Consider the following 144,179-nt stretch of genomic DNA (forward strand, 5'->3'; position numbering starts at 1 on the left):
TTGAAGGTACCCATGTTTGGATTTGACCTGGCTGCATAGAGTTTGGCACTGAAAGGCAGGAAGCAAAGTATCTGAATGCCAACTGTGTTGTTCATGTATAGTTCCTACTCTCATTCTCTACCCCTGTTTCTCATGTTTTTGAAATAGACAATGCCTGCCTCTTGAGAAGGTTAGGGCATAATGATCTCTCACTGTGGGTTGCCCTTAGATAAATCTCTTTGTCTGCTGAATTGAACATCAAGGATGAACTAGACCTCTCCGAGTGGTACACAGGCTTCAGCAAATGGTTTCTTTTTGGCTCTGTGATTAGACGAACAATCTGTGATTAGACGAACAATCAACAAGAAGCTCAGAGCATCCCAGCGGCTCAACTGCTGACACAATCTTGCATTAAATTTTGGGCTATCCACTGATTGCTTTGAGTATTTATCTGAGAAGCACTGGTCTCCTTGGAGTCAATATCTGAGAGGCAGCAGGAACTGCTGGGCTTGTCCTTTCAGTTAAACAGTGAGAGATTGTGAGAGTGAGAGAAATGTGCTTTAGTGTTGGGTGTTACTGTGAAAACCCCAGCATTTCCAGTTATCAGCTGCATATTACAGATGTAGGTTGTGTCATGGAAGTGCAAATCACTCGCAAGACATTATCTCATCCAGGTACCCTTTCTTTTGATAAGGATGTTTCCAAATCCAAGTTATGTGGGGAAACAGAGAGCAAGGAAAAATGAGTGCGTGCATTAAAGCTCAGTAAAGGTAAAGGTAAAGGGACCCCTGACCATTAGGTCCAGTCGTGACCGACTCTGGGGTTGCGGCGCTCATCTTGCTTTATTGGCTGAGGGAGCCAGCGTACAGCTTCCAGGTCATGTGGCCAGCATGACTAAGCTACTTCTGGCGAACCAGAGCAGTGCACGGAAATGCCCTTTACCTTCCTGCTGGAATGGTACCTATTTATCTACTTGCACTTTGACGTGCTTTCGAACTGCTAGGTTGGCAGGAGTTGGGACCAAGCAACGGGAACTCACCCCGTCATGGGGATTCGAACCGGCAACCTTTTGATCGGCAAGTCCTAGGCTCTGTGGTTTAACCCACAGCAGTATTGGCCTACATATATATGCACATACATGCTTGATTCATTCAAGGTCTCGGAAAAGGAACCCCTTTCAGTCCAAGGTCCATGTTTCCTTCTGAGAGAAAAGTGAGTGAAACAAGCAATGGAAATTTTACCTCTGAACAGTAGGATGTGAAGTAAGGCTGGGTGTATGTGTGTGGCAGACAGAGAAGCTTGGAGGACTGCGTTTGACTCCCAGGTCCAACATGAAGCAGATGAAGTCACAGACCCTCCAAGTGTCCCTATTTTCCAGGGTCGTCCCTGATTTAGAGAAGGTGTCCCGGTTTCTGATTTGAACCCGGAATGTCCCACTTTTCCTTAGGATGTCCCTGTTTTCATTGGAGAAATGTTGGAGGGTATGGAGCTATCTGAACCTCATGCTGTCGCAAGGAAATCCTGTATAGGGAAGGAGTTTTTTTTAAAAAAAGTTTCATGTTTTATTGTGTTTTTATATGCTGGAACCTGCCCAGAGTGGCTGGGGCAACCCAGCAAGATGTATGGGGTATAAATAGTAAAAATATCATTATGGAATGGGGCGTCCCCATTTTCATCGGAGAAATGCTGGAGGGTATGAGTCATACAAAAGACTGGCAAAAACATTGCTATTGGTGATGGTCAAGCCTGTGCCCCATTTCCCCGCTGGAATGACACATTTGATGGATGTCCAACATCTGATGAGCAGTTTATTATAATGCAAAATGCTATTGAACGGGATTGTGTTGATGCCAGTTGCAGTTTGGACTTAGTGTTGCTGTTTTTATAATGGCTGTTTTGTTTTATTCTGCTTTGTTTTATTCTGCTTTGTACTGCTGCTTATACTGTATGCTGTGTTGTAAGCCACCCTGTGCTCTGATCTGGAGGCAACTGATAAAATGTGTGAACCAAGTTTTAAAAAGTGCAACCATACAAATGTATACATCATTTAGGTTGTAATTCTAACCCATAGGATTTACTTCTAAGTAGGCATGGTTAGAATTTGACTGTTGCTCACTGCCCTCTGTGAGTCTTACATTTGCAGGTTTCCATGTGAATGCAACTTACACCTTCAATGAGCATCATTTTGCATCTTAAGTGTGTTTAGACCATGGGTAGGCAAACTAAGGCCTGGGGGTCGGATCTGGCCCACCTGCCTTCTAAATCCGGCCCATGGATGGGCCAGGAATCAGTGTGTTTTTACATGAGCAGAATGTGTCCTTTTATTTAAAATGCATCTCTGGGTTATTTGTGGGGCATAGGAATTCGTTCATTATTTTTTTCCAGAATATAGTCCGGCCCCCGACAATGTCAGAGGGACAGTGGACCGGCCCCCTGCTGAAAAAGTTTGCTGATCCCTGGTTTGGACACTACACGGCATTGCTGTAATTCCTGGATTAATGTTGAATGTTGCAAGGGCTGATCTACAACACTTTTTGCACAGAATCCAAATGGGGAGTCCAGGATTTCTTGTGACATTCTGTAAGAGAAATTTACACTTTTATTTTTTTTTAAAGTTCTTTTTTATTGAGTTTCCTTTACAACCAACAAAAATATCAAAACCCATACATAGAGAGCGAAAAAATTAAAAAGACACCAAAAACAAAGAAAAGACAAAACAAAAAAGACAGAAAAACAGATATGCATGACAAAAACCATTTTGAACATACAAGTTGACTTCCTTCCCTCCTGGATTCGGTTTTCTTAATTAAAAACTCCATTTTCCGCAGCTGGTATTGTTACTGGGTTGTACATCGTAAGTTTTATAACAGACCTGCTATAGTTGTTAAGTTTCTATGATTTCCTTCTGTATATGCCATAAATTTATTCCAGTCGCCAATAAACTTTGTATTTTTTTGGTTTCTAATTTTTTGTGTCATTTTTGCTAATTCAACAAATTCAGATAATTTAGATTGCCATTCCCTCACCGTTGGAATATTTGTACTTTTCCAATTTTGTGCAATTAGTATTCTGGCCGCTGCTGTCGAATATTGAAACAAGGTTTTGTCTTCTTTTCTGATTTCATCCCCAATAATTCCTAATAAAAAGGCTTCTGGTCTTTTAGGAAAGGTGTATTTAAATATTTTTTTTAACTCATTATAAATTAAGTCCCAAAATTTCTTCACTTCCTCACACGTCCACCACATATGAAGGAAGTTACCCTCTTTTATTTTACATTTCCAGCAGGCCTTGTTTCCTGTTTTGTACATCTTTCCTAATTTTACTGGCGTTATATACCACCTATATATCATCTTTTCTAAATTTTCTCTAATTGCAACACTCGCCGTAAATTTTATCCCATTATTCCATAATTTTGACCATTTTTCATATTCTATATTATATCCCAGGTCCATCGCCCATTTTATCATGACATCCTTAACTTCCTCATCTTTAGTGTCCCATTCCAATAATATGTCATACATTTTAGATAGTAACTTAATTTTGCTTTCAATTATTTCTATTTGAAATTTGGATTTCTTTTCATTTATTCCTACTTTTTTGTCTTCCGTCCATCTTGCATTTATTTGATGATATTGTAGCCAGCCTGTTAGTTTTCCTTTCAGATCTTCATATGGTCTTAATATCCAGCCGCCTTCAGATCTTATCAGTAGGTCCTCGTAAGTCAATCTTTGCCCTTCCATATTTGTTTTTTTAATTATTAGGATATCTGTTGGTGACAACCACCACGGTGTTTTCCATTCTAGATTTTTTTTGTTTTTCTCCCAAACTTCATATAATGGTCCTCTAATAATATGGCTTGAAAACCCTTTGTGTACCTTTTCTTTGTTTGACCATAAGTAGGCGTGCCAGCCGAACCTATTGTTGAATCCTTCCAAATCTAATAGGTCAGTGTTTTCCAAAGTTATCCAATCTTTAACCCAACAAAGGCAGGCAGCCTCAAAATATAATTTTAAATTCGGGACCGAGAAACCCCCTCTTTCTTTTCGATCTGTAAGTAATTTGAATCTAATTCTTGGCCTTTTCCCTTGCCATATAAATTTCGAAAGAGTTTTCTGCCAATCCTTAAATATTTTGGAACCTCTAATAACTGGTATGTTTTGAAACAGGAACAACATTCTTGGGAGTACATTCATTTTTATTGCCTCCATCCTACCTATCCACGAAAGTTTAACTCTGTTCCAGACGTCTAGATCTTTTTTTATTTCTTTCCACGTTGTTAAATAATTGTCTTGAATTAGATTTATGTTTTTTGGTGTAAGCCATATTCCCAGATATTTTATTTTTTTGGTCACCTTAATTCCATGTTGTGTCTCTAATTTTTCTCTTTCGTCTTTTCCCAGATTCTTAATCATCATTTTTGTCTTTGATTTATTCAATTTAAAGCCAGATAGTTTGCCATATTCTTCTAATATTTCCAGCGCTTTGCTAATACTTTTTTGCGGCTCTTCCAAGGATAGCATCAGATCATCTGCATAGGCTTTTAGTTTATATTCTTTTATTCCTACTTTAATCCCTTGAATCTCTGGTACTGTTCTTATTTTATTCGCAATCACCTCTAATACCATAATAAACAGAAGCGGGGAGAGGGGGCATCCCTGTCTTGTCCCTTTTCCGATTCTAAATGTGTTTGTAAAGTTGTTATTTATAATCAATTTGGCGGATTGGTTCGAATATATTGCCTCTATACCTTTCAAGAACTCGCCCTCTATCCCAGCTTTTTCCATACTTTTTAGTAAGAACGACCAAGAAACATTATCAAATGCCTTCTCTGCGTCTATGAATATCAACGCCGCAGGTACTTCATTTTTAGTTTCCAAATATTCAATTATATTTATAGTATGTCTTGCATTATCTTTCAAAAACCTATTTGGGAGGAATCCTGCTTGATCTTCGTGAATTAAATTTATTAAACACTTTTTCAATCTATTCGCCATGACCTCTGCAAAGATTTTATAATCATTATTTAATAATGATATCGGCCTGTAATTCTTAATATTCAATTTCTCCGTATCCGGTTTAGGGATTAGCGTAATATGGGCCTCTCTCCAGGATTCTGGTATTCTTCCTCCTCTAAGGATATTATTCATAGTGTCACAAAGCACTGATGTTAGTTGACTCTCCAAAACCTTATAGTATTTGGCAGACAGCCCATCCGGTCCCGGGGCCTTCCCTAATTTCATTTTTCTTATTGCATTCTGGATCTCTTCTATTTTTATAGGTTTATTTAATTGAATTCTTTCTTCTGTTATGGTCTTCCCACTGCAATCTTCTAAATATTTTTCTATTTGAACTAAATGGTCACAATAAAAGATTGTGCCCATTTTAAGCTCTAAATATCTGGTCTAAAACAGGCTCCATCTTTTCCACTGATAGTTTTGCTGTAGAATTAAGGGATTATTATTTTTTATATTAAAAAAAAACAACCCTGGGTAAGAAGTGAGTGTGGCAGGAGGGAAATGAGCACGCATTTGATAGTCTTTTGTATCTTCTGCTGCTTTGAGTCAAGTAGCTTCGGCTAAGAACTGATGAAGGCTCAGTAGCACACCCACGAATTTAGATCCCCCATTCTGTGAAGGAGGAAAATTCAAGCTGTCAGGGCACTCTGACACTGGAGACAATTTGCATGCTAAACATACTGTATTTTTAGCAGCAGCTAGATTTCTCAGAATTTAACAAACCTGAAGACTTAATTATGGACTTTGGGCTTCTCAGGGCATCTGAAGCGTAGTTCTCGCATTGTTGCAACTCATTCTTCTGCCTACATTTTGCTCACTTTATTTAAACAGCGCTCTGGAGCTGGCAAGACGATTGTTTTGTTCACCGCAGAACAACACAGAAAGCACAAAGACCTTGACTTGTAGCTGCAGAACTTGTGTTTTAGTATATGAGACTGGCTTTATCCTGCATTTTTCAACTCTATGCTGTTCTGCTCACGCTAGGAAAGTGCAGGCCTTGTATTGCTGCACCTCTGTAAGGGTATTGTAGAGCTGGAAAAGGGCAACCAAAACCAAAATGATCTAGAGCTGCAGCCCAAGATAGGAAAAGAGGTAGTAAGGGAACACCTAAGGTAAAGGTAAAGGGACCCCTGACCGTTAGGTCCAGTCGTGACCGACTCTGGGGTTGCGGCGCTCATCTTGCTTTATTGGCGTACAGCTTCTGAGTCATGTGGCCAGCATGACTAAGCCACTTCTGGCAAACCAGAGCAGCGCACGGAAAAGCTGTTTACCTTCCTGCCAGAGTGGTACCTATTTATCTACTTGCACTCTGACATGCTTTCAAACTGCTAGGTTGGCAGGAGCAGGGACTGAGCAGTGGGAGCTCACCCTGTCGTGGGGATTTGAACAGCCGACCTTCTGATTAGCAAGTCCTAGGCTCTGTAGTTTAACACACAGCACCACCCGCGTCCCAAGGGAACACCTAGCTACTTTAAATGAATTCAGATTTCCAAGACCTGATGATCTGCATCCAAGGGTACTAAAGGAGCTTGCGGATGTATTTTCAGAGCCTTTGTCTATTATCTTTGAGAGTTCTTGGAGAACAGGTGAGGTCCCTAGAGACTGGAGGCAGGCAAACGTTTTCCCCATCTTCAAAAAAAGGGGGAAAGCAAGACCCAGGTAACTGACCGGTGAGCTTGACATCAATACCAGGGAAGTTCCTAGAACAGATACTTCATCAGTCGATTATTTTGGATCATGTGAGGAAAGGACATTAGGTTAAAGAAAAGGTGAGACAGAGGTGTGGAAATCAATGCATTATGTTGAGAAAGGGAAGAAAGTTTTTCTGTCTCTCTTGTAAAACCACTACAATTTTGGGACATCCAATAAAGAAGAAAGTTGGGAGATTCAGGACAAAAGAAAATACATTTTCACACAGCAGTGAGTTAAACAGTGGAATTTGCTCCTACAAGAGAAAGTGATGAGCACTGACTTGGAGGTCTTCCAATATATATTTGAATTTCTCCACCACACAGGCTATATTTGCTCTATAGTCAGTTGGGGAGGGTGTTGCGGGGAGCAAGGAACACCAAGTTGGAACCCCAGGCAAGAAGAAATTCCAGAAATTGCCTCAATCACATTTGTGATTCTTGTCAGATCAGGACGACTAAAATTACCAACAAGCACTCGAAGCACAGGCAGATAAAGGCAGACTGATGAGTCTATATTCATGCACATAGAGAGAACAGGGCATGCTTGCCTTTGCTCAGCTCTTTAATAAAGCAAGAAGTCTGGGTTGAGATGCTGATCCATAAAACGGGCATCTAAATTGAGGCAGGAACTTCAGAAAGACAGCAGTTAATTTCCTCTTGACCAAGGTGGAGAAGTTAGCTTTTTGTAGTCCTATTGATGGTATTATTAACTTAGGGGAAAGGGTCAAGGAGGACAGTGGAGATGAATACTCTAGTGCAGGCATCCCCAAGCTTGGCCCTCCAGCTATTTTGGGACTACAACTCCCATCATCCCTAGCTAACATGACCAGTGGTCAAGGATGATGGGAATTGTAGTCCCAAAACAGCTGGAGGGCCAAGTTTGGGGATGCCTGCTCTAGCCCCATATCCCTACTCCAACACCTTGCCATTCTCATCACCCTTCAGGAATTGAAGGGTGAATTTGTTTTGGGGGTATCCCCCCACATTTTAGTACCCTGGTCACTCAATTACAATTATGCATGCATACTAATAAGTTACTCTGAAAGCCAACTTACTCACACAGGAAATTGTCTTATATCATTGGTCTGCCATTGTCTCCACTGACTGGAAGTGCCTCTCTGGGTTTACGGACAACATCCTAGACTTGGGTGAGGAGAGGTGGGAGAGAAAGTCATTCCATTTGCATTTGAATGGGAACCTATCCTAGTCCCACTTCCTGAATCAATATGTGGACCAAAACACAACTAGCTTTGGAAATTCTCCCCGTTTTTTTTAGGTGCAATTTTCCTACAATCACAAAATGCATATGTTTCGGAAGATCATGCACAAAATTGCATACAATGGTGAAAATACTGTACAAAAATGCATTGTATTATGGATGAGTAGGCACATGCCTTGTGCCACCTGGGCTTTTGATTATTTTTTCGAAGCAAAACTGTTTGCACAATGGGCACAAGGCTAATCATCCCACGGTAAAGAAAAGGGCCACGGCAATTAGACTAGCTTTTGTAGAGTGCGAGCTTAACAGGATTACATGTAAGCACAAGATTAATTTCCTCTGTAAACACAGGAAGGCAGCAAATCCCTTCCTGATCAGGAAACTGGAAATACCAAACTTCTCAAGAGCACCCGTGTTTCCAACTGGACGACTGTTTGTGTCTTAATCCAACTGAATCGACTCAATCCTGCAAATCAATTCTCCACCCTCTTAATTAAAAGGCTCAAACACCTTAAATGTCAACCTACTTTGCACCGTTAAAATTAAAAAGCAAGCGGCGATTTTCCCAGCTTCACTTGAGTGAGATCAAAACAGAGAAATGCCATTCAAGTGGATAAAATTCAGGTCATGGCACCAAATCTGTAAGGAAGAAGCCGGGAAATCTCAGTCACAGGGTTGTGGTAAGGTTGCTATGTCAGGAGCCTCCCATTCCCTGAGATTTCAAGGCCCAAATCTGAGACCTGGAGAGGCCCCTGGTGATGTCATGGAATGGGGTTTGGAGATGGAAGCTAATTGGGAGAGGGGAACAGAGGAAGGCAAATCCCCTTCCCAAGGGTCTATGCTATAATTTGCAGCAAGTTCCTGCCTGCCTGAAACTTGCAAGCTGCATGCACAGTCTTCTTAATATATTGTTGCATGCCACCCCAATCTTTCAGGGGGTTCCAGCTGCTTACCCATGGTTTGGTTTCTCCCCCCCCCCCTCAAATGCTTTTTATTAAGATTTAAGAATACCAACACCAACCAACAAAAACATCGCAATCTCCTGTAACTTCCACTTTTGGGCTATCAAAACTCTAGCTGCTGTTGTTGCATATAGGTATAATCTTTGGTCTGTCTTCTTAATTATCTTCTCCCACCAAACCTAGCAAAAATTCTTCCGGCTTTTTTGGAAAAGTATATTTAAGCATCTTTTTAAACTCATTATAGATCGATTCCCAAAATTCTTTTATTTTGTTACATGACCACCACATGTGGTAAAAATCGTCGTCCTTTTCCTTGCATTTCCAACAAGTTTTGCTACTTGTCCTATACATTTTTGCCAGTTTGGTGGGAGTGAGATTCCAACGATAGACCATTTTCATAACATTCTCTTTTAAAGCAGAGCATGCAGTGAATTTTAGACTCTCATTCTAAAGTTTAGCCCATGCATCATAGACCCAGGGTTTGGTTTCCTCAGAATGAAGGACAGCGGAGACTATAATGTCTTCAGGATACATGGTTGATTTACACATATATACAACCTGAGCCTGCGATGGAGCATCAATACCTCAGGAAGGGCTTGCTTCTCCCATGGCCGCAATCTTGGATCCCACCACAAATCAGGCATGGCTCTGTCTCTCAGCTGTCCAGCCTGCCTCTTGCTTCTAGCTCACACACCTGTCCTTTGTATTTCTAACTAACAGGCTGTTCAGGGAGGCGGGTCCCACTCATTTGTCTTATGGCACAGAGCCACTTCCTTTGTTCCCTTAATGTTCCATATTTAGGGAGCCATATTTAGGAAGAAACTTTGGTTATCCCAGCAATCAGATCCTTGTTGGATCCAGGAATTAGAAGGGACCTGTCACCTGGAGGGGGCCAGGGAAACCTGAAGACTTCAGGTCATACCTGGAGGTCTGGCATCCCTAGTTGTGGTTGATAATTCCTGACAGTTAACCTTTTTTCCTACCCTAGAGGTTCAAAGAGGTTCAAAGACTGTCTCAAGGCAAATCTTTAAAAATGTAGTATAAGCACCAACAACTGGGAAACACTGGCCTGCGAGAACTCCAATTGGAGAACAGCCTTTACCAAAGGTGTCATGGGTTTTGAAGATGCTCAAACTTAGGATCAAAGGGAGAAACGTGCTAAGAGGAAGGCACGCTTGGCAGACCCTCACCATGATCAACTCCCACCCAGAAACCTATGTCCCCACTGTGGAAGGACGTGTGGATCCAGAATTGGCCTCCACAGTCACTTACGGACTCACTTTTAAAACTGTGTTTATGGAAGACAATCTTACTCGGCCACGAGTGATCGCCAAAGAAGAAGAAGGATCCCTTCACTGAGGAGAGGGACTCAACTTGAGTCTAGCTAGTTTCAGTCCTGCTGTGAATTCTGTGTGTGAGAAAAGTGTGTTCCCCCTAAAGCTCCAGTGCATTAACAGTGGACTTTGTGTAAAGCACACTGAGGTAATGAGAGCTCAACGTTCCCAAAACATGATCATCAACAATCGTTAGGCTTTAACCTCAAAGGTGCTGCCTTATTCACCAGATGCATTGGTGAATTAAATTCCAGAGAGATCCATTTCCACGCCATTTTATTATTAACCGACTGTATAACATCGGCAAAGGTCTTACAAAAGGTACTGTGAACTGGGTACAGCTAGCAGTTACAGGGGTGGCAAAGGGTCTGTCAATTCAATGTGATGGCTGTGGGCGACAGTGACAGCTTCCTGATGGTGAACCACAAATACCTTGATGGTGACGTGGAAACATTTAGTCAGAAAAATGCCCCCCCTGCATCTTACCAGAGACCAACTACGCATCCCCAGTGATCCCCAACAATCTTTTTATAGCGAACACAAGTTAGAATTCTAATTAAACCTTTATTGGCAATGTCTGTTTAATTAGATTTCTAACATTTAAATGTTACTGCATGAAATGTTATATTCCCCCACTTTAAAAATTTATAGAGGATAGTATTTGAAGAGGTCACAGCAAGATGTCAAAGCATGAGATGTGACGGGAGACCTAGAAACAAATGATCTCAGTCCCGAAACTAAGCCTGGATATTGAGGTTGGCGTTTTTGTCCCCTCTCAGTTAGACTGTTTAATGCGTTTTTTGTTGTTTTTTGCCTGAGCTGTGTTCTTACTTGATAACACAAAGGCCCAGGTCTGTGTCCAGGAAAGAATGCCATCTGGCATAGCCATTGAGAAAGGGTTCCTCAATTCACTCTTGCCCAATCACTGCAATGCAAACAGAAATGGGCAAATCCATCCATTTTTATATCTCCCTCCTTCTCATTTTTCTATTCTCCACATTCCCACATCAGTTTGCATTTTTTTTTAAAAAAAAAATCCTCATCAAAACTCATCAGTGATTTTAGCGCAAATTTCTCCCAATGCACATTTTTGTTCAAAGCATTTCCCTAACAAATATAATGCATTTTTGTATGTTATTTTCACCAATGCACGTGTTCTAATGCACATTTTGCTTGAGTATATGCTTCTTCTTTTCTTATACCTTACTTGGCTGGATAACTCCATTGCTAAACTCAGAGAAGTATTTCAAAGGACGGATGTGTTTCTGTTTGCGCATTGTTTCAGTGAGTATGAATTAGGCAGGCCCACTTTCAGATGTGAACTAAATCAAATTTCTTCCCCTCCCCAATTTGCAAGTCCTTAGGGGAGCACTCCCCTGAGTCCCTAATGAGCAATCCTGTATGGAACTTCATAGAAAGAACAATTTAGGTCCCTGCCCTAATGTGTTCGCTTTTTAAAGTTGCCGTAGATTGGGACTCAAGCGGAACCAATCTGCCTGAACTGCTTCATTGCAAGATGGGCTTTCCATGCAACACGCTCTCCACAGATATGGGGCATGCTAGATTTTCTCAGCTTGGCTAAAGTTCCCATCATGCCAGAATAATGATGTCTCAGATAAAACCTTCTTGAAAATAAACCCTGTTCATATGCCATACTGGCTATTGTTCTAACTCCACTGATGGAGGCAGCATGAACCTGAATTGCAATTGCTGGAAATTACAGGTGGGCATGATGTTGGCAACAGCTAATCTAAACCAACACAGCAATCTCTGACTGTGGCTCCCTCAGAGAGTCTTTCATCACTACCTGTTTGATCCTTTGAAAAATTTACTGGAGATACCAGGAATTAATTCTGGGGCCCACCGTGAACAATGCAGGACCTCTGGGTATAGGGCAGTATATAAATGGTAGTGGTAGTAGTAGTAGTAGTAGTAGTAATGCATTTGCTTAGGGCCCTCGTATTCATGGGACCGCCTCTCCTGGTATGCCCCACAGAGGACCGTAAGGTCCACAAATAATCATAGTTTAGAGGTCCCGGGCCCTAAGGAAGTCAGATTATCCTCCACCAGGACCAGGGCCTTCTCAGTGATGGCTCCGACCTGGCGGAATGCTCTGTCCATGAGACCAGAGCCCTGCAGGATTTAACTTCCTTCCGCAGGGCCTGTAAGACAGAGCTATTCTGCCTGGCTTTCAACTTGAACTTAGCCTGATCTTTTATTCCCCTTCTTTCCCTCCTCCTCCCCTTTTTATGAAGATTACCCGCTCTGGGATCCCACAGCTAATTCTCCCCATGTCTCCTCACTGCCCCAAATAGGACTAATTTAGTCAGCTAGCCCTGGTGATCATCTAATGGTTATTGGATGGATTTCCCCCCCTAAATTGATTTTTGAATTCTGAATTTATTGCTATTCACGTTTTATGCTATTTTTTTGCTGCATCAATTAAGTGTTTTAAATTTGTTGTTAAATTTGAGCCCGGGTTTCTGAACCGGGAAGGGCGGGGTATAAATAAAAATTTATTTATTATTATTATTACTGAGCGGTCTTTTCCTAACAATTTATGCTTCATTGAGCGTTCCTTGGAGGTTTCTTGGAATGCTTGATTTAGGAACTAGGAAACTGCCTTAAACCAGACCATTAATCTGTCTGTCTTGACAGATTGACTGATTGGCATGAGCTCTGCAGGATTTGGGGCAGGGTTCTCTCCCAGCCCGCCCATCAGAGATTTAGCTTGGGGCCTCCTGCATGCAAAGCCACTGAGCTACAGCCCTTCCTTGTCTTCCACCTATCCCTCCTTGCCTCTTAGTTCTCTTTCATCCCCAGCTCCATTGGATTCCCTTCTGGACAATGGCCATGTCATCAGAGAAGATGCTGGAGAAGGCAAGGAATGCCGGTGGATGCTGGTGGAGATGGCTATTGTTTTTGAGCATCATGGGGCAGACACTAATTACAATGCATACCATGCAAGACAAGATTTTGTATATTTTAATTTATTATTCTTATTTTTTTGGCTTGGGCTTCTGCTCAGTTCATTCAATTATATATATATATACACACATACAAACATCATTGTTATACAGTGTCCTCCGCACTGAGGTTCCATTTTCTTACATTCTCCTCCTGGCGACAGTGTTTTGAGGCTACTGAATGCCGTTATGCAGCCTGCCCAACCAGACCTTGAAGTCTGAAGACAAGGCCAATGAACACAATCCTAAGAAGTCCTGGCTGATTTGGGGAGCAGTGGCAGAGAGAGGTTCTCCTATTGCAAAGCAGACAGGATGGTGGTGTCTTTGGTGAGAAATGTATCCATCAGAGCTACACATGAGCAAGTCAATGCATTTGACTGTTAGGCTCGGCTAATCACTGTGATGAATGCACTGGAGACCACAAGTGTTACTTGGGGCATTTTCCCTAACTGCTGTTGTTTCTAGCACAGTGCAAAGGTTGCAGTTGAAATGAACTCTTCTCCATCAGTCTCCCAGAATCTGAATGCCACCTTGGTCATGAATGAGACAACCTTCAACCGTTACAGTGGTTTCGACCCAGCTGACAAATGTATGTAGGCATGACACCCATAACACGGTGTGCTTCATTGTCCAGGCAGAACACATGGTGTCTTCACGGTCCCTGTTAGGACCATGCTAATCATGCACCTGGTCCTCAGGAGAGTTAGCAGTGAAGGATCTTCATAAAGGCCTTCCGGAACTCAATATTGAAGGTGGTGTAGATAATGGGGTTGACAGCACTGTTGACATAGCCAAGCCATGTGAAGGCATTGTACAGGGCTGGGGGGATGCCACAGTTGCAGTGCATGTTCAGGATGTGGGTGATGAAGAATGGGAGCCAACAGATGATGAAGACGCCTGCAGGAGGACAAATGAAAGGAGCCAGGTTAGCATTGCAGCGGCCAGCCAGTACTTTTTCACAACAAAATGCAGTTAACTTATGCAATCTGCTACCACCAGATGTGGGGAATGTCAGAGAAGCAAATGATATTCCTTGCCATTTGCAGCACGATACGCGGGTGGCGCTGTGGGTTAAACCACAGAGCCTAGGACTTGCTGATCAGAAGGCCGGCAGTTCGAATCCCCGCGACTGGGTGAGCTCCCATTGCTCGGTCCCTGCTCCTGCCAACCTAGCAGTTCGAAAGCACGCCAAAGTGCAAGTAGATAGATAGGTACCACTCCAGCGGGAAGGTAAATGGCGTTTCCGTGCACTGCTCTGGTTCGCCAGAAGCGGCTTAGTCATGCTGGCCACATGACCCAGAAGCTGTGCACCGGCTCCCTCGGCCAATAAAGCGAGTTGAGCGCCGCAACCCCTGAGTCGGTCACGACTGGACCTAACAGTCAGGGGTCCCTTTACCTTTATGCAGTAGTACCCTGGTTTTCAAACAGTTTAGTTCTCCAACGTTTTGGCTCCCGAATGTCGCAAACCCTGGAAGTGACTGTTCCAGTTTGCAAACTAATTTTGGAAGCCAAACTTCCGAAAGGGCTGCTGTGGCTTTTGATTGGCTGCAGAGCTTCCTGCAGCCAATCAGAAGCCGCAATTTGGTTTTCGAACATTTTGGAAGTCGAATGGACTTCTGGAGTGGATTCTGTTTGACTTCCAAGGTATGACAGTACGGTTGTTTTCCCCTGCATAAGGTGTGTTTTCAGCCCCACAGTCAAGAGACTACTTTTGTCAAAGACCTTTCCAAAGTACCTCTGCCCGCTTTCAATTTCTACTGCATCTTTGGTGTTAGATTTCCTTCTTTATTTTGGCAGCTGCAGTTGTTATAATTTAATTCATCACGTGGTAATGCTAGGATGGGTAACCTGTGGCCCTTCAGATATGGTTGGACTCTATAACTCCTGTCATCTCTGATGATTGACCATGTTGGCTGCAGCTGATGGGAATTGTCATCCAACAACATGTATTATGTTGGTATCAGCCTTGGCCAACCTGGTGCTCTCTGGATGTTGTTGGACTGAAACTCTCATCAGCTGTAGCTGGATTTGATGGGAATTGTTCAGCAAATTTCAAGAAGAAATTCCTGCATCATTTGACCTTCTCTTTTATGATTCCTAGTAAGCAACTGCCTCAGACAGTGAAGTAACTATTGATCGCCTTATATTCAATGGAAGGAATCAGGTTGACAGAGGCTGTTGCAGAAATTATTATTATTATTTTAATTATATCTACTTTATTACTTTAATGATTTTTTAAAAATACCCACATTGGGAACTTTAAGAATGCAAACAGTGGTTTATAACGAATGATATAAATACATAGGACAAAGGCATCAGAAGCCTCCAATTTTCTATCAGACTCAGTGGAAGGTGGTTCTTGGATGGATGGAGAACTTCCGTAAGCTGGAGGTGCGAGTGACATGGAACCCTTACCAAGCACTATGGCCAGCATCTGCGTGGCTTTCTTTTCCTTCTGCTGCGAAAACTTCCGCCTGCTCATCGTCTTGAGGGAAGTCCTCGTCTTGCCATTGGGCATTGTTTGGATCTCAAATATCTTGGCTGCTTTGGGGTTATCCATCGTATGCCCATTCTTCTCTACTTTTGGTGGGCCGTCCGTGGGCGACCGCAGAGTGGAATTGGCACAGAGGTTGGAAGCAGCTGGCATGGCCACTTCATCGTTACTTGGCACAGGTGGCTTGTGTTTGGTTTTCTCTGCAGGGCTGGTGCTGGTTGCCATCTCCATCTCTTCCATGTGATTTACTGCATCCTGGACAAAGATCAGATTTGCCCCCATTTTTAATTATTTTTTTACAAAAAGGATTTAAGAAAACCTACCTAAATTACTTCGTTCAAAGAGTGACTCAAGGGGGGAAAACAGTGTAGGATGCAATTCTAAGCTCTGGTTGGCAGCAGCAGGGCTTGACGGAGCCAGGATTGTATCTGTAGCTCTGGTGCTTGTGCCATCCCAGGCAAAAAACTGGGGAGGTGGAAAGTGCATTTTGACCCCATTCAGCACATTCAATTTTTTAATTCCAGATTTTAACAATTGCATTTGTAATCCAATTCATGGCTTCCATATACTATTGATATGTCATTATTATTATTATTATTATTATTATTATTATTATTATTATTATTTTCACTACATTTATATATCACCTTTCTTCCAGGATACAGGGTTCTCTACCCCCCTCACAACAACCCTGTGAGGTAGGTTAGACACAGAGACAATGAATGCCCCAAAGACACTCAGTGATCTTCGTGAGCAGGGATTTGAATCCTGTTCTCCCAGACACTCAACACCCAAGTGGCTCTGATTTAATGCACAATCTATCTCTAAGATGATACATTTTCATTCTGGAATATGAAAATATGTTATCTGTCCATGCCAAATGAACTGATGTATTAATTGTTCAAACTGTTATGTGGATAGACAGCCTCCTTTAAAAGAGGTTGGGGCAAGCTGTGAAGGGATGGGCAAAAGGATGGGTGAGGTGTAAAGGGAAGGGAGTTTGGTCAGGTGTAGAGGGAGGAGGAGCTGGCCAGGTGTGTGGGGAGAGGGTTGGTAAAGGGGCTGGCGAGCGGATTGAGTAGGAGCTGTAGCCTCATGTGATTTATATTTGTTACTTGCATTTCTTAGAAAGTAACATTAAGGCCAAGTCAGAAAAGATAATAAAAATCCAAAAACACAGCCGTGTAAATATAGATCCTACCCCACTGAAATATGCCACAGTGCTAGCCCAAATTAAGGGCCAAAATGCTGGTAAAGAAAAAAAGTATTTGCCTGGCACCTAAAAGGAGATGAAGATGGTGCCAGGCATGCCTCCTCGGAGAGAGCATTCCACCACTAAAAAGACATGAACTCTTCTTGCCACTCTCTGAACAGGGACAGGGCACACAAAGAAGTGCCTCAGATGATGGTTGCGGGGTTCAGGTCACTTCATGTGAGCAATGCTGGTCCTTGAGATACTGGGGTCCTGAGCTGTCTAATGTTATACAGGTAACCAGTAGCAACAACATCAGGCATTTCCCCATTTTAAATCAGGTTCAGGGCTGGCACCAAAGGATGGCATTGTTGGGCATCTGCCAGGAACAAACATTACACCAGTGAGCCCCACTGACAAGCCCCTGAACTTGCTCCTCCTCTTCAACACTGCAGCCCACTAACTTGTTCATCCACCAGTTAATTTGGCTCAGACTCTGGTGGTGATGAGGGACGTGGGTGGCACTGTGGGTTAAACCACAGAGCCTAGGACTTGCCGATCAGAAGGTTGGCGGTTCGAATTCCCGTGACGGGGGGAGCTCCTGTTGCTCGGTCCCAACTCCTGCCAACCTAACAGTTCAAAAGCACGTCAAAGTGCAAGTAGATAAATAGGTACTGCTCCGGCGGGAAGGTAAACGGCGTTTCCGTGCGCTGCTCTGGTTCACCAGAAGTGGCTTAGTCATGCTGGCCACATGACCCGGAAGCTGTACGCTGGCTCCCTCGGCCAATAAAGCGAGATGAGTGCCGCAATCCCAGAGTCGGCCATGACTGGACCTAAAGGTCAGGGGTCCCTTTACCTTTACCCTTTATGGTGGTGATGAGGAGGAGCAGGAGACATCCTTGCCTACATTTTCAGAAGTACATGTGATGAGGAAGAGGAGCACAGCAGCAGTTTATGGTGGTGCGGAGGCAGACTCACCAGGGAGCTGGACTCTGGGAGAGTGTCTTACCCTCTGTACAAAACCTGGAGCTTGCATGGAGTGGACTTGCTGAAATGGAGAAAGCTTGGGAGAAATCCCGGGGTGGACTTTCTCTGGGGAGAGGGGAGACTGAGGTTTCCTGAGCAGAGCAAGTGCTCAGAGGAATCCTCACTAAGTGTATGTCTGTTTCCCTGGAGCTGAGTTCCTGGCTCTAGCTGGAGGGACTCTAAGAACTGAAAGAGATCCTGCAAGCCTGAAGCCTGCTGTTGCTTGTAGTACAACTCACCACTCTCCGTTTGTGAAGCTGGAAGCTCCCATTGGTCTTCATGATGAGTGTGCAGAGCCTGACGTCTTCTAGATGAGTGCATTTGCTCTACGGGTGGGGAGGGAAAGAGTGTAAGGAAGGGAGGGGAAGCAAGGAAGGACAAACAGGGAGTGTAAGAAGAGATAAGTCTGGCCTGTGCGCTAGAGAGATGGATTTGAAATTCAGAAGACGGGGGATGGAGGATATAGATGTGAGGGCCCTGACTGTGTGTGTCTCCCTGAATAAACAGAGATCAGCCTGGCAAAGTCTGTAGCTCATCCTGGGTGAAGCAGGTGGGTGAAAAACTAAGTAAGAGATGCATTTCAAAAAGTTTTCTATATTACTTCTGTAGCCTTTCCTTACAGGGGAATCACTCCAATCAAAATTATCAAGGGGCTGGAGCAACTCCTGTTTAGAGAAAGGGTAAGGGGTGCTGGTGGGTGGGGCTGGCCCACCCTTGAGCCAAGGTGAGGTAACTGCCTCAGGTGGGCAGCAGATTCCAATGTAGATCTTTATTCCACCTTGCTCCTGATGAAGAACTTCATTTTCACCTCTTCTTCGCTGTAGGGGAGGAGGGTGCCATTTTGTGGTTCACCTCAGGTGCCAAAATGTCTTGGGCCAGTTCTGGTGGTGGGAAATGATAAAGTTGTATACAATTATGTGTGGTGTGGGGAAAGTGGACAGAGAGATGTTTTTTCTCTCTTTCTCATAATGCTGGAACTCAGAGCCATCCAGTGAAGCTGAATGTTGAAAAATTCAGGATTGAGCAAAGCAAGGTACTTGGGTGCGTTGTGGAATTTGCTTCCACAAGAGTCAGGGATGGCCACCAATTTGGAGGGCTTTAAAAGAGGATCTGGCAAATTCGCGGAGGAGAAGGCTACTAGCCATGATGGTCCTGCCTTCATGCCAAAGGCAGTATGCCTCTGAATATGAACTGTTGCGCATCACAAGTAGAGAGAAGGCTCTTCTGCTTTCCAGAGCCATCTGATTGGCCACTGTGAGTGAACAGGATGCTGGACAAGATGGGGCCCCTTGGACCTGATCTAGCAAGGTTATTCCTACATTGTTACACCTGCAATTCTTGTGAATACCCCTCTTCAAAAAAAAAAAATAAATAAACACAGATAGACTCACAGTCATATACAGTGGCTTCCCAGGTGCTTGATAAACTCTATACTTTCCATCCTTTGGACAGGCAGCAAAACTAGAACATTTATTGAGAGCCTGAATGCATGGGTTGAGAAGCTTTGAGGGCCACAATCTGTATAGCCCCTGGTCATATTTTCCACTTTGATCTCAAGCTTGCACCTGTTCCGCTATTGTTATGGAAGTTGTCACTAAATGGTACAGGATGGGATGCCTCCAGGTTTCTGTTTTGTTTTGTTTTTTGGAGGTATGTAGGATGAACTGCTCTCCCCAGTGTCACTAGCAACATGCTTTTAACTGTTGCCTCAACTCCTGGTGTGCCTATTAAGGGCAAGGACAGTCAACCATGGTAGGAAGATGAAGTCCCCCTTTATTGGGGTGCAATAATATAAGAAGAGCCTGCTGGATCAGGCCAATGACCCATCTATAGTCCAGCATTCTCTTCTCACAGTGGCCAAACTGATGCTTGTGGGAAACTCTCAAGCAGGACCCAAGCCCAAGCGCACTCTCGCCTCCTGTGGTTTCCAGCAACTGGTATTGAGGAACATTACTGCCTCTGACCATGGCAGTACATCCTGGCCACCATGACTAGCAGCCGTGGATAGCCTTCTCCTCCATGAATTTGTCCAATCCCCCTTTAAAGTCACCCAAGTTGGTAGCCATTGCCATCTCCTACGAAAGGTGAGCTCCATAGCTGAACTATGCAATGGGATAGCGATGTCAGAAACCAGGATGGCAGCTGAGGACTGATGCCTCTTCTGCTTTTGTCTAGGAGCCCTACCTGAGTCAGAGAACCAAACAGCCATCTCAGGTCCACTCACGCCGAACAGCAAAGATTGGGGAAGGAAAAGGAGGAGATGGGAAATCCTTGGGGATAAATAAGGCTCAGGGAGGAAAGAGGAGATGGAGATTGGTGTGTGCGTGTTGCTTGGGTTCTGATTACCTTCAGTGGGGCCTCGGTGTCAGGGTCCAGGCCCACGTTGGTGGCGGCGACGCGCTTGGTGTTGACCCGCTTCCTGCGTTTCCGCAGCACTATGTATATCTGCACGTACACCAGCAGGGTGACAATGAAGGGGACGTAGAAGGAGACGATAGAGGAATACACAACAAAGGCAGGATTGGCAATGAAACACTCATTCTTCTCTGGAAGACACAAGAGATTGCAGGAGCGTTGTCCCAGCCATTAGGAGCTACTGCCAGCTTGCATGTGAGTTTGTGCTACTACAAGACGGTGCAAAAGATGTTGTTTCTGGGGGAGAACCTCATCACATTTGGTCCCAATGCAATAAACTCCAATGCAAGCTTGAGATCTTTAGCAGTGGAGACTGCGTGGCTTTTATGGAAATTATCCAGCCTCATATACATGACACAGCCCCATCCCAAGACACTGCTAATTTCAAGGGGGCGGCATGCTGTCTCCCTGCCTTACTAGTCTTTCTGACTTGCAGTTCCATAAAGTTATTTAAGAGACAAGGGGAGGAGGAGGAGAGTGAATGGCAAGGCAGGAGCCGGGAGCCAGTCAGCAATAACTCCCCAAGTGTCAGTGAAGTTAACTCTTTATTCAAAGAAACAAAATAGCTCAGGCCTAGTGAGCACAGCAACTCTTCCCAGTATGTCTTGCCCCAGTGAGGCAGTTGTGAGGACTGAAGACCCCCACCTTCTCACAGCTCTCTAAGTCTCCTCCTCCCTTGGTTACTTCCCAAACAGTCTGAGGCTTCTTTGTTTTGCCTGTTTCTGCTTTACTCGTGTCATACTGCTGCCGGTTCTGGGTGACCAGCAGGGAGGGGAACTGGTCACAGCAGGAAGGGGAAAAAACCCCGGGCTTCTTCAGCAGCCTGCTTCATATCTTTCTCTGGGGTCCTCCTCCACTCCAGTCTCTGCTTCTGCCTCTGATTCTGGACTGCTTCTGCCTCTGATTCTGGACTGCTCTCTGCTATAGCCTCTTCCTGCTCACTAAATGTTACATCTGCAATTTCCAACACCTCCTCCAGTCCTCTTCCACTGACCACTCATCATCTCTCCAACTCTGGGCCTTCTTCCCTCAGTGTTACCCAGCTGCTGCCTCCCACCACACCTCTGTATCCAGCCAGTCCCTGACAGTGAGTGGTGGAAGTTTGCACCCCCTCAGGAGATCAGATGTTGCTGTGGCAGATATACAGCACGACCAAGAGACACGCATGGGGCTATTTTTCTAGATGGACCTTGGCCACTCTTTCCAAATGAGCCATTGCGGATTCATAAAAATAACATGGAATTATAATTGGGGCAGGAGAATAAAGAGTATCTACACCAGCTTTTGACACAATGGTGCACTCCAGTTGTTATTGGACTACAACTCCCATCAGCCTCTGCCAGCACTGTTCGTAAAGGCTGTTCTTCCCAATTGCTGTGCTGAAAGTAGGCCTATTTTACTCTTTCTTGTGTGTGCACATGTGTGCATTTCAGTGGCGTAGCGTGGGGGGTGCAGGGGGGGCCGGCCGCACTGGGCGCAACATCTGGGGGGGTGCGCGCTCGCACTCGCAGCTCTCTGCCCCTACTAAAATCCACGAGTTAGGGGGCGCAAATTACTTGCCTTGCCTCGGGTGCTGACAACCCACGCTACGCCACTGGTGCATTTGCTTGCTTTCTGCACAAACTACCCTTTGGGGTTACAAGAAGAGGAAGGCTGTGTTGTGACCAGGACACACAGAGAGAATGCTGGCTCAGTTTACAGCCTACCCCCCCCCCAGACTTGAACCCAGCACAGAATGCACCCCCTATTTTATTTTGTCATGCTTACTTGTGTTGTTCAGTCCAAAAAGCAGTGGGCAGGAGACGGCAAAGGAGAGGACCCAGACCACGGCGATCATGACAGTGACTCTGCGCTTGGAGCTGTAGCGTGTGTTGTAAAGCATCGGCATGGCCACAGCAGTATACCTGTTTGGAAGGGAGACACAAGAGTGGGAACTCAGTGTGGCATTGGAGCTCACCTGCACTGCTGAAAAACAAACAAGGAGGGGAAGGATGGCAGAGGAAAGTTCAGGTCCAGAGATAGCAAGGATTCGTGATGCTGTGCTGGAAGGAGCACACAATCCCTTGCAAACTGGGAAGCAACTCAGAGATGGATTCTCTACCTGTCGATGCTGATGGCACATAGGTTGAGGATGCTAGCTGTGCACATCATAACGTCCAGGGTGACGAAGATGTCACAGTGGATGCGGCTGAAACGCCACTCACCAACCACCTGAGAAGAAAACAGCATCGGTGTCAGGGATGGGGAAGTCCAAGACTCTGTACAACAATAATGAAGACTTGGGTGGAATCTACACACATATAAAAACACTGTGAAAATATGTTTTTTTTTAAAAAAAAAACATTTTGAAAAATATATTGAATTAGCCATAGCTCACCATCGCCATCTAGTGTCACATTTGTATATTGCACTTTACAACACATTTGAAATGTTCTATATTCAGCTGTATAGCTGATTCCCTGGAGAGATTTGTTTATCCAGGTATACCTATTCCATTTTCCAGCCAGATGGCCTTTACAGCAGCCTCCCCTAGCCTCACACTCTCCTTATGTTCTGGGCTATGATTCCCATCAACTCCAGTCAACCTGATCATGCTGGGTGGTGATGATGAGAATTGTAATCCAAGCATTTGGAAGGCACCAGGTTGGGAGCCGGCTGCCCTAGAGGAACTTAGAGACAGTTTTGTTATGGAATAATTCAAGAAGCGCAGAAACAATGCTGGCATGGGCTGCATCTGAGCTTCTTTGGTGTAATCTCTTCAATCAATCAATTTATTTCTCAAATGCCCAGAGCAAGACAGTTCCAGCATAACCACATAAGTGCTCTCTCCTTCCCTTTCTCTCTCCTGCACAAATCACACCTTTGATCAGGTTTCCAGATGTTCATCGCTTGCCGCTTTTGGCTGTTGCAATCTAGCTTGTCTGAATGTAAAAATCTAGACCTGCCTGTCTGGAGAGATCAGCACTGATCCTATCAGCGGGGGGGGGGGGGATTTGGAAACAGACAACATGCTCCTGAATATACGTCCAGCAAGCTGCCAACAGACTCCCCCCCCCCCACCTGCCCCTCAGCTCTCCCTGGCCTCTGTAATTCTTGGAATCTACATCAATGTCTCTCAGCATCATTCACTTTAAGGGAGAGGATGTGAGACTTCAGAAGGAATTAGAAGACAAACTAATGAAGTGTTACACACAATGCTGGTGTGGGGGTGCACTCTTTGTGGTGGTTGTGGAACGCAGCTTAAGAAGAGATCTGTCACATCAGGCCAGTAGACGCCCTGCCCCTGGCATCTGACACCCAGAATGACACTGTCTCTGGGATGTTTTATTTATTAATTAAATCACTTCATAGTGAAACTTTGTGAGTGGTTCATAGCAAAATAGAAAAGGTTGGATCCCCCCCCCCCATTATGTCTTATAGCTGCATAGCAGAGAGGCCTTCTGGGGACAATGTGCATTTGCAACAGCATCCTTTTTAGCAGCAAAGCATTTTGGGTGCAGGTGATAGACAAGGCACCAAAAAAATGTTTTGACTCTCATGTGGAGCACTCAACAACAGGGGTGTTTTTGATCTGGAGATGTAGGAAATGCAAAACCCAAACACCATGTGTCCAAAATGGTTTAGAATTGCTCTTGAAAAGTGTGGCAAGCGTTGCCACAGATATATACATATAAAGGAAACAAGCCCCATTGATTTTTTTGTTGTTTACTTTGGATTGGAACACAGAAGAAAGAGCAGGAGAGGCATTGCTGTGCTGTAATGAAACTTAAATGTATGTCCATCCAGCAGGTGAATAGCATCCATTGGGGAATCAGTAAGATTCTCTATTATTGTGGGATTAATGTGGATTCCCTGCCAAATTTTGCCTCTAACAAAGTCAAACAACTCATCAAAGAAAAAATGTATTTGAACTCTAAATGGAGGGACCTTCATTCACTTTTCCAGATGGCATACTCATTCTGGTATCCAATATATAAAACATCTTTTGGGCTGGAGCAATACTTCATTAATCTCACGCTGGCACCCCTTAGAAAAGCATTTATAGCTTTGTGTCTTCAGTGTATGCCCTCCGCATATTGAATGGGAAGATTCAATAACATCCCTGTGTACCTAAGACTGCATCTGTGAGTCGGGAGACATGGAGGACATTCAACGCTATTCGTTACGATGCCCCTTATGTACATCCCCTAGACAAAAATTCCTCAATTACATCCTTTGCTCTCTTTCCAACTGACCTCCCCTTGAGCAATTCTCTATTTAGCTGGCTGGCAATAACATATTTATTATTGCACTGGTTGCAAAACTTGCCTTGGCTGCAAGTAAGTTGAGAGCTAGGTGCCAAGACAAGTAGCATAAGGGGGAGTGTGAGATGTGGAGTGCTTAACTTATGCAGGTGTGATTTTTTGCATTTTTGTATGTTTGCTTTTCTGCTGTTGTTGTTCAGTTTCAAATCAATTATTTGCATTCTACGCATTGTGACCGACTGTGATGGCTTATAGCAGGCACCACCAACCTGCGGCCCTCCAGATGTTTTGGCCTACAACTCCCATGATCCCTAGCTAACAGGACCAGTGGTCAGGGATGATGGGAATTGTAGTCCAAAACATCTGGAGGGCCGAAGGTTGGGGGTGCCTGGCTTATAGCTTTTGGCAATAAAGATTTCATTCATCCGTTCATCCACTGGGGAAATGAGTGTGCAAAATAACAGCTACTAAGGTAGATTTCCTGGAAGACTTGATGGTGCTTGCTAGAATATTGGGCCCCCTGCTTTTTGAGCCAACCAGGATTTAACTAACTCAAGGGCTTGCCTAGTTCCTCCCCACAGGAACCCCACAGACAGATCAACATCCTAATGAGGTGGAAGAGTAACAGGAAGGGGGGGCATGTTTGAAATGGACAGGTCTTTCCTCAGCTTGGCAGTCTTTAAGTTGAAGTGTTAAGTAAGCGGGAGTGCTAAAATCTTGTGCAATGTTCTTGGGCGGGTGGGAGTTTAGCAGGGTGTAAGACATGGAAGGAAGGATTTTTAAAGTGAAATCTGTACAGTACCACAGCTGGCCCTTTGAACACTGCATGCATTAAAGACTGCAATGCCCTGAGCCAAAATTCCTGCTCCGGGATATACATGTCATTACAGCCCAGGAGCCAAATACAACCTTCTAGGCCTTACTGTCTGGTCTTTCTTTCCAATTATTTTCAATGCATTTGCCTATAAAATACACATTTTGCATGGATCTTTTACATAAGATGCGTACATTTTCTGCACTGAAACAGCATCACAAAAGCAAGAAAAGTGCATAATCTGATTGGGTTCTGATTTTCAGTCAAGTCTGGGAGTGTCAGGTTGGAATGGTCCACTGTGAAGAGCAGGTGGAAAAAGTTCCTATCCCCTCCCTTTCTTAGGTAGTTAATTCAATTTCACTCTGTTAATTTTAATACAGTGGTGCCTCGCAAGACGAAATTAATCCGTTCCGTGAGGCTCTTCGTATAGTGGTTTTTTCGTCTTGTGAAGCAAGCCCATTGACAGCTTAGCGGATTAGCGCTATTAGCGGTTTAGCGGCTTTTAGCGGATCAGCTGATAAGCGGCTTAGGGCTTAGGAAAAGGGGGGGGGAGGGAAAACCCCTGCAGGAACTCGCAAGACATTTTCGTCTTGCGAAGCAAGCCCATAGGAAATTCGTTTTGCGAAGCACCTCCAAAACGGAAAACCCTTTCGTCTAGCGGGTTTTCCGTCTTGCGAGGCATTCGTCTTGTGTGGCACCACTGTATTATATTTGAGCCTTTGCATGACATAAAACCCACTTCTAGCAGAATCTAATGGGAGTTTAGTGCTCCCTTCTGTGGTAATGGGTTCCAAAACAATCTGTTTGCAACCCCATTGACCCAGAATATTATGGAAGTAAAGTTACAAAATTTAGGGTGTTATACCGCCATACAGTCATTTCCTGCCATTTTCACGGGGGAAACATAGTGAAACAGAAGCATGTATGTGTGGAAAGTGTGGGGGAGCAGCGACACAGTCTAATAACATTTGCTGTTATGTTATACCGTGCCCACTGGTGTGAATGGAATTTATTGTGGGATGACAGTATATCGATCAAAAAGCCGTAGTTCCATAATGCAACAGGTACTGCTGTGTGAAAGGAACATCTGAAAATGGGACAGAAGCAGTAGCATTAGAATCAGAAAAATGAACACAATATTCCCCACATCTGAACACTTCCCAAGTGTTTGGGTCATTTCTTCCTGACCCTAAATGGATGAGCTTCAAGGCTTCTTAACCAGGGCAAGTTGCAATAGACTATTCCTAGAGTCTGCCTACCTCCAAGTAGACCCCCCATGGCATCACCAATGTAGCCACAAGCAGGTCTGCCACGGCGAGGCTGACAATCAGGTAGTTGGTGGTCGTCTGAAGAGCCTTCTCCCTCGACACAGCCATGCACACCAGCACATTTCCAAAGACGATGACGAAGATGAGGAGAGTGAGGAGCATGGCATAGAAATTATACTGAGGGGGCTCCTGTCCTGGGCTGGACCCATTGAGGGTTTGGTTATCGTAGCTGTCATCATACGAGGACATGTTCTGGAAATCCATGAGGAAGAAGCAGCTGGTTTGGGGATCTGCCTCACCACAAAAGGGGAAGACAAAAGAGTTGGTCATTAACTGGTAACCAGCAGTGAGGAACATTTAGTCACAGATCTTAAGGCCACCATATTTGAACAACAATGTTTCAGAGAGAGGTTCCAGCATGAAACTGATGCTGAACTGAAATTTAATAAGATGCAGGCAGAAGCCAACATAAACTGGGGGGTGGTTGTCTCACTACAAACAAACAATTGCCCTACTTTAGGTGTTTATCATTTTCAATCATGCTATGCCAATTTATCACCAATGGCTGGTTGGGAATGGGTTGCCCATTCTAACTGGATCTTATATTCATTTCTGCTCTGCAAAGCAATGGGAGATTCCTGCTACTGTCGGTACACTGCACAGTCTTTTGATCTCACTTTGCCATGCCTCCCTTCCCTTTGTACATAACTCTGCCTAGGACACCTAATATGATTTTATCCATTCATTCTCAGGATTTTTAGAACCTTCCTGTCTGATGATACGTTGACACCTTGCAATAAGTCTGCATAGAAAGCTTAAAACAGCAACACTGCGACAGAAAATAAAAATAAAAAATCTGTATTTAACAAAGTAGAATAGGGCTTGCAAAAATCGCCCTCCTTGAAAAGATCTCTTATAAACTGAGTGTATTTTAAGGGCTAAGCTCAAATGACCCATTTTCTTTATTTTTTTTGCTATACAAGGTGATTTTTATTTATCGGATGGATATTGTGGCACACAGTTGCCCAGCATTACAAGTCTGTGCAAACACCTGGCTCATCTAAGACTTTATAGAGCTTTTATTGTCAATAACGATGGAGCTTACAGGTGGAGACTACTTTCATTTTTACCTATCTTTGATATTTGTAAAGAGAATCCTTGTATGAGTCAATACTTTATTATTCCTTTGGAGATGTGCTGTACCTCCTGTCCTTCCAGACTCCGAGGCTTTGTGGTTTACATTTTGATTCTTTGCTTTCTTTCATTTTGTTATATTTGCACTTCTTATCAAATCAATAAAAATATTTTTTTAAAAAAATAAAAATAAATTCCAGGAATTTAAGAACAGCCTTCTACATCAGCTCAATGGCACATCCAGTCCAACATCCTGTTCTCACAGTGCCCAACTACATGCCCCAATGAGAACAACAATTCTTTGCACTTGTGTTCTCTAGCAACTGGGTATATTGAGGGTGTGCTGGGGGAGAAACAGTGGAACACTTAGATTTAGAGGGAACAACTCCTTCCCCAGCTCCTTGACACACACACAGACCCAGGAGAAATTTGTCAACTCAGGAGCTGGTACAATTCAATACCTTTTCGATATCCATTCCACTATTCCTAATAACAGCAGTGGATCTTGTCGTCTCAAATTTCAATGGCTCAATGGATATAAAATTTACAGCATGTTATAGTTTAAGAGAAAATTATATGAAAATGATATATCGTTGATATCTAACACCAAGTAAACTGACAAAAATGTATGAATCTAAATCAAACAAGTGTTGGAAATGTAAAGAGAAAGAAGGTTGTTTTTATCATATTTTATCATATTTTATCATATTTATCATTCTGGTCAGGTTAAAGCTTACTGGGAAATGATATACAACGAATTGAAAAGGATGTTCAAAATAACGTTTGTAAAAAAACAACAGAAGCTTTTCTTTTGGGTATTATAGGGATCAAACTACCTACATTGCTACTAAGAATGCTACTTGCCCGAAAATGGAAAGAAACAGGTCCCAGCAAAAGAAGAATGGATACAAAAACTTACGGAATATGCAGAAATGGTGAAACTTACCAGAAGAGTAAGAAATCAAGACATTTTTTTTAAATTAAAGAATAGATATTGTTTATTGAATATTTAAAGATAAATTGCAAACAGGTAAGAACATTGGCAGGATTATTGTAATAACCCGCAGTTTCATAAGAGTTTATATTTAAAGCAGACAATTAAACGAGCAAATTAAATGAATTTGGATATGCAGAAGATATTTAAAAATAAATTTAAGGAACCGCAGAAAGAGGGGGAAGGAAGTCAAACTTTGAAATGTTAAAATGATAGTAAAGTTAATGGAATGTATACATTTGAAAAGTACAAATAAAAACTTTTTATTAAAAAAATTCAACATCCATTCTACATCATAGTTGCTGTGCCCTCTGCAGCACCCCTGAGGCTTCAAGGCCAGTACAACCAAACTAGTTGTGCTCCCCTAAATCTGCCTTTGAGGTTAGTTTGACACCTGAGATAAAGGGACTTGTAGAACTTTAAACTTTGCATATTGCTCAGTATGCGCAGGGGGGAGGGAACGCCCCTCCAAATGATCCATCTATAGCTTATTCAAGTTTCACTTCTTGAACTGAAAGGCTGGCTGGTCTGAGATGTTTAGTATTCCTTCCTAGCGGCCTCCCCTTGACTCAATGGCCTCCCCTTGACTTATCTCGGTGGGAGATAAAACAAGAAGGTTAACCATATTAATTGAAGAGGAAGTTGGATACAAGACTATAATCCCTCTCTATATTGCACTTGATGAGCTAAGCCATCTTCTTGGCCAAGTATACAATGCTTTAAAGCTCCTTCCTTGCTGTTCCTTTCCCCTCCCCTCTGAGATGTCCTTTCAGCAAATTATAGTCTACTCTTGGTGAAATTTTCTTCCACCTGTGGGCTGGAGAGAAGCAAGGTAGGGCATCCCCTTGGGAGGCAAAACCCCTAACGCACTTCTCCTGGTTTTGTGAACTTCTGTCAGATAACTTCACACAGAGAGTTAAAAAAACTACTGGGGTATTGGGTCCTGGAATTGTTCCCAAAGGTGGAGAACCTGTATTTCTGACCAGCATGAGTCTCCCAGACCCAACTCCACACCCTCTGTGCATGCTCTTGCATGGCTGAAGCATGTCCTTGAATTATTTTTTATTTTGCCTGGATGGAAAGATGGCGAGGGAGTTGTAGAAACCCCTGGCTTTGTAAGCCTGAAATGTAGCCCACTGAACAAATCCATTGCTTCCCCAACTTTTGCCTCTGGCCTCCTCACTTTCATGTCTGGTCTCACTCACTATCAGTGGCATGCAATTCTCAGAAGGTTGTCCACAAGGGAGTGCTGCCCTTGGGCTAGAGAAAACTATAGGGGGCGGAGGGAAGAGCTATATGAAAAGGCACACATCTTGAGTGTTAGGGTTTATCCATACGTCCTCTTGTCCTGCTGCTTCCCCCTAGGAAAAACCTCTCTTCAGTGCTCAGTCAGAGCAAACAGCAATTTGGGTTTTCGTCGGGTTGACGTTTGCTCTGATTTAGAGCTAAAGAGCAGGTTTTCCCTGGGAAAGGAATGGGGACCTGGAATTTCTGAGTATGGGATGTTCTTGACTGAGGAACCACAGTGGTCACAGAATGAATCTCAATGCTCGGCAGCTTAAGGGAGGGATTTGTCTACCAGCCTCTTCCCAGCACTGAAGAAGAAGAAGAAGAAAAAGAAGAAGAAGAAGAGGAGGAGGAGGACGACTACGACTTTGGATTTTATATCCTGCTTTATCACTACCCTAAGGAGTCTCAAAGCAGCTAACAATCTCCTTTTCCCTTTCTCCCCCACAACAAACACTCTGTGAGGTGAGTGGGGCTGAGAGACTTCAGAGAAGTGTGACTAGCCCAAGTTCACCCACCAGCTGCATGTGGAGGAGCAGAGACGCGAACCCATTTCCCCAGATTACGAGTCTACCACTCTTAACCACTACACTACCCTGGCTCTCGTACAGGGGTAGGAAATTGGATCTGGTTGGTGGGACAGATCATGGACCTCCCCCATGGACCACTCACATCTCAACTCAGACCCACAAATGCACAGCCCACAAAGTACCTTTCAAAGAGCTCTGCAAGACCTGACAAGCAGCTAATGGATGGAGCTTGTGAAGCAAGCCTCTTTTGGCTGAGCCAGGTCATGTCAGGTGGGAGAGGGTTGGCCCAAATGGCCCCATGGGCCAAATGAGGGAGGCTTGGTGGTTTCCCCATAAAACTAGTTGTTGAGTAGGGTTTGAAGATGGAGGTAACAGAAATCTTAATTGATTTCTCAAAAGCCTTGAGTGTACCTTCCTGGTTCTGCATTACAAGGGCACGCTTCTTGAGAGGAGAATTGCCAACAGGCATGTCTCTTAGGAAGACTCTAAGAATGCCAAACATATGATTAAATGGGCAGAAGATGTAGGTCACAACATTGGGAGGGGGCGAGGAAGGAAAAATTGGGGGGGAAACAAGGATGATATGTTTTTGGATAATATGTCTTGTTACAATTTTGAATAAAAAATAAAAAAGAATGCCAAACATGCTTGTCATAGGTGAAGCCTGTCACGACCTTTCAGCCTTGGTTTTCTACCTGTAAAATGGGAAGAATAGCAACATGCTTTCATGCCTGGATTAAAGCAACTGGAAGCCCTGAGCTAGGAGACCTTAGGAGGCCCAAACCTAATAGTATCTGATAATGAGAAGCAAAACTTTATTCTCTTCTTTATATACTCAATGAAAGTAGAACATTGCTGAAATTTTAGCACTGATAAAAGGATTATAAATTTCTAAACAATCTTTTATAAGTTTACAAAAGTTTGGAATTAATGAAGATATTCACATGGAATATTTGTAGGGGAATCATAGCAAGTAGGGGAAATTTACACTGTATACAAAGTCAGAACAGATTCTTTTGAGCTCTTTTCAATGCAAACTTATCAATTATATTAATATAATCAGTAAGAGAATGCTTAGATCAGACAACCAATCTTGGAGCATTGTTGACCGTAGATCATTCTTTATCCTTTTTAGTCTAGAAAATGATCTTTTGCCAGTACAGTTTGTAACCATTAAACACAGGAACAATCTGAACATCATTTCCCCATTTGAAAAAGCTGTCTGAATTTTCTCCTAGAATATGGCTGAATTTGTCTTTTTCAGGGTGAGCTTGTTTTATGTACAGATGGAGATGGAAGAGTTCATTGACTAGACTAAGGTTAACATCCTTTGGACACTCAAGAACTCAATGCCATTGTGAATCTGTTCCTTGGTTGCTCGCAGATTCACCAAAAATGAAAAAATTCCCAGCTATACTCCCATACACTGTTGCTCTTCTGTTTAGATTGGTTTTGAGAACATCCATGATAGTTAATTGACCAACATGGGAAACATCAGTGGTTGAGTTCACTGATAAACTAAAATAACCTGCTTTTTGGATGTGCTCAATATGGCTGCCATTCTGATGGACCTTTCTTAATGCAGAATATTTCCTTGTTATTCAGTGTGGTCCATAAGCCTACATCATTATTGTCTCTGAAATCACTAGTAGCATGAACAGCTGGTCTTTGTGTGTGTGCAATGCTGAGTTTCCACTAGATAATTTACTTTGTTTTCCAATTCTTTAAGGCAGCAAAGAGCTTGAATTGCTTCTTTTGGTGCCACCATCCCCTAGCATGTTCCTTTAGTGCCTTTTGTTAATTCTTTGGTTAGCCATTTCATTGTCACTTTCTTCAGAAATCTCTGTACTTGTACTGGTATTTACTCACAAAAGTTCTTGAAGTTCTTGAGAGGCTGTGTTCTGTATATTAACTGGTTCTTCATTCTGTTCAGACTGCTCAGTATAATCTACTTGATTGTCTTATGCTTGTAAACAAGAACATTCTGCATCTTAGGGATTATGTAAGGCTGTTTCTGTCCGCTGTACAAAGCCATATGACATGATTGACTTTAAAGGTTTGTGTATTTCCTTCTGTTCTTTTTGTCTCTTGTTTACTAGCACCGCTTTCATATTGCTTACTCATTATCATTTCCACAACAAGTCAAAATTAAATATGGTTGTGATTCCCAATGATATAAAAGAATCCTCACTTGTTCTCAAAATGATAAGACAGTGATATGAACACTTGCATTGCTTCATAGCTGACTTTATAATTTGATTCTGAATAAAACCTCCATGCATTTTGCTAAACTGTTAGTATGCACTTGTGGGACTGTTAAACAGTCATAGATTCACATGCCACATGTGTATTGCTAATAACCAACTGGGTCTAGATCAGGGATGTCATCTCCCAGGGACCAAGCCCATTTTTGGGGGAACCCAATATTGTGGAGGGAGTCAGCCCCCCCCCCCCATGTTCTGGTGGTAGTGGCAACAGGAGGAGGAGAAGCTGCCGCCATGTTTGGCTACACCCCGGCTCCTCTGACATCCTGACGTCACACACCGTGTGACACTGACACCCTCATTCTCCTTCAGAAGTTGGCACCTCTGGGCTAGAGAGTAAAATCTGCCTGGTGTTTGAAAAAGAAAAATTGGCAAGATGCCAAGGCCCCCTTAGATTATGAGGCCCTTAGATTATATGTAAAACCAACATGCCTTATTGAGCAGTCATGGGGGGGGGGGGGGAAGAGGGGCAGAATGCACATTAAAAATTGAAGTGCCGCTCCATAAGTTTAAATTGCTCTGTAAATGGTGGTATTTATGGTACAGTTTATGGTTTGCTGTTTAATTAAAATATGGCTCCCGACAGTTCCGAACACACTTTGGCAGGGGTGGAAGAGTATTAATTATTTTCCCCTAGAGATCTGTTTTAGTTATGCAATGAAAATGCTGCCAAAGTGGTCGTCTCTCCCCCCCCCCCCCCCCGTCCCCGTCCCCGGCAGCTTCAAAAGCTTCTGTAACTGCATCACTTTTTTTTTGCCATTTCTGTTTGATTATGCCTTTATCTAGGTCGGCTCAAGGAAAGATTAAACACTGATTAGAACACTTCAGTAAACAAAATGATTTTGCAAAGGTTTATGCTAATTGGATATGGCTATGGTGCTCATTGTCGAAGGCTGCATATAATTGTACAACATAATTGAAAAAGGCACGTTTTTCAAAACACTGCGCTGCAGAAAAGCACATAATGACAAGAGACTGGAGATTTACAATTCCATGGCTTTTGATGGAGGATTTTGAGAAACATTTGAGAAACGTTATCCTCTCTTTGATTGAGTGTGCAGCCATGGCGAAAAAGGCAAATTCCATGCTAAGGGTTATTAGGGGAGTGATGGGAAATCTAAGTGCCAATATCGTAATGCCCTTTTGCAAATCTCTGGTTCAGCCACACTTGGAATACTTTCAAAGAGGATATTGAAGAACTTGGAAAAGGTGCAGAAAAGGTCAACTGAAATAAACAGGAGGGAGTGCTGTGCCTTTTATAGAGGGGGAAGCAGACGAAACCCCAATAACGTCGCATTAGTAAGGGAGGCTCAGTAAAAAATATGGCTGTTTGTACTTTCAGCCTGCAGTTTCGGTTTGCGATAAGAAAGAGAGCCACTTCAAAAAGAGTCCCAAAATTGTAGTTAAATGGAAAGGCAAGAATCTGCCTTCACATATAGGCAATGGTTTAGTGGTCCAGGCTCATGGGAGTGGGATGGGGGTAAAGACCCATTACTAAAGCCAATGCAATTCTGGGCTGCATCAATAGGAGTATAGCATCTAGATCAAGGGAAGTAATAGTGCCACTGTATTCTGCTCTGGTCAGACCTCACCTGGAGTACTGTGTCCAGTTCTGGGCACCACAGTTCAAGAAGGACACGGACAAACTGGAACGTGTCCAGAGGAGGGCAACCAAAATGGTCAAAGGCCTGGAAACGATGCCTTATGAGGAACGGCTAAGGGAGCTGGGCATGTTTAGCCTGGAGAAGAGGAGGTTAAGGGGTGATATGATAGCCATGTTCAAATATATAAAAGGATGTCACATAGAGGAGGGAGAAAGGTTGTTTTCTGCTGCTCCAGAGAAGCGGACACGGAGCAATGGATCCAAACTACAAGAAAGAAGATTCCACCTAAACATTAGGAAGAACTTCCTGACAGTAAGAGCTGTTCGACAGTGGAATTTGCTGCCAAGGAGTGTGGTGGAGTCTCCTTCTTTGGAGGTCTTTAAGCAGAGGCTTGACAACCATATGTCAGGAGTGCTCTAATGGTGTTTCCTGCTTGGCAGGGGGTTGGACTCCATGGCCCTTGTGGTCTCTTCCAACTCTATGATTCTATGATTCTATGATTCTATGATTCTATGATTCTATGATTCTATTTCTGCAGCAGGGTGCCTGCAAGGTCACTGTCTCCAGCATCCTAGAGTTACCTAATCGCCATGAAAGAGGAACTTTTTAGCCACTGTATGTTCTGAAGCTAAGCATTTGGGAACACGGAAAAGAAATGGGGCTTCAGTTTCAAGGGAACGGTGCACAAATTTTGCTACCTACAATGGAGCTTCAAGGGAAACACACCTTAAGTCATCCAGAAAGAAGATATTGGAGCTTTCCAAATCATTTGCCCATGTACATGTACAGAAAATATGAGATATAGGTGAACAGCAACACATGGAGATCTGCATTGATGGTTGCAATGCATACCTGAATACTATTGTATAATTTTAAGATTATTGTGTAAATTTGTTGTTGTTAAAATTTGTATACCACCATGTAAGGTAAAGGACCCCTGGATGGTTAAGTCCAGTCAAAGGCGACTATGGGGTTGCGGCACTCATCTCGCTTTCAGGCAGAGGGAGCCGGCATTTGTCCACAGACAACTTTCCGGGTCATGTGGCCAGCATGACTAAACTGCTTCTGGCACAAAGGAACACTGTGATGGAAAGCAGAGTGCACAGAAATACTGTTTATCTTCCTGCCACAGCAGTACCTATTTATCTACTTGCACTGGTGTGCTTTCAAACTGGTAGGTTGGCAGGAGCAATGGGAGCTCACCCCGTCTCAGGGATTCAAACTGCTGACCTTCTGATCAGCAAGCTCAAGAGCTCGGTGGTTTAGACCACAGCACCACCCATGCCCCACCGCCCTGTACCCACAGGTCTCAGGGTGGTTAACAGGAAGGTTGTTTAGAAGGTTGTATAATCTAAGAAAGGGTGAGGCTATGACATATATGAAGGGACCTTTCACATCTGAATTTGCCACCACATTTACTGGGTGAAATGAAGTATGGTAAGTATTTACCATGAACAAGATATGCTACTCAGCTTTGAGTTTGTTATTTTTTAAAAAGGTGATTTCTCCGGAATAATTGGATTTGCGAAGGATAATGCACTAAAAGACAAGTTGTGCCAACCACATCTGCTTTAGATGCAGTTTAAGATTATTGATGAATGACAGCACTCTGGGAATACCAGACACAATGTTGACTGATTAGCTATTTTATGCAATTTGCACCCATCACTATTTACGGTGAAGTGGTGGCAGGTGGGGGAAAGGAGAGGGAACACTGCAAATAAAGAGGCAACAATGGGGCAAGGCTGGAAGTGAAAGTGGGGAAAGGAAGAAGATAACTCAAGTGACATAAAAGGTGTCAACAGTTTGGCCGAGCTGGATCAGCACAGGGTTAAGGCATGTGTGCTGAAATAGTCATATGGTTCTTCGAGTAAGCCAGTAGGCTCAGGCAACAGAAGCTGGGGAGAAAGGAACACTGTCCTCTAATCTAGCATGCTATCCTCTGTTGCAGTGGAGGACCACCACCAATGTTCAGGGAAGATCCAGCAGCCAGTCTGGTTGGCTTCTGTACATGGAGCCGGGGGCACTGTAATTTGGACATGTGGCAGAACTATCACAAAAACCCTTCATTAGGCACCGACTTATTCATCCTTGGATCTCCTCAACTCATTTTCCAAAGACACCATTTTGGCTGTGCTTGCTAGCCCAGTTTTCCACCACAGTTCTGCTGCATCTGCACCCAGGAATCAGATCTCTGTTCAGTATAATTAATTTAATTGATACAGAAAAGGGAAATGTATGTGTATTTCATGAAGGTTTAAAATGGAAAAATGGCTGGATGCGTATTGCTAATGTTGGGGTTTTTCCACAGTAGTTTTCTAAGTGGGCTCTGATAATCAACTCTCTCTTGTTTTCTGCTAGCTAACATGTGAGTGTTGTAACCTTAGATCAGCTGACCAAGGTCTTGAGTTGCAAATTCGCCATCTTGAAAGGCTGGTGGCTGTTAGCCTTTCTCTGAATGCAATAAACAGATGTGATAAATGGCTCTCTCAAAGCTGCATAGCCTTAAAGCAGGCTAAGGCAGGCTGGAATGGGGGAGAGAAACACCGTTTTTGATTTTTGGAGTTACCTTTTATTTCTAAGATGCTGAGCCTGTGCTGGACAGCACAAGACATTGCATAACTGTTTTGGATGTATCATTTGAGGCTTCTGTTTTGTTTTGAAGAGTTCTGCCAGTAAAACTTCAAATACAGTGGTACCTTGGGTTAAATACTTAATTCGTTCAGGAGGTCCGTTCTTAACCTGAAACTGTTCTTAACCTGAAGCACCACTTTAGCTAATGGGGCCTCCTGCTGCCGCCGCACCGCCAGAGCATGATTTCTGTTCTCATCCTGAAGCAAAGTTCTTAACCCGAGGTAATATTTCTGGATTAGTGGAGTCTGTAACCTGAAGCGTATGTAACCCGAGGTGCCACTGTAATACTTTTTTGGGTCTGGACAACAATTCCTTTCAAAAGGACTCAGTTCTTATGCTTCTAGTACACAATATTAACATCTGCAATAATCTCCACCCAGTTTAAAGTGCTCTCCCCAGTTCTGATTCAAACTGTGGTGCACAAGTGGCTAATTAGACAGCTTAATTAACCAACAACTTCATGTGTACCATTAAAAGAAGGTTTTAAAAAGAAGAAGAAAAACACTTTCTCCTAACTGTGATTTCCTCCAACTGATTACTGTTGACACAGTTTGATTGATCTGAGCCGCCCTTCTCAACCTGATGCAGTGTGTGTGGGGGATCTGGGGTTCTTCAGCAAGGCAAATCCAGAAGAAACCAATTCTGAAAGCCTCTCCAAGCTGAGCCCCCGGAGCTGCCAAGTCTCACCCTGTGATTTTCTGTTTCCCAGTAATGAATGACTTCTTGGCTCTGGTGGCTCTACAGCTGAGTACTCAGCAGGCAAACATGAAAAAGATGTATTTCATTTGAACTAGCCACCCTCTCCCCATTCCATCATGGATTTAGCATTACTCTGAGCACTTTTCGGTTTTTGGAACATATCAGCAGCCCTGCAGGATAAAATCAAAGTCTCATCTTCTCAACAGCACCCTCTCCTTTCCCCTGTGACCAACCAGATGTCTCTGGAAAGCCTACAAGGGGGTGGGTCTCAATGTAGTACCCCCCTCCCACTAGTGGTACCCAGCAACTAGTATCCAGAGGCATGTTGGGTGGATGTGTTGGACATTTACTGATGGAAGAAGATATATGGCTACTGTTGTGCTGAGAAATGAAAACCTGAGACCCTTCCACACCTTTCCTCTTTTTGCCCTCTTCAAGAGAGTTTGCAAATGAGCTCACTCTGAAATATAGATGGACGGATGGGAAGATAATCTTGCATTTCACAGAGTGGTAGGAAGTTTAAGTGGCATCCTTTGTACAAAGCAAGTTCTCTCCTGAATAGTTGGTGTTTTTCAAAGATACAAGTTCAGAGGAGTGGCAACCAGGTGGCCACTGGTAGCCTACAGAGTATCAGGGGCGCCGACTTATAAAAAATATTGGGGGGGCGGGGGCCGACTTATAAAAAATATTGGGGGGGGGCCAAGACCTCCAAATCGCTGCTGCTGGGGGAATGAAAGGGGCGAGCCCCGGGCTGCCCCGACCTTAAGTGAACCTGTGAGGGCCCGCCCTTTGCGGCAGCCGATTGGCTGCCGCCGTGGGCGGTGAATATTAATGAGCTAGGGGGAATCCCCGCTTCTCGCGGGGCTGACGTCAGCCCCGCGAGATTGTTGATGGGTCGAGAGCCCGCAACCCCACCCCCTCTCTAGATCAGGAGTGGCTTTGTTTTTCTTAAATTATTGGGGGGGGCAGAGCCCCCCCAAACGATTTTTTGAGGGGGCTGGGGCCCCCTCAGGCACCATGGAGTCGGCGCCTATGCAGAGTATTGACATTTCCCCATAATTACAGCCTGGAATACTGTCGCACCCCCTCCCCCCGCTACCAACTGCCCCCATCCCACAAGGCTCCTTCTGTGACTGCCAGTGTGGTGTAATGGTTAGAATACTGGACTAGGACCTGGGAGATCAGGGTTTGTTTGAATCCCCACTCAGACATGAAGCTCACTGGGTGACCTTGGGCCACTTACTGCCTCTTGGCCTAACCTACCTCACAGGCTTGTTGTGGGGAGAAAATGGGGAGGGCAGAACCATGTACACTAGTTGCAGCTCCTTGAGGGTGGGAGGTGGTATAAACATGTAAGAAATAAACACAGAGAGAGAGAGTGCCAGTGACCTGCAAAAACACCAGACTTCTTTCTCATTTGCTTGGCTGCATTGTAGCTCTTTTTCTCCCCTAAGCAGGTAAGAAGTGTTAAATAGGTAGTTACAACCAACCATCAATGTTCGTGGAATGAAGCATCTTTCAGCAGCCATTAAATTCTGGGGAAGAGGCACTTTGTATGACTATAATCGTTCTATTTCCCGGCAACCCTTTCAACTGGAACCAATAAGAAATGGCTATGCTTTGTGGTTTGCTGTGAAATTCTGCACTGTGCATGACACAAAGCACACAATGGCGCCTTCTGATGGATTGTTATGGATAGTTTTAAACTAGAAACGTTTCAGAGCAGCTTTAGGCATCTGAAAATCTCTGCCACACAATGTGCAATAAATTATTCCCTGTTTAACAAGTTTCACGCTGGGGAGAAGAAAACATATTTGATGACAAAGCGAGCAACAGGAACCATAAAATGACAAAAGAGTGGAAAGCAAAAGGGAACCTGCCGCTCGTGGTGTGAGATTTGTTTGTCCAAACACTTCAGCTGAATCATTCCAAATGACAAATTCACTTAGAGGGAAGAACGAATTTACCAATGAAGCAGGGAGACGGCCAACTGGTCTCACGAATGCAGAGTAATCATTCCACGAGAAGAAACCAGATTATAAATGCTTTGTAAACATGTTTTATTTTTTGGGTCACGCACATTCCCTTTCTAGAGGATTCATGTCCTGAGAAGACCACCACATTCCATTCCTCCTAAACAACTGTGCCATTAATATGTGCAGTACAACTGCCTCACCTCCATGGGAGATGGACACAATTTTGAATGGTAGAGGAAATGTTCAAAGCATTGCAACCCCCAAATGAAGAACTATGGGCTCTCAAGAAGTGCTAAATGGTACGAGGCACAGTTGTTTGGCCCTTACTCAAAGGATTTTTAAAGTGGGAAATGAAACACAGCCTTGCTGGAGGGGTGGGGTTGGGAATTGTGTTAGGAGTGACGGGAATAGCAAGGGAAAGGGGCTGATAATTAACTCATTCTCCATAGACTGTTTGGCCACTCAAGGCTTTTCCACACCTCAGTTTGCTGCACTGCTTCCCTCCAGAAAATCCTTGGTTTACTGCTGAATGGTTGTCTTGATAATTGAGAGTACCTCAGTTGGTAATTGTGTTTTCCATGGAACGGATCTCTGTTTGTTCTGATTTTGAGGAAGATGTTGAGAGGCTCCAGAGGTCTCTCCATCAAATGAAACTGACCACAAAGGATGGGAGGACAGGACATTCTCCCTGTGCTCAAAATCCTTGTTAGAAACAGTTTTCAACATGCCTGCTTTAGTGTTAAGTCATTCCATTGGCCTTTTCAAAATACTGCATAAGTAATAGATGGTGACACACAACCAGCTCCTTGAGGTTCTCTCAGTTATCAAGATAACCATTGACCTCTCCTTGAATTAATAAATTGTTCTGCTTTGCACATCTCTTTGGCAATTTAATCCCAGTTTGCAGAGGATCTTTTTCTATTGTCCAGGAATCATTTTTGTGATGACACTTCTCTGCAGCTCTCTCCATTTTCAGAAGCAGTATGCTAACAATCATAGCAGGTCTGAGAGATATTACAGCATTCAGATATTAGACTCCGACAAGGAAGATACTCAGAAGGGTTTCTAAGGATCAACCAGGAAACTGCCTTTTAGGGTAGTAAATTATGCATTCTCTAAATTGCTTTATATAACCTACAGTTAAAACACACACACACACACACACACACACACACACACTCAAAGGCAAGTAAGAATACACACCACTCTGCCATCTCTTAGTTACTTGAAGGTAAGAACAAGCAAGGGACAACCCCCCCCCCATAAGACCCTAATATTGTGTTCAGAGTTTTAGGTGGCATAATAAATATATCATCCTTATATGGGTTATAGAGGAAAGTAAATTCATTTTACTTTCCCCCCAAAAGCCCCTGGATCGAGTTGTCTGCAATTTGGCAGTCTTCATCCACTCTGGCTGGGCTCCTGTGGCTGCAAAGTTTATCCACTTCTGCCAAATGGCAAAAAAGTGATAGCTGTTTTTGTATTTTGAGAAAGTTCATTTTACACAGAGCAGATCAGGACAGAACAACAGATGAAAGCAGGCAGGGGGGCTCAGAATCAAATCAGATTTTTTTTAAAAAATGTGCAGGTATAAGGTGGCTCTTGGAGCTGGCACACACCTCTAGAAGTAAATATTTATCTACAAAACTTTATATTCAGTGTCATGTATAATTTGACCATCAACAGTTTATGAGAGTTCATATTTGATGCCCGTGAAAATCAAAGTAAACAAAAAGACTCCAAGTAGAATTTCCTAGTTAATGGACAAAGAAATCTGAAATTTTGACCACAGTGTCAACTAATGATTTAAGGAACAATATAAACCTACAACAAAACACATTGCCTACTCTCACCTTAAAACCTTACCTTTCCCTTTTGAGGAATGTTGGTGTGAGTTTTAGGATATGCCCTTACCTAGGATGGCCATGTGGCCTGTGTTACAGAGGATAGTCCTCTATTGAAGTGTCATGTGAAGGGTTTAAGTTCTTATCAACCTGGACATCATAATATACAGGGCACCTGGTCACAATCTTAAAATATAGTAACTCTTTCTAAATTTGCCTTTATCAATCTGTATTTGCTTATTCACATTTTAAGCCAATGTTTCTCCTCTTTTTTGGGTGCTGTGCAAGTAGACACCCTACCTTGACCAGACCTTAAAAGCAGCAAAACTCCAAGAGCAGGACTCAGCAATCCCACACAGACATTGGGGACTTTCAGTTTGCAAAACAACCGCAAGTCTCCTGCAAGGCCGGAGGGAATCTCTTATGCATTCTTAAAATCCAGTAGCAGCACAAAAAGAAAGTGGACTTGTGATCATTTGAGGAGAATAGCTAGGGTTGCTGAATAATTTAGTTCCAAGCAGGTTTTCTCAGCAATTTCATCCCCTTTACACTAATATGGGTTGTTTATAAAGAATGAAGCAAACACCGATAATTTCCTACTAGGCTTAAAAGCTGAGGAAATGTTTCCTTTGGAAGAACATAACAACAGCTTTGCTGAGTCAGGCCAAAGACTCATTTAGTCCAGCATCTTGTTTTTACCGTGACCAACCAGATACTCATAAGCAGGGCATGACTGCAACAACATACTCCACACTTTTGCCCCCTGGCAGCTGGCATTCAGAGTTTACCCCTCTCTTTTACCTTTCCTGCACTGAATTTTAGATTCTAATCATCTTGGGACAGTGACCTCGTACTTTGCAAAGTGTCATGCATGTTGATATAGCACAGGTAATTCTCACAATATCATTTTTAGCACAACACTTTGGCTCACACATCCAACTGGGTTATCAAGTAGTGAGAAGGAACCGAGCTATGTGTGAATGTGTGCGTGTGTGAACCAGAATATGTCTACCCAGATTGAGAGTGGAAGCTTAAGATAGACATCCCTGCAGACACAACTAGGTGCAAGACAGAATCATCCCTGTTAAATGCATCGGCAAGTGATTAAGGAAAGAGGACATCTAATTTCATTTCTCTTTCTCAAAGACAAAGGGGGGGGGGGGAATGAGGCTGAGGTGTGCACGCTTTTTTACCTTTTAAGGGTGGTGATAGGGAGAGAATTACTAAGATAGCAAAACATTTGCAAATATCAAACTCTCCCGTGAATAATGAGAGGCCTTTGGAGCGCTTTTGTGTGGTACTTGATTCTGTCAAAGAACAAAATGTGTGGCACACCTTGGCAATGTGTGGCATATAAGTTTAAGAGCTGATAACTCCCAAAGGGCCCTGCTTGACAGTATTATCAATTCAGATTGACAGAACTACTAATGTCGCCTTGCAAACTGTCAAAGTGTCACAAATTAATTAAATGTTAGCTCTGATGATTCACTTTGCAGGGGGCGGGAAAGGGGAGAAGAGGGGGATCAGGATGCTAAGCGAAGCAGCAGCACTTAAGACTGTTTCCTTGTTGCCCTCGGAGAAGGCACTCGAGAAAGAGCCACACAACATCCTGTGCTGACCCCAGAAAGATCTGAAGTTGCACGAAATTGTGAGCAGGAGGCAGTGATGGCCACCAGCTTGGAAGGGCTTTAAAAGAGGGTTTGGACACATTCATGGAGGACAGTATCAATGGCTACTAGCCACAGTGGCTCTGCCCTGCTTCCATGGTTGGAGGCAGTAATGCTCTTGAATACCAGTTGCTGGAAGCCATGGGAAGGGGAAAAGACTCTTGTGCATCCTGTCAGGGACTGGGCAGAGGAGGAATGGTGGAGACCACCTCCCCAGCCTGAACCTTCCAGAGAAGAGGAAGACAGTATAGATGAGGTGTCAGCAACCTGCGGCCCACGGGGGCAGTTTAACCAGCCCCTGAACCGCCCCTGAACCAAGCTGCCCATTTGGTGAGTCCCCGTGTGCTGTACTAAACCAGCACGGTGTGTGACGTTAACATATGAGAGTGCTGGAGATGAAATAGTTAAACAGGTTATCCAATCAGGGCCCAGGGGGTGGAGTCAGAGGGACTATAAAACCAGCTCTGGGAGGGGCAAAGGGAGGAGTTTGTTGGGAGTTGGGTGGTTGGTTGGAGTGGGAGTGAATTGGGATAGAATTTGTGGGTAGGTTGAGTTAGCGTAGCGAAATAGGCTGAGTCTGGAACAGTTAGGGGCTAGGCAGACAAGTAAATATCTGAGAGGTGGTTTAGTGAGTGAGAGCAGGTAGCGGAAGTTATAGGTCTGGATAGGCACCCCATGAATGTAATTGACCGATACCGTTTATAAAACCACACACTTGTTAAACTGCAATAAATAAACAGAAGTTTATGTTCCGATTTAACCCTGACTGGACTCAGTATTGTACCAGATAGGGCCTGGGTGATGGCAGCGAGAAATAAAGTGGTGGCACAGGGATCAATTGACGGTGAAACGTCCGGGGTCCCTGTGTGATCGCCACACGGTGTGGTGCGGGGACTCGCTTCTGTGGTGCTGGAAATTGCGTCTGCGCATGCCCAGATGCCAGAAATCATGCTCATGTGCGCAATCCGGCCCAGGCAGGTAAAACCTTGCTTACTCCTGGTATAGATTTACAACAGTGGTTTTCTAGAGGTCACAGCTCAGAGGCTGATGAGGGGGAAAGTTGGGAAATAATGGGAGAGGAGAAGGAGGCAGAGCCGGAGTGGCTGGCTGACACCTTATCACTAGAAAGCATTCCAGACCCACCCCCTTCTCCCAGAACCTGGCAAGCATTGAAAGTAGGAGAGCAAAGGGATCAGCGACAGATGGCCCTAAGTGGCTGCCATAAGGTAGGTGGTGCCATTGACAAATAAGGAAGTAGGAAAGAAGAGGGGTGGAGATTTATTCGGAGCAACACCGTTACTACAAGAGGCTGCATTTCTATACTTCTCTCTGTGAATATTGAATAAACAACATTGGTAAGAACTTTCCTTGTCTTATCCATTCCTTATCCATCTACTGTGGCGGGTTGGATCCTCTGATGCCTGACACTTAGGTTCTGCTTGAGAGTTTCTCACAGGCATCTGGTTGGCCACAGAGTGTAGGATGCTGAACTAGATGGGTCACTGGCCTGATCCAACATGCTCTCCTTATGTTCATATCTTCTTAACACAATCAATAGGAAGGAAGGATGGGAGTGGGAGTCCAACAGAATGGCTACGGGTTCCCTCCTAGGTAGGGATGATCGCTGGGTGCGGAGCACACTTCCCGCCTGCAGGCAGCCTCAGCTGCCTGCACGCATGACCTTGGGATGCAGGGGACACTCCCCCTCACACTCCCCCCACAGCTGTCTGAACACCTTGCCCTCTGTCTAACCTTTTGCGGTCTCAGTAGTCTGTGGTGTCCTGTCTGTGACCTTTGTCTCTGAGACCTTTGTCTCCTTCGTCATACAGTGTGCAAGGGGAAAATGACGTGGTGGAAACAGGTGCCAAAATAACTTTGTACCACCCCACAATCTCGGGAATGGAAGACGTGTAAAGGTCACCACCCAAAATGTATCTGCCTGGGTTTGCATATTGTGACAATAAAAGGAGCCTTCACAGAGCTGGCCGGCAGCTTGCTTGCAACTCACCCGTGTGCAGCTCACCTGCATTATCAACTCCTGCCTCGTGTCCTCCACTTCACTCCTACCCATGCCAAACAACCACTGCTGACCAGTGTAGAATTATAGAACTTTCTGCCACCAAGTCCCACCTGAGAGGGCAGCAGATGTGAGAGGTATAGTGACATAGCTTTCCCATTTTTAGCTAGAATTTGTGGTACCGAAGAGTAGAGATCCACTGGGGAACATGCTGCAAAGGGGCAACCTATTTGCAGGAATGAAAGGAAGAAAAAAGGAAAAACCACAGATTTTTCCCTCAGAATTCTGTCCTCCGAGAAATTTCAGCTCTAGCTAAATTCCTCTTGGTCTTCCTTAGCATGATGAGAAGGATCCTCTGTGACCTGGAGCACTACACCTCTGTATAAATGAATATTTAGAAATAGCCACTTTACAAAATAGATCACATCTCATTTTAGTGGGGACAGCTGTAGCTGGGTGACCTGTGTTCCTGCTGGTGTTCACGTGCTGCAAACTGTTATGGGCAACTTAAAGGATCTTGCATCTCTACCTTCTTATGGTTCTTCTTCTTTAAACCAGATTTGGACCAGACAGCTTTTCAAATGTGTGTGTGTGTGTGTGTGTGTGTGTGTGAGAGAGAGAGAGAGAGAGAGAGAGAGAGAGAGAGAGAGAGAAAACTGGCTATTTATCCCAGTCCCTTAGCTAACTTCTGCAAGTCAAATGCCAACCTTGCTAGAGTGTTCTAAATTGCAGGACAGACCCAATGGCAATTCTGCACTATCCAGACTTAGATGAAGAAAAGAAGAGGGAGGTGGAGAAGTTAACATGCAACCATTCCCACAACACCTCCTGCTGAGGCAGACCTCACATCACATTTATTCTTCATTGCTGACATTAAGATAGATGCCGAAAGTGTTTAATTACTGTCGGTCTTTTGGAGATGGGGGTGGTGACAGCTCTTTCAAAATGGTTATACCTTGAAGGCTTTTTGGCAGCACATAGAATCAATTTTCTACTAGTGGCAGGACCTAAGTTACAAAAACTACTCCCTCCCTTTCTGAAATAGCAACACCAGAAAAACCCAGGGGCTGCGTGTCTCTCCCCGGGGAGACAGGCTTTCTCTACAAACGCCCATGACTGTGCTTTTAGGGAAAGGACATTCTTTGGGGAGTATAAATTGCCTGTCGTAAAACACAAAACTAATCTCTCACCCTACCCCCAATATTTTCCCTGAAGACTTGGGTGAAACATAAAACAGTACAGTGGTACCTTGGTTTAAGAACAGTCCTGTTTACGAACAATTCAGTTTACGAACTCTGCAAAACTGAAAGTAGTGTCCTGTTGTGTGAACTTGACCTCGGTCTACAAACGGAATCCAAATGGTGGAAGGGCACCAGCGGCGGGAAGCCTCGTTAGGGAAAGTGCACCTTGGTTTAAGAATGGTTTTGGCTTTAGAACGGACTTCCGGAATGGATTAAGTTTGTAAACCGAGGTACTACTGTATGGTGGTACCTCGGGTTACAGACACTTCAGGTTACAGATGCTTCAAGTTACAGACTCCACTAACCCAGAAATAGTGCCTCGGGTTAAGAACTTTGCTTCAGGATGAGAACAGAAATCGTGTGGCAGTGGCAGGGCGGTGGTGGGAGGCCCCATTAGCTAAAGTGGTACCTCAGGTTAAGAACAGTTTCAGGTTAAGAACAGACCTCCAGAACTAATTAAGTTCTTATCCCGAGGTACCAATGTATAAGACATGAATGGTGGGAACACAAGTATTTCCCCTCTCCTGTTCTTTTAAATGGCCACAGAGAATTTGCAGGAGAGGTCCAAGCTCCCCTCTGCTTATGCGTCACACACATCCATATGTTGCTGACCACAGTTATGAAACTTCCTTCCTTCCTGTAAGCCATTTGAATCAAAGCCCCTTTTAATTAGATCGAAGCAGAGGCAATCCTTGGCAGGATCTTGACATTTATACATTCTCGGCACATAAATAATAAAACATTTGCCATCAAATGTCACCTGTGTTCCTCCTGCTTTCTTACTACCACCAGTGCAGGCCAACTCCAGCTCAGTTCTTCATGGCACAGTGAGCCAACTGGGTCTCAAGGTATGGAGAAATGCTACCTTAGGCTGTGGGGAAAGGTGCATGCATGCATGCCACAGGAAAAGAGGACTCCCAAGGTACAGGGCTGGTCCCATCATGTCAGAGACCAGACTGATGAAGAATGGCGGGAACATCCCCCTTCCCCTGCTCCTGGCCAGGATCCTGAAGCTGCACAGGAGCAGGAGAGCAGTACTGATTTGGAACAATGGTTTGTGGAGCAACACAGTTGGCAAGGGGGGGAAACAGTCTGAAGAAGACAACAACAAACTGGCAGAGAGAGAACAAACAGGCTCTCCATCTCTGGAAAGCATCTAGTCCAAGGTCATGGAGATTAGATAAGCTAGGTGGTGGAGAGATCATGTTTCCAGGGTTGGAAGTGACGGGAGTAGCTAGGAGGGAAGTGGGTGTAACCTTTAATTGGGAACACCGCCATTTCAAGATGGTTGCTTTGTTCTTTTGTTGTCAGCATTAAAAGCTCTTTCACTGGTAAGAAACTCATTTTGCTTTGTCTTTCTTATCTCCTGGCCAAAGGGGGGGGGGGAGCCACATCCCCTAAGCCTGACACATCGTTGGGTAGAGTGAGACGAGCACCTCAAGTGACAAGTGCTGTTGGGCAGCAACAGCAGATGCCCAGCTTTTCCTCCTTAGTTACCCAACCAACTCTCACTAAGGGCCTAAGGGGCCACAGGGGTGTGTGTGTGTGTGTGCGCGCGCTTTCCCATCACTAGGGTTGGAGTCAATTCCTGATGCAAAATGAGAAGGGAACACCATCATGTATTGTAGCCAGTGCTTTTTTTCTGGGGGGTATGCAGGGGTACGCATACCCCCTAAACATTTTGTGAATCTAACAGGAGAAGAAACTTAATTTTTTTTAGTTTCTTCTCTAGCACATCTTTTATGGACTTCGTTTTATTGGTTCATTCAGTTTTCATGAATTTTATTTACAGCATTGGATTGCTTGTCATGATTTTAAGGGTGATTCGCCTCCAGCCCTGAAAAACAGTCTAAAAATACTTAAATAAAAGGAATGAAGAAATAAATAATAGCTGTTCTAGCAAAAAATACTCCTTTGCTGTTTTGCTTTGGCACTTTCCCCCCACCAGGTGGGGTTCTGGCTGCAGTGCACGACTCCAGACTTGCTGATCGGTTCATTTGCCCTGGTTAAGTGCAAAGAAACACTGTTAACTCAGGTTCCTAGCAGGATATGCTCTAAAAGAAAGGAAAATAAAACCCCATTTTACCTCTCCACTTCTGGCTGCCACAATATTTAACCAGCGCTCGTGGTTCATTTCTGGATAATTGCATCATTTGCAGCACTTGGCTCTCATTCCATAACATGAATCAGATCCCTTGAACTGAACTATTAAAAGGGTTATAGGAAAGAGGGAAATGAAGAGAAAGGGAGCTCGATCAAATCCTCTCCTGTCCCATATTGGGGCTTCCTGGTATATGTGGGATGGGGAGAGACAGGGGCTGTGTTGGCCATCCATGGTAGGGTGGACTGCTTCCACCTGCCATGACCCAGCTTCCTGTCCTATAAGTGGCCGAAAGGGTTGCTATGTGTCCTCTTTTTCCAGGCTACATCTACTTTTTCAGGGGTAAAATTTCTGTCTGGGTGGATTTTTAAAATTTCTCTGGCTATACTTTCGGAAGGAGACATAGACATAACTGGTGGTTGAAGACTTGCTTTCCTCTTCTCTTCTCCTGCCCCCCTCAGCAATATATCACAGCTTCTATAGCTTACATATAGTAGGGGGTATTTAAAATGAGAGTCTTCATAGCATCCTCTTTTTTGCTCTTCAAAATATGGCAACCCTAGCAGGGAGATTCTGAGCCTAGGTATAAAAATGTGGAGTGGGTCTGCTAGATACTTATGCCATGAGTTTGGGGGGCGAGTCACCTCTTGGTAAGCATTAAGCTTGCTTAAGTTTTCTTGTGATCAAAGATGGGGAATATCAGATCCAGAGGTTAATTGTGGACCTCCAGGCCTCTTTACCTGGCCCTTGGGACTCTCCCCATGTTTCACCCAGCCACGCCATTCCCTGGCTCTACTTTACTCCCTCGTTTGCCTGGTTAGAAGGTATCCTTAAACTAAATTCTGTCAGTTTGCATTTCTTAGTGCAGAAAGTATTGATCTGATGTGTAGAGATCTTTCCTTTTCTACTTAATTCAAGAGGGTTCTGGAAGCTTCTGGAAGCTTCTCTGTGCGAAAGAAAATTCATGATGTTTGGGTTATTCCTTCATAGAAGCTGAGTACAGCTGGCTTAAACTGGTTCTCTTATCTTTTTCTGTCACGGTCATGCTGATTATAGAAGTAGGGCCAGAAGGAGCCTGGGTTTCACTTTTTCTATCTTTTTTCTTTCTGGTGTGCTGTTCTGTACATAGTATGCTTAGTCTTAAGGTTTAGACTTATCATAAGTTATTGTAAGTTTAAGTTAAGTCTGCTGCAACTGGATTTCTTGTGGACTGTGCCAATCCTGAACGTATTGGATTTGTGACCATTATGCTCATTTGTCTTCAGTAATAGTAAAGCTCTGCTGCATGAAGTACAATTGCCTCTGGGCTTTTTTGGGGGGAACTCTGCAACGTGTTTAAGTTTTTCCTCCGCATGACTCATTCTTCTGTAGAAACAAACTTACTCCACAAAGATAAATTAACATGACTTGCTCCACTCACTCTTGCTTCCAGCCCCACCCACCACTGGGCTGGAAAGAGGTTTCCCCCATGTCTGTTTTGAATCAGTTATTGATGACTGAATTGTTAGTGTAGCGATACAATTTTTATTACCTGTCGGTAAAAAAATCTGTTATTCAGATTTTACTATTGGAGCTTTACCCTTCAGTTTGTGTAAAGCGTTTTGAGCACAGATGTATCTGTGGAATATGTGGTATATTAATAGCCTGCCTCTGATTGAATGTATTCGGCTGGAATCCAAAGAGCCTCATCAAGGCACATATACAAATACTTCTGTACAGAGTTTCTGCTCTCCGCACTCCCTGGGACCACTGGGATGCCAGCAGCACAGCATCTTTTAATAGACCATTTTAGGACCATAGAATCATAGAGTTGGAAGAGACCACAAGGGCCATCGAGTCCAACCCCCTGCCAAGCAGGAAACACCATCAGAGCACTCCTGACATATGGTTGTCAAGTCTCTGCTTAAAGACCTCCAAAGAAGGAGACTCCACCACACTCCTTGGCAGCAAATTCCACTGTCGAACAGCTCTTACTGTCAGGAAGTTCTTCCTAATGTTTAGGTGGAATCTTCTTTCTTGTAGTTTGGATCCATTGCTCCGTGTCCGCTTCTCTGGAGCAGCAGAAAACAACCTTTCTCCCTCCTCTATGTGACATCCTTTTATATATTTGAACATGGCTATCATATCACCCCTTAACCTCCTCTTCTCCAGGCTAAACATGCCCAGCTCCCTTAGCCGTTCCTCATAAGGCATTGTTTCCATGCCTTTGACCATTTTGGTTGCCAATGAAGGCCTGGCATTCATTTCAGACCCTGGAGATCTGAGTGACAGATTCTTCTCTTTTGCACAAAAAAAGCCTGCCTTGTGTGCAGTGGTTTGGGATGAGCATAAATATTAGCCAGCCCGGAGGAGACTGAGCATTCATTAGATCAATGTGGGCCACAAAGCAAAAGCAGGGTTTTGTCACAGATTGTTTAAGAGAAGTCCTTCCATGCCCAAGCTAAGCCATGTGCTGGAGGGCTACACTTTTTTTTACATGGAGGAGGCAGAGAAGGAGGAAAGAGTGAAACTGTTCTAGTGAGGGCTGAGCCAAAATTTCTCTTGTCTGTGTTTTTTTTTTTAACACTCTCCATCAATAAATGGGAAAAGAAATTGCCATTGAAAATGGTCAAAGGAGACAGAAGACTTTAGAAAAATTTTCATGAATTGGGTGCTTGCTGAGTTTTTGTAATGTTCATCATACGTTAAGGCAGCCAAGGGGAATCTGCAAGTTCCCTTGTTCTGCAACACATTTTTCTGAGGTTCTGCATCATGCAGCCTCCCTGGGTGCTTGGGCTTCAAACAATGCCCAAAGGAAGACATCACAAGGTCCACTCCTTAGGTCTTTTTCCGATTGGGAAGTGTGGGAAGCCAGAGTGGTGGAGAATTGTTTACTGGGAAGAAACACACACAGTCCTTGGCCACCACACAGCAATAGGAGAATCTCCAAAACTCCACACCCACTGAAATTCTAAAGGAATTCTCAAGTTCTCTGAGAATGTGGTGGGAAAAGGGAAGCTTTTTTTTTGGAAGCAGAAAACTTTTGAGAAACTAGGGGCAAGATTTTGGTATACCACTAGCTCTAGCATCAAATTCTATCATCCCGGCATTGTGTGTGTGTGTGTGTGTGTGTGTGTGGTCTATCTGGGGCTTACACTTAACAAACTGCATTACGCCGAATCACACCATTGCTCTATGTAACCTAGTACTGTTTTCGCTAAGAGACAGTGGCTCTCTGAAGTTCTCCTATTGGAGATTCTTGCAATAGCAATGCCAAGGACTGAAACTGGAACTTTTTGCATCCAAAGCAGCTATTCTACCACTAAGCTATGGCTCTTCCTAAAGTCTGAATATGCCTCTGGAAGCTAGCCCAGGCTTTCACAAGCCTGAATCAGGGCCATTACAGCCTCCTCAGCCAATGCTGTGGAAGGTTGGAAGACTATGGAAGAGCCCAGAGATGGAAAGAAGACAAAGTCCCTACCCGAGAAGAATGGCAAACTAAGCTGTTGGACTATGCCAAAATGGCAAAACATACCGGAAGTCAAGAAACCAAGAAGTCCAAAACTTTAACAAAGAATGGGAAAATTTTATAATATATCTGGGATACCATTGTGATCAGATGAAAACATTAGCAGGATTGCAATAACACTTGTAATGTAGCAGATACTATGGACAAAATGGAGTGACATAAAGTATGGATTATGGAATAATATGCAGTTGAAAAAGTTGACAGTTGGATCCATGGAGGGGGAGGTGGGAAGTCCAGAGATTCAGAGAAATCTCTAAATATGGGTATGTATTTTGTATTGTTACAATCTTACACTTGTAAAATCAAATAACAATTATTTCAAGGAAGACTATGGAAGTAATGAAATCATGGGCAATGGGGGAAAATACCATAAAATCAAAAGTGGTGGTTGTACTGGGGAGAAAGCTTGTTTTATTATAGTAGTGGGGAAGCATATAAAATATGCTGGTGCTTTAAGAAAATGGGGTAGCTGTAACTCTGCACAAGATAGTGTCCTTCCACCTTTGTATTTATATACTGCCTCTCTTCCACGAAGGAACCCAGGACAGCATCCATGTGATTCCTGGGTGGTCTCTCATCCAAGCACTGACCAGAGACAGACCCACATCCACTTAGCTTCAGCAAGGTGGTAGGCTCTTGTGCCTTCAGACCATACCCTGTGATAGATTGAGTTTTATAAACAGGAATAATGTTATACAAAAAAGTATGCCAAGTTTTCTCATGTCATTTGTATATCACAAAAATAGCATAATAAATGTGGAAAAATATCTACAACATATGGTTTAAACAATTAGGAAGAAGAAGAAGAAGAAGAAGAAGAAGAAGAAGAAGAAGAAGAAGAAGAAGAAGAAGAGAGAGAGGTTGGGTGTGGCTTAGGGTGTGGTTGGTTGTCTTTGGTTGGCTGTAGTGAGAATTGTTTTTGTGTGTGAGCGGGGTATGAGTGTGTATTTTTGAATCAGGTTAGCCAGATTGATTTGTATGCTGTTGGGGGATTCTTGTTGTTGTCTTGTTGGGCTGTGTATGTGATAAAGGAGAACCAAACCGGGGTGAAGATGTCTTCTTCTATTTGTTCCCGTGTCAGTGTCAGTTTATTGGTTAGTTTTTTTAATAAGGATGTTTCCCATACTATTCGACACCATTGGTCCATGCTTTCTCCTGACAGGTCTCTCCAGTGTCTGGCTATGATGCTTCTGGCTGCTGAGAGTAGGTGGGTTATGAGCTTTTTATGATGTGAGTGAGCATTATTATCTTGGAAGTTGTTTGGTAGGGCCAGTTCTGGGGTGACTTCTAATACTTGCTTAGTTATTTAGCACATTTCTTGTATGACTGATGTCCAGAAGAGTTGGATTTGGGGACATTCCCACCACATGTGGGGGTATGTGCCTGTGGAGGTGCATCCTCTTCAGCATTTTGGTGAGGTTCCTGTGCATATTAGTGCTAGTTTCCGTGGTGTTAGGTACCATCTGTAAGTGAGTTTCAAAGTGAGTTCTTTATACCCTTTGATAGATGTAGGTAACCCCATCCTTCATTTGGAGAAGGCTGCTTTTTTGACAAAGTCACAACACAAAAGTTCAGAACTATCCTCATTCTCGAGGAGGAACTCTGTTTACTACAAAGGATTATATTCATGCCACTGAAAAGGAAGCCCAGTCTCCTGCAATCTGCTTTATTCTCAGAGACACAAAAATATATGTATTTATAATTTCTCCCCAGAATATAAAATCAATGTTGGGTATCCAGGGAGAGACTTCATGTCCCCTGAGTAGTATTATGCAATTTCTGAAGAGTAAATGTATGGATGGTGGTGGGGGTGGGGAGAGAAATTCAGCTCAGTTTACAAAACAATACAAAATCTCAAACACAGCCGGCATTAGAAATTTGCATTTCTCTGAATTTTGCAGTGCAGTTTTCAAGCCAAGTAATATGCACAAAAAATGCATCATAGCAGAGAAAATTGCTTTGCACAAATGGTTGATTAGGCACACAAAAACCTGCATATTAGGAAAAAATGTCCTAAGATGCTGATGGATTTACTGATGCAGAAGAATGGAGAACCTGAACTTAAGACTGGGGAAAGGCGAAAATGAGAGAAACTGAGGTTAGATTTGCCTTCACCTACTCCCATGGACTGCAAGAAAATCAAACCTATCCATTCTTAAGGAAATCAGCCCTGGGTGCTCACTGGAAGGACAGATCCTGAAGCTTAGGCTCCAATACTTTGGCCACCTCATAAGAGGAGAAGACTCCCTGGAAAAGACCCTGATGTTGGGAAAGATTGAGAGCACAAGGAGAAGGGGATGAGATGGTTGGACAGTGTTCTTGAAGCTACCAACATGAGTTTGACCAAACTGCGGGTGGAAGTGGAAGATAGGAGTGCCTGGCATGCTCTGGTCCATAGGGTCACAAAGAGTCGGATACGACTAAATGACTAAACAACAACAACAACAATACTTTGATGGCTAAATCCATAGCCAGAATTCAAATGAGAAGTGGGATTAAGAATAGCTGCAACTTTCCCATTATTTCATTTGGTGATGTTTCTTTCTGTTGCATTAAAATCTGATGAAAGGGACACTTTCCCCCACATTCGTTCTTAGTGCAGGTATTTTGGTACCTTGGATATTTTTCAAAAGAGTTATCTGTGGAAGAATCTAACAGGCTATGTGTTAAGGCTTCTTAGACTCAGCTTCTTCCAAAAATAAAGGTGTACATTGGGGGAGGGAGGAATCCATTTGTTCCCAATCCTATGATCCAGTAATGTTCCCAGCTGAAGCAATGTCTCAGCTGTCACTGTAATCAATAACATCATTGAGGATTTGGGGGAGGTGGGAGAAGGAGCTCAGATTATACATCTTTGATCTTTAAATAGAAAAGAAGAAAGTCTTGGCAGTTGAGAGGAGAAAGTTTATTTCAAGGCAAGCTCACAGACTGCAGAGGCAGAGGTCTCTTGAATCAAGACATCAGAGTTCTCTTATCAGGATGCTTTCCAAAAGAGGAAAAAGATCAACAGGGAGCGGGGAGAGGCAATGAAGGAGAGGCTCCCATAGCCTTTAACTATATGCCTTTCTTCCCAAGGCTATTTGTTGGAAGCATAGCGTAGATGAAAGGTCTTGCTTATGATTTCTGCATTCACAGCTAGCCTTTTAAAAAAACAACACAGCCACTTTAAAGGTGATGATCACCTTTAATGTAACATGTTACCCTGGTATAGCTCATCCCCACCCACTTGATTGCATTCCCTTTGTCATACAACTCTCAATAGTACAAGAGCTCTTTGCCCTAGACCACCTGAAGTGCCTATAATCTTATATTCATTCTCCAGCAACGGACAGGCAAGAAGCTTCCAGGGAAAGTGCCAGCGGTCAAGACTGCTTGTTCCCAGTGACTAGTAATTCGCTGGATGGAAAACTCTTTTTTTCTTGATGTCTGTCCATCTCCTAATTCCCTGCAACCCAGGTGCCTCATTAAGAATTGAAGGAGGCAGGATGTCAACTTCCATTGTTTCACCTTCCAAATATACCCATCAGTGGGATTCACAGCTATACCCTAAAGGGCTAGTAATTGTAACAGAGCTCTGTAGGAAGGATGTGGTGTGTACAGTATCCCCCACCAGCAAACAGGCAATCAACCAACCAGCATCCTGCCTTGCTTCTTGATGTAAATCTTCAGACTCCTCTCTCTCTCTCTTTCCTGGTTGTATTCCCATTTCAAGCAGCTTCTCTGCAGCCTCTACCCAAGCAAGTAAGGAAATGTGAAGTAGATAGTAGCCACCAACTATCAGAAGTCATCAGAGAACCCTCTCTATGCAAGGAGCTAGAGTTGGCTCTCTCTTTGACACAGTGACGTTCTTTTTGGCATGGTATGCGTTGGACCATCATCACATACAAGGTAGTTTCTGGAGGATATTATACCACCAGAAAGTATGCATTTGTAAGCCACTAAGCCAGTTTTATATAGATATATTTTTACCCACTGAATAGCTTTAGGCACAAAGAACTTCACAGTTGAGGGATCTAAGCTACTGCCATCATCTCAAATGAGACATGAATATTGTAGAGAATCCCAGCAGGCTTTCCTCCACAGTAATGATGATCAGAATCACAAATTCAATGTGTGAATGCAATGCCCTATGGAGCGCAGACCTTAGAAGAGGTTCTCTTTGGTATAACCTTCCACTGACCTGCTAGTGCTACCTCAATATTTTGCATTTCTATTAGCAGAAAGTGGTCGTATCTAGGGATAGGGAGGGAAAAAATCAGTTCGATGAACATTTTAATATGCACCTATCTAATTTGCATTTCATGAACCAATATGTAAATCTAAATACAGCTATCATTTGAGATTTTCACTTCTCTGAATTTTGCAAAGCAGTTCTCCATCCAGTATCTATATCTGTCTGTCTTTCTGACTGCCTGCCTACCTACCTACCTACCTACCTACCTAGGGGTTTGCATAAAGATGCATATATTCATGGAAATAACAAAACAGCAACAACCCCATAATCTATTATTCAAGAGAAAATCCATTGCAAAGGAATGTTATATTAGGAAAAACTGCATAAAAAGTTGTATTTATTATGAGGAATGCACATTAAAATTCAAGTGACTTTCTTTAAGGATTGAACCCTCAACTGATGCAGAAATTTGGGGGATCTAATTTAAGACAGGGGGAAATGAAAAACTGAAATAGACACATTTGTTCACTCCCAGTTGTATCCAACCAAGTTCTACCAGTAGGCTCACTGAAAGAATGAAACTACACTGGTCATGTTCATTCATTCAACTTTCTAGTGGACCTGGAGGAGGACGACTAATGAGAACCACAACCAGCCTGGCCTTCTCTTGTGACTTGAACAGGAGCTGAAAGTGTAGAAACCAGTAGCTGAAGCTTCTCACAACACAGAGATGAATGCAGTCCACCTGCTAAATGGCTGCTGCTCAGAGGGCCGTTAATGACCAGCTATAGAGACTAATGCAAAAGTTGGCAATCTGATTTTAAAAAGCAAATTCAGTTTCTTTGCAAATATTTTATACATGTGGAGGGTCAAATTTCATTAGAGGAGGGAAGGGGAGCCTTAGAGCCTCCAGATATCAATAGACTCCATCAACTCCAACCAACTTGGTCACATACTGATGACCACCATTGCAGAGAAGCTTTTTAATGGGATTAGACAAATTTGTGGAGAATAATACCTTGGCTACTAGTCACAATGTCTGTGTACTACCTCTAGGATCAGGCATTGGATGCTGCTGAACATCAGTCGCTGGAAAGCATGAGTTGAGTTGCTGGACTTCTTGTAGGCATCTGGTTGGTTACTGAGAGAAGTGGAGGCTGAACTAGATTGGACTGTGACCTGATCTGGCAAGACTCTGCCTATGGACTACCTACAATATATTCTATGTAGGGCTGTTCTGGAGGTTAGCCAAGAAGCTGCAGGTAGTATAAAATGCAGCAGCTTAACTGCACCTTCTCCTATGCCACTTCTGAAAGAATGGCATTGCCTGAATTAGTTCAAGGGGCTGATTTTGGTGTACAAAGCTCTATACAGCGGGTTGATAGGAGACCGAAAAGCATCATCTCAGTCCTTATATACCCAAGTGATCACTGTGGTCTCATGAGGTCCATTGCATATGATGTCAGAATTAGAGTTTTATGGTGGTGGCATCTACCTTTGGATCTCCCACGTATTACACACCAGACAGGTACCAGTTGTATTGCCTTCAGTGCCTACTGGTAACCTGACTTTTCCACTAAGCCTTTTAAGAGCATAAGAAAAGCCTGCTGGATCAGGCCAGTATCCCATCTAGTCCAGGATTCTGTTCTCACAGTGACCGCCCAGAAAGCAGGGCATGCACACAAGAGTTTCCATCATCCTGTGACTTCCAACAACTGATATTCAGAAGCATTACTGCCTCCCAACTGTGGAGGTAGAGCATAGCCATTGCAACCAGTAGTCTTTGATAGCCTGTGGCAGTGAGTTCCACAGTTTAGCTTTACGCTGAATGAAGAAGTCCTTTCTTTTATCTGACCTGAATCTTCCGACACTCAGCTTTACAGTGGTACCTCAGGTTACAGATGCTTCAGGTTACAGACTCCGCTAGCCCAGAAATAGTACCTCGGGTTAAGAACTTTGCTTCAGGATGAGAACAGAAATCGTGTGGCGGCAGTGGGAGGTCCCATTAGCTAAAGTGGTACCTCAATTTAAGAATGGTTTCAGGTTAAGAACGGACCTCTGTAACGAATTAAGTTCTTAACCAGAGGTATTGGATGTCCACAAGTTCTAGTTTTATGACAGAGGGAGAAGAACTTTTCTCTATCCACTTTCTTTATGCCGCACATAATGTGATAAACTTCTGTCACATCGCCTATTTTAAGGAGAGATTTGTTTTGGTTTCCCCCCGTTCTGTATCTGCATTTGGATTTGAAATTGTTTTTATGCATGAAATTGGTTTTGTTTTTATATATGAAATTGTTTCAGAGATACTTTTATTGCTGGTGTGTTTATTGTTCTATTGTTTCAAGATGCCTCATAGGAAGCAATCTGTAAATTAATGGAAATAGAGAAATGCCTTATCCTATGACCCTCCAGGTGTTGCTGGACTACAGCTCACAGACCCTCCAAGTGTCTCTATTTTCCAGGGACAGTACCAGATTTACAAAAGCTGTCCTGGTTTCTGATTTTATCCTGGAATGTCCTGCTTTTCCTTAGGACATCCCTGTTTTCATTGGAGAAATGTTGGAGGGTATGGAGTTATGTGACCCCTAACTAACTATACAGTTGCTGGTTCTCGAACATAATCCACCCTGGAAGTCCATGCCACTTCCGAAAGCATTTGAAAACCATTATGTGGCTTCTGATTGGCTGCATGGCTTCCAAAAAATGTCCGCAAACCAGAACACTCACTTCCAGGTTTGCAATATTCGGGAGCCAAAACCTTCAAGTAACAAGGTGTTCGAGAACCAAGGTATGATTGTACAACCTTTAGAAGACATCTGAAGGCCGCCCTGTATATGGGAGGTTTTTTTTAAAAAAAACATTTAACGTTTTATTATGTTTTCATGTATGTTGGAAGCTACCCAGAGTGGCTGGGGCAACCCAGTCAGATGGGCAGGGTATACATAATTATTATTATTATGGAATGGGATGTCCCTATTTTCATCAGAGAATTGTTGGAAGGGTTGCAGCCCCCTGATGGAATCTAACAGCAGCTGGAGGGGGCCTACAAGTTTTCCATCTCTTCATTAAAGCCACCATTTCCAAATGCTGGGGATTTAGCAGCAACTCCATAGAATTAAATGTTCCCATCTCAAAATACTCAGTTTCAAATCCAACATAAATGTTAAAAAAGCAAAACATTGCATTCACTCTCATCTCAGTTATCTTAAACACCAACTTCTTCTCTCTCTCTCTCTTTCTCTCCATCCTGCCTGCTATCATTTCCATTCCGTAAATACATCTTGGCTTGGTGTGAGCCCCAGGGAATATGGATCTTGGCTCAGTTTTTGTATTTGTTCACCTCATTAGGACTAGGAAGTGCAATTAAGATTCATTGGCTGGTTGTATCCTAACAACCATTTCCCAGGCCTCCAATATGATGGCATAATTCAACCATTAAAATGATGTAAACAGGACTAGAACTACTCATTTGTAACACTGACAAAGACCTTTTCATTCTTTCACAGCAATTGCTTCCGTGACCTGTCTCATAAAGGAGAGGTCATCAAGGGAGCACACACCCAATCTAGGACAAAGAACATTTTCAGCAACTTTCACTTAAAATAAATTGGGATCAATTTTTTTTAACAGCATCATAGGTGACATTGGGCAGAAGTTGCCAACATTTCCTCTGACAGATGATTTTCCGTGTTGCAGAGTAGGTTTTGCTTCACCATGCTGAAGACAGACATGGCTCTATACTTTAAACTGAATCTTTTACTGTATCTGGATACAAAAGAAGAAGGAAGGAAGGAAGGAAGGAAGGAAGGAAGGAAGGAAGGAAGGAAGGAAGGAAGGAAGGAAAGAAAGGCGGGAAGGATGGATGGAAGGAAGGAAGGAAGGAAAATAATAATAATAATAATAATAATAATAATAATAATAATAATAATTTATTATTTGTACCCCGCCCATCTGGCTGGGTTTCCCCAGCCACTCTGGGCGGCTTCCAACAAAGATGAAAAATACACTAAAATGTCACATATTAAAAACTTCCCTGAACAGGGCTGCCTTCAGATATCTTCTGAATGTCAGGTAGTTGTTTATCGCTTTGACATCTGATGGGAGGGCGTTCCACAGGGCGGGCGCCACTACTGAGAAGGCCCTCTGCCTGGTTCCCTGTAACTTGGCCTCTTGCAGTGAGGGAACCGCCAGAAGGCCCTCGGAGCTGGACCTCAGTGTCCGGGCTGAACGATGGGGGTGGAGACACTCCTTTAGATATACTGGACCAAGGCCGTTTAGGGCTTTAAAGGTCAGCACCAACACTTTGAATTGTGCTCGGAAACGTACTGGAAGGAAGGAAGAAACAGCACAGGCAACTCAGGAAAGCCACAAAGCTTTCTCTTCCTAGGTACATTAACCATTTGGTTTTTCTCTCAGCACATTGGGATTAATTAAAGCTTGTTGCTTGTTCCAACACCTCTTTCAATCTCAGCAAATTAATTACCCGGCTAGGCTCATTTTACTTAATAGTTTACAATGATGCTGACCTGATAAAGTTTTTGTTAGACCATCTGCTATCGTACCTTTCGTAGGACAATACTGCAGTGCTATAACCCCATCAATCTCTTAACAAACGATATTTCACACCTGTATGTGTGATTCCGGGGTTGATTCTCTCCATTTGTGTTCACAAATGAAATACATCCTTCGCTGCCTTCCAGAATTTGTGTAGGTCCATTCAGTTCTTGAGCCAAACCATCGAGTCACCCTATTTGCATGCCAGCAAACCTACCCTAGTTCCATTACAGGAAGCGGCAATCAGTTCCCTCTCCACCCACATTTCACAGGCAAAAATGGGGATATTTGGGGGGGGGGGCATTTGCAACACCCTGTTGTGGCACATCAGGGCACATTGCTTTGAGCTGCCACCCTTGAATCATTCTACATGTCTGATGCCTTTCTTCCACACATTCCGTATTCTGCAATGGCCTGAAACCACTGGCTTCAGATGCCAGAGGTGTTCCAAGTGACTAAAGCAGTACAGAATGCAACTGGTTGTACTTAATGCAGAACAGTGTGTTATACAGGAAAATTTCATGAGCATCAAAAGAATTGGGTAGCCCGATAATAAATGCTGGAAATGTAAAAAGATTGAAGGTACATTCTTTCACCTTTGGTGGACATGCCCAAAGATTAAGGCTTTCTGGGAGATGATCTATAATGAAATGAAAAAGGTATTTAAATATACCTTCCTGAAGAAACCAGAGGCCTTCCTCCTTGGCATTGTCGGCCAATTGGTGCCAAAGAAGGATAGAACTTTCTTTATGTATGCTACAGCAGCAGCAAGAATACTCATCGCAAAGTATTGGAAGACACAAGATCTACCCACCCTGGAAGAATGGCAGATGAAAGTAATGGACTATATGGAATTGGCGGAAATGACTGGCAGAATCCGAGACCAGGGAGAAGAGTTGGTGGAAGAAGACTGGAAGAAATTTAAAGATTATTTACAGAAACATTGTAAAATTATTGAATGTTAAAATGATGTTGGAATGAAAGGAAGTGGTTTTAGCAATAAGGCAAAAGGAATATGTAAAAATGGATTGATATTAGATGAAAATTTGAAATTATAATACGTGAAGATAAGAAATTAAGGGTAAACAAAGAGGGTATGGATTTGCTGAACCAATTATTAAATGGAATACAAAAAAGGGAGGTGTGAGGAAGTCATGAAAATAAGTAAATGAGTGGTAAGATAAGAGAAAGAGGGATTCATTTTTAATGGTTTTTATTTTTCTTTGCTATTTTTTCTTCTTTGGTTTTGCATTTTTTGTATTCTTTCTTTCATTATTTCTGTAATCATCTTTTCTTGTTGAAAAATTTGAATAAATATTATTTAAAAACAACAACAAAAGAATTGGATAGCCTCCTTCCCTCATCTCTCAAGCCTGTGTCTGCCTCCTTTCCAAAGTTAAAACCATACTCAAGGCAGCTGACAACATATAAAAAATTACATACTACAAAAAATAACAAAAGCCATCATAAACAATGAACAAAACATAAAAAGGTACCCAACTAAATTGAACAATTTCCACATAAACGTGCTGGTGTTGTCCCCAACTAATTCCTAAAAGTCATTAATGGGTCTCCATGTATTCATTAAACGTTTCCATCTCATTATTTGAAGAGTCTACTATTTCAGATACGGACGTCAGATGGAACACTAATGTTTTTAATTATGGAAGGGCGAAGCTGTGGGTAATTGTGGAACTGAGGGCTTGTGGGGGAAAGGCTGGGCCGTTACGGCTCAAGTGAAACTCAATGGATTGAACATGTCAACTTCATTATTGGCGTAGCATTAATGTGTGCAGTAAAAGGAGAACCTGGGCAAAGGAAAGCAATTGGGAAATTGGTAACAGAGTTTATAACCTGTGTGGAGAGAAAACCTCTCATAATCTACACAGTGAATTCCATTGCAGGATGGAAATAACTCTTCTGTTTCCCTGAAATTTATTACATTTGTTGTTCCAGCCCCACTTTTCTGTTGCAAAATGCACACAAAGTGGCTCACATAAATTAAAGGAGCTCATTTTACTATATTGTAGGGGAGGAAGCGTCCCCATGGAACTCTGCTCAGGCCACACACCCTCTCTAGAGGCCACACCCCTTCTCTGGCCTGCTTTGTACCCTGAGTGTTTTTGTCTCTTTGGAATCTCTGTGAATTCTTATAAGGCTTCCTGCTTCTTTAGATGAATGGGTGTGAGTGGGTGTAGAACTAGCCCACTGTGCAAAGGTAAAAATCCACAATAGTTGCTCCACCCGCTTTTGTCTTTGATCTCACCCACTACAAGCACACCCAGTGCTATGGAGGTTTTGTACACTTGATGGAAATTGCTGTACAAAACCTACCCACAAAGAAGGATTATTCTGAAATGAGTCGGGCCCAGAATAAATCTTGAAGTAAGCATCTGCCATATCTTCCTTCTCTCCCCGCCCCCCATACCCAATCAGTAGTACTTTGCCCAGTTTTCTGGTGTTTCTTCTGCAAATATTAAAGACCGTAAAACAGTAAATAAAAGAAAGAACCTAAAATGCCAAGCATTTTTCTGAAAAGACCAGCAGGTAACAAACTGCACAGTAAGTAGCCAGAGTGGAATCCCAAACTAAATGCACACTAAAAACCAAAATGCATTCAACAAATGTCAAAAAGCACGGTTGTTTGGCTGATTTCCAGAGGAAAGGTCTTTGACAAACTGGGTGCCACCACCAAAAATGCTTTGTCTGTTATCCGTGTGTCCCATATGAGGATCACTTGTGTCCCTGTGGAAGACGATGTAGCCAAAACTTTGGGTCATGCCTTTTTTTGAACGCAATCTTCACATAGAGGAACGTAATAGATTACTTTGCTCCCTTATAAAGAAACACCTTAGAAGGACACTTGAATGGTATCTTGAAATTTTTTTGGCTGATGCAAACAAATTAATAACAGAGTCTCTGTTCTGGAGAAGGTTGCAGTCCCCCCTGTGCTATCAAGGAAGTGAATTAAACTGGGTGTCCTTGCATTGAAACCTCATTTGATTTTGCACTGCAATAGACCTGGTTCCTTTGAATCTTCCTAATTCACAGTTGTCTTGCTGTGAAAATGTCAGGTGAAAATCCCCAGAGGAATGTATTGGATTGGCAGTTGCCATAGAAACTACACTCTCTGACCCCGCTCCAAACATCTGTATATCCCACGGAGTTGAGGAAAAGAGCAGAGGTTGGTGACATTGGTCCCCTTCCTTGATAACCTGAGAGCTGCCATTTCCCACGATGCTTTGTAGGCAAAGGCAATGCTGTCACTCTGCCTGCCCAGTGGGGGCTCTCAGTGGTAGAAAAGCCCCCTCAAATCAAGGGTGGCATGTTTCGTCGCCATTGTAAACTCGCCATGACATACAATGCCTTGTTTTACATGGCCATAATGAAATGCAGTTCCTTCATTTTTACCGCTGATGGGGTTAATTAGCACCAAACTTGGCCCAGTCTGCATGATCCTGTTCTTTTCTTTGCATCCTCCAGCCCCTCCACCTGCACAGCTCCTTCTTGGGTCTGTCTATTAATGGCATCTTGAGAAGTGGTTCTTATCATTGTACATAAATCTCTGCCTAGATGCTATTTGTAAATTGCTTGCATGTCTCAAATATTCCTCCATTCTGAAGTGAAGTCCTTGATGTTCAGTCCTATGAATATACATGACATATTATTTTTTTTGGATGGGTAAATAGAATAGTGTGCCACGAATTGTAAGTAATCTCCGTGTACATCAAGAACACAAAAGTTCACTCTGTACAGCTCCTGCCTGTCTATCACACCTAGCTCAAATTGAATAATATACCGTACTTCAGCCACTCCAGATTGTCTTGGGCTATTCATTGGCTTTGTTACCTTACTTTCCAGATCTACGCCAGCTGAACAGCAAGTTTGTTCCATATTATCAAATCTCCATGAAACTTAAAATCCACAGGGCCTGAATGGTATGTAAATGGAGAAATTGATACTAGCATACTTGCATGCTTTGAATTTTCAATGCCTGGTTTATGTAGGTTTATGTAGTATAAATAAGAACCTGGCGAAGAAATTCACAGAAGTAAACAACAGTTTGTATAGATTGTGCAGCTAAGGACCTATCCGAACATCCTTTTTATCATGCATTCATGGTGATTTGTGTACAATCCGGTCTCTAGGGTGGTTATACACTACACCTTTTAAAATATAGTTTGCACCTGCAAAAGTTGCATGGCAGAAATATGCTGCTTCATTTCCAGTTGGTGAATATCCTATAACGTCACACAGAAGAAATGCTTTCACCTTTTGTACTATGAATGTTCTAGGGTGCTTTTTAATCCTGCTTTTGCTGCATCAGAACACAAGTGCCCCTCCTTTGCGGAAACATAAGTGAAGCAGCACAGATCTAACAAAGCCAAATGCCATGTGGACAATCCAGAATAAATCTACCATTCATGCCCTAATATTGTATCAATGACGTGGTTCAGAATACACCAACCCTCCTACAAAAAGAAACATTGGTCTGAAAGGGCCATGAGGCTGTGGAAAGAAGAATTGGAGAGGTCAGGTTCTAGCCCAAAGCCTCCCAGTTCATAAGACTGCAATCACACAGTCATTCCCCTTTGAGCACATGTTCTGAGTAAACAGGTATAAAAGAGCTAAGCACAGAAGACAATAAGTGATTCTACAAAGAAGACATGAAAGTTCAAGGAGAGACCAGCTAAGACGCAACAGAGATGCTTTAAAGTGCTTTCAGCAGTGATGAATGAAGAATCTGGTTACTGGAAGGGAGAGATCAAGAGAACCATAAAGAGAGACAAAAACCAGAAAAATAAATATCAAACATGCAAACTACGTAAGCACAGGAGGAAGCAGATGATGGATTGTACACAGAAGAGGAAACTACTGTGTGTGCAAGAGGCTGCAAATGCTTGCAGACCAAAAAGACATGGACAGAAAGGAGAGGCAGGGAGAAGTCACACAGTCCAGGGAGACAGGGGCTAGGATGTGCCCCCTTCAAGGAAATATCAGATCCCTTCATTATTTTTTCAGCTTTCATCTAAAAGAAGGGGGGAAAGGAACCCACTAGCCCTGTGGAACTATTAGAAGCCTGGAAGCAGGATCCAACCCAACAGCTTCATTGAGAACTGGACCTGAGCATAGGTGCCTCAATGACTGCCAAGCATGAGAGGTAAAAATACAATACAAGAAGAAACAGAGCCTCCAGCTTAAGAAGCCGTCTATGCATGCTAAACAGATTATTGTGCCGCACAGATTCTTGAGGTTACATGATTGCACTTTTTCACACCAGCAGGAGGTAGCTTCATGGGCCAAAATCAGCTGTGTCAATCTGCCAATCGGTCTCTTCCATCCTTACCATTCAAGTTCTGTGTCTCTTGTCAAAGTTCCATGTCACTGTCAAGCTTTTTTGAAACTATGTACTGAGAGAGCATTTCCATTCCATTTCCTTGCAGCCTCTGTACTGTTTTGGCCCAAAGCTGGGAGTGGGGAGGAGAGATGTTTGGAGAGTTTTATCTAGACAGAGCTCTACCCATTGTGTGTGTTATGTGTATTGGGGAGGGGCAGGGCTTTGTGAGAATAAAGCTGCTCTCATCCATTTAGTGCTGGTCACACAGGCATCTAGTGATTATATTCTGGGTAGAACTGAACAGCTTTGTCTGAAGCCAGTGTAACCATCAGGGCCACAGAAAACCACTGCAACAATGTTGGCAGCTTGCATATCCTGATTCTCCAGCAGTATGGGATTTTGGTTGCCAACAGAATCGCTGAGTTGTAAGGGAACCAAAGTGAATTTGTTCCAGCTGTCAAACAATTAAAAGCAACAATGAGATAACAACCAGATTAAAACACATGCCATATATTTTACATATCTGGGTAGGCTTGCCGAAACAAAAATCTTTTCAGCAGGCACCAAAAAGAGTACAATGAGGGCCTAATGTCACTAGAATACTGGAATATGAAATATTAGTTGTACAATTGTAGAAATGGTCTTACTAATTTTAGAGTCGGTATTGTATTTTATGTCCTGTTATCTTATTTTAAATCAATTTTATAGCCTCACCTATGGTTTATGGTTTAACAACAACAACAACAACAACAACAACAACAACAACAACAATCTGCCTTGGGCAGTTTGAGTTCCTGCTTCTATGCATGTTATTTTGAATTTATTTCATCCTTTCATGGTGTGTTCCTTCCCCGTTACTGCAAATAGCAAGAATCCCAGGGTAGCCAAATTCATTCCCAGAGAAATTATCATTGCTTTTCTCCTCTGTTCAGAATGGAAGGGATAGTGGGTGCCCAGTCCTGGCATCCAGGGAAATCTTTGATTAAATGTGAGTTTAAGGAAAGCATGTTCAGTGTGGGAAAGAGTGAGTCAGACACAATCTGAACAGCAGCAGCAAACAGTTGCTCACACATTGTGGATTTGCGTGTGCGTGTGTGTTTACTGAGAGCTTTTGTGGGTGCTCTGGGGAAACCCAGCCAGATGGGCAGGGTATAAATAATAAATTATTATTAATATTATTGATATTATATTAGTTCTGAAATATTGGCAGGCACCCTAGCACCTATGGGTGCTGAGCTGGTGACCTCTCAGAGTTTATTGTTTCACTTGGATTGCACTTCTCCAGACAGAAGCTCATGGCTTGTCTTTAAGTTGCATGGAATTGCTGCAGACAGTTAAGGAATTACCATAACATGAAGAGGCCAGAGCAGGTCATTCAACACTTCTTGAGCTCTAGGAAAAGTATCCTGGGTTCCACTGGCCTGAGCCACCAAGGTGACTCTGACTCTGTTGCTGTGCTTAACCTCTTCACCAAACTACCTTTGAATGTGGTGGACTCTCCATCAGAGGTTTGTTAACAGAATCATAGAATCATAGAATCATAGAGTTGGAAGAGACCACAAGGGCCATCGAGTCCAACTCCCTGCCAAGCAGGAAACACCACCAGAGCACTCCTGACATATGGTTGTCAAGCCTCTGCTTAAAGACCTCCAAAGAAGGAGACTCCACCACACTCCTTGGCAGCAAATTCCACTGTCGAACAGCTCTTACTGTCAGGAAGTTCTTCCTAATGTTTAGGTGGAATCTTCTTTCTTGTAGTTTGGAGCCATTGCTCCGTGTCCGCTTCTCTGGAGCAGCAGAAAACAACCTTTCTCCCTCCTCTATGTGACATCCTTTTATATATTTGAACATGGCTATCATATCACCCCTTAACCTCCTCTTCTCCAGGCTAAACATGCCCAGCTCCCTTAGCCGTTCCTCATAAGGCATCGTTTCCAGGCCTTTGACCATTTTGGTTGCCCTCCTCTGGACACGTTCCAGTTTGTCAGTGTCCTTCTTGAACTGTGGTGCCCAGAACTGGACACAGTACTCCAGGTGAGGTCTGACCAGAGCAGAATACAGTGGCACTATTACTTCCCTTGATCTAGATGCTATACTCCTATTGATGCAGCCCAGAATTGCGTTGGCTTTTTTAGCTGCCGCGTCACACTGTTGGCTCATGTCAAGTTTGTGGTCAACCAAGACTCCTAGATCCTTTTCCTCCTAGAGTCTGGATGGCCATCTAGAAGGGACCTTTGAGGTCCCTTCCAACTCTGCAATTCTATCATTCTCCTTCGCCCGCTTTCCAGAAGGAGCTGAGTCCAGCAATACTTCACATTCTCTGCAACATACCGGTGGCTGCACCACTCAACTCAGTGTGTGCCACACCCCCTTGGTGTCAATAGAATTATACTACCCTAACCCCCCTCTGTGCCTTCACATGTGGGCAGGCCAGCTCTGGAGGAGAATGTGATGCATCAGAAAAAACCACCAAACTTTTAGGAAGCTTCTCTTTATCATTCAACCCACAGCTACCACCGTCAATTCCACACCATCAGAGGTGCTCGTAATCTTTTAATGGAGTCTTTTTATCCTCCCAGCACTTTTATGAAGCAGGGAAGTGATGCTATCTGTGTTTTATAGACAGGAAAACAGAATACAGGTTTAATTTTTTTTAAGAATCCCTTTGGCTCAGCATTCAGGTTTCTTAATCAGATACTGGTTGATCCTTACTGCCTATCAACATATCTTGTGCTGGTTCACTCATGTATACATAGCAGTGAATTACTGGACCACTGATGGCTATCAGCAGAATCTGTGACTATAGACACCAATTGAGCTTTGCAATGGGTTGGCTCATAATGACATGCTCACAAAGCTTATCAGTATTCTGAACTGAGCTATCCTCCCTTATCATTGTTTTGGCTCAGATTGTAATCTAGGCCCCCATGTATGATGGTATAGATGGTGATAGGAAGGTGTGAAGTATCTTTCTCTTCCTCCCTGGTATTTAAAACACTGTTATAAGCTTACAAACACCAGGGGTGCTAGGATATGCCATTTCTCAACTCCATGAACTGTTCCCCATAAGGCATGTCTGAATGCATCGCAGCAGCACATCCATAAAACATGTTATCCCCATCTTTTTATAGCCATATGCCAAAGCAATGGTGTCTGTATAACCCAGCAATTCCAAAATATAGATGTGCTTTTACCCTCACAAGATTGAATGTATTGTATACCAGTATACCTGAAGGAGTGTCTCCACCCCCATTGTTCTGCCCGGATGCTGAGGTCCAGTGCCAAGGGCCTTCTGGCGGTTCCCTCACTGCGAGAAGCAAACCTACAGGGAACCAGGCAGACGGCCTGCCCTGTGGAATGCCCTCCCATCAGATGTCAAAGAGATAAACAACTACCTGACATTTAGAAGACATCTGAAGGCAGCCCTGTTCAGGGAAGTATTTAATGTGTGACATTTTAATGTATTTTTAATCTTTGTTGGAAGCCGCCCAGAGCGGCTGGGGAAACCCAACCAGATGGGAGGGCTACAAATAAATAATAATAATAATAATAATAATAATAATAATAATAATAATATTGCCCTCGGCTGTACTTGAGGGATGATTCCAACAGATTCCACATGAAAAACGCTTATGTCCCTGCAGAGATGGCATCACTAAATCAGTGGCACATGCCCTTCTGGCTTGCACTCTTTATAAAGATTTGAGGAATGAGATTATCACCCCTCTTTTATTGTCCATTCCAGGTTGCCCAACCACTGCCACACTGTCTTTCCTCCCGGCAGATCATGAGGAGCAGATGACAGCAAAGGTTGCAAGGTTTTTAGCTGGGGCAATCAGAATAAGGTCCACTATTTGATTGCTGATTCAGGACCCTAAACTGTGTTTTATATAATTGATTTTTATTTTGTTCTGTGTATATTGCAATGTTCTTTTGTTGCTATGGCCGATGGCTAACGCAAATAAAGTTTTATTCATTCAAAGCAATGGTGTCACACAAAGCCAGACCAAATGTTGTGTGATGCCCCTGCCCAGTGAACCCAGCTGTGCGATGTGCATGACAGATGCATGCCCTATGAAAGCTAAATGCTAGGTTAGCTTCCAGTCTTGCTGCTTTTCTAGTGCTTGAAGGAGGAAACCTTTGGTAGGTGGTTCTTTAAGAATTCTGTGCACAACTCAGCCCTCCCTCCATCTTAATGCAAGCATTTGAAAAATGATTGCAGATTTACTTCAGATATTGGAAACGGGCATGCCATGGTGATTGGCCAATCAGCACTGTTCACAGAACTGTCCATTGCTTAGCTTATGTCAAAGATGATTTTACAAAATATTCAGTCCTGGAGAGGAATATATACATTTGATCAGGACACTTCAAAACTGGCTTCCCAGCTCTACAAATATCTCACATTTCTTTACCCAGAAGAATTTTAGAAAAGTTTACTTTTCAGTTGTGCTCATTAAATCGTTTGCACAGTGGAACTACTGAGTTACCATCTTCCAGAAAGAACCAGATTTTGTGCTGCTTTTAGTGCTTTGTATGGTATTGTTAATATTATATTTTGTTCCTTAATTTTTTGTGAGCTGCCCAGAAAACATATGTGATTGGGAAGCCAATCAAATGTCGTAACTAAGTGAATGAATAAATATAAATGATTTTGTTATTCCTTTTTGGTACGGCAAACCCAGCAGAATGGAAGACATAAAGTTGCTACAGGCTGCAGCTGTAAATCATCACCATCATATTCATTTGCAGAACTCTTCATTTGCATAGAAAAGAACATGTTGACTTTTGGTTTGCCCCCATGAGAACCAAGTTAATTGAAAAAGCTTTAATTGTTATTACAAGCTGTATGGAGTTCGCAGGGAAAAAAATGAAGCAGCTTTAAGCAGTCAATTTGATTTTATTGTAAGCTAAAGAGCTCCCAGCCAACTGCAAAGGCATTTCCTGTATCTTCCCTAACCATAGGGAGAGTAGAAATGTATCTGCTCCTTACTTGCAGGGTGAAAAATGAGGAATATTCCTCTGATTGCCAGATGCTGGGACAAAAAACAGCAGGGAGCTGACTAAGTGAGGCCCTGCTTAGAAATTAGAAATATTTGGGGCTGTTTGGAAAGAACAGCAAGTGCAGAATGTGGCATCTAGTTTGTTAAGTGGAACATGAAGACATGGACATGTAACACCAGTTCAGGCCTGACTGTACTGGCTACTGGTTTGTCCTTGAGCCCAATTCAAAGTGCTTTTTTGACCTTCATAGCCCATTTGCTCCCCCCCAGCCCCTTTTCCATGCTGGGCTTTGGCTCAAATCAAGATCCCACCAAGCCCTCTCCACCCCACCCATTCCCTTCCTCCTCCCTCAATTATACTCTGGAGTCTCACTGTCAACACCTGAGTCTCTCCCCCAGATGTTCCTTATCTAGCTTATCTCCCACCATTCTCCAGCAGGGACTTGATCCTGCATCCAGAGGCTGTGGGGAGATCCCTGGTGGTCCTTCACACCTTGTATGGCTTAGGACCCCTATACAATAATACAATATGAACCTCTTTGGACCCTGAGATCACAAGCTGAGGCCCTTCACTGCAGATGACCTCCAAGGGTGACAATGAGAGAATGGGACTTCTCTGTAGTAGCCCCTCATTTATGGAATGATCTCCACAGGGAGGTCCACCTCCTGCCAACTTGGTCATTGTTTCAGCACCAGGCAAAGACATCATCGCTTTCCAGAAGTTTGGGTAGTGCCGATGATATGGTTGCATAGTTATATCTATTTTTTAAAATAATGATGCTTAGGTGATTTTATTATTGCATTTTTTAATTAAAAAAATCTGGTTTGAAATTGATTTGAGGATTTCTCAGTGGAAAGTGATGTACAAATGTAATAAACCTAAACTGAAAAGCATCTGGATGACCACTGTTAACACCAGCTTGAGAATCCAGCAAGCAGCATTTGGACATGCGGAACAGCACCTATTCCAAGCCAGTTTCAGCAAATCACATCAATAATACCAGCACAAATTAATGACCTTTCTAGGATTAAATCTTAGATAACATGTATTGGCAGCATTTTGAATGCTCTTGTCCTGTCCTGAACTGTTCTGATTGCAGGATATGGTGGATGCCTGCAGCACCTGGTTGGATTTTCAGGACCTTGGATAGCTCCAAGGAAGAAGCTTCCTCAACCAGGGCCCCCATTCAGGTTTTCCAAGTGCAAAAAGATTCCTGGGGAGGGAACATGGAGTTTCTTTTCAGATGTCCATATCCAGCGTATGGACTTGATCAAGAATTTTGTATCCAAATAGAGATTTAATATCTAGCTCTACTGCTGCTTTTAAGGATTTGAATGACTATTGCTTTTAATAACTGTTCAAAAGCGGTGCCTTTAAATACTGTTGTCATTTATTGTTATTTCATTTTGTTTGCCAATTTTTGAGTCAAAGAGTGGGATAATAGATTTAAAAAATACTACAACAATAGCAAACAAACAACAGAACAAGTAAGGGCTATTCACAGATGCGACAGATTTCACTTTCGCTGCAATACTTTTTAGTGGAGTCAGTATGCACCTTCAGATGAAACCTAAGAAGATACCCACTCTGTCAAGAAATATAGAGTATCTGTTGCAGCAGCTTGCACCCCACAGTGGTTGATCAGATGCCTCCAGGAAACACCAACAGAATGAGAAAGTGACAGCCCTCTATGACAGTGTCTCATCAGCAAATAGTATTCGGAGGTAGACTGCCTCTGAATTTGGATGTTCCATGTTGCCATCTTCACTAACAGCCACCCATTTCCTCCTGCTGCTTCATGAATCCCTCTAATCCTCTTTTAAAGTCACCAAAACAAGAGGCTGAGTTGGACAGCACTGAGTTCTAGCCTTACGAGAGATGAAGTAATACCTCTCTCTAGCCGCTTTCTGCACACTGGTTATAGTTATATACTTCCACTATGTCCCATCCTCCCCCAGTTCTCTTATTTTCTAACCACAAAGATGCTTCAGCCTTTCCTCGGAGAAAAAGGTATCCTACTCTCTGACCATTTCAGCTGTCTATTTCTGCAGCTGTATCCTGCTATTCAGAGCCATGAGGTTTCCCCAAATCAAGTGGTGCGACGTGCCTGTGCAGACTGCTCCAAAGAGTCAAGAGAAATGCCAGAATACTTCCTTCACGAGATGTTGGTTCCCCACCTTATAGGCTAGGGACAGCCAATGTGGTATCCTCCAGTTGTTGCAAGGGATCCCACCACTCACCAGCCCCAGCCAGCATGGTCAATGGTCAGGGATAATGAGAGTTGTAGTCCACAACATCTAGAAAGCCTTAAGCGATCCAGCCCTGTTTTAGATCAACACAATAGCAACCCCAAGCAGAGAGTGCAACTCTTTGAAACTCCCTTTCACTAATGAGGTTCCTCACCCAGAGATTCAGCACTCCCATCATTCCAGCCAATGTTCTACAAACAACTGGGTGTGCATATGCAACCAGACTTTGAACCAATTAGGCTATCTGAAATAATCACTCACAGTTCTACTATACAAAAAAAAAAAGCAACCTGATGCTCCCAACATATTCTTTCAGGAAGTGAAGTGTCTCAATGGCTGGCCTGGGAGTGGATTCAAGATAAATGGAGGAACGCACACAGAGGCAGATAAGGCTGGCAGGACACAAAATTCATATTGACTACACACACACATACAACGGGAGCCAACATATTGCTCCAGTGGCCTCAGTCCTGGCCTTCAAGCTGATAAGCTGCTACCAATGACTTCTCCATGCAGGCAACATGCTAAGTTTGTTTGTTTGGTGCTTGAAAAACATGGTAACCCAACCAATGTTTGCTCCAGACAATGAACAGCATTTAAATGTGGCATCCTGATGTTGCTTTGGCTTTGCAAGCTGGTCCTCTCTCACACACACCTTCCCTTCCCCACCTCCACCATGTGTGCTGCACAGCATAGAAGATGAAGATGGCAACATTTACATTTTCTGAATGGGCTAATCACAGATTTGTACTTTCCACATGCTTGCCTCCTCCAGAGCTGCGTGGAAGGCGCAGGAGGAGCGGGCTGAAGCCAAAAAAACACATGTCTCTTTATGGGGAGAAGAGGAGGAGGAGGAGATAATTAGGAAGATGTACAAGGGGATAAGCAACAGCACATATGCAGTTGTGATGCTTTCTTTATTGAACAAGAATCACAAGGTTAAAAATAGACACTTGAGGGACAGCTGAAGGAAATGTGATGGGAGAAGGAATAATTGGGAAAGGAGGTGGTACTTATTATTAAGAATAGTTTAAGGCAGACAATATGCTGCTTTTAGAATGTTTCGAGGAGTGATTTTACTTTGACAGCAAAGCCTTCCTGCTTTTCAGAGAACTGTGGAAGGACCAGTTTGCTTACTCAGTGTGGCCAAGTGGCAAAACTTCCCCTGCATGCAAGTTCCACTTCAGGCTGTAAGTGGGAGACCACAAGTTTAATTCTCTGTCTTATACACACATGCACCCAAACTTCCCCTTGACAAAGAAATACATCGTGCCATGGGGAAACCTAGTCTAAACCCCTCTCTAAACCCCAGTATACCTGAAGGGGTGTCTCCACCCTCATCGTTCTGCCCAGACACTGAGGTCCAGTGCCGAGCAAGAAGCCGAGTTACAGGGAACCAGGCAGAGGTCCTTCTCAGTAATCCACCCACCCTGTGGAACGCCCTCCCACCAGATGTCAAAGAGGAAAACAACTACCAGACTTTTAGAAGACATCTGAAGGCAGCCCTGTTTAGGGAAGCTTTTAATGTTTAATAGATTGTATTTAATAATATTGTATTTTAATATTCTGTTGGAAGCCACACAGAGTGGCTGGGGAAACCCAGCCAGATGGGCGGGGTATAAATAAATCATCATCATCATCATCATCATCATCATCATCATCATCATCATCTCCCTGACATGCTAGGTTTATAAATGCAGAGAGGATTTTAAAAGCATATATATGTGAACAAAGAAACATTTGTTCTCTGCCATCTGCAGCCTGACGTAGCACAGCTTTCCCACTTGGTTGTGCTAAATGCATGAACTGGATCTTCACCCCCCCCCCCACGGGTGTCAAAAATGACAGGTAGATGAATTGCATACAGCCAGTTAAACATATGGTTGCTACTTTTTAGTGGCTCAAACCACACGGGCAGCTGATCAGCAGCAGCCTCCACCAATCTGTGAGCCGCGTGCTGCCACTTCATGCCTCCTCCCCCGCAATTGTGAGAGTGCTGTCATATTTACTTGCTGCGATGCCAACGTTAACACAAATAAAAACAAAAACGCCGGGCGGAGAAAGCTCCTGTGTCACACCTTGTTTGAGAAAATTACCACTAGAGATTGAGTAAAAATGAATGGGCACCCAGTGTGACTGGGATGGTGTGGAACTGTTGCAAGATACAAGTGTGTTTAGCCTGGTGAAGAGGAAATTTGAAGGGGAGACACAGCAGTAGTTTGCAAAGAAACTTGCCCAAGAAGCATCTAAAATTAGAGGTGCATAACATTACTCATGGTGTGTAGAAAGTGAACAAGGAAAAGCTTTTCTCCCTCTCTTTCTCAACACTAGAGACATCCCATGAAACGGAACATTGAAAGATTTGGGACAAACGAAGCATAGTTAAACGATGGAATTTACTCAAATTCATGGATGAGAAAGCTATCAAAGACTGCTTGCTATGATGAAGTATTGGATGTTGGATATTGCAGAGTTGGGAAAAGGTCCAGAAAAGGTCAACCAAGTGGATGGAGCAATGACCCTATGAAGTGGTTGCAGTGCCTGGAGCTTTTTAGAGAAAAGATGAATAAGAAGTGATATGACAGAAGTTTATAAAATTATGCATTGTATTACACATGGTGTGGAGAAGTGAACAGAGAAAAGCTTTTCTTCCTCCCACACGATACTAGAGCTCAGGGACTATCAATGAAACTGAACGTTGAAAGAACACAAGACAGACATTTTTCGAAAATGTCTAAAAAGGAAAAAAGTTTATGTTGGAAGTGCAGTGAAACTGAGGGATCTTTATTCACATGCGGTGGTCCTGTAAAATAATTAAGGAATATTGGGAAACTATATATGATGAATTTAAAAAGATACTTTTAAAAACTTTCCCCCAACACCTGAGATTTTCCTCTTGGGGATGGTAACAACAGAGGTCCCACCAAAACAAAAGAGTTTACTACTATATGCCACCACTGCAGCTAGAACCTTATTGGTACAAAGGTGAAGAACAAGTATAGTACCCACTAAGGAAGAATGGCAGTGTAAAATGTTTGAATATGCTGAACTGGCTGGTCAGGATAAGAGAAAACAAAGATAAGGAGTATAAGGAGGAATGGTTAATGTTCAATGACTATTGCAAGAACTAGTATAGACAAATACATAGCTTAGCAGGTCTCGTGTAAATCCAGCAGAGTTGAAACGGAGTATTAAATAGATAACAAATTGGATGATTAAAAAGATGGGGATTACGCAGAGCAGTAGAAAAGCAAAAGGAACCAGGAAAAGTGTGGAAGGCAAGTCATATGGTATATGTATACATGCTGTATTTGGTATGAAGTTGTAAGTGGGACAGAGGGAGGGGAGGGGGGTTAAGCATGCTCTCTGTTCCTATTATTGAAAGTGCAAATATTATTTTTTTTTAAAAAAAATAGAATCAAGAAGTAAAGAGTTTGGATTTGATATCCCGCTTTATCACTACCCTAAGGAGTCTCAAAGCGGCTAACATTCTCCTTTCCTTTCCTCCCCCACCACAAACACTCTGTGAGGTGAGTGGGGCTGAGAGACTTCAAAGAAGTGTGAGTAGCCCAAGGTCACCCAGCAGCTGCATGTGAAGGAGCGGGGACATGAACCCGGTTCACCAGATTACAAGTCTACCACTCTTAACCACTGCACCACACTGGCTCAAGACAGACAATGCACAGTGAAGCTATAGAATTTGTTCCCACAGGAGGCAGCAGTGGCCACCAATTTGGATGGCTTCTTTTTAAAAAAGCATTAGACCAATTTACAGAGGTGAGGGCTATCAATGGCTACAACCATGATGGAGGCTGTGCTCTGCTTCCATGGCTGGAGTCAGTAATGCTTCCGAATACCACTTTCTGGAAACTGCAGGAAGGGAGAATGCTCTTGTGCTTGGGTCTTTGCTTGTGGGCTTCCCCTTGGAGTATCTGGCTGTGAAAGCAGAGTCCTGGACTTGGTGGGCCACTGGTGTGTGATCCAAAAGGCTCTTCTTGTGTTCCTATCTCATGCCTCAGTTGCTGGGAATTGTAGAGGAGAGAGTTGCTGTTGCACTCAGGTCCTACTTGCAGATTTCCCACAGCCTGTGAGAACAGGTCATCAGCCTGATCCTGCAGGTTCTTTTTGTGTTATTCCCTCTGATGTGCCAGAGGGAAGGGCTAGAACCAACAGGTGGAAATGGCAAGGAAGTGGGAAGACTTTGTAGCACTAAGAGCCATACAACCACGGAAGAGGCTGCCTCTGCCAACTGTGAGCTAGCCTTCACTGGAAGTATGAAGAGGCAGGTTGGACATCAGCCAGGGATGCTGTAGGATGCTGCTGTTTCATCCCGCATTGCAGATCCTGATTAAGCAATGGGTTGGACTAGATGACCTACAAGCTACCTTCTGATTTGATGATTCCAGCTGCACTCAGTACATAAGATGGTATGAGTAGCCCTTCTGCATCAGTACAAGTCAGGTCCCTCTAGCCTGGCATTCTATTCCAGCAAGGATATACTAGAACGAAGGGCAATCATGCCTATTGCAAGCAATGCTAATCCTACTCAGAGCAGACTGACTGAAGTGAATGGGAATGACTAACTTGGTCCATTCACTTCAATGGATCTACTCAGAGAGGGACTAGCCTTGGAGACAAACTAGTGAAAGCTACCCGGAGGTCCATAAGACTCAAAGAGAGGAGCAAATGCCATTTGATGCAACCAGGCTCCATTGAAATAAATGCAAGCAGCAAAAAAAATAATAATAAAAAAAAAAATTACAGCCTAGAACGTAACTGAGCAGGAAATTGAATGGGTCATGGGGAAAGAGCACATGAAACCACATGGATTGCACAAAATGATATGGGAGAGATGTGACATGATCCTGGAGAGCAGTCAGCCCCGGGAAGCTCACAAACAGAGTGCCGTCAAAGATAAAAGGTAAAGGTAAAGGTACCCCTGCCCGTACGGGCCAGTCTTGACAGACTCTGGGGTTGTGCGCCCATCTCACTTAAGAGGCCAGGGGCCAGTGCTGTCCGGAGACACTTCCGGGTCACGTGGCCAGCGTGACATCGCTGCTCTGGCGAGCCAGAGCCGCACACGGAAACGCCGTTTACCTTCCCGCTGGTAAGCGGTCCCTATTTATCTACTTGCACCCGGAGGTGCTTTCGAACTGCTAGGTTGGCAGGCGCTGGGACCGAGCAGCGGGAGTGCACCCCGCCGCAGGGATTCGAACCGCCGACCTTTCGATCGGCAAGTCCTCAAAGATATACTGCCGCAAAACATGGAAGCTTCATTCAGTTAAAAGTTGCTGCTTGGCTTAAGCATCTTTACTTTGCAGCACCCTTTTCCACAAGCTGTTTAAAAAGCCAATAGCATCTTCTCCCCAGAGGCAAATTGCAGCTGGGGGAAGACTTTGGTCGGAACTGTAGCCTGGGGAGCAGAATAGATCGAAACCCCTTCTGTGCAACATGAGCCCCATCCTGTAACCCACCCATTGCTGTTGTTTTAAAAAATAAAACACAGAGAGATAAAGAAGCGCATCGTGCCTTTAATATAATGCACTGTATGGCCACAAATATGTGATGCTTGACTGTGACTGACAGCTGAGTGCACAGGACACAGAGAAGCTCCATTCATGTTTATTAACACACTATTAAGTAGTCATGAAGCAATATTAAATCCCTGCTTTTTTAAACGGTGCTGTGTGATCCCTATTGACCAGCAGGACTCTCCAGCATGCAGTATAATAGTTCACTCTGGAAGTTTTAAGGCAGTTTTGGGAAAGAATACATGGTGTCATACAGAATTTGCACTGGAGTCTTATAGCTTAGTGGCTCCAACTTTGAATTCCTAGTAGCAGATGATGGATCAGGCAGCAAGTAAGAGGAATGAAAGACCTCTCTCCCTCTGAGACTCTGGAGATCTGCTGCTCATCGGAGGGTTGTAGATGCACAAGTGATCTAATTTCAGGTAGCTTCCTAGGTTCACCTCTTTCAAAGCACTGAGCTGTACTCAGAGGAGACTCAGGGAATCATTGAACTTAATGCACTTGACTAACTTGAGTCCATTCATTTCTGAGTAGAACTTAGGTCACATCTACACCTTATATTAAAAGCACTTTAACAGTCATGCCCCCCCCCCCCCAAGAATCCTGGGAAACTGTAGTTTACCCTCCACAGAGTTACAGTTCACCACACCCCAAACAAACACAGTGCCCATTATTTGTTTGGTTAGCCATGTGTTTTATACATGCTTTAGGTAGGTGTATGGTGTGATTGTGACCCATTGGCTTGGAGAGGCTGTGATAAATTTCTGTCTTCAGTGTTAGATCTGTCATGTGGCCCATTCATTTTTATTGTGTGTTGTATTTATGTCACTGTTTTCAATGTGCTGTAGGTCGCTCGGAGACCTTCAGGTTGCAAGCAAGTCTAATAAGAATAATAATGATGATTCACACATCCATGTTGACATGGTAAAGTGGAATCCATGGTAAAGTGAAGAGCATGCACACAGGAACCCTTCCATTAATCAACCTCTTTTTCTTGTGCCAAGATTGTCCATAAAATATCTCTCAGAAAAACAACCACCAGGAATAAAAGAGAGAGTGGGAGAGAGAACTTTTTTTCCGTTCTGTTAGTACATGATCTATGAGGACTACATAGTCTAAATCTTTACTAGATGCTAACTGGCGTCCCTTTGCTTTGATGGCTGCTCATTTGGCTGCCCTAAGAACTCCACAACAGCATTATTTGCAGTTATTAGAGGAGGTAATCAGTTGGCAAATGGAAATCATTGTAATATCCTGCAAGGTCTTGAACCAACTGCTGTTGCATGCAGAAAACTTGCTGCGTACAGCAACCCCTGTGTTCTGTGTTTAATTAGTAACATATTAGGATTATTGCTGAGCAATAGGCAGGCTATTGAAATAATTATTATGGTAATATGGGGTTTGCTGATGCTAAGTGCACGAGCGTGGCATTTGGATAACATGGCATTCAAAGCCCTGTAGCGCATACAAAGAACAAATGCCTGTGTGTGAAAAGGAAGCCGCTCCAGGCATCAGAGGCATTCCTCAAACATATTAACAGGGGCAGGGCATCCTGGCATGTCCAATACATGTTTTGTTTTTCAGTTAGCATGGAGTGAAGGTGCTCATGCAATGCATTACACAGGGTTTAGAGGACATAAGAATTCTTATGTGCAGTCAGGCAGTGGCCGGTACAGGATTTTCTGGTTCCCACCAGGGGTGGCCAGTCAGAAGCAGCATGTCTAGTATATATATATTCTGAGGAGGGAGGATGAAGAAGAGGGTTCGGGGAGGGGGGTATCCAACTCTGTCTTTCATGCACAAGTGCAATGGAAGTGGTGGGGAGGGGGAAACAATTTGGGAGGGTGAAACGCTGGTCACCTGTTGTGGTACTTAAATGGGAACCAGCATGGTATAATGTCGGACTATGATCTGGGAGAGGGACGCGGGTGGTGCTGTGGGTTAAACCACAGAGCCTAGGACTTGCCAATAAGAAGATCGGCGGTTCGAATCCCAGCAACGGGGTGAGCTCCTGTTGCTCAGTCCCTGCTCCTGCCAACCTAGCAGTTCAAAAGCATGTCAAAGTGCAAGTAGATAAATAGGTACTGCTCTGGCAGGAAGGTAAACGGTGTTTCCGTGTGCTGCTCTGCTTTGCCAGAAGCGGCTTAGTCATGCTGGCCACATGACCCGGAAGCTGTACACCAATAAAGCGAGATGAGCGCCGCAACCCCAGAGGCAGCCACGACTGGACCTAATGGTCAGGGGCCCCTGGGACCCCTGGGAGACCAGGATTCAAATCCCCACTTGGCCATGAAACTCACTGGGTGACCTTGGGGCGGTCACTGTCTCTCTTAGCTTAGTCTACCTCACAGGGTTGCTGTGGGGAGTGGAGAACCATACATGCCATATTGAGCTCCTTGGAAGAAAAAGTGGGATATAAATGCAGTTAATAGAAGTGCATGATGCATCATTTTTACTTGATTGGTAACTGACGGGTAGTCAGAGGTATGCCATGTCTCATGCTTTTCTGGCTATCAAAAAATGGCCAGGACAGCAGCCAAAAAGTCTAGCTTTTGGACCTTCATTCTTTTTCAGCCTCTGTGCCATAAAGGTACCATAAATTCCATCCACTACTGTAGATGCATCTTCACTTAAAGGTTTTCCCAACGCACAAACACCTTATGCCAGCTGATCCTCCCTTTTAGTGTGTTACCCCAAATTTCGGTATTTTGAGAGACAGAATAACTTTTATCCTCCTTTTCAACCTCCTTACACAATTTATGTGCTTATCGAGAAGACCGTCTGGTTCTCTCTCTCTTTTCCCTTAAGCTAATATGCTTACTTTAAATCTTTCCTCAAATGGATGGGGGCAACAGTCAAATCACACTGACATTCTCAGCATGTGCCAAGAGAACTGTGGACCTATCTGTTACACAAGGAGCTGTTAATTTATATGGTCAGCACATTCTACATCAGTGGTTCTCAAATATTTTTCTCCCCTGTGGACCACTAGATAAACCTTTTTTTAAAAAAAAAAAAAATCTGCAAATCAAAGTGCATACATAACATTATTTTCATTACTGTGGGCCTTTCTTTAACTGGTAGTTTTTAAATGGAGAATTAGTAGACTGTGCCAGCTCCGTATTCTGAAAATCATGGGCACTAAGCTCAGATCTTATTAGCGTGTTCAGTAACCAGGCCTTGGTTAAAATTAGCCTCTATGTCAACTGTTAGAGAAGGCAAATGAAATACGTACAAGGTCAATACAGATATTCTGGATTATTCCAAAAGCCTTTTGCAGACTCTGCAAAAAGAAGTCATGGACAACCAGTCTGTGAACCTCTGCACTACAGGAATATTTTAATGACACCCCTGTCCAAATGGAATATTCTGAGTGAGACCATCACTTTTTCCATCAGCACCTCTGCCTGTAGACTCACTGACACAGTTTTTCTGTTTAACTTTTCCAGCTCAACACTGTTGATTCACCAACTTGCTTCTTGTTGCTCTCTTCCTTCAACATTTCCACTCCAAGATCATTTTGGATCTTCACTGCTCAAATGAAAAAGCAATCAAGGTTTCTTGTTATTTAGGGGGGGGGATCCCTTGATGTGCCATTGGTAATTAATGTTAGATGAATTTTCCTATGAACCAAAACAGCACACACTGTATGCATGCATGCATGCATGCATGTATGTATGTATGTATGGCTTTTTTTCAGCCAGAACCTCTCTTTTCTTACCAGGTGGGTACCATTTCAATTCTAAGACTACAAGGGAGGTGTTCAGAGTGAGTTCTGGCACCTCTTTTTCTATATAAAAAAATTAGCACTATATGTATGTATAGGAAACTCACATTCCTCTGGGGAAATAATGGAACCAGACCGTGTGTGTGTGTGTGTGTGTGTGTGTGTAACAACTCCTTCTTTTATGGACAAAGGGAAAAAAGCAGCCAACTCCTTCAGGGTTGCCAGTAGCAACCCACAGAGAGTTGTTCGGAAAGACAAAAAAAATACATAAACAGGAGATTGCACCATGTCAGGGCCCTTGAGTGATTAATCATATTTGCACAAAATAAATGAGCAATGTTCTTTAAGTGTACCCAGATCTTTTCAGTGTGGAGAGTGCAGCTCTTCTGAAATGAGAACTGCAGTGTTCTCCCAGCTCCTTTGTATCACTAACTTTTCCTTGCCCTCGCTGGTGATCACAAACTTTGAGTTAGCCAGTGCGATTCCTGAACTGCAGCCCTTCGCTCTGTTAAGAATTTGTTGGTCAATATCTTATATTGGACTAGGAAAGAGCTAATTTAACACAAAACTTTCTTCTCTCTGCTTCCTAAACACGACACCCATGCAATCTTGACCACACATATGTGTGGATCATGGGATGTGAGGCGGAATACAGAGGTGATGGCAGTTCCCCCCCAAGTGTGGGTCTGGAGCCCTTCCGCTACCCAGTGCACCCTTAAATTTTCCATGGGCTGTATCCATGGTCACCTAAATCACAGCAGAGGTGGAGGTGCACCAAATTTTGATGCCACTAAAGGAGCCGCTGAAATTTGAGACCTCCAAGATCTGCCATGGATCACAAGTTACAATATTGATGCAAATAGGTGCCTGAAGATGGATGAGGTCACTAGTGTAGAAAAAATAACAATTGTGCAAAGCAACACTCAAAAGGGATTTTTAAAAAGATGGTTCAAAGTAACTTCTTCATTTGAATGATGGATCTATGCATGCAGTGGATGAAGAAGGATCCAGAACCAATTCCCATCTAACATTTGCCACTGATTTCTTGAAAAGAGGAGATAGATTTAAAGCTGAGAAACAGTAGAGGGTAGGATTGCCATAGTCTCAGTCTCACACCTGCAAAATGGGAATAGAGGTGATTGACTTCCTGGTGTTGTGAGAGCAAGAAATATCAACAAGAAACACTCTTTGCACATTCAACAATGCTGTGTGAATGGTTGCTTTGGCATAAAGAGATTAATGCCAAAAAGCATACATCTATAATAAAACTGCAGTGATTATGAGGTGAGTTTGCCTGCTGATGTGCAGAAGAGAAGAGGAAGAACTGTAGTGGAAACAGTACTATATCCAGATGTCTGTCTACATTATTGCATTGGGAGCCGGAGCTCATAAAAAGCTCTGTCAAAGCAGATGCTGTTTCCTCCTCTCCACCCACCTTTCTAAACTTTGCCTTTCATCTTGGGGCAATGCAAAAGGCCTCTGCAAATGCTTCTTGCTCCACAATCACTTCTCATTTGTTTATTCATTTCTTGCAGTCTGGAGTTGTTCTGCCTACACCTCTGGAGTTGCTCTGATTACTTTGTTATCTGATTAATGGGAGTAAAACAAATTCACTATGACAGATTCTAAGATTTTTTTAAAAAAATATATACAAATATTTAATAAACATTACAAGCATTACACACACACACACACACACACACAAACACACACACATCACACAAAAGAGAGCATCTTCGCAGTTTTAACATCTGAAAATCTTTCATACTTGCAACTCTTCCAATCTTCATTCTGGAAAAAATGTGTTTTCTAAGTGAAAAGTATTCAGTTGTTCTCTCAAGTCATGCTTATACAATACATATTTCTTTGTCTTTTGATACCCCCCATCTTTTTGTGCCCCCTACAAATAGGTGAATATGTAATACATTACTATTTATTGAGCCATCGCTACCACTGAACCTTTTACACCCTTAGAAGACAGTTTCTGCTATCCTTGAAGAGAAAGTGAAATACTGATGATTTTGCCCTTACCTTCAAGCCATAAGATAAGACAGCGAGAACCACGAACCACAGTGCTGACTTCACGTCTTGACCTGTATATCCAAAAGTTTCCACGTTTTTGCTCCTCTCTTCCTCCTCTTCTCACTTCTCCCTGCTTCCTGCCAGACTTCCCATCTCCATGGGATCTCTGGAGATACCCAGAGAGAAAGCAAGGCTAGTAGGGTCTTGCCAAACCAGCATGGATCCCCCCAGTGGAGAAGAGGCACTCTCTCTCGGAATCTCCCCCCACCAAGAGAGACTATTTCTGTTCTCAGACAGAACCTCCTGGGGCTAAGGAGGGTCAGCCTCTTGGAAAAAGGGACATTGACTGAGTAGGAGCTCCCACCCTATGTCCTCCAACTTCTCAGGAGAGCAGCTTGAGTTGGGCAAAGCTCTTATGTCGCTCCGTTTAAGGGAGACAGGGTTTCTTGAAGTGGGGTTCATGAGAACAGGGCGCTCCTCCCTTTCATTCTCTTGTAGAGTTTAAAATAACAATAGGAGGAGGAGATAAGGGAAAGGGAATCTTTCAAGGTGAGCCAAAGCTTTGTGATGCTGTTCCGAGCAGCAAAAGCTCTGGAGATCCTTCCCCTCCTGCCACTCCCGTCGGCTTCCCAGGGGATAGCGGCCGCTGGCTGGCGAGGAACTTGCTGAGCGCACCTCAGCCGGAGTTGCCCTGCCTCTTCTCAGAATCAAAACGGAACACCCGGGAGACGCAGAGGTGGGAAGATAATTCAGCACCAAGAGGACGGACAGCTCCGACGGAGTCGGCGAAAGGGAAGGAAAAGAAAAGGGAGGAGGCGGTGGCTCAGGTTGGGGCGGAGACTCGTGTGTGTGTGTGGTATAGTGTTGACGGGTAAGAAACAGACCGTAACCCGCCTGGCACTGCTACAAGCCCTAGGCAGCCAGTGGCACACGATTCCCTTACGTTGAAGGGAGCAGCTGCTTTGCACACGCAGGCGCACCCCGTCCGCACGGACCTCCGATGCAGCTGAGTCTGGTGTCAGGCACACGAGGAGTGCGGGGGGGGGGGAGCGCTCTAAAGTCACAAGCAAAGATCGAGAGACAAAAGGATGTCGAACTAGAGGTGAGAAAGAGATTCAGAACAGATTAGAGAGCTGCGGGACAGATCGATAGACGGAGCTTTGATAGGACCTCGGAGAGCTCCCAAAGGGATACACGGAAAACCGCCATTCATCCTAATGGAGAGAAGTATCTGGCAATACCAAAGTGTATTGATACACATGTAGAAATGGGTAGATTTCAGCGGAAATGGGGGGGGGGGGGTCACAGCGCTGTTTGCGTGAATGGAAGAAGGGGTGTAGAGAGACGAGTTAGATGGATGCAGGGGAAAATCTCAAACAGACACTAATGGGTCAGGGTTGAGAGGGACGACCGAATGGTGCTGAGGAGCTGTTCAGACGCATACAGACGACCCTGGGTTGCTTTCAACACACAATGTCCTTAGACTGTTGCACTAAACACTATTGCGTTCATTTATCCTGGAACATGATGGAACGGCAGAGAGCCCTAAAAATGATGATGCATCTAGCCTAGCTTTATGTTCCCAACAGCTGGAAGCTCACAAAAGGTCATGGAGGTGACAGCCACCACAGCCTCATTGCCTTCCCTCAGCACCTGGGCCCTGGAGGTTGGTTGGCTTTAAATGTGGATGTTTCATTATCATGAGGAAGTTGGGTATTAGCCTGGTAAAGAGGAGACTGAGAGGAGATATGATAGCCACCTTCAAATACAGTGGTACCTCTGGTTACGTACTTAATTCGTTCCGGAGGTCTGTTCTTAACCTGAAACTGTTCTTAACCTGAAGCACCACTTTAGCTAATGGGGCCTCCCACTGCTGCTGCGCCGCCGCCACGTGATTTCTGTTCTCATCCTGAAGCAAAGTTCTTAACCCGAGGAAATATTTCTGGGTTAGCGGAGTCTGTAACCTGAAGTGTATGTAACCTGAAGCATATGTAACCCAAGGTACCACTGTATCTAAAGGGCTATCACATGGAAGATAGAATCATAGAATCATAGAGTTGGAAGAGACCACAAGGGCCATTGAGTCCAACCCCCTGCCAAGCAGGAAACACCATCAGAGCACTCCTGACATATGGTTGTCAAGCCTCTGCTTAAAGACCTCCAAAGAAGGAGACTCCACCACACTCCTTGGCAGCAAATTCCACTGTCAAACAGCTCTTACTGTCAGGAAGTTCTTCCTAATGTTTAGGTGGAATCTTCTTTCTTGTAGTTTGGATCCATTGCTCCGTGTCCGCTTCTCTGGAACAGCAGAAAACAACCTTTCTCCCTCCTCTATGTGACATCCTTTTATATATTTGAACATGGCTATCATATCACCCCTTAACCTCCTCTTCTCCAGGCTAAACAAGCCCAGCTCCCTTAGCCGTTCCTCATAAGGAGCAAGCTTGTTTTGTCCTGCTCTGGAGAGTAGGATTCAAACCAATGGCTTCAAGTTACAAGAAAGGAGAGTCAGACTCAACATCAGGAAGAACTTTCTGACATTAAGAGCTGTACAACAGTAGAACAGATTCTCTTGGAAGGTGGTGAACTCTCCTTCATTGGAAGTTTTTAAGCAGAGGTTGGGTGGCCATCTGCCATGGATGTTTTAGTTGGGACTTCTGCACTGCAGGGGGGTGGACTAGATGAGCCTTAGGTTCCCTTCCAACTCTACAATTCTATGATTCTATGATCATGGCTAGAAGCCGCTCACAGGCATTTCCCCCTAGGAATCCTTAAAAATTAAATCCTTTAAAACCTGTCTGATCTAGTGACAATTGGAACAGTGAGCCCCACATGAATTATGTACAGAAATGTCTGTCCAGAACTGATCAATCAACTTTTGTTGATGACTCCTGAGGAAAAGACCTCTTTAGCCACACTGATCATAATTGTATCCCTTTAGTCACTGCTTCCAAACTAAACAAGTCCCAAGTGCTCCAGATGTTACTTGCAGGGAAGATGTGCCAACCCCTTGGAACCACAGAATTGTTCAGTAGGAAAGGGACTCGGAAGGTATCCAATCTTATGTGGTCTTCAACCTTGGATGCCCAGATGCTGCTGGACTACGGTCCCCATAATTCCCAGACAGCTTATCCAACTGTCAGGGTTGAAGGGAGTTGTAGTCTGACAGTATCTGGGGACCCAAGGTTGAAGAACACTGATCTAGCCCATAGTTCCTCCTCAATGTAGGAATCACTCAGTGACAGCATTTCTGACCACCATCTTCTGTAGCAAACAGTTCCACTGTTGAGCAGCTCTTCCCATTAGGAATCTTCTCCTAAAGTTTAGCAGAAATCTGCTTCCCAACCATTTCCTTCAGTGGGTTCTAGTCCTGCCCTCTGGGATCTTTTCTATATTCTCGCTTGGCAGCTGCTCAGAGATCTGAAAATGGCTATTGGGTTTCCCTTCATCCTCTCTCTTCCCCAGGGTAACCATCCCCATCCCCATCCCCCATCCCCCTCACCTTCAACCATACTTAATCAGGCTTGCACCATTGCAACGCTGCACCATTGCATTATCCTACAGATTTCGCTGCCCTAGCTCACCTCCGTGAAACACAACATTGCACTAGTACAAAGCCCCCTGCAGTTGATCATATCCACTTTTTCCTTGCCCAGCAGACCAAGGCATGGAATTGTCAGTGTTTTGCCCGCACTACCCCTATTGTATACTTTACAATGACCTTTATTTATTCATTTACTAGTAGTCTCATACCCAGTGTTGGTTGAGGATTCGAAGGAACCAAAAAGATGGGTGCAGATCCTCAGAGAACAGATGGGCAAACAAATTTCCAGAAGACATAATAGATTATGATATATTTATATCCCACCTGTCCTCTGAGGAGCTGAAGATGGCATGGCAGACATGGTTCTGCCGCTCTCCATTTTATTCTCACAGCAACCTTTGGAGGTAGGTTAGGCTGAGACAGTGACTGACCGAAGGCTGCCCAGTGAGCTTCATGGCTGAGTGGGGAGTTGAACCCTGGTCTCCCAGGTCCTAGTCCAGTGCTCCAAACACTACTACACCACACTGTCCCCAACCAGCACACTAGAGCTGATGGAAGCATCTGCAGGGCAGCAGGCTGCTTTACAATATCTGCACCTTTAGCAAAATCTTCTTATGCTGAGTAGCAATGTCTTTTTCTTACGCTTCCCAAGTAAACTAGGGAGCATTTCTGTGTTGCCCTTTCCATCTGTCTAATATAATCTGCTTTCTGCTCAAACTGCAGTAGTTATAGGTCACCTCTTATTATATATTTATCCCTGGGTCTTAATATCCTTTTGTGCTTCATCACAGAGTCAATGCATTCATTTCCCGACGAACAACAGGCAGTGCGAGGCACCAATTATTGCTTTCAGATATTTCAGCTTCTTCTAAGCTCAGAAAGCCACTTGTAATTATTTTAGACCTCTGTGCCTTTTAGCAACCCCCTCCCCCCACCCTCAATTCTCTTTTATATCCAGCCACTGGCAGGGAAAGGGGGGTGGTGGCAGGGTTAGAACAGAAAAATAGCAGTGCTGTTAATATAAAATTGCAAGTGCCACAGCAGAGCTGGGAACAGGAGACACTACAGATTAGGACTTTGCTTTCCATTGATTCTTTATCACGTGTCAAGGCTGTATGTGCCAATCAATACAGCCATTTTTATTTACAGGCTTCAATAATGCAGTGGGGGTGTTGTGCAGCTGTCCCTAATAATCTTATTTATATTGACTGTCACCTCGTTTTTCCTCTCTCATTAAGAACGGTTCCGTGCCTGCCTGCCCATGTGATGGAATGAATGACAAGAGAACAGGGAGCCTGTGTCCCTCCTGATTTTTCTATACCACAACTACCACCATCCCTGGCCATTGGCCGTGCTGGCTGCTCGGAGCTGGAATCCAACAGCATCTCCCCAGGCTCCCCATCCCTGAATTAGAATACACAAAGTCCTCTGCTGGGTCAAACTTGTGTGTGTGTGTGTGTGTTCCCATATGCCCAGCATCCTCTTTTGAAGAGCTCCAAGCCATATGCCTTCGTACAGATAGTGTACGAAGACAACAGACTTATTCTGCCATTCCCCCTGTATCCTCCCTTGAGAAGTAGACTGCACCCAAGCCTGGAGGTTGCATCTTAGTCATCCTAAAATCACAGCAATCTCAAGAGAGTTACACTAGCTACATTATATCCAACCACCCTCAGTCCCTAGATCTCATGTTCCTCCTCCATTCTTACAATCAAGCTACTACTGCACATACTCAATGTAGGAGACCAAGGCACCACACACACACACACAAAACACACACACACACCACATTAGCTTTTGTTCTAACTGCTGAATGAACATCTGTAGAATGTGAACCATTTTTCCTGAAGCTCATATTCTTGATGCTAACAAGAGACAGAGAATGCATCAGATAGTTGACTTGTAAAAGGGTAAAAGAGTGTTGGGAAATGATCCATAATGAATTGGGAGGGGTGTTTAAAAGTACTTCCCCCCAAAAAAACCCCCAGAGTAATTTCTGTTGGAGATAATTCAGACTGAAATCCCCATGTGTCAAAAAAGGTTATTTATGTATGCTACTACTGCAGCCCATGTTTTGTTAGCCCCCAAATGGAAAATGAGTGAGGTCCTAACCAAAAAAGAATGGCAACTTAAGTTGACAGAATACGCACGGCTCTCAGACTAATAATAATAATAATAATAATAATAATAATAATAATAATAATAATAATATATTTATACGGCACCCATCTGGCTGGGCTTCCCCAGCCACTCTGGGCAGCTTTCAACAAAATATTAAAATACAGAATATAGAATATATAGAATAAAAGAACAAGAAGAACATATGTTTAGAGAAGATTGGAAAACGTTTATTGAATATATGGGAAATAATTGTGTACAGCTGAAAACGCTGGCAGCATTAAGATAAATTCAACAGTGTAAATAAGTTGTGATGGATGTAATAATGGAATACTGAATGGTATAGTTTCCGTAAAATATGCAGGGATTTATGATATGTAAAATGAACCGTGGAAAGAGAAGAAAGGAAATCATTGATACCTTAAGGATGTAAAATGAGTACTTTAAATTGTAAAACAGAAAACATAATAAAATTATATGCAAAAAAAGAGAGAATGCATCAGAAGGTGGGTGGGAGACCTGTCCCCAAGTTACAAACCCCGATAGTTGAGGATTTTCCAGGTAACAAGTAGTCAGACATTTAGAGAGAGAGATTGTGAATTAAATTATTATATAATTAAAATATACTTGGGGAAAGCAGTACTAAGTCTCATGCTTCAGGCATACAGCCTGTCATTACAAATTAGGGCAAGAACTGCAGGGAGTGCGGGAGGGACACAAAGCATTATCCTGAAACTGGGAGAAGCTAACCCCCAGTTCAGGGTTTCATCTCTCCACCAGCAGCCCCCCCCCCCCCAGTTCACAAAGAACTCACAGATTTGGGTGGCAAATGCAAAACAACAACAACAACAACCATGTAGAGACAGTGCTGGAGAAGGTAAAGCCGAACATTCTGCTAGGATGCAAAGCACTTCTCCCTGGCCCTGCAGTGAGGGGGTGTTAATCCTTGACTGCAGTTGTGCACATATTAAATGAAGTGTGTGTGTCTAGCTGTCTGCAGCCTGTGTGTACATGGGGGGGGGGGCACGGTAGCCACACCCACCTTTGCCCCTGCCCACCAGTGGCATGTGGTCTCTGAGGACTGTGCAAGGGTGAATGAGGCCCTCATACTTAAAAGGCAAGCCACTCCTTGTCTAAAACATCTTGTTGGAGCAATGCTTCTTTAAATACCCCATTGCTTATTTAAGCATCCTATTTGTTTGAAACTGCAGACATTGGTGAACATGCAAAGGGCATCAGCAATGGAAGGCAATGGGCTTCCCAGAATCATTTTGCCAGCTTGTGTTCCCAAAATAGGCTGCTAGACCAGGAAGGCTTTAGACTAAGATAGCAGCAGTGGTGGAGACAGTGATCAGGGTTTCTAAAATTCTGCAGAAAACTGATGCAAAAACCAATGGAATTGGTGCTTTCCTCTGTGGTGGCCCACACTTATGGAAGCAATCTCTGCACTGAGGTGTGTTATGCACTGATATTACTGCCATTTCACTCACAGTTGAAGATGCACCTATTTGCCCAGGCCTTTGGGAGGAAATGAGGTTTAGCACCTGATGCTTTGTTCTCTGAATTTTCCATTCACCAGCCTCTCTGAAGGATGATTATCAATGGTTTTAAGTAATGATTTGCTCTGTTTCACATGTGTGGGATTTTAGAAATGCTATTGTTTTAATGATGTGTGTACCTCCACTTGGTGAATGGTGTGCTATAAATAGATGAATGAATGAATGAGCGAGTGAGTGAGTGGGTGAATGAATGAAAAAAATAAACAAGATTCAGGACAGAAGAGGGAAAGGACTTATTCACACCATGCCTTCATGGAACTCACTGCCACAAGGTGTAGCAATGGCCACAAGCTTAGAAAGTTTAGAAGGGAATGAGACAAACTGATACACCTTTTCGTCAGTGGTTCAGATCAATCCTGCCATGAGGACTGTACAGAACATCCATGTTCAGTGGCAGTCTACCCTGAGTACCAGTAGCTAGAGAGCTGTTGCCTTTATGACCCGCTGAGACTTTCCTGGAAGTATTGAGCAAGATACTGCTGTCCTGGATGGACCAATGGTCTGACTCATCCAAAGGGCAGCTTCACATATTCATATATTTGCCGGCTTCCTGGAAGCAATGGATTGACTGCAGTTGGAGGAAAAGGATACTGGATTAGATGGGCTTTTCTCCTCTGGTGAATGCATGTTGGGTAGGAAAGGGTGGTGGTATTTGGGAGACACAAATCTAATTCTGACAGTAATTCAGCTGGGAGGTGTGAAATTTGACTTATTAATGCTAAGTAAGTCAAATAGTGCTTCAGAATTAATTATACAATATGCTTTCTGGCTGGAAGGAATTCTCTGTAGTTTCAGAGTGGAAATTAAATCGTGGGTAGATTGCTCAGAAAGAACCCTTCGTGGAAGGACCCCAGCACTGGAACCCGTTAACACTATCAGTGTAACATCTGACACAGAAAACTAAAGCGGTATGTGGTGGTGTAAGCTTTTGGGTCCTGAAAGAAAGAGAGCAACCCATGTAATGCTAAGAGCTACTTTACTCAGTCAGGTCATATATGTGGTATAGATGTCCAATTAGCGTGTAATCAGAGGATTCAGAGAGACAATTTTCTCCCCAGGAAATGAGCAGAAGACTCTTCAGCTGCCATGTGCCATGTGCCAATGGCCTGGCCCATCCAAAGGCAGTGATGAAAATGATGTATAGGTGGTATATTACACCCGTAAAGTTAGCGGAAATGTATAAAGTTAGTAATAAATGTTGGAAATGTAAAGAAAAAGAAGGAACATTTTATCACATGTGGTGGGAATGTAAAAAGGTGAAAAGCTTCTGGGAGATGATATATAATGAGATGGAAAAATGTTGAAATATACATTTATAAAGAAACCAGAAGCATTTTGACTTGGCATTGTTGGGAGGGATATAAATAGAAAGGAATGCAAGCTCTTTTTATATGCAATAATAGCAGCAAGAATATTATTGGCCCCAAAATGGAAGCAAGAAGAATTACTGATGATTGAGGAATAGAGGATGAAGCTAATGGACTATGCAGAACTAGATAAACTAACAGGAAGGATTCGAAACCGGCGGGACCAGAAATTCACGGAAGACTGGAGTAAATTTACGGACTATCTGAAAAGTATTTGTGAAGAGCAGACGACGTTTGTAGGTTTGCAAGAAGTTTTGTGAGGAGTATTAATGGAAGTATTGCAAAAATGAAGAAGGGGAAGGATGATTTGTTAAGAGATGTAAAGGCAATATAAAGTTTAGAAATGCATAAGAAGTGGTTAAAATGGTGGATCATCAGAGGTGCTGATGGAAGTCTAAAAAGATTATATAAGTGACAAGTTTTGTGGTACACTTTATAATTTATATGTTAAAATTAATAAAAATTATATTAAAAAACAAATAAACAAAACAAAGGCAGTTTAAAGGCCAAGAAGTGGGTTGAACAAGAAAGTAGAAAGAGGATGGCAGAAAGAGAATCTTGATGAGGAAGGAGGGAAAAGACATAAATTCCAGCTCTAGGAATTAGGAGGTTTCAAAACCTTAGAGGCAAAGGAATAATGCAGGGAACAAGGACAGGGAAACTCGACAGCCCTCCAGGCCTCTCTATCTGGCCATTGGAAATCTCCCAGGCCACAGCCCTCCCCACCCCAGGCCCCACCTCCATTGTCCTGGCTTTCTAAATTCCTTGAGTGTTTTTGCCAGTCCTTGAATTCTGATCTCTGCTGTTGCTTGCCCAGATGGAGGACAGAGAGGTATGTGAGCATGTATAGAAACTAGTTTAAAACACAATTTACATGAATTGCTTTGCCTACTTTTCTCTCTGGCATCTAGAAGGTTTTCCAGAAGGGAATAATGCAACCCTTGGGATGAAAAAGGTCCTCCATTAATGACTTTGTCGGATGCTTCAGGCACCATGAAAGCTACAAGACCAGTAGAAAATTAGGACCATTGTCTTGAGGTCCCCTGGAGCTGGCCCAACAGCTGGATCCGTCCAAAGGTTATCTTGTCCATCTTTCTGTTCCCACAGTGGCCAGATAGCCCACATGCTCCTATCAACCTGTATTCAGAGACAAATCTCTTTGGATACTGGAGGTAATGCAGCCATCATATTAGCTATTGATAACCTTATCCTTGGTGCATTTGCCATACCCTCTTTTAAAGATGTCCAAATTTACACAGAATTGCTGTAAGTGATAAAGTTCAGTGGGTCTTACTTTCATGAAAATGGGTGCATAATTGCAGCTATAGCCACAATAATAAATAAATAAATAAATTTTATTTATACCCCGCCCTCCCCAGCCAAGACCGGGCTCAGGGCGGCTAACAACCAATAATAAAAACAAGTAACAAGTTGATTGAAATACAACTTAAAAAACAAGATTAAAATACAACATTAAAACAATTAAAACATTAAAATGCAGCCTCATCGCAGAAGGAGAAAGGGGAAAAGAAAAGGGGGGGAGGAGGGAATCAAATTGATTCTAAACCAAAGGCCAGGCAGAACAACTCTGTCTAACAGGCCCTGTGGAAAGAAATCAGATCCCGCAGGGCCCTGGTCTCATGAGGCAGAGCGTTCCACCAGGTCGGAGCCAGTGTTGAGAAGGCCCTGGCTCTAGTTGAGGCTAATCTAACTTCTTTAGGGCCCGGGACCTCTAGGGTGTTGCTATTTATGGATTTACAATTATTTATTTACAATCCTAGTTTCAGAAGAAGTACATCCCTAAGGAATAGCTGCTGCAGAGAAAGGATGCTGGCTTTATGTTCTGCTCCTGGGAGGCTACTATGGGATGCAGGAGGCTGGAATAGGTGATGGTACTTTCAGCCTTCTTAATATTCAGAAGTTTCACTTTCTGTCTGGTACGCAATGCGTGAAAATTAGAATCTAGATTCTTACTGAGTACAAATCAGCAGTATATCCCACCGGTCCCTGGAGGTTCAACCAACAGGAGCCATGAGTGTTCCCCTCAAAAAGGGCACTGAAAATGTTAAAACATTTCTGATTAATAGTCACTTAAACACACTCACTCACAGCCCTCACACGCTATAGCTTTAAACTGCTTGGATTTTCTGGAAGTGGATATTAACTCCCCTGCTCTCCCCTGAAGGGCTGTTTGAAGATAAACGAAGTTGACATTATTATATGCAGAGACTTGAATATGAAAATAAATCCTGTACATTATACCTGTAACTCTTCACTTTATCATAACCCGTTCTTCCTCGTGACTCCCTCCAGTTCCTCAAAGACCTCTCTTTTTGTAGCCCTTGTCGGCAAACTCTGTTAATTTAAACAGAAATTGCTGCTGCTGTAGAAAACATTTCCTTTAGGATTTCTTCTTCAAATGCAAATGAGTGTAAGGAAATAAACAGTAGTTTGTTAAATAAGCATATTTGCCTCCCCTTCTTTTGAAAGGTGGGGGGCGTCTCTTTGTGCCATGAGTGGCTGGAAGGCTGGGTGGGTGAAGTGGGGAGGGGGAGAATTAATTTCCTTCTTGTGGATGAAGCCTGACCAGATGCTGCTAACAAGGGCTACAGATACTGGCATCGCCTTTTCTCCTTTTTGCCTTCATATCTGGATGATGGATGCTAGTCTTGCAGTACACAATATTTCCTAGCAGAGATAAGAGCTGAGTTTTCAGCCTCAGGAGTAATGAAGATGGCCAGATACCCAAAAGAGAGCAATTATTTTGGATTATGTGGGGATAGGGGAGGCGATGCAAAAGATGCTTCCTGGGCAACAGGAAGGAGATACTTTTCTTGAGCAGAGCTGTCCTTCCTACATCCTTTCACTACCTGGAAGGTGCAATAATGAATAAGATATGGACAACAATGGCTGTGAGAGCTTGCAGTGGTCATTTGTGTGGGCAAACAGTTTGCTTGCTTGCAAATTATTTCATGTTTGGCTGAGAAAAAGAGAGCCAAGGAAAGAAAAACTGAGGACTGAGGGAGCAGGGCAAGTTGCTGGCAGAGGGTCACTTTAAGCAAGTGGCCTAGCTCCCTTGTAGACCAAGCAGAAGGTCCCAGGCTGAACCCCTGGCACCTCCAGGTAGGGCTGGGAAGTCCTAGAGAACCACTGTGAGTCAGTGCATAAAATACAGGATGTATCAATGGTTCAGCTCAGTATGATGCAGCTTTCTAGGTTCCTAGAAATAGTGTGAGGCTAGAAATAGTTGGCAAAGGAGTGTGTGCCAGAATGGAACAGCATCTCCAAAAATACACAAGTGAACTGTAGCTCAGTGGCAATTCTTACTTTGAACTGCAGGCCCCTAAGCTCCAATATACCTGAAGGAGTGTCTCCACCACCATGGTTCAGCCCGGACACTGAGGTCCAGCTCCGAGGGCCTTCTGGCATTTCCCTCACTGTGGTAAGTGAACCAGATAGGGAACCAGACAGAGGGCCTTCTAGGTAGACGCTCCTGCCCTGTGGAATGCCCTCCCATCAGATGTGAAGGAAATACCTCAGGTTAATAACTTAATTCGTTCCGGAGGTCCGTTCTTAACCTGAAACTGTTCTTAACCTGAAGCACCACTTTAGCTAATGGGGCCTCCCGCTGCTGCCGCACCGCCAGAACACGATTTCTGTTCTCATCCTGAAACAAAGTTTAAAACCCGAGGTACTATTTCTGGGTTAGTGGAGTCTGTAATGTGAAACGGCTGTAACCCGAGGTACCACTGTATCTGACTTTTAGAAGACATCTGAAGGCAACCCTGTTTAGGGAAGTTTTTAATGTTTAATGTTTGATGTTTTATCGTGTTTTTAATATTCTGTTGAGCTGCCCAGAGTGGCTGCGGAAACCCAGCCAGGAGGGCAGGGTATAAATATTATTATTTCCATATTCCATGGCTTTCCATATTTCAAAAAGTAAAAACCAGGACACCCTGAAAATTGTTGAGCTTCTTTTTAGGAAAACACGAAAGTTTTTCAGCTTTTTTTTTTTAAAACAAAAACACCAAAAAGAGCAATTTTTCGATTGACTCGCCTAAGATCCAGGACAAAGCGCTACCTTTTGGAAATCCCCACCCCTACCCCTGGACATCAATCCTGGTAATGTCTGGAAAAATCTGGATGTATGGCAGGCCTATATTAGTTTATATAGTGCTAGCAGTGCACACCATGTTGCATGGCTCCCGTGCTGTACTCTGCTTGCTGTCTCCCTGCAAATGGAGCCAGCCACAGCTTCCCAAAGACCATCTGCAGCCTCTGCAGCCAGCAACTCCTTCTGGTTTCTCTAGGCCTTTCTGCACTTGGGACCCTGTGATGATTTAAGTGGCAAGCCCACATATCCTGACGCATCAAGTCTAGGAATCTAAAACCAGCTGCTGAGTTGCAAGAAAGAGAAGCAAGGGGGGGGGGAATAACAGAGGGAGAGTTCTGCAAGGAATTGATCTCTCAACAGATGGTGACTGGAAAGGTTAGGAAGTAGAGAAAGGCATCTTCAGACGATTATTCACTGTCACTCTTAAAGACTGGCAAAGAAGTGAGAAATCGATCCCAAAAAAGCACAAAAGCTGATATGGTGGCAGCCATCCAGCTTTTGAAAAGCCCTCATTTTTCATAGCTGGAGTTGGGTTAAGTAAGAGTTGATCTTATGGCCTATGCGTCTCAGCTTGGCAAAGGAGCTTTCGGTGGTTTCCCTTAAGCCACTGGTGCTTAGAGGAACAGCTACTTTAGTTGGCTTAGCTGCTGATGCAATATATAATAGTTGGTTGGGGAGTTTGTGTTGGACTGAAGCAGCATCTCCAAAGATACAGATGCGGACTGTAGCTCAGTGGCAGGGTACACAGAATTGGGACAGCCTGCCCATTTCTTCCACTTCCACTGTGCTGCCTCCTCCTCCTCCTTCACAGCCCTGACCACATGCTCCCCACCACCATGGCCACTCAGCCCACTCCTGAGGCCCACCCTGGCCCACCATTGTGCCAAGCTTCCTCAGGCTTCCTCTAGGCAGTGGTGGCACAAGCCACGGTGGTGGGATTTTTTCCCACCTTAAATAACAAAATGTCTTGGGGCAAGCCTGATGTGGAAGATCCCAGCTTCAACCCCCAGCTTCTCCACATAGGGCTGAGAAGGTCTCCTGTTTGAAAGCATAGAGATCCATTGCTAGTCTGTGCAGACACTACTGAACTAAATGGGCCAATGGTTTGTCTTGGTAGAAATGCCTGGTGACCTGCCTTCTATTGCACGAATTCACTTCCTAACCCTTTGCTCTTCACTTCACACCTTCCTCCATATCCCCTGCAGTTGGGTGGGAAGGGGGCTCTCTGGGTTGTGGCACAGCAAAGCTGGCTGGGGCTGATGAGAGTTGTAGTCAAACACACCTTGAGGGTTCCAGGTAGGGGAAGACTGTTCTGTGGAATGCCCTCCCCAGACATTTCATCTCCTGGCACCACCAACTCTGATGTCCTTTTGGCAGACGGCAAGGATTTGTGTGCTTTGGTATGTTTAAACATTTTCCCAGGGCTTGCAGCATGCCTTATAGTTCATCAGTCATGATTCTTTTTTAATGGATTCTGCTGGAGTTTATGGATTTACTCATTTTGCTTGTTCTTGACTGATGCCTCTACAGCATGTACTGATTTTTATAGGCTGGTTTATTGCAGTGTTTATATTCTTTGCAGTCCTGGAAGGGTGGCTTATAAAATGAATAATTGACTGAATGACACATCATTTGATGTTATATATACATAATGACTGGCATAAGAACATTAGAAGAGCTTTGGTGGATCGGATGGAAGGTCCATGCAGTTCAGCATCATCCCACTTTCCCAAAGTGGCTAGTCAGATGCCACCAGAAAAATCACAAGCAGGACATCAAGGCAATTGACCGGTCCTGTTGTTGCCCCCAGCAACTGGATTTTCAGTAGTGGCAGATTAACTCTGCACCCAGAGGTGTTTTTTTAAAAAATGTTGATATTGTGATTAGTGTCCATTCATAGAATTATGGAAGGGATATCTAATCCTGAGTGATGCAGGAATCACAGCTCAAGAATCCTTCACAGATGGGCATCCAACCTCTGTTTAATAACCTCCAATGAAGGAGAGTCCACCACCTTCCCAGATGGTCTGTTCTACACTTGAGCAGCTCTTACCATCAGAAAGTTCATCCTAATGTTCAATCAGAATCTTCTTTCTTGTCATTTGAATCCATAGATAGCCAACCCTCTGGAGCAGCTGAAGACAACCTTGCTCCATCTTCCATGTTGACAGCTCTTCGGATATCTGAAGATGCCTGTCACATCACATCTCAAACTTTTCTTCTCCAAGCAGAACGTACCAAACTCCCATAACTGTTCCTTATAAAAGCTTGATTTCCAGACAGATCCATCTTCCATATTTCTTATTTCCCACAGTAACAACAACAACAACACTGGCCCTACTCTCTTGAGATGGAAGAGTAGCACAGGAAGCCTCTGATATGGACATTCAATTCAATGCATATGTTACAGTAGGGAGTCTGAGTGGGGTAAGGTGTCTCCCCTCAGATGAGGTCCCATTGGTCCATTTCATTTGTCCATCCAGGAAACAGCTTATCTTACCACTCATTCTGCTCTTATTTTTTACTTCTGGTGTTAAGATTGCTTCTGTTAAGATGTTCTGGTATAATCACTGTGCTATATCAAACCTTTCTATTCTGTTCTATATCAGAACTGTCATGTAATGACAAAACAAGCAGTGTTGAATCATCATAAAATTGCAGAGTTGGAAGAAATCCAGTGGGCCATCTAGTCTAGGGCTGCCATATTTTAAAAAGTGAAAATCCAGACAGAAAAGTTGTTGAGCTTCCTTTGCCAAAGTTGTTGAGGAAGAAATTGGATGTTTTTGAGCTATTTCTGGGGAAGACCAGCAAAATCTACACTGCCGACATGGTCTGCCATACATCTAGATTTTCCCAGACATTTTACCGATTTCCACCCAGACACCGCTTGCATCTGCAGTATTCTGGAAAATTCCAGGCATATGACAACCCTAAACAGGAAACACTATTGTTTTGATCTGTAGCTCCTTGGGAACAATCAGGGAACACCCATCCCCAATAATTACAATCTGCCATGTAAATGTTGGTTGAAGGAAGCATTTACAGAAACTGCTCAAATACAATTTTTTTCCTTCACAAGGAAACATATTCATCACACCCCTAATTGTGCCATTTCATGTAATCCTTTGCTGGAAACTACCATTCAGACTCTTTCTGCAGACACCCAACCTGGATTTTTATTATTTTTTTGCTCCTGGGTAAATAATTACTCCAAGCATAACAATTTGCTTAAAACTGTGGCAGGTTTAATGATCATCTGGGGCTAAATGACAGCTCAGTGTGACAGCTGGTGAAAAGCCAGCCTCTAAATGACAACAGAAGCCACCTAAACAATCCCAATCCACCGGGAGAGTTCAACTTCAAACAAACACCAAACCTTCTTGCATTGTTTGCAAGCATTCCAAATGGTGTTGAATGTTTTCTCCACTTCACAAATATGTGCAACATATGCCATGTTGGAGACCTCCTTTTCTTTCAGTAATTAATTGTGCCCAAATACCAGAGACTCTCCAGCAAAAGGCTGCCCTTTCTTCTTTGTGGGAAGATAAAAAATCTGTTTGTCTTATCAGAGCATTTCTCATCACCCTGTGTAATTAGTTGCAGCCGGAAAGCGGAGTTTAATTAAATTCTAGAGTGCTCACTAGATCTTTTCTCTGGAAGATGGTGGACAATGTGGTTAATAACAAAGCTTTTTGTCGCATTTTCTGCTGTCCTTGGGCATGGGCAACATCTGAGTGGGGAATTGCTCCAGAGGCAAGGATATAATGAAGTACCACAAATGAGCAGCTCTGAAAGTTATCTTGGCAATTATAAATGTACAACACAGCCCCCGAGTTGAGCTGTCAAGAGGCCAGGATTCTAGAAATGACAAGAGTTCAGCAAAAGAAGCCGATGGATCAAGCTTGGGGCATTAAGATGGCAGAGGTGTTGTGAAAGCTGCAGCTAATGGGTCATGCAGACTGGATTGTTAGGAATATTAACAGAAGACATCAGACTGAACTGATGCAGAGTCCTGCGGGATTAAAATTTAAATAGGCATTTAAATAGGGATACAGAGGTCTTCACCAGTGAGAAGGTGTGGAGGAGCTAAGAAAGGTTAAGCTCTCCTGTCTGTTTCTGAAGAGGCATCAAACCCTAAATGGCTTTCCCACTTCTTTTTGGGAGACATATGTAACCCGCCCCTATTTCAAGGGTGCATTGATGCTGACAGTAGCCATCAAAGCATATCTTCTCCACCTTCTCCTTCCCTCAGGTACTCTTCTACATTCTCATCTTGGTACAGTGCTGTTCCTTTGGCCAACAACCTCTCTCCATCTCCCCTTCTCCAGGCTGCTGTGATTCAAGCTTGGTGTTAGCCTTTAGCAGAGCTGTTCTTTCATTCTTTCCATTGAGAGAACATCCTGATGTGGGTTTGTCTGGTAATAAAGATGTGTTACATTGGGGGGGGGGCAGAAGGTAGATTGGCATCTCTGGTAGGTTTCTGGCACACTGGGAGCAGAGTGGCAAGGGTTTCTGGCTCTCAGATGTTTAACAACACCCCCAACCCCACATGCAGGGGGCTGAAATGAAAATTAACCAGAGGATGCTGAAAACAAATCCCTAGGCTCAGAAAGTACTCAGAGGGGCTCTGGTCGTTCATCCTAGGTAAAGGTAAAGGGACCCCTGACCATTAGGTCCAGTCGTGACCGACTCTGGGGTTGCAGCGCTCATCTCGCTTTATTGGCCGAGGGAGCTGGCGTACAGCTTCTGGGTCATGTGGCCAGAGCAGCGCATGGAAACGTTGTTGACCTTCCCGCTAGAGCAGTACCTATTTATCTACTTGCACTTTGACATGCTTTCGAACTGCTAGGTTGGCAGGAGCAGGGACTGAGCAATGGGAGCTCACCCCGTTGTGGGGATTTGAACTGCAGACCTTCTGATCGGCAAGTCCTAGGCTCTGTGGTTTAACCCACAGCACCACCCGCGTCCTTCATTCTAGCTATACGTTCTTTTTGTTTTCACATGGAAGGTGGAGGAAGCTTGTTTTCTCCTACTCTGGAAGGTGGGACTCAAACCAATGTCTTCAAGTTACGAGAAAGGAGATTCCGACTAAACATCAGGAACCTTCTGACAGAAAGAGCTGTTTGACAGTGGAATGGGCTCCTTGGAGGTTTTTAAACAGAGGTTTAAAACAGCCTGCCAGCTGCCTCCTCCTTAGTCTCAATGTTGCTCCCTGTGAAACTCAGAGAGGAGTGTGTTGCGCTCAAAGCTAGAATCAGTTGGCTTTGCTTGTCTTTTATGTTCTGCTTCCACCCATTAATGGCTCTGGCTCCACCTTCTGTTGGCCTCCCTGCCTTCCGTCCTCAAAGGGCACTGGCTGCCAGTGGATTTGACTGGTAAATCTTGGGGTGGGTAAACCAAAGTAGATCCAACCAGCCTGAAATCTCCCGCCCTTCCACCCACCGCATTGCAGCATATGTTACATGGCGAGAAATGCAGAGTAATTAAGACACCTAAATCTAATTAAAACAATGAACAGGAACAAAATGCCCAGAGCACTTTTAATACAATTGAGTTACAATTCAGTGTAACTCCTGGATAAGAATTCTCAATCGTCTGTCAAATTTCTAATGGGTATTCAACTGTTGCATCAACACCATGTTTTGTACCCGCAGTTGTCTAGTTAATTGTGGTGCCAAAAAGTACTTTTCTTGTATCCTAGTTATTATTTATGATGCCTAGACAGCAGTGTTGGGAAGAACACCCAGAAACTTTTCTCCAGACTAGTATGCCTCCAGCTGCAGTAATGAACAGCATCTAAAATTCTACAGTTCCCTTTGCTGCAGAAATACCTCATACGTAATAGCATAATACTTGTTCATAGTCACTTCATAAAGAGACGCTGGCTTGTTATGCAGAAGCTGGCACTTATTAGCTGAGATGGAAAAGAATGTTGCACAAATTTCAAAACTCCAGGCAAAGGATATTATTAAGAGGCACGCACGCACACACACACACACGCACACACACACATTTCAAAAAGTGTTATTGGTGAATCTTCAGTTGGGTTAACATTCCACACCCTGGGTGGGTGGGTGTGAGGAGAATAGAAGTATATTAATCCAAATTTTATGAGCAAATTGGAAAATGTCCCTGTCCAGGTTCATTTCAGCTCTATAAGGAATTTATCCTTGAAATTAAAAACAGGTATTAATTTTCACTCAATTTGGATTTCCACCCTCTTACTCCCATATTAGTTAGAATTGCACAGAGGCAAGAGTAAAGTGCTCTGCACATCTTTAGAGGCATTCAATGTATGATTGCATGATTATTCCAAGTCCTAGTGCCCAAAGCAAGCTCCAGGGATTGGCTCTTGTTACCCCAAATGAAACTTGCCTAGGGCCAGGACAAGGCATTTTGATTTCCAAGGGGAAACACATGATGAGGCACCTGCCATTTCATGTACAGAAGACAACTGTACTGGCAGCGGAATTAGCACCTAGGTAGGGACGCAGGTGGCGCTGTGGGTTAAAGCCTCAGCGCCTAGGACTTGCCGATTGAAAGGTCGGCGGTTCGAATCCCTGCGGCGGGGTGCGCTCCCACTGCTCGGTCCCAGCGCCTGCCAACCTAGCAGTTCGAAAGCACCTCCGGGTGCAAGTAGATAAATAGGGGCCGCTTACCAGCGGGAAGGTAAACAGCGTTTCCGTGTGCAGCTCTGGCTCGCCAGATGCAGCTTTGTCACGCTGGCCACGTGACCCGGAAGTGTCTCCGGACAGCGCTGGCCCCTGGCCTCTTAAGTGAGATGGGCGCACAACCCCAGAGTCTGTCAAGACTGGCCCGTATGGGCAGGGGTACCTTTACCTTTTTTAGTGTCCCTCACCACACCTGGGAGCAGCAGATCAGCTGGCAGGGTGCACAGCACCGCACATGGTACATGCCCCTCAAACAGAGGCTTCATCAAAGGGGCTCAGAAGGGACAACCAGGATGCCTCCCACTACCCTCCAGTATTTGCCACCTGAGGCGGTCACTTCAGCATCCCTAATGGTAGGGTTGGGCTCATTTTCCTCCTCACTTGGTTGGAGCAAAGTTGTCATTCTGTTTAGACCACATCATACTGGCAAAGGCTGGGAAGAGGCTGATTTTGGAGCTGGAGAAGAGCAGTTTGGTCCTCCTTTTTGGAGAAGTTCTGCACTCGCCAAGCTTAGGAACAGAAGAGCATCGAACAAAGCCTGAAACTGACCTCTCTCATTTGTGTGATTGTTACATCTTCACTGTATATTCACACACAAAATTGCGCTCTCGCGCTAGGGGACCACAACTCACATCGTTCTATTTAGGAAAGGTTACAGAAGGTAAGACACTTTCTCTGAAGCTCGCCTCTCATTTAGTGGCCCAGTTCTTTGGGGGAAATAGGAAAACATCCATCTTCGGAGTTATTAGCCCATCTTCTTTCTCCGTAACAAAACTCCCTCGTGGAAAAACTGACAGTGAAGAAGATAAATTCTGAACACAACATAATTTACTAGTGTGTATAACGATGGGCTTTTCTGCCTTCATAAAGCAACCTTTTTATACTGCAGGTGTAAAAAGAAAAAAGAAAATAAGTTGGGCTGTTACTCTCCTTAGTTGTTCCCTTGTTAAGGCTTTTGTCAAGGTCAATAAAACCATGCAAATAAGTAACCCAAAACAGAAACTTCTCATCCTGATTGATTAAATGCAGGAAAGGTAGAAAGCTCTAAAGAAGGAATCCTGTACACCATGTATAAAAATGTGATCAAATGTGAATTTAGAGCTCACCAATTAGTTTTGCATTCTTGGGGAAACCAGAAAAATTGGACCGCTCCAGTGAGCTGCTGGAAGACTAGTCCGTCAATCAATCCATGCCAAACAATAACTAGTCCATAAATGTATTATATTATCTGTCTGATTTACAACATAGTGCACCAACTTAGTAGTTAGTCTTACTAATTAACCTCTCTTTCTTCTCGGTGTGTGAATTGAGGTTATTTCTATGCTGCCTTTCAGCCAAAAAGACCCTTAAGATGGCTCACAAAATTCAATAAAAGTACAGCTTACGTTTTGTAAGACAACAAAATCCTAGCAACATATTTAAAAATAACCATACACCCACCTCCCTGCTTCAAGGCAAAGACAGTAACACCCCCTACCCTATCAAAGAGATTGTGGGAACAAACTCTGGGGGAGCAGCTCCTTCTTGTCCTAGGCAAAGCAGGGGAACAAGTCTGTCCCTTGACCCAACTTCCTTGCAATGCTCAGACACAACTTCCCCACAATGTTCACTCCAATAGTGTTAAGTATTTCTCAGACTGAAACACAGCCCTTTGCATGATGTGTAATGTATGCACAGGAGAAAAGCATGATGTATCATGATAATGGAGAGCAGCCTTTGCCTTTCATACATTTTGGAGCTGTAGAAACAGGTAGCTTTTACCTTAAATCTCACAAAACCTCATTTGCTCCTTCCCCCCCCCTCTCTTTCCTTATTTCAAAGTCCTTCAGTCTCATAAATGTCCTCTCTACAACATAAAACACTCTGGCAAGTTATAAATACTGCTCAAACTGAATAGGAAGTAAGTGAGCCTTGGGGTTTATTTGAAAGGAACTGGGAGCTGGTTGGTTCATTCTGGTCCCGTGACTTTCTGGCTTACCAAATTCCTTCCGGAAGTTTATCTCATAAACTTGCTGACTTGCACACAAAGCCTTGCTTCTGGGGTGACTTTGTGGTTTTTCCTTTTCTTTCCTCTGTGTCTGAAGTGAGAGCTGCCATAGAAATCCAGGATTTTTGCAAAAGAAATCCAGAGTAGAGGCTATTCAGCAGCTTGCCCCTTCCTAGCAACAAAAAGACCAGCAAAGCTCTTTATACCTTCGATCTTATTGGTGGTGGGAAATGTCCCCCCCCATTAATAAAAAATAGATTTAAAATATTTAAAAATGCAATGCAAGTAAATGGGTTCCAAGGCTTCTGTGTGCAATTGACTGCCAGATTCAGACTGGGAAAGAGGCTGAGTTGACAGTTGAAATAGAGTGAACTTTGCAGCAACCGGAGAGGCATTTTGCACAGGGAGACTCTTGGCATTAAAGTTTAAAGCAGCTCAGCTCAGGCTTCCAACCTGCAACATTAACAGTGAACCACACTGCAAGGCTGTCCCATGCTACTCTCTTCTCAGCTACACTACTTTTAATGTGGTCTAAACCATTGAGCCTCTTGGGCTTGCCAATTGGAAGATTGATGGTTCGAATCCGCACGACGGGGTGAGCTCCTGTTGCTCTGTCCCAGCTCCTGCCAACCTAGCAGTTCAAAAGCGCAACAGTGCAAGTAGATAAATAGGTACCACTGCAGCAGGAAGGTAAACAGCATTTCCACACATCTGGTTTCTGTCACAGTGTTCCGTTGCACTAGAAGTGGTTTAGCCATGTTGGCCACATGACCTGGAAAGCAGTCTGTGGACAAACGCCAGCTCCTTCGGCCTGAAAGGGAGATGAGTGTTGCAACGCCATAATCACCTTTGACTGGACTTAACTGTCCAGGGGTCCTTTAGAAGAGTTTGAAGAGTTTGGATTTGATATCCCACTTCATCACTACCCGAAGGAGTCCCAAAGTGGCTAACATTCTCCTTTCCCTTCCTCCCCCACAACAAACACTCTGTGAGGTGAGTGGGGCTGAGAGACTTCAAAGAAGTGTGACTAGCCCAAGGTCACCCAGCAGCTGCATGTGGAGGAGCGGAGACGCGAACCCGTTTTACCAGATTACGAGTCCACTGCTCTTAACCACTACACCACACTGGCTTTACCTTACCTTTTGCCTTTTTACTTTTAATAGGTGGCAGAAGAAAGGTATGCCTCCAACATTCACTTAGAGCTTGGGAGCTGGTATACTTCAGTACCTTCCTGTGCTGCTCACATGCAAATCTTGTGACATAATAATCAACCACTTGAACCTGAGGCAGATAGGACCTCCTTACCAATGGGATGGGGAATCCCTGGGAATATAGGAAGCTTCATTTCACTGAGTCAGACCATTGGTCCATCTAGCTCAGTAGCATCTACAGTGACGGGCAGCAATGGGTCCCCAGGATTTCAAGCAGGAGTCTTTGCCAACCCTTCCAGGGATTGAAACTGGCACCTTGGGCATGGAAGGCATGCTCTATCCCTGAGCTATTACCCTGACTCCCAAGGCCCCACTACATGCTGATTAGGGTTGCCATATTTTGAAGAGCAAAATAGAGGATGCTATGATGGCCATTCAAAGCAAATAAATGCAATTTCTCTCAGTTTTTACCCCTGAAAAAGAAGGTGCGTCCTGGAAAAAGAGGACACATAGCAACCCTAACTGGGGCCAGGAGGAGTTGGTTTGCGCCCGCCCCAAGTGGAGACTCTGCAATGCACACACAGTGTAGGAGCTCTGATATTTCAACAGACTGCGCCTTGCCTCCAGCCACTTCTGAACCAAGAGGAGCCAGAATGTTTGGCTTTTCCTCTTGGCCCCTCTCAGGATGTCAATGCAGAGTGTCAGTGCTGTGCCCTATTTTAACAGAGCAGAATGCAGGGCAAGTGGAATTGAATGAGCTTTGCCAAGGAGCAGGGGTCTGCAATATTCCATTGGTAGCTTTAGACCATATTTTCTGCTAAACATCCTATTAATATTCATTGTTGAGAACAGGGCAAGAAACGAAGCCCATCAAATCCTATTATGTGGAAAGTGAAAGGTGAAGAAAGCATGGCACAGAGCTGCGTGCTGCTCATTTTGAATGTGCCTGGACTCCATAAAAGCCCATGAAGAGTTATTGGGGGATTTGGGCGAGAAGGGCTTGACAGGGCATCCCCTGGTGTACTCAAGGCTTCATCCCCATTGCCATCTGTTGGGTGCAGCCATCCTAGCCAGCTCCTTGTTCATGGTAGAGAAAGTTAGCCATGAAACTGGCCATGATACCTATACTCTGCTTCCATGGTTGCAGGCAGTAATGCTTCTGAACACTAGTGGCTGGAAACCACAGAGTGGTAGAGCGCTTTTGTGCCTGGATCCTGCTTGTGAGTTTCCTGGAGGCTTCTGGTTGGTCTCTATAAGAGCAGGATGCTGTCAGGATTGGACTCAAGAGGGTGAGATGGAGGAGGAATGGTGGAGGTCACCTCATCTTGTCATGACACTGCAGGAGAAGGGGAATGCAGCATTGATTTACAGCAGGGGTTTGAGGGGTCTGAAGGAAATCACAGCTCAGAGATAGATGAACAGAAGAGTTGGGCAGTGTTAAAAGCGGGCGGGACACAGAGGCAGGGTAGCCAGCTGACACGTTGTCACTGGAGAGTATTTCTGATTCCCTCTGCATTCATTAAGAGTTCAAGAACAATGGAATCAGAAACATTTGACCACAAGCAGCCACCGTAAGGCGAGATGCTGTTGCTAGGAAGGAGGGAGGAGGAGTCAGTTGGAGCAACGCCATTGTCAGGGCTGGCTGCGCTCTTTCGTCTCTCGCTATTACGATTGAATAAAGTCATTAAAAAGGATTCTACCTTGTTTTCTCTGCTCTTGCTGCAAACGGGGGGAGGAATAGTTTCCTGAAGCCTTGACAGATGCTGAACTAGATGAGCCATTGGCCTGATTCAGCAAGCTCTTACGTAGGACTAGACCAGGGGTCCCCAAACTAAGGCCCGCGGGCTGGATAAGGCCCGAGGGACTTGTTTATCTCGCCCGTGGCAACCGCTGCCCGCTCTTACCGGTGCTGCGCTGTGCAGCTGCCCACTTCCGGGTCGGAGGAACACTGGAAACAGCTTGTGCGCATGAGCAAGCATTATTTCCGGTGCACATCCAGGTCAGAGGAGGCCTGTGCACATGCACACAAGCTATTTCCGGTGCTCCTCCAACCCGGAGGTGCACCAGAAATAGCGTGTGCGCATGCATATGGGCACACGCTCCCCCGCCCTCCGGCCCGCCACGCGATTGGCGCTGGAGACACCAGCCCAAGGTGTGGTATGTTTGCTGACCCCTGGACTAGACAGAGCAAATCTAGTACAGACCAGTTATCCAGGAGGCAATGAGATATGCTGCTATTATGCCTGCAGATCGTCTGTCGGCATCCAGTGCCTGCTCAGCCCAGAAAGGGAAAGGAAAATGCCAAAATGGTATAAAAATGAGAGATACATCCCAGCATCTTTAGAAACACCAGGAAAACTGTCAATCGGAGGCTGTGGTGGTGTTAACTTCCACACAGGCTGTCCACAGATGGAGGGAGCCAATGAACCCTCAGCAGCAGATATCGCTGTGAACTGATTGGGGTTTGGGGTCCTTATTGCTCTGTGGTCTTTACAGCAGTGGGCTGAAAGGGCTAAGACCTGGTGTGGCAGCAGCTTGTTTCAAGGAGCCCCCACCCAAAAAACCCTTTACCTGGTGATATGATAGCCATGTTCAAATATATAAAAGGATGTCACATAGAGGAGGGAGAAAGGTTGTTTTCTGCTGCTCCAGAGAAGCGGACACGGAGCAATGGATCCAAACTACAAGAAAGAAGATTCCACCTAAACATTAGGAAGAACTTCCTGACAGTAAGAGCTGTTTGACAGTGGAATTTGCTGCCAAGGAGTGTGGTGGAGTCTCCTTCTTTGGAGGTCTTTAAGCAGAGGCTTGACAACCATATGTCAGGAGTGCTCTGATGGTGTTTCCTGCTTGGCAGGGGGTTGGACTCGATGGCCCTTGTGGTCTCTTCCAACTCTATGATTCTATGATTCTATGATTCTATGGTTACCATACCATCTCTTCCTATTTAGAGGAAGGTTTCTGAAGCAGATAAGAATAGACAGCAAGGAGACTGTGGCTGCAGTCCTATGCATGCCTACCTGAGATTAAGTCCTAATGAACTCAATGGGCTTTTCTTCCAAGCAGACACACATAGGTGTGGGGCTACCTTTGAAGGTGACCCAGAAACTACAACTAATCCAGAATACAGCAGCTAGACTGGTGACTGATGAGTGGCCGCCGAGACCATATAACACTGGTCTTGAAAGACCTACAGTATGTTTCCAAGCATAATTCAAAGTGTTGGTGCTGACCTTTAAAGCCCTAAATGGCCTCAGCCCAGTATACCTGAAGGAGCGTCTCCATCCCTGTCATTCAGCACTGAGGTCCAGCTCCAAGGGCCTTTTGGTGGTTCCCTCACTGCAAGAAGTGAGGTTACAGGGAACCAGGCAGAGGGCCTTCTTGGTGGTGGCGCCCGCCCTGTGGAATGCCCCCCCCATCAGATGTCAAGGAAATAAACCACTATCTGACTTTTAGAAGACATCTGAAGGCAGCCCTGTTTAGGGAAGTTTTTATTGTTTGATGTTTTATTGTATTTTTAATATTTTATTGGAAGCCCCCCACAGTGGCTGGGGAAATCCAGCCAGATGGGCGGGGTATAAATAGTTGTTGTTGTTGTTGTTGTTGTTGTTGTTAGTTTGCATTGTACAATCTCTACCCTCCTCAGCAACCCCCCATTCCCACAACAATGACTGCATTTAACAGATCAAGAAAAATACAACTTTGTGCTAACACACGCTTTGTGTCTTGGGAGGCAACCCACCGCTGTTATCTGACTGTTACATTCTTCCATGGGAATAATGATTCTGCCTTTGCTCTCAGTGGATGCTTTGTTTGTGACAATTCCGTTCTGCTTTGCACATCAGGGGAGCCCAGTTCTTTTTTGTATAAATTAGCTGGGCAAATGTAGATAAACATCTGCTTTATCTCTCCTCATAAATTACCAACTTGACTGTAAATACAATGCAATGCAAATGTTCCCTATTATTGTTACTGTTAGGGGTCTAATCCGCCGTTGTTTACATGGAAAGCAAAGGGAAGAATCCATCGCATTCTTTTAATGAAGGAAGCAAAGGACTGGTAAAATCTTCCAACAGCCAGCAAGTATACTTATCGCCTTAACATGGACACCTGCAGAGGGATACTGAATCACGCACACTTGTGTGGGTACAGCCATAGTTTTTAATAGTATCTTGTGGTCTGTTTGAGAGTAGGATGTGATGGAAATTTACCCTTTGGGGGCATTTCAGCAGTGCAGTATATTGCCCAAATCCCTTCTTCCACGCAGTTACATTAAAAGCAGAGCCCCCTTCCCTTGCATCAAAGGGATGATATTATTTCTGGTTCTCAGAGTTGGGGGGGGGGGTGACACAAATCCTAGCCTAAGGCTGTATTTTTTCCTCTATTCCCTTTTCTCTCACTTATGCCAGTTTTTTAAAAAATAAAAAAGCTTTGTGAAATTTAAAGCCTAGCGACAAGAAATAAAATGGGTTCTATATGTGAAACATGATTTCCTAATACTGTGGATTCATAAGTTTCTAAAACAAGCATGACCATGCATGTCTCTCTCACTGAATGGAGCAATCACTCTCTGCATCTCTGCTGAGCAATGAATCCTACCATGTCCCACTGTGTTCAATGAGTCCTGGGTTACTGTGTGCAGAATTTCAGCCTTAGGCTGCAGTTCTAACCCTACTTATCTGGACGTAAGTCCTATTAAATTCAGCAGGATTTCCTTCAGGTAGACATGGTTGGGGCTGCACCACTAATCAATTACTCGGTAACATTTAAACAGCACAGGAAGCCACTTGGCTCTATTAGGAAAATTGCAAAAATCCACAGTCAGGCAATACTGTTATATATATCTTTGCATTGTTTACTTGTGTAACTAATGTTTATTAAGGTATTGCCCAGATCCAGAATCTGTTTCATAACCTGGGTAGAAATAGAGGAGGCAAAACAGGGAGCGGGTGATGCTGGTGTCTAAACCACTGAGCCTCTTGGGCTTGCTGATTGGAAGGTCGGTGGTTTGAATCCGCATGATGGGGTGAGCTCCCATTGCTCTGTCCCAGCTCCTGCCAACCTACCAGTTTGAAAGCACACCAGTGTACGTAGATAAATAGGGAAGGTAAATGCCATTTCTGTGCACTCTGGCTTCCGTCATGGTGTTCCGTTGCGCCAGAAGCGGTTTAGTCATGTTGGCCACATGACCCGAAAAGCTGTCTGTGGACAAACGCTGGTTCCCTCAGCCTGAAAAAATGAGATGAGCGCCACACCCCATAGTCGCCTTTGGCTGGACTTAACCATCCAAGAGTCCTTTACCTTTACCTTTTAGAGGAGGCATTGCAGTTTTAGTAAGGAAAGAATGAAATATAAGAACTCAATTCCTCTCAAGATCCATATGTGATTTTGTTTGCCAAATTATGAATGAATGTGAGACAACTCAAATGGGACCATCCAGGGTGTTGATTTCTCTGAATCTCTAGACTTCCCACCATCCCCTCCATGGGTCTTTTTGTCAACATTTTTAATTGCATATTATTTCATCATCCATATTTTGTATCTGTCCATATTATCCATTGTGATTGTTACATTACAAGTGCTATTAAAATCCGGCTAATGTTTTCATCTGCTTACAGTGGTCTCCTAAATAACTTATAAATTCCCCCCATTCTTTCGTAAAGTTCGTGTCCTCTTGGTTCCTGAGTTTTCTGGTCAGTTTTGCCATTTCGGCATAGTCAGCTTGGTTTGCCATTCCTCCATCGTAGGGACTTCACCTTCTTTCCATCTCTGGGCAAGTAGCATCTGTGTGGCTGTTGTCGCATACAGGTACATAAAGGGTCTGTTTTGCTCCTCTGGAATATCTCTACCTACAATTCCTAATAAGAAAGCTTCTGGATTGTTGTTTTTTATAAAAGTTATTTTAAACGATTTTTTCAAGTCATTATATATCATTTCCCAGAATGCTTTTATTCCTTTACACGACCACCAGATATGATAAAAGGTACCTTCTTTTTCTTTACATTTCCAGCAGGTATATTTACTTGTCTTATACATTTTTGCTAAATGATTTGAAATTCTTGGCATGTTGCACGCTGAAAGAAAACTATATGAAAATGATGTACAGGTGGCATTTGACTCCTAATAAGTTAGCATGAATGTTGTGTTCCAATGTAAATAACAAATGTTTCAGCGGAATGAACACACAGCTCCTGGAATGGGCAGGCAGACAGAGCCTTTAATGTGCAAGTTGAAAGATTCTTGCAACCCTTTATGGAGGAGATCCAGGTAAGGAAGGCGAGAAATTTGATCCTGAAGAGGCTTTTTCACAAAGTGGCATATAAATTTTGTTAAATAAAATAAATTACATTTGAAAAAAAGGTTTTTCAAAAAATTGTAAAATCACATAAAATGTGTATGTTTAGACGCGTATGATGAATTTTCACAAGGACTTCTTAAAAATAAATTACACACCAGTGCAGAAATGTGGAAAAGACTCATTTTCTTCAAGACAGGAAAAATTAGAAAAAGAAATTGATTTCTCCACCCCTAGATCCACTGCATCTTTACTTTGCTCCTTTAATAAGTCATTGATTGTCATCATAATTCCTCCGTTTTGTCACACATATTGTCCGTCAAGAGTTGCCCTTACGTAAACCTCACATCCCAGGACCTGTGGGGAAGGGAAAGGAGAAGGATTCAATTGGAGTTCATCTGATAATAGTTCCCTCTGCCTAACTCCTTGAACAAAATGATTTATTTCTGTATTTGTTTTTGCCATTGGCCATAACAAACGAAAATCTGAAAACATAATGTGTATATATAGTAACAGGAAACTGAAAATAGTTAAAAATCATATTTCCAGCGCAGAGAACCCTGAACATATCCTCAAGGGGTTGACCCACATGACAATCAAAGGCCTGGGTTTCATTACATTTTCTGTCTCGTTTGGCCAGAGCAAAAGTCAAGGAAGCTCTTGTTTATATAGACTGATTGTTTTTGAGTCTGTGTGTGTGTGTGTGTAAAACCGCAACTGACCTATGCAGAAGTTCTGAAACCACAAAGAGGCTCTTTTGACCAAAAATATGGAGCGCACTGTTGATAATCTCTTTGATTCTGAGAAGCGCAGTCTGTCGGGCTTATCAATAATTGCTGCAGAGATGTTAATGAATCCAACAATGTGAACAGAATGGGTGAACTTCTGGATGTACATGTCAGACATATTAATACCACACGCCTCAACCTACAGCATCGCTCAGAGTCAGCGAGTGAAAACCTTCTGAGCATTCAATCCACAGATTGCTATATTGGAAACAGCATCATTTTTGTTAGAGCAACAGGTGAAGGTAGAAGTGGAAACTTTTTGACATACATATGCAACATTTCTCTCTCTTTTTTTGAAATATGGTTTATTCACATATTTACACCTTGATTTAGGAGGGAGTCCAGATCTTACAACATGGTCATCTGAAGAGGAGCTTGCTTACAGCAGTGCAGCGTTCTGACATTCATCAATGTCTTGGGTTTAGGTGGAGTCTCCCCCTCCAACTTAGAACAGCATTATTGGATTAGGACCAGGTGGCTCCAGATTCAAATCCCCGTCAGCTTTGAAGCTCACTGGGTGACCTTGGGCCTGTCATGATTTCTCAGTCTAGTCTACCTCACAGGGTTGTTCTTGTCAGGAGCTCATCCTACACTCAAGTAGGACCCTGGTAGAAACACATGCCCAACTGACATGTTCCCTCCCTCCTGGTCGATCGTTCGGGAGCTTCAAAAGCTTTCTTCTGCCCAAACATCACAGCGCCCGATGCCAACAGACATCGGCACACTTAGGGATCCTCAGAGTCTTTGCAGCTTGCGTGACAGACCTCAGCAACTCAGCATTTTGGCTAATCTACTTTATTTACATATAAACATACACGGAGCACTGCAACATGGCTCCCTCTATCTCTAGCATCAGACAGCAAAGAGAAAAAGAACAAAGGACAATAGTCCCACTTCACTGAACACAGTAACAAAAACATTCTGTTTCCGTCACTTCCCATTCTGTGGAGTCAAACATAAACCATCATGTGATAGACAAAAACCCAATGACTGCAATCATGGAGCAGTAATTCTAACAGTTCTATAAACTAGGTGGAGGGGAATGTTAGAATTGGGCCCACCATCTGTCGTTGATACTGCCCCACACTTTGACCAACGTGATCGGAGAGTATGCACAGTTCCAGCAGAGTCCTCTAGCAGAACACCAGAGTTTTCCTACTATCCAGTAAGCCAGCCTTTTTCAGAGATCCCAGTTCAGAAAACTCCTTTTGCACTCAGTTCAGTTTAGAGTATAAAGTGTTTATCGTCTCATGGCACAAGCAGAGGTGGAAGAAGCCGCTCGGGCGCCTGGGGCGGTGCGCCCAGGGGTGTGGTGAGCTGCCCATAGGGGCAGGGCACACTGTGGGCCCTCCAGAGTCTGCCTGCCTCCTCCCACTCGGCCACCCTATAGCTGGGAAGGGAGGCAGCGGGTGGACCATTTGGGCAGCGCAAAGCATGCGCACGCCCAAGCCACAGCACCTCTCCCTGGAGAGATGCATGGCTCGGGCATGCTGCAGGCCCCACAATGCGTGCCACCCAGCATTTTGTCACCCCCCTCAGTGGCGACACCCGGGGCAGTCCGCACCCACTGCACCCCCTTCCTCTGCCCCTGGGTACAAGACACGCATAAGCACACTAGCTACAAAAACCTTCAAGACATGCTGGTACATTGCAGACTAATCTACTATAATACAGTTCTCCTGGTGTTAAGAAGTAAACCTTGTAAAGATACAAGCACAGTGGTACCTTGGGTTACATACGCTTCAGGTTACTGGTGACTGGGGGCGGCCGCCGAGACCATATAACACCGGTCTTGAAAGACCTACATTGGCTCCCAGTATGTTTCCGAGCACAATTCAAAGTGTTGGTGCTGACCTTTAAAGCCCTAAACAGCCTCGGTCCAGTATACCTGAAGGAGCGTCTCCACCCCCATCATTCTGCCCGGATGCTGAGGTCCAGCACCGAGGGCCTTCTGGCAGTTCCCTCATTGTGAGAAGCAAAGCTACAGAGAACCAGGCAGAGAGCCTTCTCAGTAGTGGTGCCCGCCCTGTGGAATGCCCTTCCAGCAGATGTCAAAGCGATAAACAACTACCTGACATTCAGAAGACATCTTAAGGCAGCCCTGTTCAGGGAAGTTTTTAACGTGTGATATTTTACTGTATTTTTGGTTTCTATGGAAGCCGCCCAGAGTGGCTGGGGAGGCCCAGCCAGATGGGCGGGGTATAAATAATAAATTATTATTATAATTATTATTATTATTACAGACTTCGCTAACCCAGAAATAGTGCTTCAGGTTAAGAACTTTGCTTCAGGATGAGAACAGAAATTGTGCTCCGGCAGTGCAGCGGCAGCAGGAGGCCCCATTAGCTAAAGTGGTGCTTCAGGTTAAGAACAGTTTCAGGTGAAGAACAGACCTCCAGAATGAATTAAGTTCTTAACCTGAGGTACCACTGTATACAGAGAAATCCTCTAGCACTTTACTATTCGAACTCATCATGAACCACATACCATGCAACTTTCAGCTTCACCATGGATACTTTGCACTCAGTGAATACCTCACACTCCTGACAACACTGCTGAATGCATCCTTGGCTTTTTAACCACCTCTGCATATTCCTTAGAGAAAGAGAGGGTAGCCATGCTCCAAGAATTTAGGCTTGGACTGTTTCTAAGTCACCAAGCACAGCTGACATGCTAACTCTAAACAGAATCTAGACACAGAGAATGGGCTACTCAAGACATGGCCTACTTAGTGCAATTTCACCCATTTATTTGTTTTTCAAATTACACCAACAGGGATGAGCTATGAATTCTACCTTCAGTGGAAAGAATGTACTAAAAAGTCTCTCTGTCCCTGTCCCCCACTACTGTTCTGGATGTTTGCAAACCTGAGCAATAAAAGAGTGTGTGTTCAAAATCACTAATACAGAACCTTAAATGTATACATTCATTTTAGTCTCTTTTCTGACGGACTGTAAGATAAATAAGATTAATACAAGAAGGATAGAGGCATTTCTCAGGGGACAGCTAGAAACAACACTAGAAAAATAATATTTTTAAAAAATGCTGAAATGTTAATATGGTATAACCAAAAGCAACCTTAGCATTGGCCAAAAGAATAATGTCATGCTGAATATGAACATCCCTTTCCCTTCTTGTAAGTTCATGTTGAGCAAAACAGAACCAAATAAGAGAAAGTTACCTTACAAATTCTCCTGCGGACCTTAACATGAGGTCAGCTTACAGATCACACAGAATGTCAGGTTACCTGGAAGAAATCCACAGACAGCCCAACACTCAATTTATATCCCGAAGCTGCCTTTTCTCCATGAGTCAGAAGAAACCTTTTCAGCATTCATGCAAGCGTCACTTTCATATATTATGCAACATAGAAAGAAGAAGCGAGAGAATAAAGGAATGGAAGATGCCGAAAACAAATGGAATGAACCTTCCGCTCCAGTTTCAGTTAAGAGAACGCTGATCCTTACGGTCTTGCTTTCAACAAACCCTCTAAACATAAGATTGAATACACAAACACTCACTGCCCACCATGAACCACCATTAACAGGTTTGGCAGCAACAGCAGCAGCAGTGTTCTCTGCCTATGATAATATTTTTACTCTGTTGTTAAGTATGCTGTTTTAAACGTGTGCTTTATATCTGACTTTCTTTAGTAATATTTCCTTTTGAAAAGTTTGAGATAATTTTTTGTTAATTTTGCTGCATTAAATGTGCATTCTGTAGCTGACCTCTTTCGTAATGCTTTATTTCGAAATCCCAAAGATAATATTTTGGTTTCCTGTCAATTGTGTTGCTCTTAATGTACGCTTCATATTTGACTATCTTCAGTAATGTCTTATTGTGAATTGTTTTGTTTGATATTTTGATATGTTGTAAATTTTTTTTAAAAAATAAATAAAGATTTCTTAGTTTACAAAAACAAAAAAAAACCCTCTAAAGTCCATATATGACTTTATGATATGAATGTATCATTTGATATGAATGTATCATTTGCTGTTGAAATGGAATACTGAGGAAGAGATGGTAAAATCGGCAATGATAAAATGGGCACAAGATGTAGGATATAACATTATGTTTGCTGACTGGGAGAAGTTGTGGACCACCGGGATTAAATTTACGGCATGTAATGCACTAAGAGAAAATATTATGAAAATGATGTATAGGTGGTACATGACCCCAGTCAAGCTTGCAAAAATTTATCATTTGCCCGATAACAAATGTTGGAAATGTAAAGAAATGGAAGGTACATTCTTTCACCTTTGGTGGATGTGCCCAAGGATCAAGGCATTCTGGGAGATGATATATAATGAACTAAAAAAGGTACTTAAGTACACTTTTCCTAAGAAACCAGAGGCCTTCCTCCTGGGCATAGTCGGCCAATTGGTGTTAAAGAAGGACAGAACTTTTTTTATGTATGCAACAGCAGCAGCAAGAATACTCATCGCAAAGCATTGGAAGACACAAGATATACCCACTCTGGAAGAATGGCAGATGCAAGTAATGGAATATATGGAGATGGCGGAAATGACTGGCAGAATCCGAGACCAGGGAGAAGAGTTGGTGGAAGAAAATTGGAAGAAATTTATAATTTATTTACAGAAACATTGTAAAATTTTTGAATGCTAATGGTTTTGAAATGAATTGAAAGGGTTCTAGCAATGAGGTTTAAAATAAGATTGGATGGATAATTAGACAAATGAATTGGACAAGAATTTGCTGAATTAAGTTTTAACAGGGATACAAAAAAGGGAGATGTGAGGAAGTCAAGAAAATAAGTTAAACAAAGTCGAGGATTAAAAAAAGAGGGATTTTTGTGTATTGTTTTTATTTTTTTCTTTGTCTTTTTTTCTTTTTCTTAAAATGGGTTTTTTTCTTAAATTGTTTTTTCTTTTTCTAATGTATTTTATAATTTGGTGTTTTTGTGCATTTGTTCTTGTTTTTTCTTATGTTTGTTCTCTTTTTTTAAAACCTAATAAAACATATTTTCTAAAGTCCATATATGACAGGAGTGGGGAACCTCAGGTGAAGGCTCCAAACATAACCCATCAAACCTTTCTTTCCAATCCTTGACGTTCTCCTCAAGCCACGCCCCCTCTCCCAAGGCCACACCCCTCACTTGCTTTGCATCTTCCTTGATTGATTTTGCTTTGCTGGAATGTGTCCTTGAGCTCTGATAATGTTTCTTGCTTGTCTGGATGCGGGGGGGGGGGGGTAAAGAGAGGAGAGAGTGAATCTGTTTGAATCGAGACTGTTGTACAAAAGTATAATTCGTATTCATTGCTCTGAAAAAAAGGTTCCTCACTGTCAGGACTTGATGACCCTTGCAGTCCCTTCCAACTCTACAGTTCTATGATTCTATGATTTAGAGCATTTGTACCCACTCCCAGCTTCCCAGAGTGGCTGTGGTGATCACACAGGGTCCCTGGACGTTTAACGGTCTATTGATCCCTGTGCCACCACTGTGATCGCTTCTCCGCTGCCACCAACCAGTTACTCTCTGGTAAAACACTGAGTCCAGTCAGTTGTTAAAAATGAGCCAAAAAAACAATTTTATTTTTCCAAACATTAACAAGTTTATGGTTTCTCAGATAATATTCCTGTCAGTATCTTAATTTTAGTTTTTTTACCGGCCTATACCTTCCTAATACCTTCTGATGGATTATCTCAACTGTTTGACTGACTCCTCTTAACAAATTCTCTCACACCAGACTAGCCCAACCCACAGACTTATGTTCTCTGTCTCTCCTAACTCCAGACTGTCTTCTCAACAACTCTAACTCACTAAAAACCTCTGTGCTTAAATCTTATACACCATTAAGGCTGCCCCCTGGGTTCCCATTGGTTAGTCATTTTACAATTAGTTAACCCTTTCCCTATGAACCCAGTATGATGTCACACACATAGGAGGGCAAATGCCACAGTGGCTTACATACAATTAGTAAAAGCAAGACAGTTCCTGCCTGCTGGGTTATTCTTTTTTTAAAAAAACAAAAACAAAACTCAAACAAACACACGACACACAAGGGGAAAAGGACAGGCAGGGAAGAGGAACAACTCAGGCACCAATTCTTAAACGATTATTCTTATTTTTAAGAAAGAAAGGATACAAGGGTCTGGGGAACAAATATTACAACTGGAGAGAGACCTGTTGCAATGTAATGTAAAAGTCTTGCCTAAAATGTATAAAATATTATTGTAATGGGAAACAAATTAAAATTCTCAATGATACATTGGGCAATAGATATCAGTCATCATATAGATATGGATGCGTGGGAACAATTGTGGAATATGGATATAAAATTTACAGCATGTTATGGTTTAAGAGAAAATTATATGAAAATGATATATTGATGGTATATAACACCGAGTAAACTGGCAAAAATGTATAAGTCTAAATCAAGTGTTGGAAATGTAAAGAGAAAGAAGGTTCTCTTTAACATATGTAGTAAGGTTAAAGCTTACTGTGAAATGATATACAATGAATTAAAAAGGATGTTTAAAATAACTTTTATTAAAAAAAACCCGAACGCAAATTTTAGGACAGAATTACCCAAATTGTATAGAAATTTATTTATGTATGCTACCACAGCAGCAAGAATGTTACTTGCCCAAAAGTGGATAGAAGCAGCAAAGGAAGAATAGATACAAAAACTTATGGAATATTCAGAAATGGCAAAACTTACTGGAAAAGTAGAGTAAGAAATCAGAATAACAAACTGTTTATAAAAGAATGGAAATGGCTTATTGAATATTTACAGATAAATTGTAAACAGATAAAAACATTCGGAGGGTTATTGTAATAACCTGCAGCTTTATAAAGAGTATATATTTACAGTAGGTAATTAAACGAGCAAGTTAAATGAATTTGGATATGCTGAAGGCATTAAAAAATAAATTTAAGGAACCACAGAAAGAGGGGGAAGGAATTCAAATTTTGAAATGTTAAATTGATTGTAAAATTAGTGAAATGTATAAACTTGAAAACTAAATATTCTTATGATGACCAGCTGGCACATTTCAGGAGTAGGGTGTGCTTGGTGGTACGGGGTTTTTGGCAAAGGTGGTAGAATAAGCGCTGTCTCATATCTCCCCTGCTTAAGCCAGATGGCAGTAGAACATGAGGAGGCCTGATGGAGGCGGCAGCAGAGCTGATGGGAGTGAGCCCTGCTTCCCATCTCTCTAATGCTGCTCCCAGATGACAGTCGAGGGAGAAGAGGCCTGATGGAGCTGGTGGAAAATGGCAGTGTGCTGGTCGGGGGGGGCGTTTACCGTGCGGCGAGGTCCGTGTCCAGTCCGAGGCTGAAGCGGGGTCCAAGGCAGGGAGTCGGGGTGGTCAGGAACTCTGGAAGAAAGCAGGACAGGGTGCTGGCACGAACAGGTAACCAACGATGTTGCTCCCGCAACCTGGGACTGGGCAGGCTGGCCTTTATCTGCCCCGAGGCATAGGGCGGCCCCGGTCCACAGGTGACTCGCCTCTCCTGGTCTGGAGGCAAGCACTCCTTCTGCGAGAACTTAGTTCCCTCTGCCTCTCTGCCCTGAGCCTCTGCAGCTCAGGAGAGGCTGGAGGGTTACTGGACCCAGAGGCAGCCTCACCTTCCCCTGACAGGGCTGGGAGAGGAACACCTGCAGGCAATGGGTCCTCAATCACCTCCGGAGCCAGAGTGGATTCAGCTGGTGTCTGCTCCTGATGATCCGGCACAGGTGAGGGCCCTTAAGGTTCAAGCCCCTGCCCTGGCTCAGCCGGCCCTGGAGGCGGGGACTCCTGTGCAGGCTAGGATTCTTCAGGTTCAGCCTCTGAATCAGATTCCCAAGCCATCACAGGCAGACATTTACTGGCCACAGGTGACAGAGAGTGTCATGTGGTAGTTGGAGGGTACGATTGCGGCAGACCCGTGGCACGGCACTCTGCAATTCTTACCCTTGCATTCTCCACTAGATGTCTTCTACTTAGGTACATCGATTGCGGAGGTGAAAAGTTTGGATTCCCCACTGGACATACCACATTTGCAAACATGTCGCGCAATAAAACCATCATTTGCAAGGTGCCTGAAAATGTTTAGGAAGTTCTGGGATTTGGACTTCCGGGTTAGCGCCAACGTCTAATGGCGGATTCCCTCCGAGCTCCGGAGGGAATCGGCTCAGTAGGGAGCGGGTTCTGCCGCACCAGCGACGCGGGGACCCTTAAAAACCACAGGCGTGGATGCCTGTGGACTTGGTGACTCGGCGGGCACCATTAGTGCCCCCCCGACCCACAAAGGAGCCTTTTTAAAGGCTGCGGAACGGGAGACGGGGAGCGGCGCGGTGCTGAGAGTCCTCTGCTTCCCCTGCTGAGCGAAGTCGCATGCCATGGACGGAGAGCGCTGACTTTTTCCTTTAAACATTCGGACTAAAAGCAACAACCCGTGAGTAATACGGAATTTGGACCTAAAAGGGAAATTTTTTCTTTTAAATTCGGTACGATCGGGGGGAGGTGTAAAAAGGAAGCCCCCCCCCCACTCTGTAGATAATCTAAAGCAAGAACTGGATAACTAAAGTTGAGGGAAACACCTTTGTCTTTTTTGAAGAAAAATTCTTAATTTTGCGATTGGACAGTATAATTAATTTTGCTGGAGGACAAGAGTTGGATTGGAAAGTTAAAGTGTAACCCTCCGAGACCCGGGAGTGATCCGTGAGAGAGCCTGTTAAAAAGATACAGAAGATTTAGACAGCTGTCAAACTAGCTGTCAAAGTTGGGGAATAAAAGGAAATTTTGTTTCTGGTGACTCTGCTGGTTAGACTTTCTTTAAATTGGATACAAATTGTTGGGAATAAAGGAAAACAAGTTACATTGGACTTTTGGATTGAAAATGGAAAGATACTAAGTAAGCATAATCCCCCTAGAGGGGATTTTTGAGACACTGCAAGAAATGGCTGCAAGTGGAAAAATACTCACTGAGCTGAATAGGACCTTCTATCTCCTGGGAAAGCTCCAGGACCAGAGCGATATTTTGACTACAAGGGTAATAGCATTGAATGAAACAGTAAATAATTTTGTTGGAACAGGAAGGGACTTGACACAAGTCTTTGTTGTTGAACCAAAAGCCCTTGAAGTTGGAACAGAAGCCGTTGCAGCTGAGGAAAAGGAAACTGATAAATCCGAAGAGATATATGAGGATTTGGTGGAAAATGAAGGTGAAGCCACAATGTTGCAGAAGATCAAGCTAGACCAGAGGCCTGGTAGCACAAATTTGATCAAGATGGAAGTTGGAGCTTTTGGGACATATGGATTTAAAAGATTTAAGAAACAAAATTTGAGCTCCACTTTTAAATACAGAGGCCTGCTTGGAAGAAAAATGGACATTATCGGGATAGAGCTTCTCCGAGAGCTGGTGTTGAATATAAAGGACTGTCAAAAAAACCGGCAGAGAGAAGCTGAAAGAGGTCTAAAAGCCTCGGAAGTTTGGGATCCAGGTTGAGAATAGATGGACTGATGGACATTGGTTTGGGGATCAAAACCGGGAAAGGGAGGGTGGGATTTGAGAATCCAAAGGGTGTTAAAATATAATTTGTTAAGTTCTTTTTTATATATATGTTTTGCAATTTTATGGAATGTGGGAAAATCGTGGAAGGGAAACTTGGGTCGACTTTAGGAAAAAGGTTTAAGATTAAGTTAAAATTGGGCTTTTAAAATCAAATAGTTATAAGGTTTTTAAAAATAAATTGAGGAACGGAAGAAAGAAGAAAAGGAAAATAATAGCACGATCAAAACAAATTATTAAGTTAAGGTTGAGAAATAAGATAAGAACTTGTTGAGCGGATAATAATGAAATTACAATACAGAAGGGGGAGGTGTGAGGAGGTCGGGGAAATAAGGTTTTTTTAAAAAAGGGATTGAAATTATACTTGTATTTTGTTTGTGTATGTTTGTGTGTTTATGTGTTTTAATGGAAACTTTAATAAATATCATTTTTTTTTTTTAAAAAAAAGGAAGTTCTGGGATTTGAAATCACAGGATTAGCTTCCTGAGAGGTGGCAGCTCTCCATTTCTAGTAAACTGAGCAAAAACTTCCTCTCTCTTTTTTGCCTGTGGCATTTTTTAGGCTTCTTTCTCCAGTGCAAGGTTTGCTGAACAAAGCCTGCCTCCCTCGGTAGGTTAAACTCTGCATATAAAAATGTTCTCCTTGCTTGTTTTTTCGACAGAATTGGAGGGAGGCAAAAGTCTGACCCCCCTGATATTTGGATGCTGAGGTAGAGACTTGGAAAAAAAAATAGTTGAGAGACTTAGGGAGTTAGTAAGTTTGCCTCCTTCAGCTTCTGCAGACAGACAGAGCCCAGCTGGTGTGAAGTGGACAGCACAAAGTTTGCTGCAGATGGTACTTTGGGGCAAGTATTTCAGAATTGGGTCAGACTGGTTCTTTTCTCTTTGGACGGCTTCACGCGAGAAAAGTTATTTTCAGTTTATTTGTGCATTTATAAAAGTATTTCTGTACCTTATCATAAAATAGCAGGGCAGTGGACAAAAGTAAAACTCAGAACACCACTAAAAGCAATGCAAATAACTGTTAAAGTGACAGCTAATTAAACAAATGCAAAAGGATTGTTAGCATAAAAAGGTCATCAAGGGAAGCAGACCCTCCAAGAGTCCCTATTTTCCAGGGACAGTCCCAGATTTACAGAAGCCATCCTGGTTTCTGATTTGATCCTGGAATGTACTGCTTTTCATTGTTTGTCATTTAGTCGTTTAGTCGTGTCCGATTCTTTGTGACCCCATGGACCAGAGCACGCCAGACACTCCTGTCTTCCACTGCCTCCCGCAGTTTGGTCATTAGGACATCCCTATTTTCATCGGAGAAATGTTGGAGGTTATGGAGAAGCCTGCAAGTAAAAAGACGGGGGGTGCCTGCCACATCTCTGCTGGAAGAGTACACTGTGGCATGGAACATTAAATGCCTGACTTCTAGATGAGGTCACTTGGGCCTCTGTAACATGGGAGACAACTGGTAGACTTCCTCCAGAAGGTCTTAGTGATCAAGCTGGGCTATGAGGACTCAGGAATTTCTCAATCCAAGTAGCTCAGGACTTTCTTTCTTTTTTAATTTTTTATTTTATAATAATTTTTTATTGTTAAAATAGTTCATATATTACAGATATACAAGCATACAAACATACATTCCATACAATCCTTAAAAGTGTTCAAACATACTTTCACTCAATCCCACAAATAATTCCTTTTCCCATCACCATCCACCACCCTACCTTTGTGTTAGACTTCCAATCTACTCAATTGCAATTTCTTTCCACTTCTATTACTTTCTTTCACACACCTTTAGCCTAATTTCATACTTCTTTTTCTATTACACATTGTTATCCATCTTATTTAGTATTTCAGTATTTGAAACGGAACTTGTTTATTCTAATAGGAGTTCTGATTTTTCGATATGATTTTGCAAGTATCCTTTAAACACCTTCCAGTCCCTATCTATCTTCTCTTTTGAGATCCTTCCAATTTCTCCCATTATTTTGGATATATTGTAGTAGTCCAATAATTTGGCAAGCCACTCTATTTTTGTCGGTACAATACCACTTTTCCAGTTTTTCACAATCAATAGCCTTGCAGCTACTGTTGCGTATAAATATAAGGTCTTGTCTTCTTCTTCTAGGCTTCCTGGTACTATTCCCAATAGAAAACCTTCTGGTGTTTTCCTAAATGAATATCTAAACATTTTTTTCATTTTGTTATATATTATTTCCCAAAATTGTTTGATGTTTAAACAATTCCACCATATATGTATCATAGTACCTTTTCCAGTATTGCATCGCCAGCAGACATTGCTACAATTTTTATTCGTTTTTGCTATTCTTTCAGGTGTTAAATACCATCTATGTTGTAGCTCAGTAGCTCAGGACTTTCAATACCAACACAAAAGTCTTCAACCTGCCCGAGCAGCCTATGGACAGTCATTGTAGTTGTTTGAGCAATGATGCCATGTGCTGTTAGCCATCTGTCCCCATCTAGCAGCTCTGCTCTGAGTTAGCTGCTATCAGGGACCGTGCTGAGGAGGGCTGCACTGAGGAGGAATGGTGGGAGCAGCCCCCTCCCCCTGACCCTGAATCTTCCCAGGAGCAGGAGGACAGTATAGATTTGGAACAGTGGTTTGCAGAGGGGCCTAGTTCAGAAGGCAGAAGCTGGGAAATACTGGATGGGGAGCAGCTAGCAGAAGAAACACTGGAAGAGAGAGAGTTAACAGATTCACAGTCTCTGCACAGCATTCCTCCCCCTCCCCCCCCATCCCCAGGGACAAAGAGAGCTCAGGGAGTGTTAGAACAGAAAGCGCAGAGGGTACAAACTCAGATTACAAAACATAGGAATGACATAGATTAATAGGGATGGAGGGGGTACATCTTAATTGGGAGCACCGCCATAACAGGGAAACACTTTCTTTTGTCTCTCACTGTTGTTTATTAAAGAAGCTAACTGGTAAGACTTTCCTTATGTTTGATCTGCTCATTTACTGCCACTGGGGAGGAAGCAGATTCCCCAAAGCCTGACAGCTGGAGCCTCTGGGACAGGCCTTAGCTGCTGAGGTTACTTGGGCGTCTAATGACAAAGACAAAATAAGGATAATGCAACTGAAAAGAATAGCTGATCGGATGTGAACATCAAATACACATAATCACTTGAAAACAAACAACCCACCAAGCTGAATTATTTAGCCAAATAAAATTCTGAATTACTCAGTTTTCTTCTCCAATGGAAAAGAAGGAACAATGATGAAGACATCTGACTTCTTGAGGTTAAATAATTTAAATTGCCCAACTCATTTAGTGTGATTGTTTTTGTGGGCATCTTACCGGATCCTAGAACTAGCTTGTCATCATACATGCTATAGTCTAGGAAATATCATCATGCACTTTGCCACAAGCATACACTGAGCCCATCATTTTGCCTATTTTATAATCTCCAACTACCTGAGCTCGCTGCAATGTGTTTTTTCAAAGTATGAATATTTATGACCCAGCAAACCAAATAGTGTGGATATTTGTTTTCCAAATCTTGTGTAGAAACATTGTTTTTGTTCAGTAGCTGCCATCCTTTGTTTCTGGAAAGCTATTGACAGCCCAATCCAATGCATAGTTATCACTCAAAAATGTCCCACTTTGCCGGATGAAATCTACTTCCAAATAGGTGCAAGAGTACTGAAGACCTAGCCATTCCTTAACTTACATCCATGTAAGTTTCAGGGAACATTCAGGGGTGGTGTCTTAAAGGTGGTTCCCAAGGTGTTTCCTGGGGGGGGAGAGAGAGCAGTGGTATTTTCTAGTGGGGCAATAAGAGGCAAGGGTGGGGCTCTGGTGATGTAAATAACTATCAGACTTTGAAAATATGGTATCACTGGGTCAAGTTCATCAATTTTGTTGAATTAATTGAACTAAATCATTTTCATTGGATTTTGAATTAATGTGCAATTAATCACGACTGTCTTTTTTACATACTTTATTGAAAGATAAAAAGGAATCTTTGCACTCAGTATAAAACTATAAGTGCACAAGGTAAAATAAGCTGCGAAAAGAATAGTCACTGTAAGATACACTGGGGGGGGGGGGAGAAAATCTTATAACATAGTTATTCTACTTATCCTAAACTTAACCTAATACAGTGTTTATAAAAAAGTGATCTAGCAGCTAAATTGTTACTGATTGTTACTGTCTTGAATTGCATTGTGTTATTATCTCCCTTCATGGGACGCAGGTGGCGCTGTGGGTTAAAGCCTCAGCGCCTAGGACTTGCCGATCGAAAGGTCGGCGGTTCGAATCCCTGCGGCGGGGTGCGCTCCCGCTGCTCGGTCCCAGCGCCTGCCAACCTAGCAGTTCGAAAGCACCTCCGGGTGCAAGTAGATAAATAGGGACCGCTTACCAGCGGGAAGGTAAACGGCGTTTCCGTGTGTGGCTCTGGCTCTGGCTCTGGCTCTGGCCAGAGCCGCTTCGTCACGCTGGCCACGTGACCCGGAAGTGTCTGCAGACAGCGCTGGCCCCTGGCCTCTTAAGTGAGATGGGCGCACAACCCCAGAGTCTGTTAAGACTGGCCCGTACGGGCAGGGGTACCTTTACCTTTACCTTATTATCTCCCTTAATGGGTCATGCAAACCACTGTTCTGAATAATGCTTTTTATAGAGTAGGGTAGGGGGCACTGAAGATGAGTTTATGGAATTAGAGGGGCGTGGCCTGAACATTTTTGGGAACCTCTGTTGGAGAGACAAGCAAAGATTAAATTAGCTCTGCGGAACACTTGCAGGCAAAGCCCTGGGACTTTCCTGGATTTAGATAAAGAGGAAAGCATCTCTCACCCTGTGGCCACTGTCTCTTTTGTGCAGAGCTGAATGTATCTTGATAATAGGCAGGCATCTAAAATTAAGGCTGCCTTTGAGTTCAGTTGTGCTCCTTCATGTGCTGCCTCCAGCTCTTAAGGCTACTTTTGCCTTATCTGCCGCCTAAACGAGAAACAGGACTGTGCAAAGTAGCTTCTTCATCATCTTGCTTCATGGCCTTCTGCAAGCCACAGGATTACTTTGCTCTGCCCAAGAGGATAAATGAGCTATAATCTTATTGCTACACTAGGGGCTATTTTTTTTTTTTAAAGAAACTGCTAGTCAATTTGTATGGTGCCATTTTCCAGCCTCTTTTGCTGAGTGTGCTCAGGGCATGAGCTGAGATGGGGCTGACCTAGGCAGGTAGCTGGTTAATAGCCCAGAAGGGTTGGCTGAGTGGGAGCTAAGGCTTTTGAAGACAGCTAGGGATCTCTGTGTGGGACGCAGGTGGTGCTGTGGGTTAAAGCCTCAGCGCCTAGGGCTTGCCGATCGAAAGGTCGGCGGTTCGAATCCCTGCGGCGGGGTGCGCTCCCGCTGCTCGGTCCCAGCGCCTGCCAACCTAGCAGTTCGAAAGCACCTCCGGGTGCAAGTAGATAAATAGGGACCGCTTACCAGCGGGAAGGTAAACGGCGTTTCCGTGTGCGGCTCTGGCTCGCCAGAGCAGCGATGTCACGCTGGCCACGTGACCCGGAAGTGTCTCTGGACAGCGCTGGCCCCTGGCCTCTTAAGTGAGATGGGCGCACAACCACAGAGTCTGTCAAGACTGCCCCGTACGGGCAGGGGTACCTTTACCTTTACCTAGGGATCTCTGTATGGGATTGAATGGGAGCTTGATAACACCTCTTCACTGGAGGAGAGGGGGTGGACTTTCTCTCCCCTTCCCTGTGTGTGTGTGTATGTGTGTGTTTGTGTGTGTGTGAAAGAGAGAGTGAGAGAGAAGCTGCAGCAGCAATTTGTCACATTTTTGGAAGAGGGAGACAAAGGTCACAACCATATCTTACATTTAAAGCACAGCTCCTCCCCCAAGACACCTGAGAACAGCAGTTGCACAGTAAAACGATCATGACGTTATAAGAATTTTAAATTCTCAAACGTAGAATAAATATTCGTAAATGCACACACATCTAAATATATGAAACATGTGTCTGAAATAGCATGGGAGAGCAATCCTGAAGCCATTTTGGCTCTCCCAGTGACCTCAAATATTCCTCTGCAGTAAAGGAGGCAAATGGGGAACGCCTTCCCATTGTCTTTTTGCTTGCAAATCCTGTCTCCAGGGCATATTTGTGTATGAATAGGGTGAGCTTGTGACCTGGATTCAGGAACTAAAGTATTAACCATCACAAAGGAATGGCCAGGCTGCCCAGGTAATGCAATCAGTGACCATTATTAGGTATCCTGACAGGCAGGATTTCTGCTGTACACTGCCTCCTTCTGTGATGTATGTATGAATTTTTTTTGGTGGGGGGTGTTCTTGGGCTACAGGGCGGGCAATTTCAAAAGTCTACATAAGGGCTTGTGCAACATTGTTCAGGGTTCTTCTCCCTCCTGCGTGTGATGAGTGGTGACCCTGTTGCAACAGTTCCTTTAATAAACATCAGGCTTACTAGCTCAATATACTCAATATTCTCTGGTTGGTCTCTGTTATTTTCTCCTACCAATAGGGAACCCACTTTAGGACTCTGGAATACGCCATAAGGGAAAGGGAACAGTTTTTTCTTATAACAATGATCACAGCCACCCTGCAAGGAAGTCCAGCAATACTTCCATCATATTGCAGAAGAGGAACAGAAGTGAAGAGATCAGCATCTCATCTTAGACCACCTAAGCAAATTCTTGAGCTTAGGCTCCACTGCTTCACAATCATTTTGCAGCAGCTGCCGTTAGAGGTGCCAGCATTCGGTACTGCCTAAGCTCTTTGTAGGAGCAGGAGGTCTATGTGCAAAGTGGATCAGCCCCTTTGTTCCTGAAAGAGGACAGCCAACGCTTTTGGCAATTTGAATCAAGCAAGATACCTTGCCACAGCTTTTCAGCTTTGAAATGCACCAGCATTTGAGGGCAGAGGGAGGCGCCAGATAATGAGAGAACATGGGAACAATGCTGTTTAGGGAGGTGGGAGGAAGGAGCAGAGCGTCCAAATCAGTCATGAAAAGCAAAAGAAAAATTTATTAAGCTGGCCAACATCTCTTCCCATTCTAGTCTGGATCTTGGCAATAAATCAAGAGCTGACAATGTCCTAATTAGCCCTTATCATAGAAGGCTATAAAGTCTGATTCCAAACCAGTTGCAGAGTGTCTGAGCACGCTTTTGGGGAGTTCCAAGCTGCTCTGCTGTTGTCAGTTTTCCAAAAGGGAAAGAAAAGACATACATTGGGCGGGATGGTTGAAGATTCATTTAAGCTCTCCGTTCCTCTCTCTTTCTCTCAGCAAAAGGCATGAAGGAAATCAACCTGCTAATTAGCAATGGCTGCATGAGGCGCGAGGAGAACAAGGGGAGGGACGGTACTCTGGACACAAGTTATGTGAAACAAGCAATATTTGCATGAGCTGGTAAGTAATTACATTTACAGTTCATGCACTGTTGGGCTCACTTGAGCAGCAAAGTGCTGTCTTTGTTTTGCAGACGCAGATTAGGCTAAATTAGAGAGCATAAGCCCGCCTTCTACAACCAGGTGCTATCTATGCTTTGAACTACAACTCCTACCAGCCCCAGCCAACAAACACATACTAGAGGCCATCATCTCACTGGGTGTGTAAATGCTTCGCCTAGACATGTTTCTGGATGCTGGTTTCCAGGGGTGTGTGATCAGCTCTGTGAGCACCCCAAATAATGAACTGAACTAGGGTGATTTGAGGTAGATTCTCACATTCTTGGTTTGTGCATTACCAAGACATGTCCAGGTGCATTAGGAAGTGCTCAGTCTTCCAAGTATCTCTATTGCCTCAGTTTTGATAAAATAACAACAACAACAACAACAACAACAACAACAACAACAACAACAACAACAAATGTACAGCTTCCTTCTCACCCTGAGAAATGGAACCTACTTGGCCAGGGAAGTGCTCAAAATTTGTGGGATGAGTGGGTTTACAAGAGAAGGTGTGGTAGAGAGGTGGGATAATATTTTGTTACCAGAGAAGAATGGCAGATCAAGTTGATGGACTATGCTGAAATGGCAAAATTGACCGGAAAAATCAGGAACCAGGAAGACCAAATCTTTAATAAAGAATGGGGAAATTTTATAATTTACCTCGGAGACCACTGTAAACAGTTAAAATTGTTAGCAGGGTTATAACAACACTTGTAATGTAACAAGAACTAGGGAAACAATGGAAATATTAAAAAATGGATTATTATAAAAAAGATGCAGAAGAAAAGATTTAACAATGAGACCCATGGAGGAGAAGAGGGAAGTCTAGAGATTTGTGGAAATCTTGTTGTGTTGGGGTTTTTTTTGCAATGTGTTGTGGTATGATTGAAATAGTTAATATGTAAAATCAAATTTTAAAAATTGAGGGGGGGGGGGAAATAGAATATTTTATTTTGATGGACAGGTCTACCATTTAATCAAAGGGTTATTTCTCCAGTGTACTCCAGTAACAGTGATTCGGGGGATGAATCAACTTATGTCTTATCCTATGTCATCATTTTCCTCAGAGTTTTGACTGTGAGACCAGGAAATACGTAAGTGGTGGAGTTAGACTACTGGGGTGGCCTGCTTCTAGCACAGTCATTGTTTTTCTTAGGAAAAAACTACAAATCTTCTTTCTTTCGGGTATTTCCAGGATGTGGGGAGAAAAAAAGTGACAACTTTTCCACTTTCTTACAACCAAGGTAAAATCACTGAACATGATAGTCTCTGAACCTAATTTTCTGAGTCTCAGCAGGTTACTTACCGGGGCAACTCCCTCATGCTCCCCACACCCCAATTTTCAAACTGATTGCCAACAGAAAAACTAAGGAAGGTAAGGAAATTTGTATTTTCCCACCCAAAATGGTAATGTCAGTCATTGAAGACTGACACCTTCCTTTTTTAAATTTGGCACACTACATTCTTTCAGAAGGAGTAACAATGCCTACAATTTTCATTCAATTCCAGCAGAAAAATGACAAAGTTAGATGCTTTTAAAAAATTTAAATACATTTTAAAGGTTCCCTGCTCAAACTCACCTAGATGGATCTGCCTGAAATTTGGCAGGTTTAACCCACTCTAGAGGGACTTGATTGCCTGCAAATTTCACTCACTTATGCAAAAGAGGAACCAATGTTATAACTATTTTAGTTTTCCCATTATAGTTGATGGGGGTGAAACAAGGCTATGGATTTAATAGATCAGATCCCTGAATAACAAATCAAACAGGAACGATACAGAGCAGGTCTGAAGCAGATCTGGCCGACTCCAAATGCTACAGATGCAAGGCAACTTTTGTGGTTGCTGCACATCTCTGATGATTACATAAAGATATCTGTGTACATTTTTGTTGTTGTTGTTGTTGTTTAGTCGTTTAGTCGTGTCCGACTCTTTGTGACCCCATGGACCAGAGCACGCCAGGCACTCCTGTCTTCCACTGCCTCCTGCAGTTTGGTCAAACTCATGCTGGTAGCTCCGAGAACACTGCCCAACCAACTCGTCCTCTGCCGTCACCTTCTCCTTGTGCCCTCCATCTTTCCCAACATCAGGGTCTTTTCCAGGGAGTCTTCTCTTCTCATGAGGTGGCCAAAGTATTGGAGCCTCAGCTTCAGGATCTGTCCTACCAGTGAGCACTCAGGGCTGATTTCCTTCAGAATGGAGAGGTTTGATCTTCTTGCAGTCCATGGGACTCTCAAGAATCTCCTCCAGCACCATAATTCAAAAAGAAGAACAAGAAAAAGGACAAATTATGAGTCCCACATCCAGTTTCATTTCCTACAACAGTCAACCAGAAGCCCCAGGAAGCCCACAAGCAGGTCTTGAGGGCAATTGCTTTCTTCTATATCTTCTTAACAACTGGTATTCAGAGATAGACTGCTTCTGAGGATGCAGGTTCCATATGGCCCTCTTGCCTAATAGCCATTGATGGACCTCTCCTCATGCTGCAGGAGTTGCTTTATTTACTATATTAATATCTCACCCTACCTCCCAAATGAGCCCAGGGTGGCCAGTGCACAAGGAATAAAATAATTTAAGCATATAAAAACAATTCCAGTGAAAATGAAGACTGGGAAAGAGCTCAATATATCTGTTGCTTTGGGTTGTTGTGGTTTCTTTTATGGGCCATGACTAGGTCCTGCAGCAATTTCCCTCCATTCTTTGGCTAATAGGTATTTTTCTCGCCCTCTTTGTCCTCAGTTCCTGAAATTGCTTCCACTCCCCTGGTTATTTTTTTGTTTATGCCCCACATCTGCCAAATTATCACTTAGCGAATAGGTCCTTTCACAGAGAAATTGGTCTCCATAACAATATACATTTCCTGTGCACGGGTGCATAAAATTACTAAAAGAGAGAAAAGGATGGGAGATAATTAGGAATGGAGAGATAATCTATTTTCCAGAACAAAGCACATCTTCCAAATCAAATACCCTCATTTGGTTTTTAAAAAATTTGCATCTCTGTAGTGTATGATTAGCAAACATGTCTTAGTTATTGGTTACACTGCAGTCCCTTTTCACACGCCAGGTAATACTTATTCAGTGAGCTTGAGCCCATCAAACCCATCCCCACTGCACTGCAGATTTCACTTGTATAACATTTGCGCAAAAGAGATGTGCAGAATATCTCACCCACCCAAAATACAGAAGCAATTTCAAGAAATTGTAAATGAAGTCATTTTGGAAAAGAAAAGATCTGAAAATAGAAAGAAGGAAAAAGTGAGCAATTCACTGTGGACTCCAACTAACAAATACAAATATTTAATGTATTTGTGAAAGGTAAAATGCTAATTTCCCTGCTGACAGCACCCAGGAACAATTTGACAATAAACGAATCAGCAGTATAAAGATGTACAAAAACAATTTCAAATCCATTACAGATGCTGACAGCAATAAAAAAAAAATTGCACTTAAAAGGTTTTGGAAGAAAAGACGGTATTCAACAGGCATGGAAAAGGCACTGAAGATGGTGTCTGTCTGATATGTAACAGGACTATTCTGCCTTTGTCTCAGACCACGCCTGGAGTACTGTGCAGAGCCGTCTTTCCCATAGGGCTTGGTGGTGTGTCACGCCAGGGCGCCGGCCTCTCAGGGGTGCCCCAGAGAGTGGGGGAGCTGTGCGGCTTTGCAGGTGGCCTCCCCTTTCCCTGCATGCCTGCCAGCTGCGCCCCCCAATCATATGGCTGGCAGACATGCAGTTTGCCTCCCAAGCCTCCACGGGAGGAGAGCGATCCCCGCAGAGGCTTAGGATGGAAGCTGTGCCCCGCCAATTACTGTATACGGCTGGTGGGCATGTAGCTTCCTTCCTAAGCCTCTGCAGGAGGAGAGTGATCCCCGCAGAGGCTTAGGCTGTGCTCTCCTCTCACGGAGGCTTGGTCGGCGTGGTGCAGCTTCCCTCCCAAGCCTCTGCGGGGATTGCTCTCCTGCAGCGGCATGGGGGAGAGTTGCGCCCCCCGATGGCTGGCAGTGCACAGCTTTGCCCCCCCATCTGTGGTTATTTGGGGGCCCTGGGCGGATATTTGCACCCCGGCGCCGCATCTGTTAAAGACGGCCCTGGTACTGTGTCCAGTTCTGGGTGCCACAATTTATGAAGGATGAGATGGAATGTGTGCAGAGGAGGGTGATTAAGATGATTAAGGGTCTGGAAACCAAGCATAGCTGTCAACTTGTCCCTTTTCTTGTGAGGAATCCTATTCGGAATAAGGGAATTTCCCTTAAAAAAGGGGAAACGTTGACAGCTATGAAACCAAGTCTTATGAGGAACGATTGAGGGAGTTGGGTATGTTTAGCTTGGAAAAGAGGAGACTGAGATGGCTATCTTCAACTATCTAAATGGCTGTCTTGTGAAGGTTGTTTTCTCCTGCTCTGGAAGCTAGGATCTGAACCAATGGCTTCAAGCGACAAGAAAGAAGATTCTGACTAAACATCAGTAAGAACTTTCTGGCAATGAGCTGTTCAACCGTGGAACGGACTCCCTTGGGAGGTGGTGGGCTCTCCTTCCTTGGAGGTTTTTAAGCAGAGGTTGGATGGTCATCTACTCCTGGATGCTCAGCTGAGATTCATGCATTGCAGAGGACCCTGGGGTTGCTTCCAACTCTACAATTCCATGATTCTATGACAAGTGCCACCACACCAGTGCTATTTTTCTAGGAAAAAGAGGTACCAAAACTCATCATGAATGCTTCCCTTTTTCTTTTATCATGGCAACGTTGCCCGTCTGAGGAGTTCTGGTGAGTTCTGGCTGACAAAAATACTTGCACCACACTAAAGGCCCAGTTCCTGTATCTTAAACCTCCCAATGAGATGGTACCCATGTTCCCTTGCCCTCTTAGGTTCCTGACTCAGTCACTGCCATGCCCTTCTCTGTCTGGGAATCAAGGCACCAGGCAGCTGACCATTGAGTGCCTTTGTTTCCCAGCCAGAAAAAAAGGAGGCAGTTGCACAGAGATCAGGGATCAGCAACCTTTTCAGCTGTAGGCCAGTCCATCGTCCCTCAGACCATGTGGTGGGCCAGAATATATTTTGAAAAAAGAAAAAAAAAAATGAACGAATTCCTATGCCCCACAAATAACCCAGAGATGCATTTTAAATAAAAGCACGCATTCTACTCATGTAACAACACGCTGATTTCCGGACCGTCCGCAGACTGGATTGAGAAGGTGATTGAGCCACATCCGGCCCCCGGGCCTTAGGTTGCCTATGCCTGACAGAGATCATCCAATTGTAGTTTGCATTCAGGCAGTACTTGGCTTTGCCCTGGATTTATTTTTTTGTCTGTTGATGGAGAATACATCAGTCTATCATCTATCTATCTATCTATCATCTATCTATCTATCTATCTATCTATCTATCATCTATCTATCATCTCTATCCAGTGCTTCTTTTCCCAAAAAAATGTTTAGGGGTACTCTCATTTTGACTCAAGAAAATCACCATTTTATAGTTAAAATTGGAAAAAAATAAATACAGTAAATGGACAAAAGTGCAAAGATTCACAAAATGTTTAGGGGAATGTGTACCCCTATGTCCCCCCAGAAAAAAGCTCTATCATCCATCTATCTATCTATCTATCTATCTATCTATCTATCTATCTATCATCTATCTATCTATCTATCCCAAAGAGTCGGACATGACTAAACAACAACAAATCTATCTATCTAGCCCTGGTTTAAAAGTTGAATACATTTAGACCAGGGCCAGATAATGAAACTGATAATAAGATCCTGACAGTGGGTCCATGATACTGCAATGGTTTCTGTAATAATGCTGACATTGATGAAAAATGTTATGATTGAATGAGTTACATGCTTTGATTTGTGGAATGGAAAAGTTTATTGAATGACCCACAGATACCCTTTAGCAATGTTTTGTTTTGTTTTTGTGATTTTTTAGGAGGGGGGTATTGAGAACCATTGCAGTGGTAGAAGTAATTAGGCAAATGTGCATTCAGTTTGCTGGAAGGTTAAAGGTACACAATAACACACAAGTCGTCTTGCAGCAGTGCAATTCCAATTTGAGGTTTTTCCAAAAATCCTCTTTGCATGTCGCCTCTGTTAAACACTCCCTTTTGCACCATGCCAAAGATTCTTTGCAATGGAGCTCTGATATCATAGCGAAGAAGGAAGCATCCTGACTTGGTTCTGGTGGAAGGGAAATTCTCTCCCCTCCCCTTCATTTCTGCCTCGGGACTGCCAGCAGCAACTCTAGCAGCAATGTAATCACACTGCTTTCATCATCTCCAAATACTTTTGGGATCCCTCCCAGTAATCTAAGATTTTACATCCCATTATTCCCATCACCCCTAGTCTCCAGCTCATTTTAACAAAAAGTTAGACAATTCCCCACTTACCACAATTTTTTGGCTGACATTTTTGATTAGCATTTTGCTTACTTCTTGCCATTTCTGATTAGGGTTTGAGTTCTTTCTTTTTTCTTTTTTAGATTTCTTTTGCTAACTGTACCTTCAGGTACAAAAGAATAAAAAGGCTCATTAGAGTTTGAAATTGTGTGGTGATTTATTGTTTCCCCTTCATATTCTTATTAATAATGACTTGTCCCAAATGGGTTCTTTTGCTTTAAACACCCCCACCTCCACCCTTCCCCAAAGGCTAATTTTCTGAGTTAATGAAATGCAGTGATAATTAAACAGCATCTATGGAATCCGTGTTTCATCCTGGGATATGAGTGTTTGCTTTTGGGTAATGATTGGTGGTTTTTTCCCCTTAGCTTATTTCTGCAAAGTGAAAGGCAAACTTCACTTTCTGGAACTGTAGTGTGAGTTCCATTAAAACAGCCTACACCTCAAGTGGGTTAATAGTGCTTTGTTGTTGTGTAGTCATTTAGTCATGTCCGACTCTTCATGACCCCATGGACCAGAGCACGCCAGGCACTCCTGTCTTCCACTGCCTCCTGCAGTTTGGTCAAACTCATGCTGGTAGCTCCGAGAACACTGCCCAACCATCTCGTCCTCTGCCGTCCCCTTCTCCTTGTGCCCTCAATCTTTCCCAACATCAGGGTCTTTTCCATGGAGTCTTCTCTTCTCATGAGGTGGCCAAAGTATTGGAGCCTCAGCTTCAGGATCTGTCCTTTCAGTGAGCACTCAGGGCTGATTTCCTTCAGAATGGAGAGGTTTGATCTTCTTGCAGTCCATGGGACTCTCAAGAGTCTCCTCCAGCACCATAATTCAAAAGCATCAATTCTTCGGCGATCAGCCTTCTTTATGGTCCAGCTCTCACTTCCATACATCACTACTGGGAAAACCATAGCTTTAACTATACAGACCTTTGTTGGCAAGGTGATGTCTCTGCTTTTTAATAGTGCTAGGGGTGCTCAGAGATGGCTATAGACCTGTTTGGTCATTTGCCCATGTATACAATGCCCATGTAGAGAAGGTGTAATGAGGACATAAGGACATAAGGAGAGCTCTGCTGGATCAGACCAATAGCCCATCTAGTCCAGCACCCTGTTCTTGCAGAGGCCAAGCAATTGCCCGTGGAAAACCTGCAAGCAGGGCTTGAGCCTAAGGTCACTCTCCCCTTCTAATCTAGAAGAGGAGGGATGCGATTGCACCTCTGCCTTTGCTCCCCAAAAACAACACTCAACTTTCCATATCCACAGCATTTTGCACATAGAATCCAAAGGGTACCAGCCCCATTAAAAAATGTGCCTCTTTGAAACCTTTGGGCCAGCAATGATTGAGGTGAAGCTAGTCATGCAGTCTCACTCTCCCTGCTCCCCAGTCCTTCTCCATGCAAACATCCACTTCTGAAATTAAATGTTGGGTGATTCAGGATGTCAAGGAGCTGTCAGCCAAGCACAGGTCATCCACAGGGTAGGAAAGACCGCGACGCAAGAAAGGTAATTAGCTTTTATTCACAGAATGTAACAACACAGCAGAGTTCCTCTGGTTCGTCTTGATCCAGCTGGGGATGTTGCTGGAACTGACCACTGGCTCTGCCTTCCATCCTCTAGCCTCTCACTCCAGATCCCTCCCAAGCAGACATAGACTGTGGCGAGGGGGTGGACTTCTCCTCTGGGCCTGTCTGGCCCGTTGCTTAGCAACGTGCAGAACTCTCCTCAAGTGGGTTGTCAGGGGAGGAGGACAGCAAGCAGGAGTTGGGCAGCGGGGGGAACTTCTGACTCCTCTCTGCCTGAGTCTGCGCTCACACTGCGACTTTCAGCCTCTAGCCCTGTCCTGGAAGGGCCTCCTTCTCCTGACCCCTCTTGGTCACTCGAACTTCCTGCTTCTAGCACCTCCCTTCCCCAGACTGCTCCCCAGTGTTACACCACCACAATCTAAGTCTTCTTCTCCCATGTCCTCTTGGCCAGTTGGCACCCACCACTCTCCCTCATCCAGCCAGTCCCTGACACAGGGCAACCAAAATGAAGGACTTATTCAGCCAACACATAGTTAAACCATGTGATTTTATCCCACAGGAAGCAGTGATGGCCACCAATGTGGATGGCTTTAAAAGAGGAATAGACAAATTCTTGGTGGACAAGGCTCTCAATGGCTGTTGGAGGCAGAATGCCTCTAAATACCAGTTGCTGTGAATGACAATGAGAAGAGTGCTGTTGTTGGGCTCTGGTCTTGCTTTTGGCCTTCCTTTGGGCATCTGATTGGCCACTGTGAGAACAGGATGCTGGACAGGATGGGTCTTTGGCCTGATCCAGCATAGCTGTTTTTATGTTCTTAATGTACATGCAGGGATGAGGTTGAAGACTTTTTTTTGTATATTGTGCAAAGGGAGGTCTCTAATGGATGCATGAGATGGAAAGAACTGGCTGATTTCTAAAAGCAAGGATGTGTGAGATTCTGTGAGTGGAGGAACTCATTAGTCTTTTTGAAATTTTTGTTTGCTTCCCTTGAAATTCCTCAGAGGTACCACTTAAGCAGAACCTTCAAAATTCACTTCTGCTCCCTCATGATTCAACCATGAAAATGTCCGGAAAGAAATCTGTGCTTGTATATTGCCCAAAATTTCATGACTCTACTCCTGAGATATTCTGGATTAATGGGGTAGTAAATGGATTTCTTTCTTTCTTTTTCCTTCTCTTTTGAAGCAATTAACATGGAAATGAGTGCTAAACTTCCATCAGAGTCCACTAGATTTCTGAAAGTAACTTTTAGATCACCTGAAAGTTCAAATATAATGCAGATATTAGCAGGAAGCGGTTGGGGGAGTGGAATAAGTTGACATGTGCATGGGGCCTATGTTTTATGTCTTAACCACACCTCAATTTGGGAAACCCAGTCTTTAGCACTGAATCAGAACAAATGGCAATCAGGTTTTATGTAGATTCCGATTTAGCACTAAAGAGTGGGTTTTCCGGCGAAAGCAAAGGCAAAACTTCTCGAACCCCTGCTTCCTAGGCACGGGGCAAGTGCAAGTGCGAACAAGGCAAGAGTTGATGCATTGAAATGAATGAACAGGGCTAAGTTAAGTTCATTAATTTCAATAGGTCAACTTGGAGTAATGCTTAGTTGAATACCACCCATTAGCCCCTGCCTGCTCTTGAATTAAATTCAACTCCTCTGTGGAAATTTTTTTCTTAGAAAGTAATCTAGTCATCATGATGGAAGAGGTCAAAGTCTGTGTCTCTTTCTGAGCCCACTTTGGTCCTTCCCAGCAGAGCTCAGATGGGCCTCCTGATTGATAGTGACTATTGTGGTAATTGCTACTGGGATGTTGGCTGAAGGCAGGGTTTCAACATGTACCGTGTCACTTTAGTGAGTCCTCCAATTCTCTCTGGCAGAGATAAATGCAGCCCAGCTTAGAAGGCTGATGGGTTTACAGACAGGAAAATGCAGAGGACAAGAGGCGAATTCCCACCTCCCCATCATGTCCTCTGCCTGTGTTTTTGTTTTCTTTAAAGGCAGCAGCTGGTAGAACAGACTCGGATGCACACAGCCTCGCCAGATGGAAAAGGAAGCCAAGGGGCTAGAGAGGCTTATCTTAAAAAGAATCTGAAAGCTTTGCAAAACAATTTGACTAGTGGATAGCTACATTTTGTAATGATGCTCCTGGGTTTTGGTTTTGGGAACAGTTGTTTAGTATCTCTTTCCAAGGGAGCCCCATGGGGTCTACATTAAATATTATTATTATTAGTAGTAGTAGTACTAAAGGTAAAGGTACCCCTGCCCATACGGGCCAGTCTTGACAGACTCTGGGGTTTTGCGCCCATCTCACTCAAGAGGCCAGGGGCCAGCGCTGTCCGGAGACACTTCCGGATCACGTGGCCAGCGTGACATCGCTGCTCTGGCGAGCCAGAGCCGCACACGGAAACGCCGTTTACCTTCCCGCTGCTAAGCGGTCCCTATTTATCTACTTGCACCCGGAGGTGCTTTCGAACTGCTAGGTTGGCAGGCGCTGGGACCGAGCAGCGGGAGTGCACCCCGCTGCAGGGATTCGAACCGCCGACCTTTCGATCAGCAAGTCCTAGGCGCTGAGGCTTTAACCCACAGCGCCACCTGCATCCCTAGTAGTAGTACTAGTAGTAGTACAATTAATTTATCAATCGCCTTCTAAACCACCTTCTCAAGGCAATTTACACACAAAGTAATTAAAAACAATTAAAAATGCAGAACAACAAAAACATCCCAAATCATAGCCATATCAGTAAAACGCTCATATTTTCTTCCTGCTTCAGCAAAACACCTGTGGGATGTAGTCCATTGGAGCAGTCAAGTACAACATTCCTTGTTTCCCTAGAATGGACACAAACAGGGGGATGTTACTCCAGCCAAGGTAGAGTTTCCTGTTCTACCTGGTCTGGAGCATCCTCCCCCCTGCATGTGACCAGGTAGGTGGGTGTGACCCTTGCAGACCCCACAAAAGGTCCAGTCATGGAGCCATCTCTCTCTCTCTTGCCTCTCTCTTCCATTTTGGCCACTGCTCCTGATGCATCTGATGCTGTCTGCTGGCTCTCTGCCAGCAGCACGTGATGCAAGCCACACTGTATCTGTAACTACAAGCTAAAGCCTGCCTTCATGGATCATACTGTGAACTGAATGCGAGTAAACTTTTCATTACAGTGGTACCTCGGGTTACATACGCTTCAGGTTACATATGCTTCAGATTACAGACTCCACTAACCCAGAAATAGTGCTTCAGGTTAAGAACTTTGCTTCAGGATGAGAACAGAAATCGTGCTCCAGTGGCGCGGTGGCAGCAGGAGGCCCCATTAGCGAAAGTGGTGCTTCAGGTTAAGAACAGTTTCAGGCTAAGTACGGACCTCCGGAATGAATTAAGTACTTAACCTGAGGTACCACTGTACTTATAAGAAAGACTCTTGTGTCTTTATTCTTTTAGAAGGGAATCAAAGGGATCTTCCCAGAAATATACTCCAATCTGAGCATGCCAGATGGGATTGCTTAACTAAAGAGATCCAAACGAATCTGCAGCTAGCTTCTCGCTGTGTAAAGCTCTGCTATATGTAACTCACTAGTGTGAGTGAGGAAGGATAATATTTAATCAACATATCCTCTCCTACTATCCACAACATTCCCACATCACCGTCCTGCAAGAGCCAAGCTTCCTAGCCACAATCTGTCGTACAGCCTGAATGGTTCAGTTGGTTAGAGAGTGGTGCTGATAATGCCAAGATTGCAGGACTGATCCCTATTGGACCAGATGATCCTCAAGGTCCCTTCCAACTCTATGGTTCCTGCTGCCCCTGCTCCTGCCAGTTCTAAAATCTAAAACCACAAGACTGTCAATCACCTCTGTCTTCTGCTTTCCCATTGGAACCCATGTAAATTTTTGCCCCAAGCTCATTCCTACAATTCACTGTTCAAAGGAAAGAGAGCTGTATTTTACTTCCACCATAAGCATAATTACCTGCTATAGCCTGTGGAGCTCAGAAGGGACCTTGAGAAACTGGCTGAGACGTAGACAAATTGACAGTTGGCAGTGTGTTTTGCTCAGAGTTAATACAGCATTGATATGGAGCAGGGTTTTGTTGTTGTTGTTCATTCTGGAAACTTCCACTAGAGCTTGCTTGTTATTTTAGGGCTTCCAACAACCTCCAAGGGCAAAGCCCATGAGCAATTTCATGTGGAGCTTTACATGTTTATATAAGCCAAATGGCCCATCCGTTCACCGAATCTTGCAGCCAGTGACATAGTCTTTCAAGCAGAGTAGAAATCTGATCTGGATTTGATGGAACTCCCTCTTGTCAGAGTCCCAAATTTTCCACATAGGCTCTCACCTAATAAGAATGCAGAAGCGCAGGTGCAAACTTGATTCTTATTTTGCATATTTACTGAGGCGTTACCTGTAGCAGAAGTTTTCTCTTAGCAGTCTCCACTTAGCTTTGTCTCTCATTTCCATTGGATGTAGGAAGTGACTTCCTATAAATTCTGGTCATAAAAACATAACAACATGAAAAGAGCCTGCTGTATCAATGGGTCATCTAGCCCAACATTCTACATCTCCACTTGACACACCTTTCCATTGTGTGCCAAGGCACCCGAGCCACAAAGTTCCCAGGAGAACAATAAAACACACAGACACGAAGTATTTTGGCTTATGGGTTCAAATAGGCCACAACTTTATTGGTTACAGATGTGAGCATTTGGCTTAGACACTGGGGTGAAGCCAGGCTATATCTTGACTCCTGCCCATCTGCAGGGAGTCAGTGGAAGGGTAAACCACCGATAGGGGCGCCCGATGACTTACCTCAAATAGGGGCACCCCAAGGGATCCCCATAGGGGCTGTGACATGGCCCAACCCACGTCCAGGCTTTGGACAGGATTCACACCCCGGATCCCTTTAGCAGGAAGCCCTTACTGAGGAGGGGTAGGCAAAGGCTACAACCTCCCCTCATTTCAAACAAAGGCTTACCCAATGCCTAACCTCACAAAAGTTGTGACAATTGCTACTTGGTA

General features: G+C 43.7%; 1 protein-coding gene across 4 annotated transcripts; it reads right to left on the minus strand.

The window, feature by feature from the left end:
- Positions 1 to 13,169: 13,169 nt before the first annotated feature.
- Positions 13,170 to 85,562, minus strand: DRD2 (dopamine receptor D2). 4 transcript variants are annotated; one of them, XM_079954809.1, is made up of 8 exons: positions 85,397 to 85,562; positions 26,611 to 26,909; positions 22,395 to 22,504; positions 22,061 to 22,197; positions 20,225 to 20,424; positions 18,118 to 18,204; positions 15,582 to 15,915; positions 13,170 to 14,063 (listed from the first exon to the last, which is right to left on the minus strand). In XM_079954809.1, the coding sequence occupies exons 2-8, from the start codon at positions 26,881 to 26,883 to the stop codon at positions 13,870 to 13,872; spliced, it is 1,335 nt and encodes a 444-aa protein (XP_079810935.1). In that variant the 5' UTR covers positions 26,884 to 26,909; positions 85,397 to 85,562; the 3' UTR covers positions 13,170 to 13,869. The 4 variants fall into 4 exon arrangements, with proteins under 4 accessions (XP_079810935.1, XP_079810934.1, XP_079810936.1 ...); XM_079954808.1 differs by lacking the exon at positions 85,397 to 85,562 and adding an exon at positions 84,731 to 85,085; XM_079954810.1 differs by lacking the exon at positions 85,397 to 85,562 and adding an exon at positions 84,135 to 84,224.
- Between the last annotated feature and the right edge of the window lie 58,617 nt (positions 85,563 to 144,179).

This window comes from Podarcis cretensis (assembly GCF_951804945.1).
Source record: "Podarcis cretensis genome assembly, chromosome: 15".
In the NCBI taxonomy this organism is placed as follows: Eukaryota; Metazoa; Chordata; class Lepidosauria; order Squamata; family Lacertidae; genus Podarcis; species Podarcis cretensis.

Bases quoted from the DNA above. Each gene is read 5' to 3' on its own strand.
- DRD2 (XM_079954809.1), bottom strand. From the start codon at position 26,883: ATGGATTTCCAGAACATGTCCTCGTATGATGACAGCTACGATAACCAA. The intron at 20,425-22,060 runs GTAAGCATGACA...TGTGTCTTCCAG, and splicing joins TTTTGGACTGAACAACACAA to AGAAGAATGAGTGTTTCATT. The intron at 15,916-18,117 runs GTGAGTTGTACT...ATCTTTGTCCAG, and splicing joins AGCTTCACAAACGGAGAGTG to GATGCAGTAAATCACATGGA.